The sequence below is a fragment of the Hippocampus guttulatus genome, chromosome 11 (genome assembly GCF_054856545.1).
Source record: "Hippocampus guttulatus isolate MCC_2025c chromosome 11, RoL_Hgut_1.0, whole genome shotgun sequence".
Classification (NCBI taxonomy): domain Eukaryota; kingdom Metazoa; phylum Chordata; class Actinopteri; order Syngnathiformes; family Syngnathidae; genus Hippocampus; species Hippocampus guttulatus.
Genome location: NC_141271.1, coordinates 12,569,265 through 12,681,149, shown reverse-complemented (window position 1 = coordinate 12,681,149; position 111,885 = coordinate 12,569,265). Strand labels below are relative to the sequence as shown.

General features: G+C 42.4%; 3 protein-coding genes across 11 annotated transcripts; 2 read left to right on the top strand and 1 right to left on the bottom strand.

The window, feature by feature from the left end:
- Positions 1-807: 807 nt before the first annotated feature.
- LOC147198117 (FERM and PDZ domain-containing protein 4-like) lies at positions 808-37,148 on the bottom strand. 3 transcript variants are annotated; one of them, XM_086124427.1, is made up of 17 exons: positions 36,879-37,148; positions 17,219-17,335; positions 11,911-12,071; positions 11,544-11,646; positions 10,780-10,825; positions 9,956-10,060; positions 9,008-9,115; positions 8,666-8,797; positions 7,280-7,399; positions 7,006-7,142; positions 6,462-6,588; positions 6,144-6,233; positions 5,837-6,019; positions 5,595-5,727; positions 4,568-5,518; positions 2,792-3,949; positions 808-2,402 (listed from the first exon to the last, which is right to left on the bottom strand). In XM_086124427.1, exons 1-17 carry the CDS (start codon positions 36,920-36,922, stop codon positions 1,240-1,242), a joined length of 4,878 nt encoding a protein of 1,625 aa, XP_085980553.1. In that variant the 5' UTR covers positions 36,923-37,148; the 3' UTR covers positions 808-1,239. The 3 variants fall into 3 exon arrangements, with proteins under 3 accessions (XP_085980553.1, XP_085980554.1, XP_085980555.1); XM_086124428.1 differs by lacking the exon at positions 36,879-37,148 and adding an exon at positions 30,699-30,822; XM_086124429.1 differs by lacking the exons at positions 17,219-17,335; positions 36,879-37,148 and adding an exon at positions 16,813-17,117.
- A 2,074-nt stretch (positions 37,149-39,222) lies between these two features.
- Positions 39,223-70,905, top strand: LOC147198116 (rho GTPase-activating protein 6). 7 transcript variants are annotated; one of them, XM_086124280.1, is made up of 14 exons: positions 39,223-39,985; positions 47,866-47,959; positions 56,253-56,412; positions 56,559-56,630; positions 58,176-58,438; positions 59,032-59,230; positions 59,817-59,872; positions 59,959-60,109; positions 60,202-60,350; positions 61,758-61,937; positions 62,392-62,489; positions 62,577-62,794; positions 63,088-63,165; positions 63,800-64,516. In XM_086124280.1, exons 2-14 carry the CDS (start codon positions 47,924-47,926, stop codon positions 64,294-64,296), a joined length of 2,157 nt encoding a protein of 718 aa, XP_085980406.1. In that variant the 5' UTR covers positions 39,223-39,985; positions 47,866-47,923; the 3' UTR covers positions 64,297-64,516. The 7 variants fall into 7 exon arrangements, with proteins under 7 accessions (XP_085980406.1, XP_085980408.1, XP_085980407.1 ...); XM_086124282.1 differs by lacking the exon at positions 39,223-39,985 and having other exon boundaries at positions 47,691-47,959; positions 63,800-63,865; positions 63,924-64,093; XM_086124275.1 differs by lacking the exon at positions 39,223-39,985 and adding an exon at positions 70,568-70,905 and having other exon boundaries at positions 47,693-47,959; positions 63,800-65,871.
- Positions 70,906-74,280: 3,375 nt separating this feature from the next.
- Positions 74,281-109,075, top strand: mid1 (midline 1). The gene is made up of 11 exons (XM_086124057.1): positions 74,281-74,383; positions 78,999-79,942; positions 97,838-98,559; positions 101,826-101,921; positions 103,115-103,222; positions 104,543-104,691; positions 104,775-104,902; positions 105,625-105,768; positions 106,116-106,277; positions 106,358-106,565; positions 108,326-109,075. The coding sequence occupies exons 3-11, from the start codon at positions 97,894-97,896 to the stop codon at positions 108,672-108,674; spliced, it is 2,010 nt and encodes a 669-aa protein (XP_085980183.1). The 5' UTR covers positions 74,281-74,383; positions 78,999-79,942; positions 97,838-97,893; the 3' UTR covers positions 108,675-109,075.
- Positions 109,076-111,885: the final 2,810 nt, after the last annotated feature.

Here is a 111,885-nt window from a genome sequence, read left to right as displayed (position 1 = left end):
ACCACAGTGTTGACAAACAAATTCCCATTCATAGGTTCACGGATGACATTTTTCCAGCACCAATAAAAGTAACTGGGCCTCATCTTGGAATCCTAAATTTCATAAATTTAGTATTTTGATACAAATTCATTGCTTATCCTGTAGCAGACCTTTGAGGGATTCCAAGCTCTTTGTGGTTGACTGTATAGCTTTAAGCAAGTGACTGCGTTTGTCTGGTTTGATAAAATTTGGGAGTACTGTAATGGAAAAAAAATGGATATCTCCAACTCCTTCCCTTCCTAATGCAATCAAGATTACATGTAAAACTATATGGAAGGCAAACAAATGTGGACTTGAATTTAATGACGTATCGCCGCAAAGATGGACTGGCTTCTCATTTTCTTCGTCCTTAATTGCATGTTGGTAAAATATTCAAAACTCCCTCCCCACCACCCTTCAGGTGCGCCCCCCTTTCCCTCACCCAGACACGTTAACATTATGTAATGTGCTTGTGCGTTCTGACACTTAACTCTGAACACTCTTGCTGAAGTAGCCCGCCATCATCACTAATTCAAAAGGCATCACCAGCACTCAAGCCAAAGTAAACGGTAAAAGCATGAATTATTTTACATAGTTACCTAATTACACATGCACCTGTGTGTTTGAGCAATGCAAATTGGTCAACAAACTCGTCACTCTCTGAGCTTGTGTTATTTAGAATCGACACCTCAGAGACAAGAATACATTAGACATGCGCACGTGCAAATGCGGTTTTCCCTGGAAAATTGTGATTTGGTCAAACACAAAAGTGAACATTGTCAACTTAGCTTGAGGTCTCTTAAAGTTTTAATAATGTTGACCAAAAACATGACAGGGAAGTGTACACAGTGTCATTGTAATCACCCAGCAAATGAAAAAAGTGCATGATTTCAACGCAATCGTTTCCTGTGCAATGATTTGTCTACAGCTGCACACAGTATTTCTCGACCATATTTTTACTTTTTACAAAACAACATACGATGAGAAGTCTTTACAATATATAATTTAAACATTTCTTACAATATACTATTAAATACTTGGGTGGAGGTCTGTATGCATCGTTTTAGAAGGCTTAAATCTTTTTAAAATTTTGTGATTGAAATATTTCTAGATCGTTTAATAAAATAGACTTTATACAAGGCTTTTTTTTTTGTCACAGCAGTTCACATTGGTAGTTACACCCATGTCTCTTATGGCTTTAAAATCAATAATTGGGATACGTTATTTGTCGCACAGTGTTGTCATTGAGTGGATTAGTGTGTCTATGGTGGCAGACATGTTGGCAGAGTAATGCGTCAGTGCCTTCACACTTGCGTCTTCGGGGGAGCTGACCAAAGAGTCCTCGGCAGCTTTCAGCAGACACACGTAGTTGATGAGCACCTCATCCACCTTGGCCACCAACTGGCGGCGCTCTGTGTCGCTGCGCAGGCCTTCCTCGAGGGACATGCAGGCCTGCGTGAGGCAGCAGAGTGTGTGGAAGCTGTGCGTCAGCGTGAGCAGCAACTCCTCCGGGCTGCCGTACTCTGCGGCCATTTGACCGCAGGCGCCACTTAGCGCTTTAGCCTGCGTGATGAGCAGCTGAGAGAAGGTCTGCGTATCAGCGTCGCCAGCTTCCATGTTTTTCCCTTGAGACGCATGGCCGGAACGCAGCAGGCTAATGATCGCTATGGCGTCCGTGCGTGCGAGTGCGAACCCCGTACGAAGGCTGTAGGTTTTCCCCTTCATTGAATTTACATGAGCCAACCTCTCCTCCAGGCTCATTTTGGCCATGTTACTTTGCTGCGCTTTACTGCCTGCTTTCTTATCGCCCGTCGGGATGACAGAGAACCTGAGTTGGGAGGGCTCCCTGCCATCATGATCAGTGTCCTTCTGTCTCCAGATAAAGCAGCAACTGACCGGCCTGTGACATCTCAATGCACCTGCATCCAGCCGTGCTGCCTGTGGCGGCCGTCCACAAGCTGAATTTAAGGTGACCGAACCATGTGACAAGCTTTTGGTGACAGATTTGACATACAGTATGCGCTGGGCTTTTGAGCAATGTTGTGACTCTAATTTCTGACCAGCGCTCTTCCCTATGAAGGTAGCTTTGGTCCTCTCTAGCAATGCCTCAAAGCTCCTGGAGCCTGGCATTACGGTGCTCCAGCTTCTACTGCGCATCGGAACCCTACGTGGCTTCCTGAGGCTATTTTTGAGAAGGTCGCATGAGGATCCGCTAGAGGGTGTAGGCAGGGCATGTGGATTGAACTCAGGTCTGACCCAATTTAGCCCACTGGGCTCTGTGCAGCTTGCTAATAACGATGGTGAAATGACTGTGGTGGTGTTATTGGTCTCACGACAGAGCGCTAAAGATGTCTCTTCTCCAAGCGTCCTCTGCTGTGCGCAGGCTACACTAGGGGGAGGAGGAAAACAGAAAACCGTTAAGCACTCACCTGACACCAAATGACAATTTCGATTTTTGATATTTGTTTTCCTGAACGTGCGACTGGAACAAGAAGCACATTTTTAGCCTTCTGGGCGATACCGCAACACTATAAATGGGGTCCAGAGGGTTTAGAATGCAGTTCCATTCCTGCGGTGGCGTACTGTAGTAACATGAATTGCGGAGGACTGCAGACTATCAATAACTTGAAGTGAAGTTATAATTATAGTAAATATTTCCCAAAAAATACTTTGAAAAAAATAGTATAACACCATCAAACAAAAACTGTGAGTATGTGTTTTTTGGATTGGAAGCGAATGAGTGAGTGAGTGGCAAGGTGTTAATTAGTTTTACCTGTGGTTTCTTTTATCTTTGATAATCGGTGACCACTGTTTCCAAAACCAGAGTCTGCGCTGGTCGTTGCCTGGGTCTTCCTTAGTTGTGTGGCTTCCTTATTTTGCCCGGGGTGAGCATAGGCCTTTTCCTCCGGACCAGTTACATAACTCAACCCCTTGAGCGAGGACTCGGATAGTACATGCGCGTTGTCCGCGACGCAAAGGGGAGAGTCCATTGGTGTGACACAGCTGCTGCTACCCGTACTGCATCCGGCATCTATAGATGAACATTGTGAACTTTGGAGAGAATGAGGCCCCTCACTCTGCAGAGATGACATGCGCTTGCTCAAGTGGTACTCGTATAGCCTTGTGACATCTTGCTCCGATGACGTCGTCTTAATTTGCTGCACACCATCCCGTGAAGTATCAACGCCCTCCTGTCCTTTGGAAGGAGAGCGGAGTTGGGCATTTAACGGTTGGCTTCTTTCGTCTGAGTCCTGTTTCCCTGCCTTCACTGTCAACCTGTCTGTGTGGGAGGCCTGTGACTCATTCACATATTCTGGAGCGAGAGCCTCATCCATTTTGTTTCCTGACGTTCTGTGCAGCAACTTTTGATGGCGGTCTTTGAGGGACGTTCGCCCCAGATCAAGCTGATTGACATAATAGGAATCCCGCACGGTGAAGGTATTATACTTCCCAACAAGATGCAGCGGCTCTTCTTTAGCTTGCTCTTGGGTGGCCACGTGGGATTTTTCTATGGGGTCACAGGTGTCTCGTTGAGTTTGGTTCTCTAAATCCCCTTGTTTGCCTCCGTGCCCGCTCAGAAGTGAGTCAATATGTATCTTCGTGAAGTACTCACTGACTGATTTTATTTCCATCGTCTCTGGCTCCATCTCACCGCCGTCAGAGTGGAAAAGTTGGTTGGAGGCAGTTGCCGAGGATTTCGGCTCGTCACCATGAAGCTTCTGCACAGTCCCGGCTCCACCTTCGCCAAGTCGCTCTGACTTTTCATCATTCGCGGCGTGATAACCGTCTGTCACCGATGCATGCATCCTCAAGTGCTGGTCTGAGTGTCTCTGGGCGGTGGCCAGTTCGGAACTTTCCGTCATCTCGGATGAGTTTGTCTCATTGCCAGAATCTGATGACTCTGGACTAAACGCACGTGATATTCCTACACCTGCATGCCACAGAAAGACAAGAACGCCATTAGGACATTCATTGCAGGCATCTCGGAAATGATCATGTCACAGAATGAGGGAAATGGAAAGATGATAGTTGAGGGGGGTAGGAGAGCATGCATAATATGTTTTTTGTTGATTACACAAAAAATACCTTTCTGTATGACATCACAAACTATTTACAGTTGTAAAACAAGTGGTGTAATCGAAAATGAAATTCATTAAAATCGGAAGACGTAAGCTGGCCACAAAGGCTTTTTTAAAAAAATGATTTGTTTTTGTTTCAGGGCCAACTTTGAGGTAATGCTGACAATTTATTTGACAGACCTTTATCAAGGTAGCTCGCTGAAAATGTTGACAGGTGTTTGGTTTGTTCGTAACAAACATCTGTTTCGGTGTAAAATATAAAGCAAACAACAAACAACAGATCTTCACATACAAACAGTTTGGTCATGAAAATGAACGTGTATGCACAAATGAATGAAGAATCTCACACAAATGGAAATATAGAACAAAACGGGCTTTATTGGAAAAAAAATAACAGCAACAAATGAAAAGTGAATGGCTGGAGTATTTGTGACGTTAATGAATGAATGTTACAATAGTAAAAGGGGAACCTGTGCTGTTCTCAGACTGCGCTGGTTCCTCCGATGCAGCAAGAGCCTCGAGTGCCTGCAAGGTGGACACAACAGCTTCGTCAAGGGGCTCCCCCTGGTTCTGAGCTCTGTGGGCGGGCACTGAATCTATGAGGGACACTGGAATATCATTGCGGCCCCCCTGGGCTTGACTCCCTGACTCCTGCTGCTCCTCCTCATCTGAGCTGTCCCTGAAGCCAGGAGGAGGGGCAGCAATGGCCAGGTTGAGAGAGTGCAGCAGCACGTCATTGTCCTCCTCATCGTTACCCTCCGGTGGCGGAGGGAGGGAGGTCAAGTCAATGATGTCATCGCTGGACCCCGAGAGGGAGAGTAATGCGGGCTTGTCAGTGTCACTCATCACCATGTCCTCTTCGCAGCTGATGTCATCGTCGTCTTCCGCGTCATCTGTTGTCTCTGCATAGCAGATGTCATGCAGCAGCGGCTCCTCAAACATTTTGGTGGAATACTGATAGCCATCACCTTCTAGGGCGTCCATCATCTTGTAGTCCTCTTCAAGACGCCTGTACATTGGGCTGTGATTGTCTATAATCTCTGAACTGTCATCCATCAATCTCTGGTAGCCCAGATTTTGGGGGTTTACAGTGTCTAAGGGAGGATCTCCAAAAATGAAAGACACCTTTGCACTCCTGCAGGATTCTTGGCCTTTGTTTCTTGGGACATTAAGGTATGTTTGGGTGGACGGTACCCTGCAGAACTCTGCCCTTTCAAGCATATATACTGAATGCTGAGCTTGGTGGATCTCAGCCATGTAGGCGGGTTGGCTTTCACATCTGCCGCGGTCGAGGTATTCACACTCCTGGTCTGAGAAATCCTGGCTGCATCTCTGGTTGATTCTGTCTTCGTATCCCTTTTGGGGTGCGCTATAGGTATACTCGATGGCCTGGTAGTTCTGCTTGATCCTTGCTGCATGGCCTGCAAAGAGGAGCCCAAATGAAAGAAAATGTATAGAATGGACCAAGATATTATCTTCTTGACATCGTGGACATACTTATATCCATACTGTCTGTGTTCTTGGCCATATTGAAGATGGAACGCCGAGAATCCACCAGTAATCTGTAGTATCCAGCAGTCAGGCAGGCCAAGTTCATTGCATCAACAGACTCCATTAAGAGAGTGATGGGCTGTGAAAGAGGCAAGAAAGTAAACTCACTACACGGGTCATTTTGAATGATTTATCACGACATGTAAACTGATTTGCACTGGGGGGAACATTATAGAAAAGATTCCAACCTTAACATCCAGAACATGTAGCTCCACACGAACTTTGTTTTCATCTTCCGCATACATCTCGATGCGATTGACGTGGCTGAAATCAGCCAGAAGTGCCACCAGGTTGGTTTTGGTGTTAATCACATGGCTGATGCCATATCTGGGCCCCACCAGCAAGGTCACCTCGGTGTGTTTCTCACCTTGCTGTGAAAAGAATCAGCATAAGTATCACTTCCTCAGGTACAGTACTTTGGAGAGTTGGTGTAATCTCATCATGCATTATGCCTCTCCTTAAAAATAGTCCGATATGAAGGGTGGTTTCACTTACAATAAGTGTAGACTTAAACACCCGGCCTCCATAGAGCCTCAAGTCACTGAGATACTTCAGATAATGGACCTTAGCCTGCAAGGCAGTCAGCTGCAATTTGCAACACGAGATAGAGTCAGAAATGATTCATAGCAAAAATTCTCAGCAATTTCACATGTAACTTAGTGTAAAATGTTTTGTTTCACAACCATATCAGAGGTGTTATGATAGCAGGTTGAGGAAAATATATATTTTTTCTTTTTTTTTTTTTAAGTGCAGAGGGTAAAGGGGAATATGGAGATGAAAGCAACACTATGACTATGAGTCTTTTGCCTTTACCTTTTTGCCAGGTGGAACCAGATTCTGGTTGGTTTTGAGGATGTGAGTGAGTGCTTTTTTGATGTTCTTCTCTTTCATACTGGACAACACTGCAGGAGGCAGGAACAAGGCCAACCCCCACTCCTTCCTGTGGTTATATGATTCATAAACATTACAGAAAGGTCAATCAATTGTGCAGGAAGAACAGTTAGGTCCTCTTCTTTTTAGTCAGTGCATATGGCCCTGGCATGTCACTCCCTGGGTTATTAACTCATCATCAGCTCATGCTGGCCTGACCACTGCACCCTATTTGCTTGGCGCAGGTAGAAATAGTACCATGCAGTATCAATTAAAAACTAGCAACAACGAATACAGCTAGAGGATACCATGCAGTTGAAAACGGCAGTATCCGAGCACTACATTACTACAGCGCTACTTAAAATATATGGATATGAACCCGGGCAGGAATAAGTGATTGTAAATAATGAAACGGCTCGAAATTTTGTAGACTCACACTTACGAGTTTGGCCCCATATCAACGCAATGTGAAATCCTTTCGACTTACTCAATATACTTGAGGGATACTTTCTGCGACTGCTTGGTATTGATGGTTAGAATGTACATTTGCAGGGCGGCCAGGCGGAGGGCAGTGTCATATTTCAGCTCTGACCCAAATCGCTCCAATACCACATCATTACAGCTCTTGAGACGTAACAGAGAGAGAGAGAGAGGACAAGAGATTACATTACTGACTGAGTGAAAGACACAACTCACAACTACAACACATTCGACTTGGCGATACATCCTAATATCTTTAATATTGATCTAGTGTTGCTCACCTGGACATAGAGGTACTCAAATGCTATTGCATCTCTCCTCAGCAGCTCTAATGGGTCCTTTGGGACAAAAGTGATGCGAAAAAAACACTTCATCTTGTGTGACCCTGGCCTCTTTGTCACCTAGGGCATTATTAGCCCAAGAAAAACATTGTCACATGAAGTAGAAATTCACACATTCTTATTTCCATATTTATTCAACAGTGTATAAAATGCATGCTCCAGTTTTGATTGAACTTCTACAGGATCAATTGGTATGACAAGAATTTATGTCGAATGATCATTTGCTTTCTTGCGCATTTCACTTTAGATCATGATGCGGGCATCCTGAAATAGGTTATCTCATTTGCTCAGATTGTAACAGCAGCATAGTTGTACAATTGGGAATGTGATCAAATTATCTGGGGGAAGAAAAATATGCCTTGGATGTTATATTTTGGAGTTTGAAACCCCTGTCATGCCGAATGTCATCATATTGTGCAAACGTTGTGCACTTATTCATCTGTCACCATAGTGCTAACTGTACTGCGTTTTGCTCCTTCAGTTGGCTTTTTGGAGCTTTTCAAGTGACACAAATGCTGAAGAAGGACTTTCCTCAACAAGGGTTACCAAGAGACATAGAATTTCAGAAGCGAATAATAATGATAATAATCATAATAATAAATAATATGAATAATAATCAGAATGATAATGTATTGAATTTCCCAATCACATTTATTTCGCACAGAAGTCTGAGTCATACGAAGTCCCGATCTGGTAACTTGGCAATGCATTAAAAACAAACAAAAAAAAGTAGTGCATATAAATTGTCACCACTGTTCTATCTAGGCCATCAGTGATTGAAATCAATAAAACAAATCTCTCTCAATTTGTTTTAGACCATATCTCTAGTGGAGCACAAAATAATGATGTAAACACATTGTATTTAAATTTCCTGATTAAAATCTGGACAATAAAATGTAGCATATTTAATAGACTACAACCTTAAATTATCATGCTTTATGACATTTGAAAATCAAAAAAATTAAAACATCAGATTTATTCGATTTTTTCACCCAATCCCGATCATCTCAATATTACGTGATTGGATTGGAACAGCCCTACACATATCCAAATCGGATGTGGACTAGGCTTCACTAAAGAATTGTGTTCAACCTCAGAGATACATGATCTCCTGTTCAAGCACAAAATAATCCACCCTTTTCCCATGATTTTTTTAATGTACTGTACATTTTCTAGAGTCACTGTTTGTAGACTCCTACAAAAACATAGCACTAAGGTCCTGAGATCACTCTTGGAAAAGATACTTCTTTTTTTTAACGTGAATAAATAAACGAAATGAATGAATGGAAAAACACTATTGGACACAACCAAAGTGTGCTGTCTCACCTGAGTTAGCATTTCTTGCTCATGCAGGAGCATCAGTTTGCTGGCCGATCCTTCAGCTCTATGCTCCAGAATCAGAGAGAAGTGTTCAATGCTCTTTATGGACAGCTTCTCTTGCAGTGTCAAAATGACATCCTGAAATGCAAAATGTCATTACAGCTTGCACAGTAATGCAGGAAGATGTGGTCTACTCCTCGCAAAGAATTGCCTTCGAATAGTTAGGCAAAATTTCACTGAGAATCTGACTGTAGCTACACCCCGTAAGGTCACATTGAACAGTATTTCGGGAAACAATGCTAAGTCGGTTCGAATCATACAACAATATTACAAAGAATTCTCAGCTACCTTTATAGATGTGTTGTTGTCAAATTTAAAGGATTTTGTCTGGCCATTCTCCAGGTAGACCTTGAGAACATTTGGCATGAAAAGAAGTGAGTTGTCCTTCACAGTTTCCTGAGAAGGGAATGAAAAAAAAAAGACTCAGCAGAGAAAAACACAGAATAACAGACAAACTGTTTTAAAATCATGTCTGCTTTGTGTGAAAAGATGGTTACTCTAGAGTTAATGATAAAGACTGGAAACAGCTGGCTTGGCTGCAATCATTTTTCATCGGGCCAAATTATAATGAGCCACATAACCCCCTAAAAAGATGGCCTCTTACCAACTGAGCACACATATTTGAAATCCTGAGCAGGTAATTAGTTGCTGCAAGTCACCACTTTACATTTGTTCTCATTTTATAACCAAAGAGAGGAAAATCAATTAGTTTCCACAAATCTCCCGATTTATCATCGCATTTGCAGAATTCATAATTTAAGGGTGAATGTATGCATCGGAATTTGACTTGTATGCATGCATCAAATAAAACTTTAGTCAAATTTGATCTTTATTCTCTATCAACTCAACTTTTGAGTGGACCTTGGATTCCTTGCTTGGCCCAATGGGTCTGTTTTAAGGTTGACCTACCATCTCCTATCTGTAGGTTCCTTGCAACACTTTCTGATTCAGCACTGCGGATTCACAGTTCGTTCTAGCTGTCTGAAGCCCAAGGGTTAATTCCAAACTTGAGCGATGTATCAGGCTTTTCGAAATTAGGTGCCTTACTGAACACACTGTGGTTGCGCTCTCTTTGCGACACATTTTACAAACCGGTTAAGTGCTTCGTGAGAGCACGAGCTTCCATCGGTCCGTCACGCCTACACACTTTCTATTCCGCCGTGATGAAAAGAAATATTTGCCTTATCTGCTCTGCGTCAGGTTCAAGAACACCAAAACGTCGCGTGTGTGACTCACAGGAACCTGGCCGTTGATGATGACTTCTTCTGCAAAGCGGACTTTAACGGGATTTGTCTTTAACTTGGCCTTTTTGGCTGCGCTGATGAACGCCGACTTGGGTGACTGGGAGGGAAAGAAGAAAACATGAGTTTTTAAAGGGTATTCGGGTCCTTCGCAAATGAGTCGAAGACACTTTCTTCCCCATCTTTACCCACATTCAAAATGCATCCTCCTTTGAAACATAATAACCCCGCTCACCATCAAGTGTGTCATTGAGGCTGCAAAGAAACGTCTGGTAAATGGAAGTAATTACAGACTGCAATAGAAGAGCCGCTCGGTCCTCTTGGGTATTATGAAACTCGACTCTTTTCTGCCATTTAAATCTTTCTCCAAATTTAATTGCTCATTGAAGCCATGGTTTCCTCCGATAGAGCTCTATTGATTAATCCCCGATTATTGGAAAGAATTACAATATTCCAATCTGTCTGTGGCATAAACCACTGATAAGCGCTCATTTTGATGGAAAATCAACTATGATATGACTGAGTGACTGTCAGGTGCATCAGGCAATCAGACCCTGAAGACAAACACAAGAGAGACTAGGAGTCAAGCAGAGTTGTCTCACGAGGAGCATGCGTTTGTGTTGGCTCAGTTTAAGGTCATCATTTGGTGCCTGGTGGCTGGGAAGTGTTGACTTGTCTTTGAGTTATTCTGGGGTCTTGCCAGGTTATGATGTCATGAAAAGACTCACAAAGGATACATCGGCTGTACATTTGGTTAGTGGTTATGGGTGACATATTTTCAGTACCTAACAAATGAGCATGTAACCGGAAGACACTTACCGGGTATGGCTGAACAACAGTCAACAATATGGACTCCTTGCAGCTCCTGTTAAAAACAACAACATAGCATATTTGTATGCTTTGAGTCAAGGGAAATCATCATCTAACCAAATATTGTCATCTTTCATATTTTGTATTGATTTATTTGTTTTCCAGTTGTACTCTTGGCAGCTCTGTGTTCCTCATGGAAGAGGAACACCTCGCGTTTCCCAAAATGAATTTCATTAATGTCACACGTTGTACTATACTGCAGTTGCATGCTCACATTCAGGATTTGGATTTCTTTGCCAAAGTTTGAATCATCATAATCATTCTAGTGACATCCCGTTATCAACTAGTCAATGATTTCGTGGTCCAATGGGATTCCTTCCATAATGCTGGTCCGCCTTCATATTTTGAAGCCACTTTTGCATCATGGAAATATAAATAATATCTGAACTATATTAAAAAGAAAAAAAAAAGCTACACACAAATTTTGAGTTTGAGACTTGAAGAATTTTAACCACATAAATGAGCAGAGATCTCACAAGCTTAGTGCAGTGTAGAAGATGATTTCAATTTTCAAATTCCAAAGTGTACATCAAAAGAGCATCTACTGTACTTTAATTGAAAGTGTAAAAACCAAGAAATGTTGGGTAGTCTATGCCAGCACGTGACTCATGCGGGTACAGAGTAAGCTGATTTGATAGTCCGCATGAAAATGCATGAGATGGGCCATACTGTGTTAGGCAGATGAGTCAAAGCGTCTTCTTGTGTTGCCCTACCTGACGAGGTCAATCACCCTTTCCCTGGGAGCGGAACTGACTGGATCATCATTGATCATGATGATCTCGTCCCCTGGGATGAGCTTGCCTTCTGATGGACCCCCTGTTCACACACATGCCAAATACGTTTGATACAACTACATACGACTACAAATCAGGCATTACCCCCCTTCCCACCCACCAACACCATTTCCAGTGTCAACACCGATGAGCTTGCTCATCGAGTCTTGTTAAAATGGATGAATCATTCAAGTAGCTATTTCTACTTTCTACTAGTTCTACGTTTATGGAGTAGTTGCCCTCTTCCGGGCCAAAAGTGTTGATAATTGGATGAGTCACTGTCATAGTAAAAGCTGAGTCACTTTACCTGGTGTGACTGAGCGAACCACGACAGGTTTCTCACTGCCTGCCACAAAGCCAAAGCCAAGTACCGGGTCCCGTCTCATCTCCACCTTCCGGGGTGTAGGTGGCACAAACTTGTCTCCATCTAGGCGAACCTCTTCCAGGGAGCTGCTCTGGCTGAATTGGCTGTGAAAATAAGACAAGGATTCTTGGCATTATATGAATTGACTTAGTTTTACTGTGAACTAATTGTTATTCCTGTGAGAGGGTTTTGCACACAGAACAAATATTAATCAAGATGTCAGCCTCAAACTGCAAACATTCTTACATTTTTGTCTTCGGAATTACATACTTTGTCATGGGTTGGTAAAAAAGGTTTTGTTTTGGCCTTTGGAGTCCAAGGACCTGAGTGATCTCAGGGCTGACTTGGAATCAGTCGCAATAAGGACTCACTCCATGCCATCCATGGCAAAAACGCCTTTCTCTGCATTTCCTTGCATCTGGGTCATTTCAGCATGCAGTGATAAATGCTGCTTGGCTCCCCACAGAGCAGCATTCCAGGTGTATTGTCCCAACTTTAGAAAACTGTCACGCAGGATGGACACATACAGTACCTGTACATTCAATTGCCACATACTTTGAGCAAGTTAAAGCAAAGTATGGCTTATGCTGTTGCCGGCATGTTCAGAGAGATCAATTTATTTTCTTTAACTGTATATCTGTTGGATGTCATCTACCAGCATTGTCAATTCCAAACTCTAAAAATCGCTTGTTCTATGACAATGTCAGCATTCGTAATTTGAACGCAAAGCCTTTTGTATTTTCCATCCAGCCTAGAATCACAAGCAGAATCTTGCCAGCAATGTTGGTTAATTAAAGCCTTGGGCCTAGGAAGACAGTGTGTAATTCACATTTATCCTTGACACGTGTGCTATTCGGCAATAATTACTAACAATTAACCGGTCACAAAACAAAGGCGCAGAAAAATCTGCCGGTTGCCAAAAACAAGAAAGGAGCAAAAAGTGCAGCACAATGCTCGATACAATAGCATATGGACTGTCAACTTTTGGATGATGAGAATATTTTATTCTTATGTATGTCTTAAAAAAAATCACTTTAAAATTTTTGAAGGTTTTTGACAAGCAACAAAGAACAACAGAGGAGCGTTTTGAATACGGACCACCGTTTATGTGGTACTCTGTTGTGAATATATTGATATCACAGTCAAAGATTCAGAACTGTATCGATAACTGACTTTCTGTGTAACTCCATTTTTTTTCAAGTCAAACATATTGTGCACTGTTTACAACCTAATCTCCATGAGGGAGGTGTTTAATGGGATGTCTGCTGGTAAAGTGGAGCTTTCTGTTATTACGCTTCTTGGAAATGTTGACACTTGTTAAAATTAGAATCTTAATATCTTCCAGTAGCAGACTGTGACTATTATGAAACAAACAGACAGCTTTTATTAAGGCCTGAACATGTGTCGTAGAAGGCGTCTTGAAAATGGCATGATTGTCCTTTATCACTTACTGTTTATCACTTATTTTAGGGCTTTTTTTTTCTTACACAGAAACTGACAATATTTTGCAGATGGTTTCACCCAGGTCAAAATGTAGATTTCCTGGGGATGATCTTCCCACCCTCTGGAAATTAGCTCAATACTGTCCCCCTGCCCTTTCACTTTGGAATCTGAAATTTGTCAGACATATTTACCAAATGTTGAACCACAAATATGCTACATATCAAAAAGCCATGCTTAAAAAGACACGTAAGGTCTGCCATTTGGTTTGATGGTATCATTTTATGGCCATACTGGTCACTTCTTTGCCTTCAAAAACGAATGTATCCATCAAATTCTGTACCAAATGTGGCCAAATGTGAACTTTGTTTGATGGATTTGTCATGGCAAGTCGCATGACATGCGACAAAACTCCAGGAGCCAGATTCAGGAGTGGGGTGGCCTTTGGGAATTTTCTGAAAATTGTCCCCAACGGCCACTGTATTCACGGGCATCACGGGCACCCAACCCCACCGTCTACGATCATTTCTTTTGCCACGTGGCTGCCGCGCCCATTTGTTTTTCAACAAGTGACCACCGCCGTCAATGACTATTCCCGTGTCGAATTTTGCTCCCAGCGCGGCCAGATCAATCACCTCATATTGTTTATATGATGAAAGTCCCATCCTAAAATGATTCATAGCCCCCGCCCTACTGGCAGAAGTGTACGGATGCAATAACTCTGCTCTGACGCTGTGATTAACTTCCGACTCAGTATGTGGATCAAGTCCATCTGGCCCAATTTTAATTTTTCCTGACGGTTTTGCGACGATGAGGACCTGTTCTTCCCTATCATTTTTTAATATAGTTCAGTCTCGAAAAGAACTTGCCACATTTTGGTGACCATATACACTTATCATTGATTGTTTTATTTGTTTAATGCCCGAGTGAGGAACTCAACAGATTGTCAAAACCATATGGATATGTACAGTCTCTTCCCGAGTACCGGCCACCTGCTTAACTTGGCTACATTCCCATTGTGCAGACAGCCTTGCAAGTGATAGCCCCTATTTATATGAATTTAGCAACTAACATATCTCCACAAAGATTTTTTACTAACACACAGACATTAGCAGTTTGTTTGCATTTGGATTTCATTTTGTGGCGCGTGCCCCAAAACCAGATAATTGCATCACGCCGACAATTGTTCCGCAGGAACAATTTAAATCTCAGAAAGGACAGAGCCGCGTTTAGCTATGTTCTCTGCTCACACCTGTTTCTTATTTTTTTTTAACCATGTTAACAAACAATGACTCATGTTCCTTTGCTTGTTGTTTAAAATCTCATTCCTTCATTTGTCAACGTTTGAGAACGAAATGCTTCAGCCAAAATCGTCAATGTATTCAGGGATTGAGTAGTGTGGACCTCAGTGGTTCTCCTTCACCACCAAAATCCTTTTTTTTATCCTTTAGGCCCTAAAATTTAGGGCCATGTACTTGCTGCTCATGCAAAAGTATGCCAAACAACTCACACAAATAATTCAAATGCGGCTCCCCCGCGGATCTTTGAAAGGGAAGTCAAGTCGCAAATGTTCTTTATATGTTCTATGCACCCCCATTAGTCTAAACATGGTATATTGATTAATATTACATTTGTGGAATATGAATTGAGCAGAAAAATCTGTCCGTTTGTATCCATCTCACGGGGTGGCCATTATGCCACTTGCTGTCAACCGAAAATGACATCGCAGTGCCTAAGGGCTCAGCTTGAAAACATCACGTCAACAAACCCTGGGAAAAGGTGAGCCTTGACGTCATTTTCAGTCGACGGCAAGTGGCGCAAAGCAAAATGGCAGTCAATGGTTAAGAACAATTTTTTTTGAAGTGGGGCCGTGCGTCACTCAACATTTTTAAGATAAGATAAGATAAGAAAACCTTTATTAGTCTCGCAATGGAGAAATTCCCAATTCACAGCAGCAAAGTTATGAAAGGAAGAAGTAGAACAACAAAATATAGGAGCTGCTGGAAAGGCAGCCACTCTCGCGGCGCCATTTTGAAGTCAAAATAACACAACACAACACATAGGGCACAGACAGTCGTGCAATCTTCACCACTTTTCTGCATACACTTTGTTGTCTGAAGCAGTTCTAGATGAAAGAGGAGAGTATCAAAGTGTCCTTTTTTACATGCTTTCATATCATTCGTTAGCTTTGTCATGCCAGCAAACAAGCTGGGACTGAATCCACAGGGTTTCTATTGCTTGCAGCCATTTAACCTCGATCGCCGCTGTCATCTGTCATGGCATCTCTGAAACCACTCCAACTCCACATACGCCAGTGCTATTATTTGACTGTCTTCCCTCAACATTTTGTGTCCCCCCTCCAACATTGTCTCTCCAGATGGTGGAAAAGTACTGCGAGTATTGTTTTTGCAACAGTGCTGTTTTGTGTAAGACACCCACTTCATATCCGTAGTATAAAGGGTTATCCGCGCCTCAGAAAAACCTTTGCCTCAAACCAGACTACTGGACATTTCCATCATATTTTGGAGAATGAGGATTATGCTTCCTCTCTATGACTCATTACTGTAAGAAACCGACTTCAACACGACTCACTGGCAAGGGTTGAGGATAAAGTACTGTAGGTTGTATTTTTAAGAATATATTGGCAACACAAAGATTGTTCTTGTCAATCCGTCTTTCAAAGACCACGTTATTGACCCTTCATGCAATTACTTCTTGAGACGTGACGTCCTTGCGTTCAGCAGTACACAATCAAGACCATCTTACAAGAAATCTTTGTCAAATCGTTTTTCCTGACGATGTTAAACACTCTTTCGAAATCACTCCCTCGACTGCATCACGTTGTTTTAATACCGCGTGTCATACTGTTAATATTAAACGGCCACTGGTTTATTTAACTGCGGCCGTCACACAGCCACGTTCCTTTAAGGAATGCTACCGACTTGCATTGTGCCCGCCGGCGCCGACACGCTCAGATGGCCAGTGACAGACATACAAGCAGACATTTGATTATTCATGAGTCCCCCCCCCCACAAATTTTGACGACCCGGGTCTGACGCCAGAACAGCCTCCGTGAATCTGCCTCATGCAGATGCACTCTCTGACTGCATCCAGCACTCTCACTTCTTACATAACACCTCTCTACATCACGCACGCCGGGCTACAACCCTTGTGTGACGAGGCTTCACCTCCTCTTTGGTGCATCATGTCAATACACATGACAGAGAGGCCAATGGAAGATAAACGCATTGACAAGCAGTTACGGTTCATTGGGTACAATCACTCACCCTGTAAAGAAAACTTCAAGAAGTATGCAATGCAATATGTCATCACATGCGCAGTCGACAGAACGACACTTCAACATTATTGAAGGACGCGCGCAACGCAGACTTAGCATCTCTTTACCTTTATGTGACAGTTAATTCAGCCGAAATCCTCGAATGAATCAGCAGTGAAGTAGCAGTGCGAATGCAAATAACTGCGCAGGTAAGTTTGGTTTAAAAAAATGTATATATATAATAATAAGAAGAAGAAGAGTTGAAAAAAAAAGAAAAAAAAGAAGAAAGTCCTCTTCTGCATACAGGAGGCTGCGTGCAGAGTGCGGTGGGTGTGTGAGAGGGAGAGTGTGGTGTGCAGGGCATGGAGAAAAAGAAAGAAAGAGAGAGAGTGCACAGCAGGGTAAGGAAAAGCGAATCAGTATTCCGAATGCACAGATGGAGACGCCGTGGACGCAGTGACGCTGCTGGAATAATCATAGCTTTGCCAAGTGGTCTGAAACATCTTGGGGATGGAGTTCCTTTAAAACACTCACTTGATGAAGCAGTCACGCCCCTCTCTATTGGTGCCCATGTCCCAGCCATTGGGGGGTGCCTGTGCGGTACCCCACGTCCCTGGAGGGGGTGGCCAGCCTGACGACTTGGTCCTGTGGCTGCAGACGATAGAAGGGGAAAAGGATCAAATAGACATTGCGAAAAGCCTACAGGCAATACTTTAACGCTGACGTTTAGACGTCTAGGGAGACAACGTTTGAATGGTTTTCCTTTGAGACTTTCCGACATGACATTTCCTCAATCCATCCATACATTCTTTTTTGCTTTTATCGCTTATCCTGTTCAGGGCCTTCTGGATCCTATCCCAGATGACTTAAGGAGAAAGGCAGGTTAAAATTGCACTGAGCACCAGTCAGTCATACGGCTGACACTGAAAGGCGTGCACACAAAATTACTTTAATAATTTAAAAAAAATCTGTCTCTTTACATGCAGCCTGAAAATCTGTGAAGTGCAGATCACTACTTAGATATCAATACCTCCTTCACCGGATCTTTATGCTCACATGAAATACTATTGATACGTCAATTATTTCAGTAATGTAACTGAACAACAAGAACACAGTGGAAAGGATCTAAACTATTGGCTAAAAGATACAGTGTGCGTGGGAACTAGTTTGTGGTCCACCTAATGAGGTGCGCCATGCGTAAGCGTAGCAGCACGCCACACACGCTGCTTCGTCGGTCACTCAGTCAGTCTGACTGCTATGGCATTACGGCGGAGCGTGAACGGCGTCATGTGTGGCGCGAGTTCAGTCCCACAAGCAGCCGAGGTGCGGTTTGCGGTGTTTGTGGAAGAACAGTAATAAAGAGGTTGAAGCACCTCAGGTTGAATCACAAGACAAGACAGTGAGGATGAGGCGGAAAGAAGAAGAGAGCGCAGTGTCAGGTGTTGCCTCGAAGGCAAGACAGAGCTCTTCGCCACGGTCCAAGTCGAGGGAGAGAATGTTGGAGCTTTAAGGGGTGCTCAGCAGTGTTTAGAAATAATAAGTCATGAAATAAATACATGCTTCAATAGAGAGCTGCATGTGTTCAACTTGGTGCAATAATATGGGCGTTACAAGGGACAATACGGGAACAAAAATTAGTTTAGTTTCCTAAAGATTTGAAAATGTTAAGTGTGTTCATAGGTACAGAACAATTGGAACAAAATGGTGAACGAAGAAAAAATACATGATTAAAAAAAAGTGATTCAAAAATATTTTGTCCATCAGATATTTCTATTATTAACTGCTTATTGCTTTCACTGGCAAATTAATAGTTGCAAATGTGTGCAATTAGTGTGGCATTTATTTTTTTTAATCCACTATTAGCTGGCAAGTTCGATTTATGACGAAAACAGCAAGAGTCTGACTGCTATCTTCACTTCCAGGTTTGAAATGGATAAAAATAATGGTAAGAATAAGAATAAGAAGATATTAAATACACATATTCTTTATGAAACTAGGATTTCAAACACACAACCCTTTTTCAATTTACCCAGCACATTACCTGAATTTGCACAAACTATTGTATCAAAATGTTATGGTGGAAACCGGTTTCATTTTTACCCAAACGAGATCAGCGTTACTGGACATCGCTACTAAAAATGCAACTTTTTACGAGTGACTCCATTGCCATTTAAACGCTGAAAATAATAGTCCATAATGAACGTGCACACAAATGTAAAATATTTAGTGCATGCACACAAGAGTACGTCACAACCAAAAAAACAATGGTGGTCCACAGCGCTCGGTGTGTGTGCCATCTGAATAACAGCCCCATATACAAATGAAATAATTTTCAGTCATTTTTGTAGATCCATGTGAAGGGGGATCCTTTTCTCGCCTATCTTTGAAACCTTAAACCATCCATCTGGCAATCAGCCAGCCCAATTGGGCAAAATGTGACTTTGCAATGAATATCACTTGATGTTTTTTTTAAACTTTCAATAGATTCATGATTGCGGCCCGGTGGTCCAATGCTTAGCGCGTTGACCTCACGGTGCAGAGGTACTGGGTTCAATTCCAGCTCCGGCCTCCCTGTCTGGAGTTTGCATGTCCTCCCCGGGCCCGCGTGGGTTTTCTCCGGGTACTCCGGTTTCCTCCCACGTTCCAAAAACGTGCATGGCAGGTTGATTGAACGATCCAAATTGTCCCTAGGTATGAGTGTGAGCGCGGATGATTATCCGTTTCTGTGTGCCCTGCGATTGGCTGGCGACCGGTTCAGGGTGTCCCCCGCCTACTGCCCGAAGACAGCTGGGATAGGCTCCAACACCCCCCGCACCCCTTGTGAGGATAAGCGGATCGGAAAATGGATGGATGGATAGATTCATTCAGCAAATAAAACAAACATTCAACTCAGACAGACATCAAAATATGATCGCATGTTGCCCAATCGGGGGCATATCTTGCAGTCAGTTGGTAACATGGAAATGCCATAAAAAGTATTATGCATCGTGACATGTGAATTATAATGGAAATAAATGAGCTGTGGGCTTTGGCGGGTGATAAAAAGCTCAAGTGAGAAGATATAGCAACGTGATCAATTAGATGATGTCGCGTGCGAAAATACAAACCAAATTAATTACAGAAGCATGTCTCACTCTTGTACTGGTGGCGGCCATGAAATTAAGTTTTATTTCTCGAAAGTCAGCACATTCTGGCTAAAAGAAGCCAAGACGAATTCTCCGCTCCATAACCTTTCATCAGATGCACTGGAAAGCAAAGGCAAAACTCAAATGGATTCAGGAAAGTTTATCGGAGAATAAAAGGAGCGGTTGTCTACAAATCGATCAGCCTTAGCTGAGTCTCTGAGGGACCAACAGTGGCGATTCATGTCACCCAAGTCCATGAAGTCCTTAGTGACTGGTTGCAGATTTAAAAAAAAAAAAAGGAAGAACTTACAGGAGGAAGTTTTTTTTTTTGTATTTTAATGAGGAGAAATATTCAAGGCCTTAGATGAATAAATGTTCTGTAAACGCAATTAGGACAACTGAGTTTGAGTGCAGAGAAATGGTGCCTCTGTATTGACTGACGAGCTTCATCAAGCGTGTAACGCATCCATCCATTTTCTGATCCGCTTATCCTCACAAGGGTCACGGGGAGTTGCTGGAGCCTATTCCAGCTGACTTCGGGCGGAAGGCGGACTACACCCCTAAACTGGACGACAGTCAGTCACAGTCCGTCCCACATCCACACCGTCGCTGAGTGGGAACTGATCCCACGCACACAAGTCTGCCGAGTGTACCACTAGACCGTCTAGTTGGTCTAGTTTTTTTGACTGTTTAATCTCATCAAAGCCTTGGTTTTGACTCTGTCTTGTGATCTCAGTGAAGTCTTGAGACTGTGAGCAGTGCTGTGACTTTTCCAGGTGTGTGTACGCACGTTTGGCATACAAATACAATACAATATACGCTGATTTATATAGTAGGTGCATGGTTATGGTTAGTGAATTACTATGGTTGTCTCAAAGTCTTTCTTGAGGCTTGGTCACATCTCAGAGATTTTTTTCCCCTCACATTTCCTGAGTTTTGCTTATATTTTCGTCTTGTCTCCTCAAAATGTCTTGTTCTTGACTTAGTCTTCCCTCCTCACCGATTGGACTTCATATTGTATTGGTCATGGTTTGATGCCTTGAAACTTGCTTGATCTGTCTTGGTCTCATCTCCTCAAATCCTTGAGGTCGACCTTGCCTCAGTCTTGGTCTCATCTCTTTTAATACTCGGTATCGCCTTGGTCTTGCATTGCCTCAGCCTTGATCTTCACATGACAAGATCTCAATTGCTTGTTGTTAATTTTGTCTGCTCTCCTAAAGACTTGGTCCTGACTTTGTCTTGTATCCTCAAAGTCTTGGCCTTAGCAACATTTTGGTTGATGTGATCTTCACCCAACCACGGCTACTTCCGCTGCTGCGATACTACTCTAGATTCTTCTACTGTACACCCGCCTAAATTGGGCATCTTTTGTGACTGTTTCGCACCACGCGACACAAGGTGGCAAAACAATTCATGCCGGTAATTGAATAAATTCTTTTTTCTTGGTCTTTTCCCTGCGTCTTTGGATGCGCACACTGGTTTTACGATGAAAGCAGTGGCAGTAAGTTATGTCACTTCAAAGGCTTGTCTTCCGCGTTTCAGGGCTCTTTGCATCCATTATTCAAAGCCTCCCCTGTCTCTCCCTCTAAATGCTTCCCTAGTTATTGTAGCAGCCATAATAAGTTGTGTGCAGTGCTCTCGCGTCTGCATGGGTGGGTATGTTAATGCGGCCTGTGTCCGCAAGCATGCCCCGCTCGCATGTGCTAGCGCTATGAGATGTGAATAATATCGCGTCCTCTCAACGGCACCGCAGCAGTGTTTTGCCACAAAATACATGAAGGCAATGAGCTATCGGAAACGGTGTTTTTGCCTCGCCGCATGCGATTCGACCACTGTAGTTCGCGTGAGGCATTGGGTTGGCTCTCCCAAAGCAACAGTGTGCTGGCGGTGTTTGCGAGTTTTCCAGATGCATGGATTTATTTGACACAACAGCGCATTTGCGGGGAGAAGGCCTCGTGGTGTATATTTAGAACACAGCCCAAATGATGTGTGTGGACACGAGAGCAAGCTGTTGGAGTACCAAAAGTGAGGTGCATTCTTATCTGTCATATTTGCTCATTTTACATTAAGAAAATGACTTGAAATATAGAAATAATAATTATTTGGGGATATTTTTCATGAGTGGGGCTAAATTATGAAGTATGTTCATTTTGTTAGTTTGACAACAGAAACTTATTGACGGAGGTGCACAGAAGCGGTGCACTGGTGCGCATGAGCTCTGAAAATTGAATATTGTGCCCTAGCTTGTTACCGCGCTTTTGAAAATCAGTCTAGCTTCAATTTAGAATTAAGTCAGCTGCCACAAAAATTGATTCCAGAGTACCAACTAGAAACATACTGATTGATAGGGGTGCACAGAAACGGTGCGCTGGTGCGCATGAGCTCTCAAAATTGAATATTGCGCTCCAGATTGTCACCGCGCTTTTGAAAATCAGTCTTGCCTCAATTTAGAATTAAGTCAGCTGCCACAAAAATTGATTCCCGAGTGCCAACTTCAAAATAAAGGTAAGGCATTGATATCCATGTTCAGTATTACTTATTTCACTTTTAGAGCGAAGGTGACCCTTGTGGCACGTTGCATAGTAGTCAGAGATGGGCAGTGAATTTTTTTGAACAGGTCATGCAACTGAATCGTGTTAAAGATGAATTTAATTTCGTTTTATATAACAGTTAATTTATTGTTTTAATAAGTTGCCATTGTGTAGCCCTGGTATCATGAAAAAATATCCTGTAAATTTACAAACCCAATTGAGGCAGTAAAGCTAACACAAACAAACGGTCGATACAGTACTTACAGTTTTAGGTGATTTGCCCTCAAGATTTTTCTCCCAATTGACAAACTGTCTCTTTAAATCCATTTTTCATTCGCATTAGCTGAAGTGCTATAGATCCCATGATCTTTGATTTCTTCTTTCTTTTCCCGAGCGCTACAATGTTGAGTTGCAGGACTTAGGTTTGCAGAGACGCTAAATAGGGTTCACCCACCGGTGGATGGTGAAAACGATCTTCCTTCCATTACATGAATAAATGATGGCCGCACAGTCGCATCGGACTTGTAGTCGAGAGGCAGGTGGGTAAACCACGCTGCACAATTCATGAACAGGTTACCCAAGAGTCACAGTGTGGACAATTAAGAAATGTGTGCGCCTCCATGATATTTTGATGTCAAATGAACACTTTCAAACGTTTGTTTTTGTTTGCATGTCACGTTATTAACTTATTTTCTGAAGAAAAGACAAAAGAATTAACATTTTTATAGCAATGACTTCGTTCAAGGAAGCAGTTAATTTCATGAGAGCAATTTAAAATGTGAATGGCAGATCACAATCAAATCCAGTCAATTAAAGATCTCCCTTCCCGCATCTTAATTAGAACGTCGTACAAAGTTATCAGTAAGTACAATTTGGAGGAAATGACTTCGAGTTATGCTTTGTGGGAGATGGGAACGGATCACTTTTCAGCCCTTCATCAAATGTGCATGACCAACGTGATCCTTGCTTTATCACTGTAGTTCACTTTCGCTTTCATCTCCTTTGAATAGCATGAAGACTTCTAGTGTGTTATGAAACGCTACAATCCTGTTCATGAGCACTGTGACTATGCATTATAGAAAAGCCACGTGCCAACATACACACACTCAAACTGCTTTGAATAATTCATATTGATTATGCCAATTAGGTATAAGCAATCAAACCATGAAAACACCGGCAAGCATTCCCCCCCCCCTTTTTTTTTTGTGAGTGAAATCGTTAGTGAAGTGTAACTTTAAGACTCCCTTTTGCACATCACACTTTTTTTCTCTTCTGATATTTATGTGTTCTGTCAGAAGGCTCAACCCTTTTCCTTCGGCTAATGTGGCTTTCCCAGCATACATCGCATCATGCCAGAGCCAGATTAATCTCTCTAGTCTCAGTTTTAGAGGCGTCCACCAAAAACGATGTCACTCTTGTCATTTATATTGCAGGTTTGGATTGGGTACATTCTGCAATTAGATGCTGCATTATATGCAAGGCCCCAGAATTCGGGAGAAAATGTTCTTGTCCATTATGTCATAGGCTTTGTAGTTGATATCTATCCATCCATTTTCCGATCCACTTATCCTCACAAGGGTCGCGGGGGGTGCTGGAGCCTATCCCAGCTGTCTTCGGGCAGTATGCGGGGCACACCTTGAACCGGTTGCCAGCCAATCGCAGGGCACACAGAGACGAACAACCAGCCGCGCTCACACTCACACCTAGCGACAATTTAGAGTATTCAATCAGCCTGCCATGCATGTTTTTGGAACTTCGGAGGAAACCAGAGTACCCAGAGAAAACCCACGCAGGCCCGGGGAGAACATGCAAACTCACACAGGGAGGCCGGAGCTGGAATTAAACCCGGTACCTCTGCACTGTGAGGTCGACATGCTAACCACTGGTCAACCGGGCCACCTGTAGTATATATGGTTTAAAAATTACTGTACATATACAGTTCTAGTTACATACCACTTGGGTATGTAAACATAACCTTTAACCCCTTTTAACATAGGCTACTCCTGACCAACCTTTACAAAAGGATGCTACAAATCCCTAATTAGAACAAGCAAGCATGAATGGAAGGAAAGCTCTTAAAAGTCCAATTTCAGAAAATGGGCTCACACTCGAGACTTACGTCAGCCAAACACTCTCCGTCACGCAATAATGTTGATTAGGAAAATTGGAATCGCATTCACTGATAATCACTCGACAACAGTGCTGTTCTTTCCGACGTTTGAAAGAAAGCACTTCTTGACCCAATGTCCTTCTCTGCAAGGGTGGTACAAAGGTTAGGAGATTCGACTTTCTGAAGAGACTCAGACAAAGACATGCATGCAGCACAACATGTGGTAGGAGTATTCATGAAGATTTTATGACGTTTCATCATATTCTATGCTCTGGTCGTCCCTTGTGTACTGTGCTAGCAACACTTTCAACATTTACTCTGAATGATTGACCGCGGTTATACATGCCATTACATGAGGTGTCGTCGGCTTACTCGATAAAATGTTGGTGTACCTCACTGGATCACACTAAACGATTAACTTGCAATATCTTCCAAAACTTACAAACATTAGCGGATAAGCTCTGATTGTGTAAGTTGCCTTTTTCTTTAGCTTTTTTAGTATGAAAAACATTTTTTGCAACATTTGGACCTCTTTTTTTTTTTTTTTTTTTATCGATAGGACCATTTCCTCCCCCCTTCCAAAAACATGCATTTTATGGAGAGTGAAGACTACAAATTGCCAAGAGGTGTGAATGTAAGTATGATTTTTTTCTTTAGATGTAACATGTGACCAGCGGCAAGTTCAGGGTGTATAAAGTCGGCTGGATTTCAACTTCCGCTCGTGATAAGTCCCCTTAGGACATCTATGGATGCTTTCCTCCAAATCGACTCCCTACGAACCATATCCCCTTCATGCAGCTGTCATCATTGCATGTACGGTATGAGCGACATGAATGGAGGCAGAGCTAGACCTAATGCGATTCTGTTTGGTTGTGAAAGCTAGGGAAAAGCGGCAGATGAGAGGTGCGCCTCCCGCAAAGAGGCCCGTGGAGAAGTGGCTCAGACAGAGAGGAACCTCGCCGATTAAAGGCTTTATTCCTCTATGACTGCTTTTTAGTTTTAGACAGCAAAACACACACACACACACACACACACACACACACACACACACACACACACACACACACACACACACACACACACATTTATTTATTTACATTTATTTATTTATCAAAAATGTCCCCCCACCCTTACTTTTCTGTTCCTCCCTTTCCTTTGGAGCTAATCTCCCCGGTCAGGGTGAGAGCTTGTTCGGACTAGCTTCATTGTGCTCTTATCGTGCAGTGCGGCCAGGAGATTCAGTGGTGCTGTGTCAAACCTTTGCGTTGAGCTGAAGAGAAAAGGAGGACTTAAACCTGCATTCTTTGCCATTTCCAGCAGGAGGCACTCACAGTGGTTGTCCTCACACTGGATGCGTTATTCACGCCAAGGCTTCATAGCAACAGCTGGTCAGTGGGTGACTCTCTCCTTCTCATCCGATGATTTGTTTAATTTGAAGGTCTCGAAGAGAGACGGGGCTTCAAGACGTTATTTATTTTGACCACAGAAGTTTCCACAAATGACCATCTCTGAGAGGCGGTCACAATCATGCCTCAGTTAGACATGGGAAAAGGGCTGCCACTGTGTCATAGCAACAACGTATGCTCATACACACACACTAGAACGCACTCCTATGACATCGTGTTTCTGCTGAATAATGTTCACTTGATGAGAGTGCCGCCAGTGTTTCTCTACTTTACCAGATGAATACTGTGTTTGTCTTTTATTAGCGCAGCTATTGTTGCCATGGGCAACCAGGGTATCCTCAGCAGCTCTGTATAGAAAGAGGCTGTGTGTGTGTGTGTGTGCGTGTGTGTGTGTGTGTGTGTGTGTTTGTGTGCGTGTGTGATAGCTAATCTCCTCTGGGTGGGAATAAACCCGCATCAGGGAAGCATCCCACCCATGATGAGCCCCGAATATTTAACTGTGAGTAAGCAAGTCTGAAATCCCGCTGCCTCACTTGGAGTCAGCACAGAGAAGAAATGAAAATTGTGAGCAAATTAATAAATTACATTTTGTCAAACGGATTAATAAAACACTATACATTAAACTCACAAACCGTAAATTATGTTCAGAAAAAAAATCGCGTGTGTGTGTGCGCGCACGCGCTTGCATGAATGTTTATGTTCCAGGGAGCTATGTGACTTAATTGGTTCTGCACAGTTTGCCTCGATTCTGTTTCTTTTTTTTTTCCATTTTTCCATTACCGACATGACATAACCGACATGACATAATTTGATCAGATTGTTTAATTTGACACCAAAAATGAATGCAAATAAAGATATTTTACGCCATATTAACTCCATCATTACCTGTAAAATCCTTCAGGGTGACAATATGGCTGTGTAAAAACACCTTCCCGTTCACCCTCCGTTACGTGTCATTAGGTCTTTTCAAAGGGTGTGTGGTCTTACTTTATTTTAATTGTTTTATACGACAGTGGTTACCTTCTTTTTACACTTTTACAACAATTAAGAATGTCAGAGTGTTTCTGCAAAAAAATGCTCCATAAAAGTTTTACAAAGGTGAGCGTAGACTTTGCAATGCACTTTACATGTTGATGTCTCAGTTGTCGTGCTTTCTCTGCATTTTTCTCTAATAGCCTTCCATCATCCATCCATCCATTTTTTGATCCGCTTTATCCTCACAAGGGTTGCGGGGCTTGCTGGAGCCTATCCCAGCTGTCTTCGGGCAGTAGGCGGGGTACACCTTGAACTGCGTTGCCAGCCAATTGTAGTGCAAAAAAACATCCACACTCACTCTCACACCTCAGGTCAATTTAGAGTGTTGCATCATCCTGGGGGGTTTCACCTTTTATTAAGCCATTATGACCTACCCTCATATGGGTACTACCCTTCCAAACGCTTGTTACACTTCGTAAATGTAACTTTAAAAATGCAAAATTAAGAATAAATACCGCACCGTTGATTATAGGATGCATTCATAAATGAATGTGAGTATCTGTTCAAATATGCCATTCGGTTATTCAGAGTGAACCAAAAGTGCCGGTACGCATTCTAGGGCGCCCCAACTGGGGACACAGTACGCCAGTGCTTCAGGCAGTCCAGATGGAAACAGTTCAAGCACGATCTGCTGATTGCTTTAGCACAAGGTTCACCAACCTTTTTGAAAGTGCGAGCTACCTTTTTGAAATGGGGTATTCATTCGTGCCAATTTAAACCACTGCGAAATGACAAAATTGCTCTACACTTACACTAGCATTTGGTATTAATAAAAGTACGCTATCGACGCTATCAATGATCAGCCCCTGTCCCATGAGACCCAAGCTACGTCACCACATTTATCTATTGCAGGGGTGGCCAACCCGCGGCTCGCAAGCCGCATGCGGCTCTTTGGCTGGTTCAATGCGGCTCCCTGGCTTTCACACGACAAGGTTCGAAAACACCTCAGCAGTGTCGCTGCCATTCAAACAAAGGCGCTACATACATAGAACGCTACGAATCACCGCTCATGCGCAAACAACGACGCTAAGCGCTAAGCTAGTCAGCGAATTACCTCTGATTTTAAGGCAGGGGTGCCCAATACGTTGATAACAATCGACCGGGAGCCAGCAGACTGGTCCCAAGTCGACCGCAAGTGGTGGGAGGAGGAAATCGGTGGGAATCGGGGTGTTTGTATCTTTAGCTTTTGTTCATGTTCGGGCCGTTCCGGCTGTTGCTCATAGTGGCGCGAGTGCATGATTGGGCACCCGCATGTGTGTGTGTGTGTGTGTGTATGCGTGCACGTGCGCGATCGGGTCGATCGTGGGAAGTTGGTTGCTTCAAAAGTCGATCTTTGGGCAAAAAAGTGTGTGTGTGTGTGTGTGTGCGTGCGCGTGCATGAGGACGGGATGCCCATGTGTAAGATGTGGCTCGTTGCAGTAACATAGTAATAAAATTGGCTCTTAGTCTCTGACTGTTTGGCCACCCCTGATCTATCGTTTCTCCCTGTGATGTCACGGATGCAGCAGTGCACCTGACTGTACTCTTCACTGGCTTTGACGCGGAGCTCTAAAGGACAGAAGAGACTAAACGGTTTCCTTAGTCCTCATCCATCAGCCAGCTGGCTCCCATTTCTGATCTCTTCCTGCTCCTCCTCCTCTGAGATTCTGCTCTGAACGACAGAGCCTTTTCGCCCTCGTGTATGCTGACTAACATTCAGGATAATCAATACGTGTCCGCACCAGTGATTTGCGGTTACACAAACGGTGTGGGGGAACGGATCGCACGAACACGTGTTCGTGAACATGTTTCTTATGATGTGGCGAAACAGACTTCATTTACATCAGGTGATGTACACTGGCAAACGCAAGCCGTCCGAGTGATTTCGTTGTGACATGTGACACGACAGAAATACATTACAATCCACGGAAAAATCTAACTGACCCTCTTTTTTTTTTTGTTTGGCAAACAAACAAACAAACAAAAAAAGAAGGAATTATCCACAGCACCTATCACAAAGGATCACCCAACAGGAAAACCAAACTGTTTTAGATGTAGACGTGTGGAATAAATGCAGACCATTGCCCATTAAATGCTCCATCAACCTGAGCTAAACATCTTTCTGCGACTTAAATTCTAGTTGGCAGCTCAAGGAGGATTGGGGGGTAAGAAAAAACCAAAACCAAAATAAGAAATGTTGCCGTTGCGGGGAAGAGTGCCGTGTGGCCCTTATTAACGCTGACAGTCTGCAGTGACGACGGGGGTCCGCTGGGAGACGCTTTGTAAACACCATGCCACGAAGACGCGTCGCGTTGAAAGAAAGATGCAAAACAACGCACACGAGAAGTAGTGCGACAAGTGGCCATGATGCAGTTCAACTATATTTTGAAGCCCGTTTATGGGAAGTCAGCGTTCTTCCACAAGACAGGCTCGAAAAATGCAAACCACCCTGACTCAGTCTGAAGCGAGGCATTGCGATAATTCACCGGAGTTGCTTGTTTGCTTTTGCCAGTGACATTCAAAGCATTTGGAATATTGGTCCTCTCTTGTGGGAAATGGTTCACCATGTGGTAACTTACTACTGACTGTTTCAATTCCAGAATATGAATTTGCGTGATTATCTTTAATTGTAATACCGTACAGCATTTGGAATGAATTAACTCAAAACTATTCAATTTTGACTTATCAAAACATTAGCTGTGGATTTTTGGCCTGTTTTACTGACGCTGATCATGATGCTTCATAAACATCACATGTAAAAGGTACAGTATATAAAAGGAGAAAAAAAAGTACAATCGCGGTGTGCCCCATCCAGTACTTGTTGCAATCATACAGTTCCGTAATAAGCTCTAATCATTTAAATTTCGCGTTGCATGGCAAATCAGCGCCACCCACATCCCACTTGTACACTGTGAACTCACAATTTCTCCTCATGGGTCATCTGTCTAATATCCCTGAGTAGGACTAATTTGGCTGAATTATTTATTTGATCTACTTGACTTTTATTCATCCAGGGAAAGAACACATTCTCATTTGCAATGGAAAGCACAGCAGGGGTAAAAACAAAGCAAGAGAAAAGCAATTACAAATACATAATGTCCACAAACTGGACATTCTGTTAAGTGTGATTCCTTTGAAGTTGGTTTGAGTACAAGCCTTTGGAATTGGCCAACACGTTTTATAACTTCCTGTTTATTCTCGGGCAAGCGTCCTTCAGACCTGGGATACATTTGTTTTTCAGGATACATACTTTTTGAGGATGCTAGTTGAGTTCATCAAATCGATTCCTAGAAGTTGAACGAATGTTTCTTACCATAGAAAAAATGTGTTAAATATTTTAGCACATGTTTTTATATAGTTTTCCTCAGATGTTTTTGTTTGGTTTTAAAATGGAATTGCAGGCCAAATGCCCACGGGCCGTCGGTTCCCAAGCCGTCCTTTCTCACGGTATCTTTTTGCCACTTCCTTGTGTCCGTTCCAAATGATAGCTACTCATTCAAAGTAGGAAAATGCACTTTAACTCAATATTGGGTCAGGACATGAATAATAATGTGGAGCTTAATAGTTTACCACATGTATTAACTTGCATGCCGAGGATTTGAGCTACCTGAGCTGCATCAGCTCTTGCATCCATTCCCACTCATAATTCATCACATCATTCGATCATCACTTTTCCCTCTGGGCGACTATTAAAATATGCAATTCTAATTTTTTTTTAAATTATTGTTATTTCTCTGTCTAAAATGACGCCGGTGGTCACACGTTGGATCTAGTGACAGGCGCAGGCACATACAGCATCATCAGCATCAGCAGTAGCAGCAGACTCACCCTGACAGCTTTGGCATCTTCACAAAGCTGAACACGTCCATGTCAAGGCAATAAATGTGCCAAGTGCTTCACTTGTGCTCCATTGTCCGAACAACGTCTTTGACAGCGGAGGAATAAATAATTCAACCCCCCCCCCCCCCCCCACACCTCCAAAAAGAAAAAGTGAAGCTTCCACAAGTCAGGTGGAGAGATTATTCCTGTTGTCTGGGCTTCTGCATGGCTGAGTGATTGCTGTGTCCCCGCCTCGCAAATCCACTACAGCGCATGCAAAAGGATCTGTGTGTGGAGCTTCCACCCGCTGGTTCGATCCTTCAAAGCATGCCTGTGTTAAGCCACCTTCATTTAATTTCCATCGCCGAGGAATTATGTGCGGGAGCCGCGCAGTAACAACAGCTTTGGACGGAGGCAGGGAAAGAGAGAAAAACAGAGAGAGAGCGAGAGAGAGAGAGAGAGAGGATGGAGGGAGGGAACGAGCGAGGTTCAGGGATGGAGGAATGTGAAAGGGAGTGCATAAGAGCCACGAGAATTCCATCTAAAGGATGGAGCCGGTTATGCAGAAGTCCCCAAAGGCGGGCGTCATCAATCAGTCGCACAGCCATGAAGGGGGGGACGCAGTGTATATTGTTGCTGGAAAAAGCAACAGCTGGAGAGAATGTAGACCCCCCCCCCAACCCCAGCCCACCTCCTCACCGCTGCACATGATAACTGGGGTCTGCGTTTACGATGCTGACCTTTCAAAACTGTTAAAGCTCCTCTCCGTCATATCACAATATCACGCAGAACACTTTGCGTTCCTGATATCCAGAAAAAGGGCTGGCGTCGAGATGAGAACCTTGAACCTGAGTTGTGCAAAGCACTAGTGCTGCTCAAAATATATTCCGTGAAGCTAATTAAGTCATTAGAAAAAGAAAAACCAAACAGAAACACACTGAGAGCATAAAATACAACACAGTCTCCTTACAAATGAGAAGCCCTCATAATCAAAGTGTACGTCATGTTCCAGAAGTACCTTCCACATCCGGCTTTTAACATTTAAGACTAAAACCCAATCGGGGCAAACATTTTAGTCAGCGGTCATGAAGCGTACCGGAGGAAACAAAAATCATTTGGGCGCTACCGACCAGTTATATGGCAATCAGATGAATTCTTGCAACGAGAGTCTTGATAGTAATCTTGTTCATTATGCTCAACTCAATTTTAACAGCAGACACGTGTGTCTATTTTGAAGAGTTTTACAGCCCAGTTGAAGTCCCAACAAATAAACTGATAGAGGATTAGCATTAGTATGAAGAGTCAAGTTGCAGCTGTGTGGGCACTTCACTCATTAGTGGGGTTTTTTCTTTCTGTCTCGGGCAATTTCCTCAGTGTTTTCACTTCTGAAATTGCAATCTGCACAACTTTTGGTGTTTGTGAGTTGCCGTTCAACTGCACTTTCATTGAACATTTCTTCATTTCCCAGTGATCTCCATAATATGGTTGACTTGACTTTCTAATTTGCTTTGGGTTGAGCATGCAGTTTGTTTGTACTTATGCTCTTCCACTTTGGCTGGGTAGTTCGTAGTCATGTGCAATTTAAACTGTTGCGTAGAGTCAGGCAAATGAAGAGGAAGAACGCTAATGTTGAAAAGAACGCTAACGGCAAAGCGATGGTTTCCCTAATTATTTGTCGATGGATTTTGAATGAAACTACTCCAGCAGACACTCTGCATCGTATGATTTGAGCAGTTATTTGTCAGTTATTTGCTCAGTGTTCAGAGCTCAAGTTCAAGCCCTAAGGACACCAAAGGCGCGGTAACAACAACGGTTGGTGGAGGAAAGGCGGACTGATGCTGAAGTTGTCTTACTGCCGAATAGCACATTTGAATGTAAGAATGCCATGAATCAAATCACGGAGTCAAAGGAAATAACAGTGAGCCAAGTCAAAAAAATAAATAAATAAAAAGGAATCCACAGGTTTCAACCTACATTTGGTTGAAAAAAAAAACATGCTTTAAATTTTGATGAAGAATCATTGCGGGTCTGTTCGTCAAAGAAAAAAAATAAGCCTTCATAAATCAAACCCATCGGCCGGGGCACCACTGTCAAAGCCCGCCAAGAGCCAATTAGGCTCGTTTGTGATCCAAGTCGGGCTGATATTTCTTCATGTGCCGCTGACCATTTCATTTTTATTTTTATTTTTGATGAAAGCAGCATTTCTGCCGAAAAGGAAGTACTCTGCCAGAAAGCGCTAACATCAAATATCTGTCGACTGAGAGCATCTGCTCCGCTGTGGGCAGCTAATTAATGTTGGCAATAAATTTGCTCAGGTAAAAATGAAGTTTTATACTGTGGACAGGTATAAACAAATGCAGCCTGATTGTAGAAAACTGGAGCGAATCCATCGACAAACCATTGCATTTTTGAAAACTCATGTTTCATCCAGGTACAGTGGATTAGCGTGCTCTCCTCACAATTTTCGGTCTCGCCCACCTGTGGGGAACTTGCCTGTTACGCTTTTTTTTTTTTTGTTGCTGTTTTTCGGGTACTACCACTTCCACCCACACCCCAAGAAAATGTTCAATTCATTGAAGACACCGAATTCACCAGTGGTGTGAGTTTGAGCGTGACTGCTTGATTGTACAGATACACCTTGTGATTGGCTGGCGATGCACCCTGAGATAATCTCGCACTATTCAGATAAGCAACCCAAACGTGGCATTGCTTTTACAACACCTGTGCATGACTCATTCTCTCCCATATTGTATGTTGAGCCAGTAAAGTGAATAGTGTACTGAGGATAGCGTGTAGTGAGAAGGCCCTCTTCTACTCATTCAAGAGTGCAACCTTGGAAAGTAAGAAAAACATTTGACCCCTCCACCAGTTTGTCTGATGGACACAAAATCAAACAGGCTGGATGGATGCATGGCTTGGGGAGCCAACGATGAGTAGAAAGGAGCGTCAGCGCAGAGTGCCGATGCGTATGTGGAACTGGGAGTCGCGGCTTGGAATTGAAGCGGATTTACACGGGACAGGAGAAGAGAGCCAATCTTTTTTTCGTTAATGGATGCTACAGCTTCTTGTTGCTTTCAGGCTTAGCTTGTAGCAGACGTGTGCACATTGCAGCATGACGTCTTTGATCCACTGGTGAAAAGGACACTTTGCTTCGCTCCTCTTTCATCTATTACTGCTTCAAACAACAGAGTGAATGAAGGAAAAGTCGTTAAGGTGGCACGCCTGTCTGTTTTATGTTTTGTGTTGTATTATTTTGTCATTTTATATTAAGTGTTCTTTTGATGGTGGCGCGGGCACCCGCAGCGGCTCCTCTTGTTGTCTGTTTAAGAGGGAGGGAATTTCATCTGTGCTGTACACATACAGCACATTTGACAATAAAGTTGTACTTGACTTGAGGTGTCTCATGACAGGAGGCACCGAAAAGTGTCATGAACCTCTGTCTGGAAATCTATGTGAAGTCACCCATTTTGTTGTCCTCATTTCCATTAAATTCGTAGCCATTGTCAGGCTTTATTAAAAAAAATTCTGATTGTTGCCAAGTTTACTTAGCAGAAGTTTAATTACAATCACAAAAGTCCAACTCCAACAAAAACAATTTCTTGAGGTCACATGTTAACCAAACCTGTTGTTCCATTGATGGTCCTAAACGATTTATTTGCCATTTTTACTGAATTGGTCACAGCTGCCAGTGCTAACAGGAAATTTCTGAAAACCGTAGGCATCACAACCTCCTCAGAGGGCTTTATCGTGCAATATCAACCACAAGAGTTCAATTGCATTTTCTCTCCCTCTTCTAGAGTAGCATCTGAGCTCGATCCCATCTGACTTGGAGCTCAAGGAGGGCTAGCATACACCCTGAACTGGTCGCTAGTCAATCAAAGACAGAAGAAAAACTAAACATTTTTAATGAATGTTTTGAGTTACGTCAATGCATGCGTGCGGATCATGTTGACAGATACGGGGTCGTAATTTAATTTCAATCAAGAAGCTCAAATCTCCCCCAAAATTCATATGCTTGGCTCACAACCGTTAGCATTTTTGTGTACCGCAGTATAATAATAGCATGCCCTAAGTTATTCCTCCCAGCTGTGTAATTACAGCAAATCTATGCTGGGTGCTTGGAAGAATAATAAGCATAAATCAATAAAAACGTCAGATAGGAATGGATGAACTAACCACAAGTAATCACAAAACAAAAAAAACGTGGATGCTAGCGGGTGATTTTCGAGCCACAATTTGTTGCTGCCTCCCTCAAGTCAAGAGGCAACCCTCCTCTATTAAAAATGCCACAACTTGTAAGCCTTTGCTGCAACTGATGCGCCCAATAAAGAATGTTGTCCGTATGACTCGGGGTCAGTCTCAAATTTTGTTTTGTTTTATTTATTTTTTTCTGGCCAGCATCACAAAGGCAACGCTAATGAAAAAGACCAGGCACCTTTTTCTTTCTTTTTAAAATGTTTTCATTTATATTTTTACAATGTCCCAGATTGTTGTGGGACAAAAAAAGCAGTCTTATGTATTTGCTAGAGCACAGTATAAGGGATGAACCCAGTGAATGAAGAGATGAGGCCCGATCTGCTTTAAATATAGCAACAGTGTCCTTTGGCGGTCGCTTTGGAAAGACTCAGCGTATTCTGGTCAGTTGTGTTTGCCCATTCGGCCTTGCGGGCCCGAAGCCAACGTGAGTGGCAGCGGATATTAAGGTCAGACGGCAGCGTGATCTAAAGAGAATATGGCTGAAGCTTTACACATCCAATCCCACTGCCCCCGCACTCTACCCTCTGATTTACTTTCGATTCAGCCGAATTCAGTCGTTTGGGAACACTTGGTCACTTAAAAACCCAACAGTGCATAAATGTTGCAAGCCCCTGCCTTGGGATAACCGCACACCTCTAAAAGCTGAAAATAAGCAGAGTGCAGCCATTCTGCATGAATTTCAAAATGCGCTGGACAACAAGGGCAGGAATGTTTACTTTGACGCATCGGAGCATTGGCATCATTTGGGAATCGACACAGCCTTGGACTGCGGAAGATGCGTTTGATAAACATTTTGTTGTTTCTTGCATTGCCGAATATTGTTGCTGTTGCATCACTTTTACCGAATATATGCGAGTAAGCATTATTGGCAACTTTGCAGCGCTCATTTGACCCTTTCTCAACCTAATTAACTCATCTATGCTTTTAAATGATATTAAATATTGCCTATCAGTGAAGTTTTTGTTGCATTTTTTTTAACCAAGATTTTAAAACATTGACACTCGAGGCTGACCTCCATTCTGTTGGCAGCTTATTCCATTTGCATAAACAAAGTGCACAAAAGTCCACATTTCCTCACAAGCTAGCCATGATCCAAAATAGCTCGCTCACTTGTTGTACTTTTGCGGTCGAATTGACAGAGAAGAGGATATCTTGTGATTTTCCGACATCTGTCTGCTACCGTAGCGCCAAAAGTATTGCAATTTACTCATGCGATGATAATTTTTGCTGATGTATTCAGTGAATTAAATGGCTTTTAGGGAGTAAGATTAAAGATGGCAGTGATGAACTGTTTCCTGGATGAGTAGTCATTTTCTCTGCACCTGCTTTTAAATTCATCCGTAATAAAACTGTATTTGGAACGCGGGTCACTGGCGGGCCAAGTTTGGTCCTTTTTACGTCATGTCAAGTTTCCCCCAGCATGTAGTGTAGTGTTTTAATCCAAACAACAAACACCCACTACAGTACACATTTCCGAAGTTATCTATGCGAGGCACGGACGTCGTAGCCTCAGGCTGCACGCAGCGACTTGACTGAAGAAGTCTGTTCCTCCTTTTTATCTGCACGGCCCCAAATTTGAACCCGCCGCTACCTGTACTTTTACTTATCTGAAGCCAGATTGGCTCCATACGCCATACTAATCACTGAGTAATGATGATGATGAGGATAATGATAACATCACCATAGAGAGATCCATCATGAAATGAGCAAATGTCATTTCTCCAGGTGCATGTTAAACCTCGTATTCATATCGGTATCGCAATATTCATAATCACAACAATAATTGCGTCTTATTCCACTATCGTCCTAATGCAACACTGGCGTTACTTTGGAGAATTTCCAACAACATCGTGCAACAGCAAGCGTCTAGCGTGAGCCGGTGACTTGAGTTATATCACGAGACAACACAAGAGCCACCGGGGGCCTACTCACTGAATGACAGTGAAGATGCCGAGTTCGTTGTCGTCCGTGTTCATTGTTGCTGACAGGTTCTCGGCGCGGGTGCTCCTTCCCAGCGTTTCCCGTCAAGGCATTTAGAACCCCACCCCCCTCTCCCCTCGGCACATTGAAACACTCTCTGCCGCACTCCCGCTTCCGACTCAGCAAAGTTTGCCCTCTTGCTTTTATTTGGACTTTTCCTTTCTTGTCTGACTGAGCCCCGATCCCTTGTGATTGCGCACAGTGGCCCCGTCCGAGCGACTGGCCCCGTGCCCCCCGGGGAGGAGAGCGAGCTAACATCACATTCCAGGCCAGTGCATCAGAAAACAGAGGGATCAATGGCGAACAGCTGGACTCCAATGGGGCGTCGCTTCGCTGCCTAGATGAGCATATTGTTTGGGCAAAATTCACCTGCGCTCCACTAGGCCGCCGACAGGGAAGTGACGCACTTTAGTGGAGGAACGACCGCAAAGGCGTTATTTACGTTCTTTCTGCACAGCGATTCGCAATAGATGACAGAAGAATCCGATCCCGGTATGGGGGGCTTTTAACGATGGCATGTGTTACAGGCAGGAGAGCTTAAAATTAAGGTGAAAACATAATCCAACTCTATCATTATCTGCCTGCCAACTGTCAACCTTAAACGAGCCAAGACTAATTCCTATATAAACCACCGAACTGGATTTTAACCTAACATTTATTTTATTATTTTTTTACCCCCATCCACATTTGATCGTTTTAACTCTACGTTTGAAGGCATTCTCCTCATGGTGTTTTAACATTGTTTCCTGTTTACACTGTTTTATTCCACGCAGTCGGCCATGCAGGATTGGCGGACACGGTCTTCCATTAGTTATTAACAAAGGCGCGCGTCTTTGCCGCTGCGAGCAAATGGAGTTGCTTGCGTAACACAGCCCCGACACGTTGACGCAGAAGCCTTTCAAGAGCTGAAAGTTCAGCTCGTAACTCCAAGAGGATGGCATTTTCTTTTGTTTTTTTTGTATGCTTGTGCAGAAATAATATAAGGGCATACACTGAAGAGAAATATGGACTAGTGAGAACCGTGGTGGTTGTTTTATGAGAAGGAAGTGGTCGATATGTGAGGGGGCGGGGCTTTTTCACAAGAACTTAATGAAAGTGATGATCTTTGAGAGTGTGTGAGAATTTAAATTTTCTCATTTTAGTGGTAACACTACTAAAGGTAAATATTACATCACTTTATTTTACGTTTTTAATGTCATTTTAGAACAATCTTAATTTTGAGAGGAAAACGAGGCCTACTTTTACAAGACCCATCATATTTTTGGGTGGAGTAAGAATGTCACATTTTGAAATAATCATAATCTTGTGAGAGGAAAAGCATTTTAATTTCATGTGATGAAGTTGGAGAATTGCAATCATGATATCATAATTGTATGAGATATATTCCTCTTTTTTTTTTACAACAGTCATTACATTATTGAAGTTGGGATATGATTACAATAAAAATGTTGTCCCCCAAACGTCACAATTTTCCAAACATCAAACCATGATATGAGAATTAGGTCAGTAAAAAGTCCTTCTTTTACGAGGCTAATCTCATAATATTATAAGAGTTCAATCAAAATATTGCACTTTTTCATATCACAAGAAAAATGTGTAATTTTCCAGAAAAAGTTAATAATATAACCACTTCAAAAAAAGAAGAGGTTGTATTAAATTCCTCATTTTGGATGAAATAATTGTTATGATTATTTCTGCATGCAATTTCACAATTTACTCCTTGGACGTATCACACGTGATTACGGTTCCATGAATTGCAACCGTTTTCACAGTTCACGTGCTATTTATGCAGTAGTCGCGCGTGAGCATATGGTCAAAAGTGTAAACCAGACAAAAGCAGACCTTTTCCTGTGAGCAAAATCCATCACATGAATCCATCCAATCACGGGGCCCGGCACCCGCCTCAGGGCCACTACACACTGCATCAGTGGCCTGCTTTTTTGTGACATACAGGTCACAGCATTCGGAGAAAGAACAGAGGCTGCGCACTCGTTCTTGTGCCAATTGTACATGACTAAGAACCGCATTTAACATGTTGTCTCGGGGTCATCACGGCGACAGTTGAAAATGAGGATAATAAGGCCGGCGCGTGTGTTATGAGACTCGTCTGCTTTAATGGGCTGCTTGTTGTGTATGGCGGGCGGGTGGCTCGTTCGTTTTTCTTCGCGACAATGTCATGCTGCAAGCCCTCTTGGCAAAATTCTCTAATGGCTTGAGTGACGGCGGTGCTGAGGTGAAATTAATTTATAGTGTATAGTCGTGCCTCCAAATTCGAAATGTCAAACCATTCGGAAACATACCACATTTTTGTGAAAAATAGACCTAAATAAGTACTTTCACGAGATGTCAGTGTATCATTTTGGTCTAAAAGAGTAGCACATCAAGTATTTTGGTTTCTTTAGCTGCAAAAGTGCCCAAGTGATGGCAAAGAAGAATAAGTGCAATGGGAACTATATGACAAAAAAATGGAAATTATTACACTGAGTGAGTAGTTGGGGCTGGACAATATGCCCTTAAAATAAAATCTCAGATTTTTTTTTCCTACTAAAAAAATACGATTTCCAGTTTGAATAAATTTTAATCCAAGTTTTGCTTTTTGTTTTGATCCCTTTTGGAGATTCACGGCTCACCTGCTTTCTGACTTTGGTCTCATGACTTTCACAATACAAGCCCGAGAGCACTTTGACGTCAAGTTTAGTCAACAGAAGGTGGGGCGGGGTGCTGAAGAAAACAACTGTCTACCCCAATATGGACGAAAACCGGTTGCCTAATCTTAATGCTTATTCCGTGAGCGCAATATTAATCTGAATACAGCGTTTAGACTAGTAGGGGCACACATATTCTCGCTCAGAGCATTTTTGACTCGAGTTCCCCTTTCAGGATATACTTTGGAAAGGGAACTGTGTTCAGTGTTCAGTGTAAAAAGATTTACCTCCAAGGCAAATAACTAAATATAGAGAGAGTGATTAACTTATTTTTCTTTTCTTTTATGGACTACCATGAGGAAACCTCTCCCTCGCTTCCGTAAATGCGACACTGTCATCTCACGTCATCAAACTGTGAGTAAATTCATTTCATATACTTGCATTTTATACCACTAGGTCGCTGATGATTATTTTCATTATCATGTTGCTTTACTATGCCTCGATTAACTTATTTTTACACTTGTATGACATGCTAACTCCACACCTGGAAACTCATAGCTGAATTTTGCCGTGCCAACCCTTCGGCTACCGTGCTGCTTTGGTTTTGTATTTTATTGAACAGTGGTTGTCTTACTTTTTGACTGTCGATATATTGCTCCAAATATTTCCTGTACAGTCGCTTAACCTGACACGATTGCAACGTTTCATTTTACTGTGAATACAGGAGCTTTAACAGCATCCTGGAACAGATGCTAAAGGTTCCGCTGTTAAATCCTTGCAAATAGACCCGTGCTGTAAACAGATAAAGCAAACAAACAAACAAAAGGTGCTGATTAATTCCACTTGTGTGCTGGTGGGGCGGTGAAGTGCCACACAAAAGTATTTTCAGACTATCAGCAAAGATTTGAGCAGTGAAAAGACAGGGGGTTTTTTTCTCTCGCTTTCATTATTTTATGATGTACAGCGAGCAGCAGATGCACTGATTTGCATAAAATGATGAGCGCGGTAGCAGAAAAAAAACCCTCATCTTAATAAAGAGAGTGTTTCTGTTTGGCCCTCACTTAAAGGTTGCGGTCGTGTTCGAAAAAGCTGGGATGTGATTTGCATTATTTGGGGACTGCACATATCTTTTTTTTTTTTTTGTGGGCAAACAAAGTATGCCGAATAGGTCATTAATCATTGCTTAATGAGTTAGTAATCAATTAACAGATTGCAACAAAGACTACAGTGTTTGCCCCTTAAATCAAAGGTTGGCACTTATTTCAGCAGGCATCAAAACAACCCTTGAATAGCTGGAAAAATATGCTCGATCCGTAGACTGGAAATGCACAGGAGGCGGTCAATTTCAGTCAATGAGATCACAGGATATCACATTCCTCAAATCAGTGTCAACACGGCTGCACAGGCCCCTCCCCTTTGCTGCTGCCCCCTGGGAAGATAGGATTCACAGCGTCCAACCATTAGCTGTAATGTAGGAGAAAAAAATCAATGTGCCCGTGTAAAGCTTGCGAAGGTCATCGGGCCAACGCTCAAACTCAGACGCCGCGCGCCGCTTCAGGCCGGGCTCCGAGTCAAGCTTGATTTGTAATGTCACGGATTAGTTGATCAAAATGGAAAGTAGCCATTAAACAGTCCAAAATAGGTCAGTTTGCAAACACTGGCCTCTTTTCAACACAAAATTGGTGCATCAGAGTTGTTATTCATTCGCTTTTGACTCAAAGCCCCGTGAAATGGGATATCTTTGCAACTTTCACACAGTAACATGGCATTCCGCAGTTGAATTTGTAGATCTGGTGCGACGTATGAAATGCTTCTGACAACTGCTCAACACAACAGGCAATGTGAACAGGACCACGATTTTTTTTTTTCAAATCAGACCCAAGCTTCTTTCATATGTGGATATAAATCGAATTTGCATGCAATGTCACTGCTCTCTGGATGCTCAGGTCGCAATCATCCGACCCACACGTCAATTTTTTGTCTGCATTCTACATAAAGTATGGGGGGTGGGTGATTTTGGGCACCTGCGTGTCACTTCACGGATGCGTTCCATTAACATTCGAAGACACATTGTTCCTCAATAATATTAAAACTTTGAGTGAGATACATTTATAACATTATTTCTTGCACTTAATGTTGGTCTACTGTTTAGCAGTTTTGTGCATCCTTGAATGGTCATTTTTGTGCAAGACAACCGATTGCGCCGGGAAAAAATAACAGTATCTAGTTATTTTGATCCATCCATCGATCCATTTTCTGATCCGCTTTATCCTCACAAGAAGATTGTGCTGCTCTTTCGACTTCACTTAGACATATTTGTGTAGATGGTCACAGCTCATCAAAGCTGCAGTATTGTTATTTATTCTTTGCAAAGGATAAAAAAAAATGTATATTGTATGCCTGTGACTACTGTTAACTATCTGTCTATATACGTTGCTCCACCATTTGTGTACTAATATCAGTCACTGCAAAGGGTTATAACATCGCATCACTGATGATATTCATTAACTCTTAAATGACATTGTGCATTGTTCGTATAAAGTTAAGCGGACTAAGGCAAAGCTATGTGCTTACCTTACATATACAATTCTCTTAGTTTACGTTAAGTTTGACATCAACTGGAACTGGTAAAAATCAACAAAGTATTCACAATGCCAAATGGTGTCATTGATTGAAAACTTTTGGACAAGCTTTTGGACTAACCTTAAAAGGTGGAAAAGAGCAGAATCGACCATCTTAAGGGTTTTACTTTGATTTGGCATATAGGTTCTTACAAGTAAGACAATAATTTGACCCCCAAATATGAATCATCCAACGTACCTCCGCGTCTCCAGGTTGTTGTCCAGTATGCCATTTTGGTCATTTGCATCTCCATTAACATCCATGTCTTCTGCTCATACAGATATGAACAACTGCAGCTATTGCACAAGAAGGCTACCACTCTCTGTGTGTGTGCTTGATGTGCAAAGGGAGGGGTAGAGGCCTCCTTGAAACATTGATAGCCTGGAGTAAATTCTATCAGCGGCAAGGGGATATGGAGAAAAATGAGAAATCAATACTTTGCGGCCACCGAGCTCACTTGAAACACAAGATGGCGTGGCGCTGCACTGACGCATGCACTGCTGCTTCAAAAGGGGTTTCATCAAGTGTTTGTCTGGCAATGAGATTGCATTTTCCTCCCTCCATTACTCAACCCCATTATTGGGTATGTGATGTGATAGGAAATATAAGAGATGGCGGGGGGAGAAGAAATGATGTAAAATAGCTCCACTCGACTGAATATGGCCGTGCAACGTGTTCACACATCTGCTGGAGGACGAACACTCTTCTTTCTGAATTCCAAACAGTACCATCTGCTGGAAATGCGGTGTCGGTGTCAGTGATGACGCTTTTGAATTGTGTAGGTATTCTTCAAAAGGTCAAAAATGGATGCCAACAGAGACGAATGCAACGTTCCACAAAGCCATTTGCTTACATTCTCTCTGTGGTACTTTGTGTGTTCATTTTGCAACGCTTGTTTGTGATGGTTCACTGCACTTTGATGCCATGCTTGGCTGCTTGCCCTAAGTCTGTGCTTAATTTAGCGCCTTAATTTAGCGCATACACAAGTGGCCTATACATAACACCGCATGTGATCTGCAACTCAAAAGGCAACTTTTTTTCTTTTTCTTTTTTACCCTGGCAAAGAAATTTAATCCATCCATCCATTATCCGAGCCACTTTATCCTCACAAGGGTCACAGGCGCGAGGATAAGCGTCTCGCATATTGGTTGAATGAGTGGATACATACAAATTGATGAATAGATTAATAATTCATGATCGTGAGAGAAAATATCAAATATAAATCAATTATCAACACACCGTATGTTTAAAAAAAATAGAGATATTTAAGAAGTGAAATACAAACACATTTTAAAAGAATGCCCATTAATTATTCAAAATGATATACAAAGTGTGTAAAAAAGGTCCCCGTGCCAAACCCAAACGACAAAGAGTTTTCCCACTTAATGTGGTTCAGATGATCAACAACAATAGTTTTGTGCCAAGACAAATTGTGGCTGCTTCACAATGGCAACACACCTGCTCACAACGCTCTGAGCACCGGACAGTTCCTTGCCTACCGAGAAGAACCTTGCCCCGCTCAAGGAACTTTCCAATTCACTCAACATAGCACCTTGTTTTTCGTTTTTTCCCCACCTCTTTCCCAATTTCATTTCAACATTAAGACGACAGGAGAATCCTTGCAGGATTACATGAAATATTTTGGATTGTGGTTTGGATGTTTCGGGATGCTGGTCCTGGAACATTTCTGACACACTCTTTTTTTTTGTAACTAGCATCTTTATTATTTCAACCATACATAGGACCATACAAATCTGAACATATGAATAACAGAGGACGTCGTACATTTCCACCCGTGTTTAGTTTCCACAATAACGTCCATGTATGGCTGTGACGGCCCTTTAACATAGGAAACAACAAATGATGTACAAACATATTTGGGGAAAAAGAAAAAAAAGAAAAAGAAAGAAAACAACACACATACAAATAAAAGTAGCAGAATATTGTGATCAACAGTGACAAGTGTCCCTTTTGTTGGATTTATATCCGTAATCTATAGTGACCTCTCCCGATTTGTGGTGTCATTCCCTCATTCATTTGTTTTTGTACTCCTCCCATTTTTCCCATCTCGTTTTAAACTTCCCTACTTGGACCCTTAATATGTATATGAATCTTTCCAACTCAAATATTTCTCCCACTATTTCCAGCCATAGGTTCTTTGTTGGCTGGTCAGTTTTAAACCATGTTCTTGTTATGGCTTTCTTGCTGGCACTGACACACTCTTTTATAAAAAAAATTTGGGGGGTCCGACTTTTGGGCCACCACCTGTCAGCCGATTGGACTTCACAATTCATGTACTGAACCGTATTGACTTTCAAGATAGTGTATTAGCACCATCTAGTGGTATTATTCCTTTAACCCATTTTCAAAAGAAACTGCTGTGATGACAAAAAAAAAAAGAGCGAGAATTCAACAGCGTGTGACACACAACCACCCAGACAAAACGACCTTAATATGACAAGCTATAAAAGCATAGTCATGTTGTTTTCATTTTATTTCCACTGCACAATGTTTGGCATTAGATGTTGCCAGTTAAAAAAGGGAGACACAGCCTCCCGGATACATAAAAATACAAAGATTCTTCCTAATACACTCATTAGGAAGAATCCAAAAGCAGGCTGCCAACAATGTTACATTATCCTTCATGATACTGGAGTCCAACTGTTATGACAAGCAGAAAACCTCATTATATTATTGGGGGTTATCATTCTTATTATTATTTATGTCCTTTCTTTGTATTCCTAATAGCAGCAGTCAGAGCTGCACTTATCCCTCTTGATAAGTGACACAGTGGGAAGTGCAGTGAGAATCTGCTGCGAGTCCTCAACATGGCCACCGCCAAATAAGTGGATCAAACACAAAGCCGACCTCTTATCACCACTTCCCCTGTCTGTTTGGTGGACCCGCGTGTATCTGATGGACCCTTATCGCGGCCATACAGCGTCGGTTCACATGTCACGTTATCACACAGGTCCTTTCCCCGAGGCTCCCACAGGAAGACTGTGTTCCCTGGGCATCGCATGCCAGGGATCTGGAGCGCCCTGCAAACCACAGGGAATGTGGGGGAGAGAGAGAGAAAAAAAAATTCAGTGCAGCCCAAAGAGGAGTGGGAATGTATACCAGTGGAAGTCTGTCTAACATTCCTGTCATGCTGAGTGGCTAATAACACTCAAGGCATGTCGAGACCTAATTGGGAGAAAGTCAAACTGCGAAATTCACATACTGCTGATGAAGTACAGCACTTACAGTACCGATGGGTTCATTTCATGAAAAACAGTATTTCCAAGTCAAATCAACACAAATATTGCAATCTGAACCGGAACTGTTATTCTCTTGGCACACAGTGTTTGTATCCAAATAAGTATGGAATAATGGTTTTAGTATTTTAAATCATCTGGGTGAAACCTTGGTTTCTGAAACAATTTTCCTGTAGAAAAAGAAAAAAACCAGTGATAAGCAAACACTGATACCAGAAATTAATAATTCGGTACTAGGCCCCTGCGATTGGCTTCGCAACTGGTTGAGGGACTACCCCGTATACTGCCCGAAGACAGCTGGGATAGGCTCCAGCATGCCCGCAACCGTTGTGAGGATAAGCGGTTCAGAAAATGGAAGGCTGGATGCCATGAGGCCCTCGGTATCGGGTGCTCTTGGTGACTGCCGATACCAGTCACCGATACTTACTTAAGGCAAAAAAAGTCTGACATCAAGTAAGTCCTCCTCAGCAGTAGTTGTCTTATATTGCGGTAATGTGACACATCAGAGAATCATCTGAGTCAGAAAGAAAGGTCTTTGTTCATGATGGGTGAGTACTCAAAGAGTGAATACCCGTACTGCTATAGGTCTGAACAAAAGTGGTAGCGAACATCCCCAGGAAAAAATGGCAACAGCAATACCTTGGTCTTGTGATTAGCATGTCTTATTTGTACATATTTAACACCATAAACCTACACTGAATGTAAACTTGTCACGTTTTAAAAGAAGTTGACTCATATTAAGACAATAAATCTCTTTCCCTTTATGTTGTGATGTCCGTCACACGCTTCTTTCATGTAATGTGTATAGAGCAAGCCCACCATACACACAATCACTCAACAGAAAGCAACTACTGTAAAATGGACCATCACAAAAAAATGACCATCCAGCAGCAACAATGAATGAGCACCGCACATGGACCGGTGCGGAAAATTTGCAACCATGTATTATGTTTTGAGGCTGCACATATGATGTGATGTAATCTATTTTTTTTTAATTTTTTGAACCACAAAAATATGGCATATTTATCAATGAAGAAAGGGATTGTCATGAAATCTTTTTTAAAAAAAAGGGAGGATATATTTGAAAGGCTGTTCGCAAAGATTGACTATACAAAGGTGTGTTTAATCGACAGAGACTCTCTACACTTTGCTTTCTCGTCACAGGTACATGTGAAATTATGATTTCATTTGTAGTTCATTTTAGTGTCTGGTGCCACTAAAAGTTGATCAAGTGACTAATTTACATAAAAGAAAGCATGTAATGCCTAAAAGCACCCTGTTTGGCAGCCAATGCTAAAGCTATTGATGTAAGAACCTGTGAAGTGAATTTGATTATTTTCAAGAGCACTCATGTAAAATGTCTCAATTTTTATGCACTGTTTTTGTTGCCATTAATATATTGGTCCAAACAAACCAAACTTTAGTTGCACTAGACATTTAAAATGAACAGGAAACTAAAGAGACAAGGGGAGTCTCATATTTTGTTTTCCATGGCTTTATAGTCATTATTGCAAAACACCACACAAAGAATGTATTGTCACCATTGGGCGGAAACCTCGTATGTCCAAATTTGGTCGATTAAATTTTTTTTTCTCAAATTGATACAAAGAAAGGGGAGCATTTAACTAATGCTGATATGCTTTTGCTTTCATGCTCAATGGAATGAGAATATTAATTGTCATGTTTAATAAATGTTTTCCTTCCCAAAATGTGTGTTGAAACTCCAAATTGTTTGACTTCTGAATCTGTCCAATGTGGTACTCAATGAGAAAAACCACTCACAACTTTGAATTTACTTTTAAATTCCAAATATTTGGATTTTATCTTGAAAAACAGTTTTTTTTTGTGCAAAACATTTCGTTCGCATCATTATTGAAGTGATGCATTTTCTCCTGCATTTAAGCGCAGTGTTAATGTCCCAAGTGCATGGATAATGTTACAGTGGCTCACGATCCTTTTTTTAGGTGGTACTTAGTGTCAAAACTGGGCTGCACTACTGTATATGGACAAGTGGTCAATACACATACAGCAAGGGCTTTGCAATTCGGAATACTTGTGTAGTTGGTGCCAGCTTTTGCAATTTGTCATTGCACTTTGTCAGGGTAAATAATTGGGATGAAATGACGGATGAGCTTTGTTTATCTGCAAATCTTTAGGGGGGGGAGGAAAAAAGTTCCGCCTCAGGTCCTGAGTCAGACTCTGTGGGGGTGTGTGTGTGAGTGCATGTGCAGAGGAGGGGGACTCTTTCGTAATCCCATGCAGGCTGATGAGTGGTTGATCGTCTCTTCGGGCTCCGTTTGGACTTGTGGCTGAGATGAAGCCCACGTCTTCTGTGCTGTTGCTGGCTTGGTGATTGTTTAAGACCAACATGTCAGCTCAGGGACTCCTGAGCAGTGTTTTCTCCTGCTCCATCAGCCCCAGGACCATCTCCAAACGTGGACTGAGGCAGACCAGGAGCCTGGACCCGGCACTGATGAGGCACTATGGAGCGGAGAGCACATCCTACCAGGTCAGACACCTCACTCAAGCTATAACTTGAACTTTTTTGTTAAACTAATGGAATTATATGTTTCTGTTCATGCTGCATGAATAGAAAACAGGTTGAAAACAAATGACTGATTTGGAATTCCACAAGTGATGGGGGAAGTCCCTCAGGGACCACAAACGAGGCTTCTTATAATCTTCAGAGGGGATGAATAGAATACAATTAGGGTTTTGTTGGATAATTGAATGTATTAGTTAAATTATGATATGGAAGCATGTTGTACATTTGTATTTACACTAGGCAACTTGACATGAATAATAATATTACAGTATATCAGTTCATTCATCGCTAGCAAGAATAGGTTGTAGCATTGTATGTCTTCAAAAGTTAGCGTGGCCAGCACGATTGTATGTATCCAAGCTGCACATTTATTGGCGCACAGCAGCAAGAATAGTCAACAACATTGTACTGTATGCAGCAAACAAGTGTCCATGATTCACTGTAGTCTTTATTTACACCGTACTGGGATAAACACCATCATTTTGTTAACTCAGCAGTGGAGCGACAACTTTATGAATTAAGGGAGAGGAGATACACGGAACTGAATATGAACAGCAGTAAGAATAGTCAGCAGCATTATATGTGGCAAAAAAAAAACTACAGCAAATCAATAAATGTGGTTGGAATTAAAAACATATAAACAATAAACAGCACTTTGCACACACACAGATGCACTATTAAAAACACAACTTGTATTTTGGGGGGATAAAACTAATTTAAGTTGGAACAACTTTAAAATACACATGATTGATCTTTATGGGAACAATATTGGTTAGCACAACAAAGCAAGCTAATTGTTTCCTCCAGAGTGATTTGCTGAGCTGTTTTTACTTATATTTTGAAGTTGGGGAGCAAAACAAGGGACAGCAGTTCTGAAAACTCTTATTCATTAAAACACTTTGTTTAAGTGCCCAACTTAAAACTTTATCAAAGGCTGTTAGTTCACCCAAGTTTTTGTTGTTGTTGTTGTTTTCACAGTGCATGAACGCAAACAAGATTTGGCCGTAGCATGGTACGTGATGACTTATCACGGATAATGCAACCAGTAATAACTATCAGCAGTGGGGAATTCATATCATATAAAGAGTATAAAAAGCACTACATGTCCCATGAAAAAAGATTTTTTTCCCAGTCAAGGCATTGCAACATGTCTGCATTTTCACAATAGAGCAGACCTGGTTTACGTCAGGAGAGACGGATTCAAACCATGTGTTGAGGGTGTTTGTCAAAAAGGGGTGTGACAGCATGGGAACACGCTGACACATTTTGCAACTATTTAGCTGGATGTAACTCAGAACGGCCTTCTCATGTCAAAATCATTTCTGACAAAAAAAAAGTTAACCCTTTGATTGCTGATTTCTTTGTTTACACGCACATAAAAAGGAAGGACTGTACTTTAATTGGCAGTTGCATAAACAACTTCAGTTCAACATTGTATATGATATTATAGTGTCAGAATAATACACTACTTTTGTTCTTGCTCTGTATTTTTTTTTTAACCGCAACGGAAATGGGTGGGAAAAACACTAAACAACAAACTTTGATTTATAATCCGGCGCAATGGACACAAGCGCCTCTTTTCATTAGAGCTAAATCTGCTGTGGCAGTAACACGCATATAATTTAAGACTGTTTGTTCGGCACAGCCAGTCCTCATGGTAACACTGTTTATTTTGTGCAATGGAACCTTGACATTATAAATAGGCTTGTAATGAAAACCAGATATCTGGACCATCTTATAATCGTCAGCAAGAGGGACAGAGTCGGTGCGCTTACGTAATCCTAATGAAATGGATGAATACTACAGAAAACGTCTTATAGATGTTCTCAACGACAGTTTGGTTTTCACTCATTTTCCATATCGCTGATACTCACTAGGTTCAAGTTGGAGCCTTTCCCAGATGACTTTGGCCAAGACACCTGGACTGGTTGCAAGCCAAGCCGGGCACACACACAAAAAAAAAAAATCATTCAACATTCGCGGACAAATTAGTCTCTTCAATTGACTGAACATGTACATTTTTGGAAGAAAACTCAGGGAAGCACAGAGGGAACATGCTACACAGGAAACCCCCGAACTTCAAAAACATGAGGCCGACATTGTAAATAATATAAAGTGCATTTTAAAGTAATGTTTTTACATTCTTATCAAGCATATAAAATATGTGTACACTTGTTTTTATTAATGTGCCCCACGAGTAGTTAATGACCAGTTTTGGATGTTAAAGTTAGCAGTGAAAGTCTCTAGCTCACCTATGACCTCAGTGAGTACAAACGTAATGCAAAAAGAAGTTACGTTACCAAAAAGATTGCCAGTACTGTTCTGGGAGATGATGATTCTGATAACTGACTCTGGAACTGAATCATTTAATTTCCATGGGAAGATTGTTTGAACAAGTTGGATGTCTTTTTTGAACTCCAAAAGAATAACATAGTTTGAATTTAGGCCATACCATGTGATGTGTCATGCCACTGTCATGTTGCTGTGTGACTAAAAGGAGGATTTCATAGGCAAAGTGTCAGAGAAATGCATTGCACCCATGTAATGGATGGTCTTGTGCTTACTAGCTGGAGGGTTCAGTCGCCTGAGCTAGAACAAAAGAAGAGTCATCTGGTTTATATGAGAACAGCCCTAGCTTCCCGTAGTGGGCCAGTACGTCTTGATCCGTGGCTTCGCTTTCCTGCAGGACCATATTTCTTCCCACGGTCGACTGCCCTTTTTTTTTTGCATGGCGCGGAATTAAGCCTCCAATTTACCAATGCATTGCTATGGCAACTACTCCTGAGGCAGAGGGTGAATGGATACATGTAAGTACAGAGGTCATAATCAGGTCATTCAAATCTTGCGTTTGTTCCCAAGAGCTTATTATCTGCAGCGTGTCAAGTCACAGGCCGTTAAAATGACAGCCGGGAACTGTATCCAGATCACAGTGTCTGCTTTGAAAGTGAGGGCATAACAGGGTTAACCTGCCAGTGGGTGCGTGTATTACCCGTCATGGATTTATTAGGATTTCACTGTACTCTTACAGTTTGCTCTCTGGGTAAGATCAAACGATTCACCTTTACAGAGGTATTGTGTATGTATTAGACCCACAATGACCAATACTCCATAAAACCTGGCTACATATGCTAAAGTGCTTACCCCAATGACATATATTTTTTTCAAACTTCAAGCAACAAAAACGAATTGTTAAATGTCTAAATTGGGCAATATTATTAGATTTTGATTCTCTCTCTCTCTCTCTCTCTCTCTCTCTCTCTCTCTCTCTCTCTCTCTCTCTCTCTCTCTCTCTCTCTTCCGGGTCTAACTCACGCTTGCTTCATCTCCATAGTAACCGGAGCGGAGGCTCATGGGAATTGATGCGTTTGCAGCCCCGCCAATCCACGGATGAAGTAAAGGTTCACTGTGAAAAAAATAATCAGAACGATGAAAACGCGTTAATTAAGATTTGACAGTAAATTGAGTCGCTAGATTTATTCCGCTTAAGTCTCGTTTTAAATTATTATTATCACTCTTTTGTTAAAGTCCTCCTGCGATGGAGCTCTCAAATCGGTCAGTGAACGTACCGCACTTCCCCTGTCAAGAGTTTGGACCATTACTGAGAACAGGATGACTCCGCTACGTATTGTGGTGGGAAGTTTAGTTTTAAGTCATGAGGTGTCAAAATGATTCATGAAAACGTTGCAGGCTGGAGTCGTCGAAATGGGGGAACGTCGTTTGAAACGAAGCGCTACGTATCATGTAAGTCTCTAATGTTTGTCTCAGTTATTTGCGCTTCTACAGTTTCTGTTCTGTTGGTACGGTGGAGTAAATGTAGAGTGCATCCAGGTACAGGTCAAAGTTCCAAAGTAATTAATTTAGTATTATTAATTATCTTTCTGGGGGGGGGGGGGTTCTAGAATGTCACGAAAGAGTTGTGTATTTGAGCTCCCAAGTGAATAATATTAATTCAGCATTTTTTTACTGAAAAAAAGAAAAGGAAACTATTTTTGTGAAAGAGTTAAAAACCACCCTAAATGAGATTTATATGCAGGGAAAAGGAAATCAAAGTCAAGCTCCATTGAATGGCTTCCTGAGCACTGGGGACCACTCACCACCCTTCTGAATGCAATTCAAGTGTGTTTCTTCAGTATTATCGCATGCTTCGATCTGTCCATATTGTATAAACTGCCTCCAAGCTTTCCTGTCATTGTGTTCCAAGAAAAGCTTTGCATCCCAACAAAGCCTTTTAATTGGGGTTAAGTGCTCTCTTTTAGACAAGGAAAGGTGCACCAGCTCGTGGTCAGTGGAATACAATTACCTGCACTGTCGTATGTTGGCTGCTGAGACACCATCTCAGTGAATCCCAATACATAGATAAATGTGTTTCAACGGATCATTGATGGAAGTTGGAAAGAATCAAGCTCCCATGAGTTTATTATTTTAGTTTACACAGCAAATGTCCAAAGCTCTATCTAGTGGATGCATTGTAGATTGCGTCTTATAATGCGGTGCGCCCAATGTATGAAAAAAATTACAAAATAGGCCAATCGTTAAGGGTGCGCCTCATAATCCAGTGCGCCTTTTAGTGTGGAAAATACGGTAAATATATATTCTAAACTTCACAAAGCACAGAGAGGAGTGTTGTGTTGTTAGAAACCCTGCCATATTTGAATTATTTAAAATATCCCCATGTGTATTAAATGAGACTTCATGTCAAGAAAAATCAAACTCTACGCTCATGTTTGCTGAATGCGCTGAAAACATGCCACACTCAACTTTCAATTGCTAATCTAATACTACGACAATGAAAAATGGAGACCACTGCCTTGAGTATTTTTCTGATGTGTACAAATAATGACATGGTTGCGCTGCGAAAATATATCTGCCCAAAGCTTTGGGTGTCTGGAAAATATCCCACTGGGCCGTCACGCTCTAAATTGGCCGCAGCAGCGTAAAGCCCTTGTCCACAAGCCAGATGTAAATGTTTTAAATTATTATTATGTTGTTATATGAAAGCCCCACTCACCACCCTTCGCTGTTTTCGCCTTTTTCGCGTGACATGCGCAATGGTGTACTGTACCAACTAACTGCACATTGCATTTGTACCTGACCAAAGCCTTTCAGGTTTGTACACGGGGGGTGGGGCAACTTAGTGTTTAGTTCATTGTCTTTGCACATGTTTTCAGTCCTAATCTTTAGAATCTCCTTTGTCCTATGACAAACATCAGATGTATTCATTCTTGTTTACTTGGATGCATGGTTTTCTCATCCTCAAAAATGATACGGTCAAGTCATCTGACTTCTTCCGCTGTACTCTGATTATATATTTCAGTTCTGCCTCATTGGTGATGTGAATAATAGTGTGAATGGTTGTTTGTCTTCATGCACTCTGAACAAAATACGCAGCATAGCAAATCAATGGACGGATGCATGTTTATTTGTAGCTTCACCATCTGCTGTCTTGTTCTTTTCAGCGTAGATGCTGCAGATCGCAGAAACTCACTGAGCCAAATCAACACGTTCTCCTGTTAAACCTTTCCTTTTTAATTAACATTTCTACCCTAGTAAAGTTTTGCACTCTACTGAGAGCGTTTGTAATTGTTTTGCCTAATGGCAGAAAAAGAGGCACACATATGTAGTGATGTGTGGAAGTCAAGTTCAACATGAAGAAGTAAGAGTTCATTGAGAAGTCGGATTTGTAAGCTAACACTTCAGACATGATTGACCTTGAATGAAAAAAGGTAGAAGTGCTCCTGACAACACCTGCGGGAAACTTTCTTGCTCTTGCATCACAGGTGCTTCCATGCGTGGAGCGTGATGTCAAATTGAGTCAAAGAAAGGACTTGCGCAACACTTTCCAACCCAAATATTAAACTTGCACAACCGAATGAGATGCAATGCAAGATTTCAACCGATACCATTGGAGATGTGTTTTGGTTTTTGTCAATGTTTCTTGCTGGTGTAGTTTTTTTTTAAAAATTGTTAAATATATATTTTTTAATAATAGGACAATTAATCGGTTGTTGAAATTTTACTCTGCCAACATCGGAATCAGTGTCGGCTTAAAAAAAATGGAGGAAAGGTGAGCCAGAGTTACTCATTTATTGAATCATAAAACACAGACAAATTGATCACACACGCTGCTCTCGGCCACAGCTCACGCCCAGACACCCGCACGTAGACTCGCTGACGTTACTCCCCAGGAGGCCCCGCCTCTCAAAAGCACATCCTGTTTCAAACATACAGACTCTAGTCTACCTGTACAATATCTACAGTCATGGCTTTGCATTTAATAGTTGCAATTTTGCACGTGTGCGTTCAAAAATGTTGACAATGTGTTCAAGAAATGTGTTTTCATAAGTTTAAAAGTGTGCAGGTCAGGGGAGCACTTTGGGGGGGGGGTGAGTTGTATTTGGTTTAAATCTGTAAAAATGCGTGTCTGTGTTGTGGATTTTCACTTACTGGATAAACAGTCGTTGACTGACTGTATGTGTATTGTGGTCATCGCAGAAGCTTTGCTTTGGCAACAGTCTCATAATAATATTGCCAGCGGGTTGTGTTGTCGGCGATCCCTGCGACTGTAGCTTGAACCTAATTCTCATTTAATGGAAGCGAGCCACTTTAATGTAAGCCTTATCCTGATAATGAGCGACTAAGCCTCTTTGGAACACAGCTCATATGATTATCTTGACTTGCGCTGGATGGATCAAGGCAGCCATAATCTGCAGCACGGTGATGCTCGACAAGTTTGAGGATTGTGCTTCAGATTATTGAAGCCGTCGTTGGCGTCGAATCACCACCTTTGCCTTTTTTTTTTTTAACATGTGGCGCTTTTGTATTCAAACGTTGACGTTTGCACTCACAACTGTGAATGTGTGTTTTAAGAGGTACGCTTCTGTGAACACACTTCCGTTTGAGTAAAATGTCTTCAGCCGGTGCGTGACGCAGGAAAATGATTCATGCCGTCGTCAGGTTCGCAGACTATCATCTACCTTTTCAAGCTCTTCATAGTGTGTGATGAATAATTATAACTTCGCAGGGTCAAGAATTGTTGAGGGTTAGGCAAGTGGTGGTTATGGTTAAAAAAAGAAATACAAATCAACAAGAGATGTTTAATGATTTGGCCTTCAGAAACCACAATACTTCCATCCATCCATTTTGTAATCCGCTCATCCCGAGGATGTTGTTGAATTGTAGACTTGCAGCTTTATGATGCAATTTCCCCGCAACAGTTTCCTAATCACAGGTCTCTGACTTTTTTCAAAATACACAAAGGATTAAGATTGCAGCACACTTAACATCTACAAGTCACACTACGGTTCAAATGACTCAGTTTTGGCGGCAGGTTCTGCCTGTCTCATGCAATTGCTTGCGCAGCTTTCGTCACCATGACGACTTGTGGCGTACCTCGGGAATCCGACAAAGGGAGCACCAACTCGGTGTTAGCGGGTTTGTCGCTCTGTTGAGTTATCAAACTATTTTTCAGTGCAGAACTGCTCGATCACAGATGCATTTCCTTTCGAGGAAGAGAACATTTTCTTGGTTGTTAAATGTCTTTCTTGATAGGTGGGCAGGCACACCCAAGACCCTACTATTTGGGTACAAGCAGTAAAAAGTAGATTTTCATGATTCCTTGAGTTCACGCCAAATTTTGGTATATTTGACCCGTACCAAGATTCCCTGTGTACAAATGCTGTACCTCCGTTTCCTTGGGCTCCAAAAAGTTTGTTCAAAGATAGTCAGTCTTAATAGTAATTGCACTCAAGTACTTCCTGAAGTCCAGAGTACACGAATGTGAAATTCTGGGTTTCCTCCCTGGAGATGCTTTGCTTTTTAGGCCTTGACCGCAGCCACTTTTCACGTGCTGCTTTGTTTGCAGCGCATACCGCCGTTTTCACTCTTGAGTGAGACCACGCCATTGAAAAAAAACAATCAATTTCTCGTGTTCCTTTCAAAGTATTAATTTTGTCATTATTCACTTGCATTACTTGTTAAGATCATCCCACTGGTTTGTAATTGTGAGGTGTTCCAGTACTTTGGGCCATTTTCAACCATCATATTGCTCCAGTGGAATTCATTAGCATCATTAGTAAAGTCTCAGCCCCCTGCGACACATCGCCTCTTGGCGAACAAAGTGCAGTCACGCCACTTGTACTATGCCTCGATCCAGTTAAACTCAAATTATCCCCGTACAAATTGTATAATTGGGTCTTGGGGAAATTCATTTCAGTTCCTTTTAATGTCTTCTAATATCTGTGTGTGCGTGTGTCCTCAGGGAAGCTTCACATGGAACAGTGTGTCAGGACGCTCCGTGGGTCTGAAGCCCGTCCCACTGCAAAGCCTCTCCGAGCTGGAGAGGGTTCGTCTGCAGGACGTTGCCTTCCGGCGACTCTTTCGCGATCGCAACTTGGGCTGCCACGTCACCATTCCCAAATGTACACGCACATCTAACTCATTCCTGCGTGTTACTGTTCGAAGAGTTCCGCTCTAATACTACATGTTTTGTTTTGCCCTTTAAAGCAAGAGGCACAGAAAAAGGCAGATTAAAAGTGTTGTTTTTGTGTTTGTCACCTTTTTTCAGATGGCCACAAATACAAGAAGTCGCTCAGGCGTAAATTGGATTCACTTTCCAAGGAGAAGAGTAAAGACAGAGGTAATATGTGTGAAATACTATTTTGGGTACACGCTTAATGGGAGTACTTTTGTACCCTTGAGTACACTTGATTCTTCCATGCTTATGACTCGGTGCCAATTGAATAAAAGGCTTATGTCGCGGTGTTGTGCAACATCTCGCCACTGCTCTGCAGTCAGATTATTCACCTCTCTCGCTGTGTGCTTCTTTTTCAGGCTTTTTGTGTAGCACCTTGTCACATAAAACTGTTGGTAGCACGGAAGTTAAGGCTTATGCCACTTCCAGTTAACAGCGGTGTTTGACACAAAAGCCTGAAAAAGAAGCAAGTGAGCTGCCACGACCCCTTTTTCTTCAAAAATATGTCATAAATGTGTATGTATCCAAATACAACCCTAAGATGGAATTGTTACAAGCAGCTTGCTTTATTTGTGTCTTTTGGACAATTTGTTTTGGAGCACACCTGACATGTGATGGGGATGAGTTTCTCTGAATTGCATAGAATTTAGTTCAACATCCTGTGTGGTGGAGTCAATTCAAATTCACCTTCATCCACTAAATTGCTTTGCATTTTGAAATTCAGAGTTTTGCACAGCCCTGATCCCGTTTGCTTTCCCCTTTTTTTTTTTAATAGGCACTCCAACTTCCTTCCGGTTGATAAAAACAACAACAACAAAAAGAGTGAATTTTCCATAGGTCTGAAAGTGTTTGTATTCATCCAGGGTTTAACTTGCCCAAACTCAACTGGAATAGGCTCCAGCTTACCCATGATCCTCGGACCAGCGCCATAGGAAATGTTTAAGTAGATAAGATAAGATAAGAAAACTTTTATTAGTTTCACAATGGAGAAATTTCCAATTCACAGCAGCAAAGTTATGAAAGGAAGAAGTAGAAGAACAAATATAGATATAATATATATATAAATATAGATATACTTCTACTTTTCCTTTGTATGACCATGTCTCTCAGTGTTTTAAATTTGCTGAGTCAAAGTGCAGTTATATCCCATCTACAGTAGTTATTTTTAGTTTTTTTTTTTTAATGATTACATCATGATGTTAAAGCGTGTTCTCCACTGAGGAATGTAATTTACTTCAGCCCCTCCTCCGCCCTCCACTTAAGAGCGTACCAGGCTTCAGACACTTGAAAAGAATCTCTATAAATGTACTCAAGTTCACGAAAGATAAACAAAAACAGTCTGATCTGGGAGCCCATTGGTTGCAGCTCTTCTTCAGACAAAGCCACGCCCCCTCCTTCCTTTTTTTTTTACCCTTTATGTTTACAGAAGCACTAAGTACTCTCAAACTCTGAATAGGGCATGTGTGCCGCCCTCAGTCCACACTTGTTGAATACACTTTTCAATGTAAAATATGCCACTCGATACAATCTGAAGGATAAGCACCACTCATTCAGAATGAATGAAAATGTTGCGTTAAGCAACATTCAAAACATTTTGTACATTCCTGCACCAAAGAATGCTTTTTTTTGTTGATTATTCAGACAGCAACTCCTCGGCAAAGGTATCAGCATCAACTACCATATCCGTACGCTCACTGTCTTTCCCCACAGAGGCGACGCCCCAAGCCTTCAGCATCCCGCTAGCGCAGGTCATCAGCAACGACCGCACGCACAAGCAGCGCCACGACGCACCACAGGAGCAGCACTGCGACCCCACCGAGCTGGTGCTGTCCTTCCTCCACTTCACCTCCACGTTCAAACGGGCCAACAAAGAGCTGTCGAGCAGCAACTCGTCCCTCAGCTCCAATTCGGAAAGTCCCAATAAGTCGCCGTTCGCTCCAGCGCCCGACGCAGCTCCAAGGACGCGCAGGAGGGTACGATTCAACCTCACAATCGTCTCGTATATCTTCAAACAGTAGCCTCTGCTCTCGTAAAATGCATCCTCTTGAATATTCTTTTTTTTTTTACTTTAAGAAAGAAGTAATAAGCGGTGGTTGTATTTACCTTTACTTTCACTGTGCTAAACAGTGAAAGTATCACATTGTACTGACAATTTTAAAAAAAAGGACACGGTAGTATAGTTTAGCTAAAAAAATAAAACATTTAAATCCTTAAATGAACATATAAGGAACATGCCATATGTCGGGCCACACAGCCACAATGCACAGCAAAGAAGTAGGATGGCATACAACTTATAATCATAATAATGTATGTTACATTTTAATACACTTCACTATAATTGCTTGTGTAAAAATAAATAAATGTTTCCTCAAGTAGTGGCCCTCCCAGAAGCAGACACCTCCCTTTTCCAATCAGGACCAAAAAAACCCTCAAAAACTTATTTGCTGATATTTTTAATTGGGAAAATTACAAATACTCCACATCTTAATTTATTATATGGAACGTCTGATATTAAGTTAATTAAACAAAAAATGTACAGTGTTATTGTCACCCATTCCATTTAAAGGGCGGCGTGTCGGTGGACTGCATCACCGACCTGGACGATAACCAGTCGCAGCTCTTGGAGGCCCTCCAATTGTCACTGCCAGTGGAGGCAACGGGCAAAAACAGGAAGAAGAGGCACGACAAAAAGCTGAGCCTAAACCCCATGTACCCCCAAGTGCCCAAGGTGGTGGAACTCTGCTGCCAGCACCTGGAAAACCACGGTACTCTTCACCTAAATGTGAAGCATCGCGGAAGACGACACTAACCCCTCACATATTTGCCCTTTGCTATTCCCAGATTGACTTTTTGGTTTGTTTTCATTTTTTGTCCCGTGGAACTGATCCAGAGCCATTTGCTGGAAATTCATTACTTTTTGTGCTCTTTCTGAAGCACTCTAACATGGCACCAAAGCCTGGTCGAAATAAGAAAGTGGTACAGTCGTTGGAATCAAGAAAGTAAAGTATCTTGAAGTCATTCATCTCAACTGAGAAGACACGCCATTTGTGGCGTTATTGGGAGGAACACACTTCAGTTACTGATTTTTATTTTTTACTTTTTGTTGGTTTGCTTTTTAAATCCTATTCTTAAGTGAGTTATTGTAAGATGAGTTTGAAACGATTCAAAACTATTTTGGGACCCAAGTTTGTGATTTATTTACGATTCAACCTGGGGGTGGGTGGTGGGGTGCCATTGAATTGCTCGTTGCCACATGGCTCAGCCCCTCGGGTGATTCCTTTATTCTTGATTCCCCCCCCCCCCCCCCCCCCTCCATGAATCATGTCTGAGATTGCTATCATCTCTGCGTAGGTTTACAGACAGTGGGAATTTTCCGTGTGGGGAGTTCCAAGAAGAGGGTGAGGCAGGTGAGAAGTCAATAAATTAACATGTACTACCCACCACTCCAGCAGCAGCAGCAATGTGTGTATTGTTTGTTTTCTTTCCCCCCCAGATGCGTGAAGAGCTGGATCAGGGCTGGGAGCTGCATTTGGATGAGCAGCACAGCGTTCACGATGTGGCGGCGTTGCTGAAAGAATTCCTCCGCGACATGCCCGACCCTCTGTTGACGAGAGAGCTCTACACGACATTCGTCAACACAGCATGTGAGGCACACGCGCGCACACGCATACGCATGTAATAGGATGACAAAGCAGGCGTCAGTCATTGCCGTCTTTTTTCTGTCCTGACAATGCAGTGTTGGAGCGGGCAGAGCAACAGAAGGCCATCCAGCTCTTGATGTTCTTGCTTCCTCCTTGCAATTGTGATACGCTGCATCGCCTCCTCTGCTTGCTGTCCGCCGTGGCTGCACATGCTGAAGACATGCTAGATGAGGAGGGACATAAGGTAAAGAGGCACTCCTGGTTTCAAATTTGTAGTACTTGTGGAGGAGCAGGTACTACCAAAAAAACAAACAAACCCCAGCTTGAAACCCAAATTTAAATCCCTGACCTTAGCTCGGAAGCATTATTTGAAACAATTCTAACATTATTCCAGGCTCGACGCCGTGATTTCAATCCCCATTGGCCAGTTTCTTTTAGGTACACCTGCTCACCCAAATAAAACCCAAAACTGAACTTACTGACTGTAAAATAAATTAATATAAATAAAATTACTTAATAAAGTTTGGAGGCGGGCCGGTGGTCCAGTGGTTCAATCCCAGCTCTGGCCTCCCTATGTGGAGTTTCCATGTTCTCCCCGGGCCTACGTGGGTTTTCTCCAGGTACTCCGGTTTCCTCCCACATTCCAAAAACGTGCATGGCAGGGTGATTGGACACTCAAAATTGTCCCTGGGTGTGAGTGTGAGTGCAGATGGTTGTTTGTGTCTGTGTGCCCTGCGATTGGCTGGCAACCGGTTCAGGGTGTTCCTCGCCTACTGCCTGAAGACGGCCGGGATAGGGTCCAACACCCCCTGCGACCCTTGTGAGGATAAGCGGATCAGAAAATGAATGAATAAAGTTTTGAGTGACACTGTCGGACTGCTGTACCCATATTGTAAAGTCAACTCGTGTCCATATTAATGATGACTGTCATAAGATTGTTCTTGTTGTTCCAGACAAGGTGTAATCACACAGTTTACTGTCCACTTAAAAAAAAAAGACCCCCCCCCCCCCCCAAAATCAACACCTCTCTTTGGGGAATATAAAAGCAATACGTTGGAATTGTCTTGACTATGACATGACTCCCACCATGTGTTATGTAGATTCCTGTAGTGCGGACGTGGCATCTGTAAAGCTAAAGCTCACTGTAGCGTTTCAAAAGATTGTAGTCACTGCAGTTAAACTGCGATCCGTCACAGTGAGAACTGTTTTGGGAGGCGATTATTTCTCAAAATGATAAAAAAAGGATGCCTTCTTTGAATTGATTATGCCGCTGCATCTTGTGGAGGGTGAGCGCACATTTCATCATCACTTTCAATCTGCGCTTGTACTTGTTTGTCTAAAAGAAGGTCAATGTCACAGTTACTGATTAGTAGGAAATGAATGGTGGCGGAACAGTGTAGCGTCATTACATTGTCTGTAATTAACCTCTGTGGAAGATGTCGCGGGGATGTGTGCTTGTGAATTAAACATCATGGTTAATGAATCATTTCGGATGGAGAAAACACTGCCAATTAAGAGAGAGGGTCCAAGTTGCCTTGTCATTGACAATAACCCGTGAGTACGCGCTGTTATTCATGGCTCCTGTTAATGTTTAAAAATGTGGTCATCATCCTGAATAATAGTGCCTAAACTCTGTCGTTGATATGCTCAGAAACCAGGAAACAAGATGACCTCACTCAATTTAGCCACCATCCTGGGACCCAACCTTCTGCACAAGCAAAAAAACTCTGACAAGGAGTTTGCTGTTCAGAGTTTAGCCCGTGCCGAGGAGAGCAACGCCATCATCAGTGTGCTCCAAACCATGATCAATTCCTGTGACTCTCTGTTCCTGGTAAGTCAACGCTCACTGTAAACTGTTTACTATCGAGCGAGCGGAATGTTTTAATGGAGCGCCGGCACCTAATGAAATGGAAACAAGTACACTTTGATGGTCACCGATAAACAAAGTAGAATTTCGGCGAAGATTTAGGCAAAATAACATGCTTTTTCTCTCAAATATATTGTTATAATCATTTGTTTGAGATGTACTGTCATTATTTTCTGCATGAAAATTAATTTGATGTTCAAAAAGTATTTTTTTCAAACTTGAGTCTTGAAAAAGAGGGGGTCGTCTTATAATCAGGGCCGTCTTATATTCGGGCCAAGTCGGTATATTTACCTTTGATGAGTAGATTTCAGATTGAAGTCTTGACTCCTTCAACACGTGACTAACTATGAAAATACATTCACATTCAAATGAACAATGAAGCATAACAGAGCAACAACATGACGGCATTCACCTTCAGGTTCCTGCCGAGCTGCAGAATGAGGTACTGCTCAGTCTCCTAGAAACAGATCCTGATGTTGTGGACTACTTGCTGCGGCGGAAGGATACGTGTTACTCGTGAGTGTCACCCATGCTCCGATTGTCTCTCATAATGGGCTCAATCACACATAGCATCCATCCATCCATCTTTTTTTTTTTTTCCAGCGATTCAAGGCTGGTGTCACCGCGTGAGTCCTCCACGATGGAGCGATGCTCCTCCAATGAGTCCATGTCCAGCGGCGAGGCGTCCCCGTACGACAACAGCTCTCCCGTCCTGTCCGATCGACTCCTGCTGCTGGAGGACGACCAGCCGCTGTCGGAAAGTGGCAACGCGCCCGCTTACGAGCGCACGTCAAGACACTCGCCAACTACCTTTACGACAGGTAACGTTGAATTCAGGTGTGCTGCTGTTCTCCAGCTGTGAATGGCAGTTGGTTTGGCATGTGTGTGTTTGTGAAAGCAGCTCCCATTAGGCTCTGGCAACATTTTTATAACCAAGATTAATGGCATTGTGGCAGTCGCTTTGCGCTTCGTCTAAAATGACTCTGCTCCCAACATGCTGTGAAGTAAACTATAATTATACTCTCGTGTAGAATAATTAGAGGTACGGCAGAAGTATTTATGTTTCACTTAGGCACGGTCATTAGTCTCGCTCTCTCTTTTGTCTATGTGCTAGAAGAGGCCTCGGAGGATCACTTCTGGGACACCTGGCATCCACTTTTCAGCAAGAATGTTATTGACCTTGACATCAATGGTAATATGCTCATGGCCTGCACATTTTCATCGGATCAGTGCACCGTAGCTAACATAACAAATAGACTGGGACCTCTGAATGCGTGTACAATTCGGAAATTCTGTAAAAACGCGTCATGTTGCGCAGAGCTTCAGAGTTTCTCACATCACGTGAGCTCCGTTCAAGCGTACATGTGCATATATTGCCTTTTGTATTTGTTTTGACACATTTTTCCAAAAGATGGACTGAGAACACATTATTGACAGACATTATTCAGCGCGCAAGAGCTCAGCATACCTCGCGAGAGCTCAGTTCGGAACTCATCAAAAGTCTTAACCCTGCACGTGTGTTCAGCCTTTTTTGTGACAGACGTATGCCAAAATATGGTGTTGAATGACACACTTTTTGTACTCACCGCTAAGGTGATGATAGTCGAGCCGTCGGTGACGTCAGTGACGTCATGAATTTTCCTTCCACATGTCAACTCGCTTTGCACGCTTTCACCTTCACATTATTGTTTTGAATGCCTTTCTATAAGGGGGATAATTTATTTTTCTGTCACTTCCTTTTGGATAACGAGGTTGCACTGCATTCGTAATCATCAAAGGACAAAGAAGATGCAACCTTCAAATGTCCAACGTCTGTTTTCTCTCAGGCTCCCTAAGAGACATGTCTGAATGGAAGTCATTTGGATCGTCAGAAGGGCTGAGCGGTCGCCAAGGTAACAGCAAGCTGCCCGTCAGCCCGACCCAAACCTCATTGGATGCTTCCCCAGGCAGGCCACACCTACGGGTGACTCGCAGCAGCAGCGGCGACCGCCCTCGCGACCAAACGGGACCTAGGCAACCATTACCTTCATTACATCGGGTACCCACCAGCCAATCCGGAGCCCTCAGCTCAGACAACCTGGCAGACGGGACGAGACGCCCTGTCCATCCCATCCTTACAGATCAAGGAGATTGTTTGTTACGACCTCTTGTTGAGATGCGTGTTTCTCATTCCACGCCCTCCATCAGTCTGGCACGCCAACCCCAGACTCAGAGCAGACCCACTAGAACTGTACCAGAACGAGCCTCTGGGAAAGCAAACGGCCATATTTGGCAGATCCTGTCGACAAACAGTGGAGATGCACTGCCTGAAACGCTGGTGTGACAAATTCATGAAGACTTGTTGGCCCATCATAATCAGTCGCTGAGATGCTGCCACGATCAAACTCTCACTGGCAGTTTCAATGTGTTTCGCTTATTGTACTATATACTATGTATATATGCAGTGCAAATTTGGATGTTCGTGCATTTACTGTCAATTTATACATGACACTCGTTTTCCTTTCGAAATAATCTGTTCAATAAAACGAATGTCAGCCTTTCAAGCGTGTAAAAATGTAGTTCGTATTTTATAAGTTCATGTTCAGCCATTGACAGTTCAACTTCTTAATGTAAACAAATTTAATATCCGTTGCCATAGATATATTCCCAATTTGGCATGGGAAAAAATATGAAAAGCCATGACTACTAAAAGACTCGCCTTTTAATGTTAATAATTCAACTACAATGTTTTTTAAACTCATATTGAATGTAAATGTGCTCACTTAACGTGCTTAACCACACAACCACAATTCTATTCGTTTTTTTTTTAATTTTAACTTTTACCTTCATGCATTAAACACCATATCCTCGATCCACCACATTCCCCAATCTTATATTTACTGCATTTGTTTATCTATATAGTTATTCTGGTAATTAGCTACATCTAATCTCCCCCGTGAGTAGCTGTGGCAGGCAGGTAAAGTCTTTGTTTGAATATGCTTCGATTTACATCAACGTAGTGTTATAGTGTAAATGGCATCATACAGTAATTGCAAATAAGAGGATTCATTTGAGCCGATACGGTCATGCGTGTTTGTTGATTGTATTAAGAAGCCAATAAGAATGGAAATGATACGTTAAATTAAATTCTGTGTTGTTTTTTTCAATTTAGCCACCGAGGCATCACAGTCACACTGGGTGAGACGGTACCTCATTTGACCACAGGGAGGCAGCATTAGACCAGAGGTAAAAACACGATGCAATTGTTGCTTCAAAGCCTTTCAAATATACTATCCGTTGTTTTTTTTGCTGAAGGCCAATAAATATTTTTGCAGCCTGGTAATATTTGACATTTCAGGAAAAAAAAAATCTTCACAGTAAGTGAAAAGGTGACACTGAATCTAATGGTATGAGTGCAAGTTATGAAAAAAGTGTTGTGTAAGCTTTTTATTGATCTATATTAGTCTATTTTTTCCTGCAAAAGAGACATGGAAGGATGTTTGTTTGGGTTATTACTGTGGCTCAGGGCTCTTTCCGCGCTCCTGCGGCTTGCTTTGATGTTGTTCGCTGATCTAATAGGTTGAGGTGCCTCTGACATCTTAAGTGAGCGACCTCCTCCCAAGATGTGATGTTTCATTTTGAAAATCTTATCTGGCCACAGCGCCTTGGTGGACATCAAGGAGATGATTCTTTTGCCCCGAAAGCTGCCACTGTTCCCAGCAGGCGTGCCATCCACTGGCTGGCCGGCTGGCATCAGGAGCAGCTGGATGTGAGCAGAAGTCCAAGGTCACCTCACCACCTAAAAGAGAATGGAGAGGTGTGTCGGCTCAATGTCCAATAAGGAAGAGAGTCACCCTGCAATGTTGTCTCAAGGTCAAGCGTGACAGAAATATCTTTGCACAGTTCTAAGCAAGCCATGGTATGTATATGAAGTTGTTGAACCTTTGCATTTCTTGAGCATCACTGTTGTTTATCTCATCATTTTAAGTGCAAATTCATCCTCAGGTTGTCATTGTGGCATGAATTTATTTAGGTGGTGGCCTTTTTCACTTATGAAGTGCTATACATTTTCCAAATCTCAACCAAAGGTGTACGCTGAATAAATTAAGTAATGAGTTACTTTAAGTAATAGCGCTCGGAACATATGGGGAAAAAAAGATTATTTGAAAAAAATAACAAGGATTATTTTTTAATTGATATTGAAATCATGATTAACAAAAATGATCATTTGTTTGATTGATTTCCAAACTTAATTATTCAATTACCAAACTCAAATGCTTATCTTATCCTTACGCCCATTCTTCACTACACGCTAAACGAGTAACAAGCTATTCTTTTCGTCAAGTACAGAATGACCTTGCAAGTATGTGAAATTCAAGCGTCTTGCTTTTCATTCTGCCGCTGCCACGTCTTTGCTGCATTGCTTTCAGACTGTGAATAAATCTCTCACTTATTTCTTTGTCATCATTTCTCTTCTTGTAATTCTTCTATTCGTACTTTCACAAGTCTTGGGACTTACTTGGCTAACTTGAGACCTCGGGTATCATATTTTCTACCATATCATGTGGAAGTGTGAGATGGTATCCCCCCCCCCCCCCCCCCCCCCCAATAAATCATTGAATCTTTGAAAACCCTTTCAAGTACCCTACCATACTTGAAAGAAAAACCAGATCGTAAAATGACAACAAACTCAAGTAATAGCTATAAAAATAAACAAATACAGTACATAAAATACATATAAATAAATATTTTACTTGCTATGCGCACGTTGGCCTCTTCGGGGCAGTGTGTTTCCATGCATGCACAGAGTACACACTTATGATGAGATCAGAATAGACGAAGAAAATTACGGTTGAGCTCTGTAACTCGATTTTCACCGAGTGGGAATTTTCCAGGTTGAAATCGCTTCTCAGGCTCAGAGCATGCGTTGGTTTTCCGCAGGTACTCCAGTACTACTTGCCAGCTACTCAAAACCTGCATGTTAGGACATTCAAGACTCTAAATTGTCCATAGGTGTAAATTTGAATGTGAATGCTTGTTTGTCTTCGTGTGCCCTGCGTTCACTGGGCTCTCGTCTCGAGTGCACCACACCTCTCGCTCAACAGCTGAGAGAGGCTGCAGCCCATGCACAACCATGAATATGGATGCATGGCTTGTCGAGACTGTTATTCATGCTGCCCACCACCATTCACAATATAAGTAAGTACAAAGACAAAAAAATAATGGACTGGCAAAAATATCCATGGCCACATGTATTTCTCATATAATTTATGTGATTCTTCCTCTAGTTAGTCATTCATTGTAACCGCTATGTTGCACTATTCAAATAAAAACACTAATTAGGAATAATCCACAATCCAAAAAGTACAATGCAAATTTGGTCTCACTGGCACCTACGCGCTTGCAATGTGTTATCATGTAGTTCATGCAATTGCCTAATATTGCCTGCTATTCATCATATAACTGCTACATTGCACAAGAGGAAAAAAAGTCCAAAAACTTCCACGATCATATACAATGTGATCAATTCTCTCTAGTTATCTATCAAGTGGATGGTTCCATGCCAGTTCCATTCTAATGAATGAAATCGAGTCCCGTCTTTCAAAATTGAAAATGCATACGACAAGCTTCTTGTCTTTAATCCATAGGTACATATGCAATTGTAAATATGGTTGAGGGTTGTTGTAAAAACAGCATATTTACTGCATATGCTACGTCTTGGTGGTTGTGTCTCGCTTACTGAATTTTCCGTCCGTGTGAAAGCGTATTTGCATTTAATGGCCAGCAATTTGCGACGTCACCATATCGTACAAGTGCGATTCATTTTTTGAATTTTTTTGTGCAAGTAGATCGGAAACTCAAACAGTTCACCGTTTATCCCGCCCGATTGTTGGTGCCTGTCGTAAAGGAGAAGCAACCGCAACCAGGCCAAATGAGGCCATGGCAAAGCGTGGCCAGGCCGCTCTGGAGAAAAATTAGATATCATCCATCCAGTTAATTTTAAACCGCTTAGACTGTACAGTGTAGAAATATGTCACAAGATAAAAAATCGAATAATAATCCACCGTACACGCAAGTGCTGATTAATTCAAGAGGATTGCTCCTATATTATTCATAATAGCCATGACGCATTTGCAGTAGAATGCATGTGGCATTGTATAATGAGCCGCGGATTCTTCTTATTGAGGCATGTGCATGGCACAATTTGTTCAAATGGCCGAGTGTGAGAAGTTGTTACCAATGAATGGTTCCTTGTATGATCAGGGCTACGCCTCGCCGTTGTTCCCAACAAACTTTTTAGCATGTGTTTCACTGATAAGTTTGCTTCAACCTTTCATTATCGTCACACTGGCCTCATTAATTTAGAATCTAAGACTGTTTTGATCCCCATTCATCCTTTATGCCGACCTCACCGAGGGAGCTCATTGTCATGGTTTTGTTGTTCCAAACACACAACAGCTTTTAGTCAGCTTCGTACTCTCGATTTATTTATTTATTTTTCTTTTTTTCCCCCTGACGCGCATATAAACACGTGCAGATGTGGATTCAGGGGATGCGTCGAGGGGAAGGCAGCAGATCAATGTGGCTCGATTGCAATGTGTCACTTCTTTGGCAGGCCACAGAGTGAATGATTCACTGCTTGAAATTGTATTAGCAGCGCAACGCGCCACACTCAAAAACGGGACACGTTAGCTTGAGTTATTTGTCCCATATATCATAAAATCCAGATGTTTATAAAACAGCTATCGAGATGAGGTTCCGCCGTTTTGTCATGTTGCGGTCAATTAGCATACGGCTCAAATATATTCACTCGCGTTGACAAGCTTTGATGTGCTTTTGGGTCAGGAAAAGGGAGTCTTGTATGTTTCTGCTGAGTTTTATCGGTCAACCTGCTTCATTTAGTTTTGTGATGCGAGTAGTAGAATTGCCACATTATCCAATTTTGCCCGCATGCTCCGTCCACGCACAGAGAGAAAAAGCCAAAAGGTACATTTTGAAATGTAACGATTCGATTTGATTTGGTTAAATAAATCACGGATTCTCAGACTCAAGTCGGTTCACTTATGGACAATTTATAATCTTGCATGGGGGGGTGCCATGATTCTAACTCAGAAGCTCAGAATTGTGAGACAATAGTGCTCACCACTCTATAAAAAAAAGAACATAATGTGTGATGGTAACAATAATAGATTTAATATAAACGGGGGGGGGGGGGGGGGGATTAGCTTTTGTAGCTCTTAGTGCTCGAGCCCCAATAAGATGAAAGTTGTAAACCAAAGTGCCTGCAGTTAATAATGAGGCCTCCTTTGGAAATGATTACAGCCGAGTGCATGCCTGTGGAAAGGAAAAAATGCAAACACTGCTCCAGTTGTTGTTTAGGACAAGATGACGGATGAGCTTAAATTACACTCCCGCCTCTTCTATTCCTTTCGGTATTAAGGAATTTAGTGAATCAGCAAAACTTCCCGACAAAGCCACCTGCACATTTTAAAATGAGTACAAGTTCAGGCAGATTGAGTGAACATGTGCTTTACGCACGCACGCGTGTGTGTTTGTGTGTGCGTGCGTGCGTCCGTGTGTGTGTGTGTGCGTGCGTGCGTGTTTGTGTGTGTGTGTGTGTGTGTGTGTGCGCATCAAAGCCGAAGTGACCCAAGTAAGAACATCTTCAGACTCCCTTCTGAACAAGCAAGCATTAAAACGTGTTGATTTCATGACGGGATCCTGCAGGGAAGGCAAATAAACTGCTCATTCATCATCTTCCTTATTGCCGGGAAGAACACAAAGGCGGGACTGTGAAAAAGAAGTCTCTCCAATCTCCAAAACTACTTTCCTCCCTCGGATTCTTTGCAAAAAAAAAAAAAGAACAACCCATTGTTCCCCCCTCCAGAGCTGCACTGGAACCGTACTGATAGTTCTGAATAGGCTTTCAGGATCGATTGTTATCACTGGAACGCTCAGTTGTTGTTTCTGAAGATGCTCGCAAATTGTGTTTGACAGTCTTCAAGCACATCGGTTCGCTTCAACTTCACTGGCATCTTGCCAAGCCTCAGACCTCCGTGAACATTCTCATTGGCTAGAAAGAACTCTTCTTACCACATAGCTGAGAAATGCATGGCTCGAGTGACCTTTTTGACCTCAAAAACACAGACTGGCCAATCACAGCGCAGGGCAGAACAGCTGTTGCATACCAAGATTCATTTTTGGTTGTTTCATTTGTTTTGTTTTTTCTCTTGGCTGCACAGCAACATCATTTGCCTCGCACTGCTGTGGTTCTGGGTTCAAATCTCTACTCGGACAGGCCCATGGCGTTTGCATGTTGTAAAGAAAAAACTTTGAAGCAAATTGTCAATCTGAAACTATTCAGTTGCTTGCTCAAAATGCGAACATAAGATAAGATAAGATAAGAAAACCTTTATTAGTCTCGCAATGGAGAAATTCCAGATTCACAGCAGCAAAGTTATGAAAGGAAGAAGTAGAACAACAAAATATAGGAGCTGCTGGAAAGGCAGCCACTCTCGCGGCGCCATTTTGAAGTCAAAACATGATGCTATTATTGTGTGTCTTTGACGGTAGATGCAGCATCGATTAATCATTAATGTCTCCTTTATCAACAGGCTTGTCCGTGCAGACGTTGGATTGCAAGACTGCAGATGTATTCCTCCGGTGATGCCTTTGGAGGACACACAGTATGGTATTGACAGTCAGCATTTGGGCCTAAGTGGTAGTTTCATTTTTCCACAGAGATTCTATCAGATGTTTAAAATTTGATCAAACGGGCAAATTATAGACGAGGCAGTGTACGACAGTCCTGCTGTGTACAACATCAGCTCAACCTTTTGCTGTCATACTTCTAGATATATAACTACATACCTCTAGATATATAACTGTAACAATCACATTTTTTGTACTGCACATAATAATACACATGTAATAAATGTAACATCATATGTAATTTTTTTTCTGAATATTGTCATGGACAGGAGACTACATCTCCAGTCACTTTGTGGACTTTTTCCATTTCTTCTCCATGATTGCTGCTATAAGTATGCTACATTGTGAAATTCTGTATCGGTCAGTACTACCGAAATGTCGATGTTACTACACTTGCTTCACAAAGCGCATCGCTGTCACTCTGAATTGTATTGCATGGCGAGATAACTGCCACAATTTGACCGTCGCACTGACGTACCGAAGGCACCGCGGCGTCTCCGCCAGTTACTTTTTGAGGTGCTAGCAAACTTAGCCAGCTATTGTAATGACGCTCAGCTGGTACATGAAGGCCCATTTCTTTTTTGCTTTTGAGTGATGAAAGTGGTTTAAAAAACAAACAAACCCAAAAGCGGTGAGAGCTAGTTTTACAGGAACGTCATTGCCCTCTCTTGTCCTCTTCTCACTTGTACTCTGCAATCTCTGCGCGTTAACTCTGTCATGGTGGATTTAGCCTTCAAAGACTTATTGCACCACCTTCTGACCACATCTGTCTGAAACATGCTTTTTTTATTTTTATAAAAGATTGGATAGTATTTATCAAGGGAAGCCTTTGTGGGTTCTGAAAGCTTGACGGACTTTGCAACAGTTACTAAAATTGACATCACTGCTGTGCCTTGTCAATGCCGATCTGACAATATATGCCCCTTCACACAGACACGATTCAGTCATGTCAGTACATTGTTATTTTCACCACAGCTATGCTGTGGAAATACAATTCTTTTGGTGTCTTTAACTCATTAGTATGGATAGTTTTTACACCTTGTGAGATCAAAATCTTGACCCAACTGGCTCAAATCTTTAACTCAACACGCTGGGTATAAATAACTCATCATTGTCTCGGTCCGTTTCAGACCCAGCACTGGGTTAGGGGTGTAATAAGAAAAAATGCTCTAGAGTAGAGTAGGAATGGACAACTTAAATGATGGAGGAGCCATAATCCCCCCCCCCCCCCCTTGTTGTTTATATCAGTACTTTTGTACTGCTTAGTGATGTATTCTGCCGCTCTTTCCATATTTGCCATCCACATCATTCATTTCCATGTACCGGGTCATGTCAAAAAAAATTCTCCGTGATTCATAATGGTCCGCCTTCCATTGTGACCTGCGGCAGGTCATCTGCGACCGCGCCGCCAAAACCGTCTCGCTCCGCCCGCCCACACCGTGTCAAAAGCCCTGAGTCAGCACAGCTTGCCAGCCAGCACGGGCATGCGCGCCGCAATCGCGGTTCGGGGGAAAAGCGCTCATCACTCCGGTCGTATCTCCAGGCGGCCATTATGCTACCTGATGGATTGCTGAGAGCGAAAGATCCGTCCGTCTCAGTTGCTCTCTTTAGAGCAATACGTCTGCACAACAATAGAGGTATTTATATTAAAGAAGATGGACGGATTTAATTACGATGCATAGGTGGTTTGAAAGAATACATTCATATGTTGGCCTGCTTGACTCAAACAAGGCTTCGCTACTCTTGGCGCCATTTGTGAAAACATTCCTTTTGATTAAACACCCATGTGTTTCCTTTGCAAGACAGCACATTCGACGAGTGATGAGCACGTCTGCCTCACAGTTCTGATGTTCGGGGCTTTCAATCTTGGCTCAGGCCATCCTGTATGCATAACCTGGCTTCTTCCCACATTCTCCAGGGTTAGCACAGTTGGGTTCTGGTTAAACACTCCTGCCAAACGATCACAAAATCCTCATCTGAATCTCGGTCGGAATATATTTTCATGTTTGTGTTTCGTGCTACAAAGAAATGAGTTATCGGGTTGTCAATATAGTTGTGGATAAAAACAATATCAATTGTTTGACCAACATTTTTTTAAGAAGAAAAAGCAAGTATGTCCGGTCAGTGGTTGCAAATGTGAGCCACTCGCATGATGTTTTCATCCAGGCTTGGGAATGGCAGTGGTTTGAAATCGGTATATGGTGGAAAGAGTCTTGCCTAGGGACCCGACTGGATGTTACCGTTCACCCTAACTAGGATTTCACCAAGTGGGGTGTACTGTATTTCCATTCCGCAACATTAGTGAGACCAAAAAAATCCAGATAAGCGTACCTCCCAAGCGGCAGTCATCGATACTGCAGAAAGAACCCGTGAGGCTAAAAATGTTGAGGGCTTCGCATTTCATCAAGTGTGGTTATTCACTTTCATGGCTGCGTTATGCGTTACAGCACCCGTGTCCAAAACTAACATGGCTCCAGACGAATCCGTAAGGGGGAGTTTCGAAACCACATAGAACATAATATTTTCACAAGACGATGATCTCAAATATAATAGAGCTCACAGACCACTGTCAATTTCAAAACAAGTTTTCCCTTTGGAAATTATGAAAATATCAACAGAGACATTTTTTCAAAAAAAAAAATCTGTTTGCCTCTTATAAAAATACGTCTCTGTTCTTTACGGATAAATATAATGTCCCTCTGTACTATTTTCTTTCATTCCCCTACTAATTTTGAACAGAATTCCATAGCCGTTACTAAAAAAAAAAAGATCAGAAGAACTAATTGATGAGTGCATCGTTTTTGAGATTACAATTATGGTCTGTGACCGTTGGAACTCTCGCTCTGACTTTCCAAACTTGAGGGATGAACAGCACATTCCTCAAATGTGATGTCATTATTGCAAGCGTGGGATTTGTGTGCATGTGTGTGTTTGTCACAGAATGAATGGTCATTTAGGGTGGAGAAAACCAAAACCTTAAATACTTGCTCCCTGTAACTTCCAGCCTGCTGGCTACTGGCAACTTCTCAATTTGAGCTTCATTTTTCTCCTCTCATTTTGCCTGTCTACTTTCCTGTTTATAAACATCACATTTGAGTTCCATACAAACGTTTTACTTTTTTTGGTTTGTTTCGAGAACATCTGTGTGCCACATAATGAACCTAGTTGGCTTTTCTGCTTTGTCCTTTTGATGCGATAGTTGAATGGAAGCTCCACCCGTCCATTTTCTATATCGCGCTAGTCGCCGTTAATCGCGGGTTAGCTGAAGCCTATCCCAGCTGACTAGATTGTTAAGATTGACATTTTACTGATAATGGTGCTTAACTTATTCCGACACTTGCTTTAAATTAAAAAAAAAACTTTTCAAATGTTCGTCCAAAGTCCAACTCCAACATATCCATCTGATGCATTTGATCATATTTGTGATAGCCTGCTGTTCTCCCGCCCCCTCCACCAAAGGGTTAAGGCACTTTCCCGCCCCTGGGGGCTCTTCATGCTCCTGTGTAAACCTGCAGCAGAGATGACAGCCAAGTATGTATGCACACACACACGCCCCCGATTATGGGAGTGTATAAGAGCAAAGGCAGAACACCTTCCACCTCCTGCCTCCTGCCTTGTTTACCTCTGGGAATCACAGCAGCTGTTGCCTAACGCCTGCACTCTCTCAGCTCTCTATCCACCAGGGAGGAACACTTAGCACTGCAGCCATGGGGAAGCAGGTAAGATCTGATAGAGTATGAGAGAGAGAGAGAGAGAGAGGGAGTGAGGGAGAGCGAAATATCCACTGGCAGCAAGTTTATCCAAATTAAGCGCAGGTCTTTTATCTCCACTTTACAGACTAGCCAAGCTAGTGAGGCTGAGGTGACTGTGAGGGCATAAATCCTCATGCATAAATCCAAATACAGCTGCAGCCACACTTCAAGTCTTTTTATATCCCCTAATACTTGGATGCTAATTTATGGAAATGATGACAGCCGACGTAAACACTTTAGATGCACAAATGCATTGATGCACAGCGGCTATGGCTCTGCGGTGGTTTGAAAAGGTGCTGCAAAGTAATAATCATGTGTTGTGGTGTGGGGGGGGGGGTCGATTTGGGGTAAAAGGAAGCAGGATGTGCGGTCAAAAAAATAAAAATAACAAGCTCGGGCTTGTTTGGACTTTAGCTCATCTCTGTTACTGTCTTGCACACCAAACTACTGCTTTGTAGGAGCAAATTATTTGGTTGAAATGTTCGTTTTGTCAGATTCATGCAAAATAGCGTTGGTGTGCAAGTACAATTAAATGAAGATGCGATTTAAACTGATTATGATGATGACTTCAACTGTTGGAATGGGTGTGTGTTTGAACGGTTTGATTTAGTTGTGAAAAATATCATTTAAAAATATACAAATATAGCACAGAAATCCTGAACGAAAATTCAAATGGCCCTGCGGCCTGTTGCTAACCCGTAACCTGTCTTTTGCGACCGATTATGAAGGAATTGAGCTTGGTTAACTTTTAACCTAGCAAATGCGAAAACTATTTCAATGCTAACAGGTACTTTGTCGATTGCTCACAGCTAGCTTGCTAATAACCTGTGCAGAGTCACAATGTTAATTTTTGCGAAGCATATGGACAGGATTTTAAATGCAAAATATCTGCTCAGATGGTTAGAGTGTGTACAGAAATCAGCTCAATAAGAATTTTGCTCAATTCCCTTTAGTCGGGTAGGCTACTACTTCTAATGACAACGGAGTTAATAGTAACATGACATCAGATGGCATTCTACGATTTGACAAAATAGTAACCGGAGTAGGCCTACAGAAAGTGCAATTAATGTTTGATCAGGATGTTATATTGTGCCTGCAGTCAGCTACTCTTTCAATTGAGAAAGTATTTTTTAGTTTTTTTTGGAGAAAATATAGTTAATAACATGTCAGAAATTCAGTATTGTGCAAAATAACCGTCAACGAGTTTGTGTGTCACCTCTTTACTCCAGCATCTGTTTTTGCTGCTCTGTCTCAAACTCCCCCACCTCTGTTTTTTTTTTTAATGACTTTTCTCGATTCTTGGCAAAATCCTCTGCAGCTCTGGAATGATATTTATAAGATACAGTATATGCACTCCCTGCTTACTCCATTGGGTACACCTGCGCGGTTGAGTGCAGACCTCCTCCGAAGGTGGAAAGATTGTGGCCTGCATATCAGCTCAGAATTTCCTTTTCACTCGTGTATGGATGAATTCATTAAGAAAAGACTCAAGAAGAGTAATAAAGTAAGCACAACGCCAAGGGAACACAACCTGAGCCAGTACGTGCCGCACGCAGAAACACTCCCCAATGTCGTGGTTTTACTTCATTGTCTAACGGGTTGGTATCATGTATAAAATTTTTGGTACCCATATCGGCAATTCCAGACTTTGTTCAACATGGTAACGTTAAGGAAATGCGCAGTTCCACCCATCACTAGTCAGTAGCCCTATCGTGTATATTAGTGTATATCGCACATTGAAATACAGTCTTACAATATTCCCATACCCCGTTGCGGGTACTGCGGACCGAAGGCTGATCATTTGAATCCACAATCGTTTGGATGACTTTGCCATTTTTTAATCTCGCGTCTCCATCTCACATTCGCAACTTCCAATTAATGGACGAAAAGCGTCTCCATCAGCAGCTGTCGGCTCTCTGGGGCCGCGTGTTTTGACAAAGGCGGGAGCGGATGCTCGCTTGCCCTCATTGTCGAAGCCAATAAGCGTGGATGGAAACGGGCCGCTCGTGTGCGTGCGTGCTAGTCCGAGCGCCAGCTGTCCGGCTCCAGAACATTCTTTTATCATTGACACCGCTGCTGTAAGCGCTCGTGATTATTCCATTTGAAATGCCAGATAATTCCTCACAGGCCGAGGTGTCCTGAACCACCTTGAAGGAACAGTTTGTCACCATGGAGACGGTGTTTGTTTATCTTCGTACACACGGGGATAATCCACAACAGAACGTGGATCAAGCTGACAACCATTTCACCTTTAAGGCGCCATTTTTAGCCACCAAAGATACTCGTGCGTAAGACTTTTCTCCAACTCACTTCAATTGGTAGCATCTGGACTTGTGCCCACGGACATGATTGCTCTCTTTTTATGCTTTTACGCCTGTGGACAGCGGAACACAGCAGATGCTCACGCTGCTTTCTTTTGGTGGTAGGAGGTTGTGGAGTACTCATGAGTATTATGTGGAGCATATACTTCCTCCCTCACAAGCGGGGCCCATCCCACGTAATCGCAGATCTCATAAGGAAACATTGTTGGCACCATTCACAAGATAAGATGCCATGTTTGGAACGATTCCCATCAGAAGGAACCATGGCGCAGAGCCATGTTTGGAAACGAAGGTCAGAAATGATGCCACAGATACTCACCTTAAACAACTAAAATCGTAAATAAATATAGTGATGTGCCGCTTTCAAATTTATGAATACTTTATAATGTACTGCAATAATAAGGCTTCAATGGGTATTCCCCAAATGTTTCTGTGGTTTTTAAAATTAAAAATATTAATAGATGTCTATATTACCCAGCAAATTATTACGCTAGTCATTTTTTTTATATATAATAAAGTATTCAAAATAAAAACAAAACAAAACATGCTCCACTGAAGACATGTGACAGATAATTTTTTTGTAATAAGCGTGATGTGTCAAGTCTTATCAAACATCGATGCATAAATATTTGAAAACAAACAAACAAACAAAAAAAATCTCTTCTGGTTTACTTTTCCAGATTTCAAATCTACTTTTGCATTTCAATTCAGATTTAAACTGCACTGTAATTTGCTCTAATTGCGGATGCATTTCTCTCACAGTGCCGTCCCAACTCATGCAATGACTTCATCTCTCTTGCGGCAAAAGTTACAATAAAGGCATCAGTCTTCTTCTTCTTTAAACGCCCCTGAGAAACTGCTGGAACCAATTAGAAAGTTCTCCAAGCAGCAAAGAATGTAGCAGGCGCCTTTCAAAAAGAATCTCTCTTTTTTTTTTCCCCCGCTGCCGTTCCAAAAGCTGTGTTGTTGTCAAGCAGTGTAATAATACGCCCAAGTCGCTTTCACTCAAATTAAGCATACAACTGCTTATATACAATTATTTTGTCTGTTCAAACAAATGTGGTCTTTGACCACGTTTGTTTCTTTGCTCTCTGCGACACTCTTGTAGATGCGATTCAATCCGACCTTGAAATACGTCTGCTGCAATCCCCTTTTTTAAGGTAAATTCCCCGCATAAATGGATTTATTAACGCTCCCCGGGTCCGTTTATTAGATTTATGGAGGGTTTTTCTTTGTGCCAGCAGGACTTCATAAAAACTAATGAACTGAGTGGAATGACACAAAAACGAGCTAGCTGTTATACATGGAAGTTTGTGACGCATGGACCGGAGCAACCCCTTTCATTTTAGAGGAGATTTAAGGTTGTTTTCCTTTCGTTGAATTTCTCAAGACAAAGTTAAATGCTTTAGGCATATGTGGAAGTTGGCTATCGCTTCCTACTGAATGACATGTCCCTTTTCAAATCTAATTTCTCATGTAAATGGAATTGATTTGCCTCACAGGCTTTAACATTTTCATATTCCTAACTGTCATAAAGATATAAAGAGAATAAAATGAAAACTAAGTCTAACTACTTTACTGATTGACTGGCAGTTTTTTTATTTTTATTTTTTTACAGAGTAGTTCTGCCATCAAGAGATGTTTAAATATAGATTCATGATATTGCAGTAGGGCGGCCCGGTAGTCCAGTGGTTAGCACATCGACTTCACAGTCCAGCTCCGGCCTCCCTGTGTGGAGTTTGCATGTTCTCCCCGGGCCTGCGTGGGTTTTCTCCGGGTGCTCCGGTTTCCTCCCATGTTCCAAAAACATGCATGGCAGGCTGATTGAACACACTAAATTGTCCCTAGGTGTGAGTGCGAGCGCGCATGGTTGTTCGTCTCTGTGTGCCCTGCGATTGGCTGGCAACCGGTTCAGGGTGTCCCCCGCCTACTGCCCGAAGACGGCTGGGATAGGCTCCAGCACCCCCCGCAACCCGAGTGAGGATTCAGCGGTTCGGAAAATGGATGGATGGATATTGCAGTAATCTATATTACATTCATGAGATATGTAATTATTTGCTATTTCTCATTGTGCTGAGAGCAGCCAGAGGTTTTCCTATGTTGTAGTAAGTTCCATTTCTATGGTTATCATCATATCATATGGGGCATGTCTGCCCCACTTCTTTTTTTTTCAAACCAGCACACTATTTACTTGTATTATTATTTTAGTTATTTAGCTGTTTTTGTTTTTTGTTTTTTTTTCCCTCAACCTGGCTAAACAGTATTTACCCTCATGAGGGTAATGGATGGATTGACTCTGGAGGTTCCACTGTACAGTATCACCCACAGCGGCGCACGTCACCATCCCTTTGGTACTGTCTCTTTCTCTCTCTCTCTCTCTTTCGCTGGCTGATGTGATGGCACCTTTAATGCCATCAAAGTGCCTTGCTGCCGCTTGCCGCTCGCTGCCGGGGAAAAGTCAATTACAGTGTGTGGAAATTGGCTCGGCTTTGATCGCCCTCATTTATTTCGGATTGTTTGCTTTGATTGCGTCTTGCTGATGCCGAGCCCCACCTTCCCTCCAGAGGGTGGAAAGCAATTAAAATGTTGAACCTGCGTCGCCGAGGAGGAGGAGGCATTTTTGGTCTCATTACTTATCGTCAAGACAAAGGGGGCGGCTCCCGTTAAATAAACACCCACCGTCTGGGCTTAAAAAGACATCCTTGATGCCTAAAAGTCAATTAGGCTTCTGAGCATGTGCAAAATCAACCCCCCCCCCGGCTCTCTCCTCCTAACCCCACCCATGCTCTGATGATGATGGAGTTTCCCATACGATGCACACATGCGACAGCGCACGCCCAGCCCTGGAGACCGATCCCATCTGTTTGCCAGGTTTATGCATCCCCCCCCCCCCCCTTCGCCCTCCTCCTCCCTGCAATTGCTTTATGTTCCCATTTGCTACCCCTTTGTCTTACCCTTGAGTATGGGAGGGGTGTTCGGGGCGCAGAGTGCATGGGGCAAGCCCCGCGGAAGTGACGCTTCCAAGGCCGCGTTTTCCGCTTGCGTGAGCCTCCGGCTGTGGCCCGGGGCAGGTTCAGGGTGGGGCGTTTTGGGTGTGTGCGTGTGTGTATGTTTTGTTTCGTTTGTCATCCATGTGCTCTTGGAGTCGTTGCTGAAGCTGAGCCTGCGCATCACTTCCTCTGTGGATCACACCCATCACAGTACAGTAAGTCAGGCTTGCTTTTTGGCTCAAGAATGATGATGTTGTTTCGTGTGTGTGCCTTTCTGTTCAATCGAATATGACTCGACCTTCTTGATGTCATGGGAACTGTATGTATGGTACAAAAGTCAAGTTGTGTGTTTTTGTGGCTGGAGGCCTTCATTTGCATCTTTGGAATAGAATTAAAGAAAGTTATCAGTATATTACAAAGTGGAAAGTGGAGTTTGAAGGAAAATATAAATGCCCACTATGTGTAATTGTTGGGAAACGGTGGCAAAATGAGGCCGACTGCGGAATAAAGTGGTCTCATCGCTCCAATGAAACAGAAACATGGACGCACACAACATCGTGGACTGAATGCTAATTGCATTTATCGAATATTCGAGTCTCCAACAGATTATCTCCTCGATTAATTGAGAAATAGGATAAAAATAGATTTTCATTATTAAACTCAATAACGTTCATGTGGTGTGCAGGTATGATTTTTATTCGCTTGGGTTTGCCATCTTCGTGTTGTACTGTAATATCTGTGACTTTGAGTGTGTATGACTTTAACAGGCTGGGCCTAACCTGGTGAGTGGGTGTTAGCCAATGTGAGTGTAGAGTTGGCCGGAGAATAATTCTGCACGTTGAGTGACTCAGCATGAGTTGCGGCTATCAGCAGTTCTTGTGCAAATGTGCTCGTGCGTAAGTTGTTTGTTTTCTTTATGGACAGTAAAACGATTGGAAGTGCACCGGCGGATGTATCTATTCTTGACCACTTTCCAGGCAAAACAATATGTTTTAACTCGTGCGTTAAAATGAGACAAAGGTGATAGTCGGCAAAACACTTCAGGGCTATGACCTGACAAAATGAAGCTCCTCCCCTCACTTCAAAATCATTACTTGGGCCCAAGATTCCAAAAGTAGGCACGTGCCTTTGACAAGATTACACATGGCTTTGGTCTGAGCACATAAATAGCAAATAAAAAAAAGATAAATATGGTTCCCCAAAATATCCGTAAATGGGCATGTTCATAAATGCCCTGGTGGGTGCTGCTGTTTTGGTTAGCAAGACCAGTTCAGGGTGTGTAAGTCAGCTTGGATTGGCTTCTGGTCCCTGCAATCCTGAATAGGATAAGCGGTGTGACTGATGAACCGATGGATGGTCATCCGCAAACAGTAATGATGCCCGTGCCACAATACTGCCTCCACTATGATGTGGTATGCTTTGGATCATAAGCATTCCATAATTATCTTTTCCAAAGTTAGTTTCATGTGTTTGAAATTTAAAGTCCAATTGCTGTTCTGAAATGTTTCCAGTGTTTTCTAACTCGTTGTAAACCTTTCATATAGCAGCAATCTTGAAGATTGGAACAATGCATTTCAACTTCCATTTGCACACGACTGTACTGAAATAAAACGAAAATGCGAAATGTATTGTTTTTGTGATAATGTATCTTGTAGCAATCAGAGGCCGGTCTGATCCCTTGTGATATCTTCATTTCTTCTCAACCCACATGGATCAAAGTTCACGTAGCTTTGTATTTGCTTTTGAAATTCCTACTTTTTTCTTGTCCTGCTTCTTATCAGCGCCTTTCTGTTGGGGTTTTCTGGCCTCTTTCCAGTCTTCACGTGCCAACTGGCAGACGCAGCTTTTCGCTCCAGGCTGCGAGTGGCCTTATTTAAGCTCTATGAATATTCATTTGTTTTCAACGCTTTGACAGCCATGTTACTTATTGATTAGGGAGTTTTTTTATTTTTTATTACTGTTTCTCTGTCTTTATAGGGATTAGAATAGCACGCGTGTCAGCACTCTGATTGCGGCTCATATGAATAAAAGACGGTATTGGTTTTGTCAGCTTTGCAACCTCTGGATTTGATTAGTAGTGAAAATATGAGTCCCGAGCTCACTCACAATGACTCAAATAAGAAAAAAAAACAAAAAACAATTTTGTCTGTGTCGAGACTTGATCAAATGTGACACAGTAGATGTCCAACGTTTGGTTGTGCAGAGTAGATCATATTTGTTTTGGTTTGGGCACATAATTACTGTCTGGGCGCAGGAATGCACAAGAATAAAAGTTCTCCAGCCAGATAAACCTGGCGTTGGACCAGGTCGGGTTTCCACAGGGTGAGGTGGGGACAGCTCCCAAAACCGCAAAATACAGGCGATCCTTTTTTCCTTTTTTGAAAGCAGAAGCAAACATTTTTTTGAGTCCAAATTGGAACGTGACTTTGGACTGACCTGAGCCGTTGCGAGACATTTTGACCTCCCCGGATTCCCCTCTGGCCTCAAAAGCTTTTGTGCTCCAAATGTAAATGTCAGCGGTCTTATTGCACTTTATTGCACCGAGATGAATCTGCCTATGTGATTTTCCCAGTCATTTCTTCAGAGACAATTTATGGATGTTTGTAGCTGGGGGCAGCAGCGGTGACACTTTAAAGTCAATTTCCTGGCTGCAAATTATTGGTGGGAGTGATGTGAATGAAAAGTGACTAATGCGTGCGGGGTTGTTTTTATATTGCCAAATTAGTAGGGCATCAACCATTTTGCTAAGAAAAACTACAGCACTCTTTCCACCAAGCATCTCCGTCTAATTAGGTATGGCATACATTTTTGGCATTTCTGTGGGGAGAGTATCTTTAACTATCCAACCGATCCATCCCACTTTTCAGTCCTGTGTTTACGATGGAGTCCCGTTCCTACGGTGGCGACGTAAGGTGTGTTTGTATTTGTAACGAGGTTGCAGGGTTGCAAATGTCAGAAATTGAATTCAATTAATTGCTGTCTACGTGGTCCACTACTTCAACAAATTGATGCTTCAGCTCAAATGGACTGGCTGTAATTGCCTTCCCTATGACAGCTGATGCCTTTGTCTGTTGCAGTACTTTTATACTTTTGATAAAGGCCTCCCTGCTAATAAATGCCCCACTTCTAATAAGGTTCCGATGCAGTTAAGTAAGTAGTAGGGCTGAAACGGGCTCCATTTTAATAATCAATTAATGTGTTGATTATTTTTTCCAATTAACCGATTAATCAGATGAGAAACAAATTTGTATTTCCATAAAGCAGGGCATTATTTTGAAATTGATCGTGCCGAAAATACACAACTATTCAGTTGATTTGGTCTTTGATAGAAAAAAATGTTGTTCATTGTTTTTCCAAAGTAAAAGTGAATGTCTCATGTTTGATTCAACACAAAAGATGAGAACTTACTCTCATAAAGAACAACAGAAATAAGTGCATATTTACTAAAGAGAGGCTAAAATAAAACTATTCAGAGAATTTTAAGTTCTACGCTCTAAACAATTAATTTCATAGCTGAATAGTTGTCAATGTATCGATTAATTGTCCCAGCTCTAGTAAACAGCACGATTTGAGGAAATGCGCAAACGCTACTTTTATGAAAAACCTTTTTTCACTTCAGTGCCATCTGCTGGATCTGGAGGGGCACTGCACCATTTGCCCCCCATGCATACCTGTCAACTTTTCGGAGCGCCAACCTGTATAAACTACCAAAAAAATCCTTATAAAGAACAAAAAATCCTTATAACATACCAAAGCATTGATATGTCAAAATAACGGCAGAAAAAAACCCACGAAACTTTCAATGATATTTATTGTAGATCTCCATAATACAATGTCTGGTTAGACATACCGTGGAAAGTTACCGGAAATGAAAGCATTCGAGTAGACTAGCACCATTCTGGGCAAAAGCAAACGGAACTACCTGTTAGGGGGGGGGGGAAACGGAAATTTTCAGAATCCGTATGATTTGTGCGATACGGCCATATACGTAAGATTCACCACAAAATCCGTATGAACTATGGCTAAACCGTATGAGTTGACAGGTATGCCCGTGGGATGTTTGCTGTTTTTGCAACTCCTGCTGCTTAAAAATCCACATACGTGCCAGGGTGTTTAAGGAGTCACAACACCAGAGGCCCTTCCTTAATTCATTCATTGTTTCCGCAAGGGGGTGGAGTTTCGCTGCGGTCACTGGGAGCCGAGTGACCCCCTCTTCAGGTATTGTGCTACCCCCTAAAAGTGTCTTTACAAACATGTTTTAGCGAGTTCAAATTGGCCCGTGATGCTACGGGGAGGCTGCCAGTGACAGACAGCGGGAGGCTGCAGCGAGAAACAAACAGGCCGCCACCACCGAGCGCGAAGGTCCACCAGTGAAAAGATCCGAGTGGCGTTTGGCTGCGGCCCCGGGATGCGTCGTCGCTCTCGCCGCAACGTCATGGCAACGAGAGCTTTATGTTCTCTGCTTTCGCTCACCCCGCTGAGTGTCCAGACTGCGCTAAAAACTACTAAAAGAAGACAAATTCTTTCAAAAGCCGCATTTGACGTTTTTCCTCGGTCTTGTGCTTGTTTAGCGAGTACAAGTCTATTACAAATGTTGGTGCGGGAGGCTCAGCTGTGTCCCCCTCACCATACAACCCCAACCCCCTTGCCCACCCATCCCATCTATCACGTTGAGTCCCCCTGTGGCCAATCCTTCCTCCACATCTTCACGCGTGATTGACAGCGTCCCACGGGAAGGAGGTTCTTTTATCATGTTCTCATGGGACAAAGTTAATGATCCCAGCCAACAAAATAATCGCCCAAACAAAACACTCCGAAAAAAAGACCGAGAAGTCTGGTTGAAGCATTTGGAGCGGCCCTGACTTCGCTGAGAGGATTAGAGGCAGTGTGAGGAGGCTTTTTTTCTTGGGGGGGGGAGATAGAGCTGAGACTAAGGAGGCAGTTTGCGCATAGAGGAAGCTTCCAAAGGCAAGCTGTGAGAGGGAATCACTTTACTGTGTTCATCTGTGGCCCGGCTACTTGACTGACTCGCAGTAAGGTAAGGGACCGTCTAGTTTTTTTTCCATTGAGTGTCACAGTTTTAGTGCATCCATCGCGTTCACCTTTTGCACTCCGCTGCCGTCATTATCATGCCAGTGGTTAACGTGCGAAACTGACACACTGCCATAACATTCCTCCAAATTGCACTTGTTTTGAGTGCACGCACATATGTTTTCATACTTGCACCGACCCCGCGGGCTGCGTCCGGATTTTATTACACCTCTTTCGCAGTGCGGAGATGCTATCGGCTGTCATGACAAGGTCATTCTGAGTTGTTCCATCCTAACTCCAAAAGTTGCATAGTGGGAGGGGGGGGGGGGGGGGGTGGAGAGAGAATTGTGCACAGGCTCCGGGCCAGAGTTGAAAACTTCTCCAAACACTGTCGCCGTGCCAGTCTTATTTGACTTGGGTACTTTTTTTCCGCACCGTCAAGACATGGCAAGCGGCTGGCGGCAACTGGAGACAAGTTTCAGACAACGTGTCTCTGCTGTAATGGATTCCTGCATTCTCTGATGACGCTTTGTCACTCATGTGACCAAACGTATGCTCGCCGTGCAGTGGATGGATATCTTCCTTTCTGTTTATAGCCTAACTTTTGATTGCAACCTACCATATTTATCATTGCCGTGCCAACGCCTCCAAAGGTTTGCAGTTTAGTGTGACCCACTTGTCTTCCGGGGCAGTACATGATTACCATTTGGCAGTGATCCAATCAATGCCCGTATTGCGAGTTATGGAAAAGGCCTAAATCACCTGAAAATTGCCTTTGCAACAGAAAATGGCAGATGTCCTGTATGTTTCAGAGTATATGGCTCTTTAAGGTACTAATTTGATGTCTTTCTCCGGTTGCCATCTTGAAAAAGTTGCTTCTGTGCCCCTCATAGTTTGTTTTCGATCTTCACCCACCCTGTAAAGTTTAGGTGAAATCTGCGCATATTTAGCGCACTTGTGACAGTTAGATCCTCAGTGGTAGAAGTCAAGACTTTTGTTGTCATGTAAAATTTGAGAACAATCGTTAAAAAAACAAACTAATTTGAGCGACACAGAGAGAGTGCAATTTACAAAATTAATTTCAGTCGATCTTATGTTTTTGTTCTTTCTTTTTAAAGTGATTTAGCTTTGTCAAAATTCCATACAACACATTGTCATATTGTCACATTTTTATTGTTTTCTTAGGACCCTGGAATTAACCTGCAAAAAAAAAAAAAAAAAAAAACGCACCTCAAAATGAAAAAGTTGCTGAAGTCATTTATTAGCAAAGCTGCTCCACAAAGGTGAGAGAAAAAAAGTTATTTCGAGCCTTGTAATGACATTTCACCATTTTAAATGTGTCAGGCTTGGGTCTTCCTTCAGCGATACAATTCCCTCTGACCGCTAGTATAATCAGACCACTGCTCACTTCAATTTTTGTACTTTGTATTTGTATTGCAGAGCAGCAACATCAAGCAGCTTTTATGGTTCTTCCGTCCATCACTCATGAATACAGATTGTCCTCTGCAAGGTCACAGAGCGCTTCGGTCAGATGGCAATTGGCCGAGAGGCGTGGCCCACCCCAGACACCAATCAATCACGAAGCTAACGCTTCCAATCAATAATAAGTTAATCAACATCAACGGCATCCAGTGACTTTTATAGAACCGGCTGCAGTAGAATTCAAATGGGAGGCCTATCAGACCTATCAGTTTGCTTGTCACATCACACATCACACTGATGTCTGCGCATGTCTGAAATGTTTTATTGGATTATTCTCCTAATGAAATAATGACTCTCTGGGGGCCTCAATGTGCCTGACAACTCACCATTTATTTTATAGGTCAATGTATCCTGGTGCAAATGTGTGTGGTTATTTTTAGGGTCCACAACGTAAATCACTCAGAACTCATTCAAAAGTACCTTGTGAAATGGGGTCAATAAAATTAGCCGCTTACGTCAGATTCACTGACCTAAACCAAGTTGGACGGACATCTACATCATGCTAGTATGTAGGAAAAAAGTCTCAATTAAGGACCCATGCCCAGAATAGGACACAAAGTTATCCATTTTGGTTTGAAGCAGCCACTTCGGGTGAATTCCAAGGCTCAAATTTGAATGATTCCGACCAGAAGTGCCTCAAATGACTGTGTAAAATCTAAATAATAATAATAAAACAATAATACATTTATATTTTTTTCACAATTTTTTTGAAGAATATTTTTAAATGTTTAAATTGTACACGGCGGCCCGGTAGTCCAGTGGTTAGCACGTCGGCTTCACAGTGCAGAGGTACCGGGTTCGATTCCAGCTCCGGCCTCCCTGTGTGGAGTTTGCATGTTCTCCCCGGGCCTGCGTGGGTTTTCTCTGGGTGCTCCGGTTTCCTCCCATGTGCCAAAAACATGCATGGCAGGCTGATTGAACACACTAAATTGTCCCTAGGTGTGAGTGTGGGCGTGGATGGTTGTTCGTCTCTGTGTGCCCTGCGATTGGCTGGCAACTGATTCAGGGTGTCCCCCGCCTACTGCCCGGAGACGGCTGGGATAGGCTCCAGCACCCCCCGCGACCCTAGTGAGGATCAAGCGGTTCGGAAAATGGATGGATGGATGGATGGATAAATTGTACACATTTTTATATCCAACTGCATTGAACACATATTAAAGTGCTTCAAGGCAACTAAAGCAAAAATACGATAAATTCAATATTCATCCATCTATCCATTTTCTAATCCGCCTCTCTTTACGAGATCTACAGGTGTGCTGGAGCCTATCCCAGCTGTCTTCGGGCAGTAGGCGGGGGCCACCCTGAATCGGTTGCCAGCCAATCTCAGGGCTCACTTACACGAACAACCATCTGCGCTTCCACTCACAACTTGGTGAGTGTTCCATTAACCTGCCATGCATGTTTTTGGAATGTGGGAGGAAACTGGAATACCCGGAGAAAACCCACGCAGTCAAGGGGAGAACACGGAAACTCCATCCAGGAAGGCGCTGCACCTCTGAACTGTGAGGCAGACGTGCTAACCAGTCGACCACCGTGCCAACAATAAATATTCATATTTAAAAAAACAAAAAAAAACTAGTTGAACAGGATTAATGTTACAGAAACATAAAATGTCAACATATACGCAGTCTAGGTTGTTAAGCGGATAAATTACATCAGACATGCCAACGCGCCAAGCTTATTATTTGAAATGATAAGTGTCTGCCGATCAGGCTCAGTGCACAGCCATTGACTCAAGTACCCTATAATTTCCAAGCGCAACGATCAAGGCGATAAATACTTAACAATTTAAAGTCTATCATCAGTGTCACGGTACACGTCTAGACAAATGTGCCCCTTAATGTACTCGGTGCTGATGTGGATTTGGTCGATTCGAATGACATAAACATGCTTGTGGAGAGTTATGGCCTCTTTCCATGCTCTGCCCCCTCCTTGCTACTATTGGCCGGCGCTGCGATTCTCAGGCCTGCGTGCCTAAAAAGCGGGCTGACACATCGAGAGGACTGAGAGGCTGACTGGAAATTTTCGATCCTCCTGCTTGTCAGAGAAGGCCGGATAGTCACGGAAGAGGAGTGGACAGAGTTGACGCAGTCACTCGCTCCTCTCTGCTACGTGCGTGTGAGACCCTTTACGGCTCTCTTCCTCGACTATTGATGGATGCCATCATGAGTCGGGTAAGTCGTTTATGTGCATGCATGCATGAAAAAGAAACACTGAGTCATCATCAGATCGTGTTTAAACACGGTAGGGTCGCGTTGACTGACTCCGTGGGGATTTTTTTTGATCAGAACGCTTCCCCAAAGGGACAGGGGTGGATGACTAAGCGGGAAGACCGCCGGGGGGGGGGGGGGGGGGGGGATTTTGGAGCATCAAAGTGCGATGGAACTTTTCCACACAGTCAAAGCATCTATTTGTGGCGCAGCCCGCTTGTTAAAAAAACAGAGCACATGCAGTTGTTTCCCATATGGAATGGAGCTTGTAAATATGTGAAGGCTTCCCCTTCTCTAAGTGACCACAAGAAAAGTTTCTTTATGGCTTTTAGGACAAGAGCCACATAGCAGCCTTTCAAGCATTACCTGCTGACCTGCTAAATGCTCCTCACTGATAAGTCACTTTTGATTGACACCGAGAGGGATGTCTTAATTACTGCGTACATGCATACTACGACTTAATAGCTCGACGTTGAACACAAGCGGGACGCCGCGGTTGGTATGCACGCTTTGTCCTGCTAATTGGTTACTTATCTCTTTTCTGTGAGGAGGAATGTTTGACATCTTCCCACGAGAGTGTGTTGTTCCTTTTGAAGGCCTCTGGGACCAGCGTTGCCATGGAAACACATGTGGAGGGCGGGCGGGCGGTTAGGTTCTTTTAGGAGTGGATCTTAGGGCGAGGTCAGAATTTGTGAAATCTGCAAGATTGGAGACCACCACAGGTGCCGCAGAGGAATAGTGGTTTGCATGTCCGGCCACAGGTTTGGGGTTCTGGGTTTGAATCTATGGTTCATCGAAGACTCCTAACCCTCGTGTTATGCTACCGGGTCAAATCGACCCAGTTGAGTTAAAGGTTGTTTTTTTTCAGTATCAAACTTAAATGAAGGATTACCTCTGTAAGGCAGGCGTGCGGGAACATTTTTCGTTTGTGACACTTTTTGGATCATGAGACATCCCCCAATGTGTCAAATTGACCCTAATGCCAACAAAACAGGAGTGTTCAAGGGCAAGTCAAGTCAAGTTTTTTTGTTTTTTTTTTCACAATATGTTCTCTGCGCCCCCACTAATCTAAACACAATATTGTGAATAATATTTTATTCGTGGAATACAAAACATCTCGGGGGGGGGGGGGCATTTTGCCTGGTACTGTCACTTGCTGTCGACTGAAAATGACATTCCAGTGCCAAAGGGCTCAGGTAATACAAACTGAGATGTGGTGTCACTTTCAGTCACCAGTAAGTGGCAAAATGTCTGGCCTCTGAAGTAGATCAAAACGGATGGATTTTTCTGCTAAATCCGTATCGCATAAATGCATTATTAATCAGAATACAGTACAGTGTTTCAACCAGTGGGGGGGGACATACAACATCTTACTATAAAAACATTTGTTTTGAATAGTCCTTGACAACACCAGACTGCTGTGTGTGATCCGATTGGAAAGTATTTGTCTTTAGGCACGATGAAGTAGCATATAGCTCAATTAGCCAAGCTTATTTTGAATGCCGCTTTTCAACAATTGTATGTTTGTGATCAAGAGACGGCTCATTGTTTAGTATGAGTGAGACAACTCGAGGCATGGCATACGCGATTCTGTGCATTTGCGCTGTACAATATCCCCTCTTTATTGCAAGGAATTAATTAGAAGGATTGATGACTCTCGCTATTTCCAGTGTTTATTACAGTACTTTACATTTTAACAATATGGCCACATATTTCTATCAGTGTAAATGCTGAGAGCAATCAAATCAACACGCCAAAGAAATGAATGTCTCGAGGACTGCCATGTGGCTTAATACATCCCGGCGTATTATAGCGATCCACAAAGGCCACGTGGAGGGAATGACATCAGAGCTATGTGCTTGGGTGTTCAGGGAGTACTGCTCTGCCCTTGTCTGACCTGTCCGAGCTGACTTTAGCCAAGGCTGGACGATTGGGGCGGCGGCGGGGGGGATCTTCAATGTTACAATTGCGATATAGCGTGAGATTATTTCTTGAAGCTCGTCTTCCCATGTACGTTTATTTTATTTTTTTAACAAACACAATCAAAAAATTAATTTTTATTACAAAAATAAACATCAGATTCATATCTGCATGTTATGACTTTATAGGTTAACCCTATACTAAAACGACCCATGAATTCATATGAACGGCCGTTATGTCATTTGAACACTTTGACTTGCAGTCTTTGAAGAGTTCATTACAACAACGTCACAGATTTTTACCAAAGAAGTGTGGCGTAAACGTAATTCAGTCAGTCATAAATCAGATTACAACATTAATCAAATCTGTGGCTTTTTATCACTTCCAACTTTTCTTGTTTCGTACAATGATATGTACACTTGTGGACGGAACTTCTTTAGCACCAAACCTAGCTAGCTAGACAATTCATAAATACAAAAATGAATGTGTGTGTGTGTGTGTATATATATATGTGTGTGTGTATATATATATATATATATATATGTATTTGTATATATATACAGGTATATATATAAAATCAAATTTCAGCCTTTGCACCATGAAGATTGCAGTCTACTACTTTGTGATGTCGATTTCAATTCTATTCATTGTCCAGCTCCACTGTAGATCTTATGGATAATGGAGATTATTAATTATTTGTCTTAATTTTATTAAATTAATTTTATTTGCCTTGCCTTAATATTATTTGTCAGCATTCAGTAAACTCCAAATGTCAACTGTTCGCTGTTGGGGTTTACAATAGTTGTAGTTATTCAATGAGCCACATAGTGGTGCACTATGCCTATTTTCCCCCAGCATTGTAAGCCTTGCTAATGTTTGCCTTCTCCAAATTGAAGTGTGTTGCTGTAACAACAACAACACGTTGGAAGTCTCATTGTTGAAAAAAAATGTTCCTTATGGTCTGGTGCACACGTGGTGCTTTTCTTACTGCTGGCACGTGCCAGGTCACACAGAGGAAGTTTATGCAGTCGACCTCAACCACACACATGGAATGCAGACAAACAGTACAAAACGTGTTTGGACACGAGAAGAAAAGTGGAACCTTTTTCAGATGTGGTGTTATGATCATTTTATTCTATATTGTGTTTGTAGTTGCAACAGGGGAGAAATTGTACAGAGCAGACACAGGAAGCCGGCAGCGCAGCGCAGTACAGTAGAGTCATCAGAATAACACTGTGGCTGTTGTTCCATTTCATGCTAAACACTTTGCCGTCACAAATATACTAATACATGTTGAGATTGTACTTGCAACTGGGCGTCCAAAAGCAACTGGATAATGACCCTCATGCTGCTTCGCCAATTACTCTTGTTTAGGGGTTTTTTTTCTTCTTTTTTGCGCTTTAATAATATCTGCACTGGAATGGAATGTGTGTTGTTGGTTTTGCCGTATCGCTGTTTTTACATCTATTCCCATATCACGACTTCCACGGAGGTTAAGTGGAAAGCACTTAAGTGTTTTTTAAGTTGAGCTTGCAATTTGAAAACAAAGCTTCACGTCTTTTTTTGAGCTTGGTGGAGGTACAAATTCATGGTATGCACCTGTGCGCGCTTTTAAGTTGTTTTGGCACCACCTTTCCCTTCCCAGGCCCATACCACAACCACCACAAATGTTCGAGGCAACTGCCAAAGTAGTTTGCTTCCAGCAAAGAAACTCACACCAGCCAAATTCCTCTGCCGCTTGGTAGCGGGTCCTTGTATCAACACCTTTATCTAGACCTACACCAACACTTTTTTAAAAAACGTATTTTACATTATCACATGCTTTACGCAATGGTTCATGCAACTCCTTAAACCACAATTGTAGGTCTTTCCCCGACTTTTCTTGTCCTAATTCCAACCCTACAAAGAGTTTCGGGGAAAATGTAGTTGTGTTTTGTGCTATGTATGTTATATATAACCTTTCAAAAGGTTTTGTGGAAATGCAATAGCATTTTTTTACACTAAAACTTGAAACCATCGTGTGCGCCCTTCACCAAATCTGGGCCACATTTGTATGTTTTTTTTCCCCTTGTTCCAGTCTGCAAGCCTTTAAAAGGTTTTGTGGAAACGCGTGTTGTTTTAGATATGTTTTCAACTTTTTTTATGTGTTGCCCTGAATTTTGTCAATGTTGGGTCCATATCACAATACTTCAAAAGAATTACGGACATTGTAGTTTTTTCTGGGGTTTTTTTTTTTTTTTTTAATGACGCATGCAACTTTAAGTGCTTGTATGGACCTATCACCAAATCTGCACCACAATTTTATCCCCCCCCCCCAACTTTCCTTACCTCAACACTCCAAGATGTTTAGTGAACCTTGTTGTTTCTATGAGCTATACTTGCAACTCATAACCATTGTATATAGTACACCTTAATCCACGATTGTATGTTTTTCCCCTACTTTGCTCTTGTGAAATTTTTTTTCATTGTTTTTGTAGATAATATACGTTTAATGGTTCCGCTACGTTTCACGCAAGTGGTTGAAAAGTTTTTTTGCGAATTCTATCAAATAATCACGCAAGCATATGATCCGGTGGTGGCAACAATGAGGCACGCCGGTCAGGAAACAGGAAGTGTGCGACTAATCTCAGCATTGCGTCAGGCTGCAGATCAGGGTACATTTGTCGCTCTAATGAAGCGCTTTGCCGGGCTAAAGCCCTAAATCACATTACAGGCCTGAGCGGGCCGCGGCGGAGCGTGGCGGCTTCACGGAGCACCAGCAGGCCCGCGCGTTGGTCACGGCCACGCTCATTACCCGTAATGATGTTAGGTGTCTTTCCCGGGAAAAAAAAGTAGTAGCGAAACTCCTTCGCTCGATGCTTTGCAGCCGTCATTAAAGGCTGATATAAGGCCGCGTCCAAGCGGATTAGAAAGTGCTTGAGCGAGAAATTGTCTCCCTATCTTTTGACATTGTCGTCGTTTCATCTCTAAACGAGCCATTACTTGCTAATCAAATCAACGTGCCAGTGATAAGTTCATTTCTTGACAAAGCCCCACGCGTTTGCCGGGAGCGGTGCGTCACCGCTGCAATGGCAGTCACACTTAATTGTATGTCAAAACGTGTTAGCATTAAGGCTTGGATGTTATACCCTCATTTTAGCAAAAATAATTTGACCTTAATATAGCAGATTCAAACTTAAGCCGCTTTTCCATTGTACGGGTTCAACACCAGAATGGCCTTGCTTGGCCCTGAGTGGTTACTTTTCCATTACACTTTTTCTGTGACCGACTGGGGCCGTGAGATCGCTGTCTTCTGATTGGCCAACAGATTTCTTAAGCGATGCGGCAAGGAATTCTGCCGCACATGCCCTTTTCCTGGTTTTAAAGTTAGCGAGACAGACAGAACTTGCCACTGGTGCCACCAAGTTATGAGAATGCAGTTTAAACAGTACACATCACCATATTTTACAACAAAACATAACTATATTTACAGTTTGATATGTACAAATGAGTGAAGCGTGATTTTAAATAAATAAATAAATAACGTGCGAGTGCTGCCTCGCCACTCTCCCGACCCAATCATTGTTGCCGCTGCCTTGGGGGTGGCGGCTTCGGGCGGCCAGTCGAGGGCTTCGGATGCCCGTGGGTGAAAATGACGAGCCATTGAGAGGCGGCCAAATAAATGAGACTGAACTCTCCGGTCAGTATGAGGGCTGGTGGAAGGTCCCAATCCCACCCCGCCACCCTCTTGTAATGGAAGAGCACCAGAGGCCAGTCCATGCAAAGCGAAGCTGGTACGGTTATGCCGTTCCAAAACTTTTAATGGAAAAGTGACTTTATTGTAGAGCTACAATGGAAGCCTGGTGGACCCTCAGCCCTCCTGTGTGAAGTTTGCATGGTCTCTCCTGGCCTGCGTGGGTTTTCTCTGGGTTCTCCGGTTTCCTCCCACATTCCAAAAACATGCATGGCAGGCTGATTGAACAATCAAAATTGTCCCTAGGTGTGAGTGTTAGCACGGATGGTTGTTCGTCTCTGTGTGCCCTGCGATTGGCTGGCGACTGGTTCTGTGTGTGTGTGTGTGTGTGTGTGTGTGTGTGTGTGTGTGTGTGTGTGTGTGTGTGTGTGTGTGTGTGTGTGTGTGTGTGTGTGTGTGTGTGTGTGTGTGTTTTGCATCAGAAGAGAAGTCACTCAGGGGACACCCAATGAGTGACGGGGGCCGCAATACACGGAAAGCTGACAGCACCTCCACTTGAGGGCCGACCGGGATGTGGCACATGATGTCATGTCATGTCAGCTTTGGCTTGGTGTCTATCACGGGGGACAGCAGCTGGAGCTTGATGTTCCAAGTCACTTGTGTTGTGTTTCCAAGCTATTTGTCTCGGGTGTTACACTGCTCCAGATTGTGTTACGGATTTGTTGGACATCGCAGTGTTTACCGAGTTGATCCCAAGAGAGTTTTGTCCGACTTTCGACATGACTCCGGTTGTTTTCTATGCCTCCCCGGTGAGTAACACAACATTGTGGAACATTTACAGACAAGTAAAAACACTGTCCTCCTATCTCTCAGTTTGTAATTGTAGTACACGGTCTAGTTGTTGCCAAAGTGTCTTCATTTCTTCTCTAATAAAAGCCAACATAACACAAATGAACACACGTTAACATTAGCTTACATCACGACTCTGCCTTAGCTCTCGTACACATTCTCCACTCTGTTGCAGCAGCCCATAGTCTCCTCTTGAAATTAATGTTAAATAAAAAGGAAACAAATACAAATGCGAATTTTCGCTTACCCTGTGGCTGTGCCTTAGAATTCAACACCCCAGTGTTGTACTCCATAGTCTCCAATTATCTTAGGCCGGCCTTCGTCTGTTCTTGAATAAAATCCAAAATAAAAAAACTAAACACTAAGGCGATACGTTACCCTGTCACTGTGCCATAGCCGTAAACACTTCCGTGCCATAGTCCACAGTCTCCACTTTACTGCAGTGGCCCTTAATCTCATCTTTAATAAATTCCAAAATAACTATCAGAAATACTCATGCTGATGGGTCAAAGAGGAAAAGGAACATCAGAAAGGTAAACATGCCCCTGTACACATTTTTTGGAATGTGTTGCGGGCCTCAAATTCAAAATGAGCGACTATTTGAGAAAAAAAAAAGTATTGTAAAATTGATCAGTTTCCACATTAAATATCTTGTTGTGTACTCAATCAAATATAAGGTTGCAAAGGATTTCCAAATCATCTTACTGTAAATTTTATCTGTGTTTTACACAATGCCCTTTGGGAAATGGAGTTTGTCAATCAAGCAGTATTTGCGGTTTGCTTTTAACTTCATAGTTGGATTCTCGGTATTAACTGCATAGATCTGAGGGGAAATTTTGTCCTTATCTCTGTTTAGGTCTGTAGCATTGCATTGTTATGTGAAGGTGAAAGGGACATCCACAGACCCACACAAAGTAAAGCATGACACTGATATGGGCTGATATCACATTTATGTACCTGTGAGCTCCTGGGCTGGGCCACTCTCTTTCTCACTCTCGCTTACTTTCTCTCATACACACACACACACACACACACACACCAAAACACACATGCACACGTTCCTCTTCCAGTGCCGGCCATCCCTCCGGCTGTAGGTGGAGCTGGAGCTTTCCTGGAATTGTCGGGCAACTTTTCCTGTTGTGCTGGCTCCAGTCTCGCTCAATCAGTTCTGCGGTGGGATTAAAGGGGAATGTCGGTCTCGGGAATCACGGCCGTGCTTCCCACTTTGCCAACGATGCCTCCCCCGCTCTGGTGGATGTGATTTTTTTTTTCCTCTCGCTGTTGTGGTCAAAGGTCTTCTTCCTTCTGCAAAATGAATCGGCGGTGCAAAGCGGGGCGGAATCCATCGGTGGGTCAAATGGCTTTTTTGGAAATTGCCATTTGAACGTGTTTGTCATAATTCTTTATTATTGTCTGTATTAAGGGCAGCAGAAAATAGTTGGGAAAGACGCGGTTGTGCTGTTATTTTAATGCTGTAAAACTTAAATTGAAGTTCTAGACTGGAAGGGATATCACCTGAGTTTCAGCTTCCGTTGTACGCAAGAAAGTGTCATGACTAGCATAACAATTGCACACTTGTCTGCTAAAATGCCTTTGTGTGTGTGTGTGTGTGTGTGTGTGTGTGTGTGTGTGTGTGTGTGTGTGTGTGTGTGTGTGTGTGTGTGTGTGTGTGTGTGTGTGTGTGTGTGTGTGCGTGTGTTAAAGGAACCAACATGCTCACAGGTAATTGCTGTTTCCTTCCCCGATAACAAGCTTTCACCTTCTTCACACATAATGAGTGGGTATGTCAAGGATTCACCCCTGTGGAAAAAGTGGGTGTGAATGGTGAAAGGTCAGAGGGGACGCTATGTCCACTTACAGCTGCGGTGTCTGACCCGGCCCGGGAACAAAGGCTTCAGTGTGTGTGATCGTGTGGAGTGCACGGAGGCCCTAACCATCAGTAAAGCGGGCCAATCCGTTTCTGCTTGACTGAGCTGTCAGTCTTCACTGCAGCATATGGAGAAGGGTGAGAGGGCTGAGAGTACTTTATCTGGGCCCAATTAAAAAGTGGATGATACAGTTAAACGGCAGAAAGGAAGTTGTGTTGTTATGCTGCCGTACTAAGATACTGGCAGGGCACTTGCAATAGAGGTATCCAAAATTCCGCCTTGTGACGGTGTTCAGTTGTCAGTAGTTGTTTGCCGTGATGTAGAGTTAAAATAGTTTGCAAATAGTACACAATGCAAATCAAGGATCATAAATATTGATGAAAAATATTTTATGGTTTTACTGATGGAATAATAATATACTAGTGCCGAAAAAATAATAAAAACTAGTCTACATTTCAGTTTCTTTCTTTCTATTAAAAAACAAAAACATACCCAACAAAAAAATGCAAAACAATAAAAATAAATCTTGATGTGATAAAATGTATCCAATTATACTATCTAACCTTTCATCCTGACTTTGGGTTTGTAGCCCAGCCGAATCACAAGGCACTAATAGCCAAAACAACCATTCACACTCACAAATTTAACAATTGACCTTTTGCAGTCTTCATTGACTCTAATGTGTTTGTTTTTGGCGTGTGGGAGTAAGCCAGCAAAAAACACGACATTAGCATGTGAACAGAGCACAGATTTGAACCCTCACCTCACAACTTTGAGGCAGATGTGGTAACCACTACCTCATCGTACCGCCTCCTCATCTTTTAAATTATTCAAAACAAAAAAAACAAAACATTTTTGACTTCAGGGCACTCAAAGGGAAGTTTGTAATCCATTGATTGCTATGTTGATAATGAGGCCATGTGTTTTGATATTTGGGTAACCTTAGTAGTTGATTTCCCGGTTACCTGTCCGTAAAATGTTGTGGGGTTCTGCGCCACTCCATTCATAAATAATCATGTCTGCCGTTTGAAGTAGTTGTAGTTTTTAAATAAGCACGCTGCAACTGTATGTGTGCAGATAGCTGAGCGGCTTCCCTGGATTTCGCTGCCCTCTTCGCTTAGTTTGGCCTGAAGATGGAAACACTGGAGTCCGAGCTGACATGCCCAATTTGTCTTGAGCTCTTTGAGGACCCGCTTCTCCTGCCCTGCGCTCACAGCCTTTGTTCCAACTGCGCCCACCGCATCCTGGTATCGCACTGCACCCCCAGCGAGCCCGTCCAGTCCATCCGCGCCTTTCAGTGCCCTACCTGCCGCTATGTCATCAACCTCAACCAGCGAGGCCTAGAGGGACTCAAGCGCAACGTCACCTTGCAGAACATCATCGACCGCTACCAGAAGGCTTCCCTCAGCGGACCCAACTCGCCCAGCCAACCCCGGCGGGAGCGAGCCGCCCCCGACGGCGGCGCCATGACGCAGCCCGGAGAGCGGGTGCCGTGTCAGTTCTGCGAGCAGGAGCCGCCCCAGGACGCCGTGAAGACCTGCGTCACCTGTGAGGTTTCTTATTGCGACGACTGCCTCAAGGCCACCCACCCCAACAAAAAGCCTTTCACGGGCCACCGCCTCGTGGAGCCCCTGCTGGACTCCCACATGCGAGGGGTCATGTGCGTGGAGCACGAGGACGAGAAGGTCAACATGTATTGTTTGACGGACGAGCAGTTGATCTGCGCCTTGTGTAAGCTGGTCGGACGACACAGGGACCACCAAGTCGCCGGTTTGGCGGACCGATACGACAAACTCAAGGTGAGACACCTTTTAATTACCCCCCTCCCACCCAAAAAAAAATCTTGGGAATGAAGTAGCTTTGACCACTATATTTGTTGTTGTTTTTTAGCCACACAAAGCTAATTTTACCTGGTACCAATATTATACGTGAAAAATAAAATACAATTTTGTCATGGCAGAATATTGCACATTTATAGAAATATATTGTTTTCATGGTAAATATTTATCTTTTTTTTTTTCAAATTTTCGGGGTGAGATATTTAGTGGTGTTGGCAAAGTAATGTTCCCATGGTAATATATGTTTATGGCAAACTAAAGTGTTTTCATAGCGCAGTATATTTTTAAAACAAAATGTATCATCTTCAATGGCAAATGCAATGTTTAATGGCAAAAGGCAATGTTGTGTTTTTATGATTTTGTTTTCCGATCCAAATTTATTGTTTTCATGATAAAATACCTTCCACCACTTATTGCCAAATTAAATATGAAAAGAAAATGTATTTTAATTGGAAATATAGTGTTTCCATCAAAAATGTTGTGTTTTGAATTACAAAATGTCTTGAATTACACAATAGTTTGGTTCTTTGGCAAATTTCTGATTGCAAAATTTCGCATTCTCATGCTAAAACAGTATGCTAATGGCAAATTCTCTGTTTTACCTGGCAAAATAGAGTGTTTCAATATAAAAATACTGTGTTTTCATGCCATACTATAATATATTCAATATATAGTGTTTTTATGGTAGATATTCTATTTGAATTCCAAAATATACTGTACTATTTTCCTTGCAGATGTAGCATCTTGATGGTGACGTATTTTGTTTTTGTGGAAAAAAATGTAACCATTATGTTATTCAAAACAATCATAATCATCATCTACAGCTAGAGTGTTTCTCCGCAGTATTCGCGCTAAGTTTGCCGTGTGCTGCGGCAAACCTCGCAATCCTTTCAGAATGTGTCACATGGCCACGGGGGTCAGCTGTTAGCCATGAGAGCTGATGCACTCCCAGTGATGCAAACACTCTTGAGGAATCGTCCGTTTTTAAATATCAAAGCCTCATCCACTCACCAGACACTTCATTAGGTACGCCTGCATCTAATGAGCTCAACAAAAGGATCTGTAAAAACCCTTTTCCCTACCCAACAATAACACAACATGTCCCTAATGCTGTGGCCAGTGCATGTTTAGTGTGCACTCTGCTTTGCTCAAATCCATCATATAATGTGGACAATGGCAAGAAATCCCACGTGTTGATATGAGATAAAATTCCAGAGCAGAACGGCCGACGCGTCAGGCCACATAGGAAGGAAGGAAGACCGGCCGCAGTGAAGGTGTGGACCACAAACCGCTGGTTTGGAAAAAAAAAAAGAGAAAGATTTTTTTTTTGGCACATGAAGATGAAATGATTTTAGGAAAAGAGATGTCCATGTCAGGCGGCTGTTCAAACAAAAGTGAGGAATTGCATGAGCGGGAGAGGACGTACTGCAGGCTGACGAGGAAGAGGAAATGCTTGGGCTCACTCTATTTGCCATGTTTTTCTAGGGGCTGCCCTTCACTCTGTTTATTTGAATTGTGAGATACTTCCACTTGACATTTCGGCTCAGATGTTGGAAACAATCAGCATCACTTTGATGGATTTTGTTATTTTGCCATATTCATCTCTTCTACCTGCAGCTCAGCATTTTAAATAGCTTTTAGCCTCCTTCCTCTCATTTGCATGAATAAATCATGTGTATTGAATATAAAGCCTATTTTAGCTCACTCTCACCTGCACTCGCCGTATGAAGGCATAATGTGCATTTCAGGTTTGCTTTTTTTTTTTTTTTTTTTTTTGGGCAGGTTTTTCCACTTATTCATTTTCTGCAGCATGCATTTAAAGCACCTTAGCACACCTGCACGAGCTAATGGTAGCCAATGGAAAAATAATGTTCATTTATGATTGACGCTGTCTTAGTGGCCTATAGGTGTATGTCTGGCACCACCAGCTTGTTCTCATTAGGGTCACTTTGTGTGAGAGGCGGTGGACTGCTTGCCATTTTACAGCACATACAGTGACTATTTAAAGTGTACACCCCCCTGTTCAAAGTTTTTGTAATACAAAAAAAATAAGAATAATAACCAAGGTGAACTTGAAAATCTCCAGAAATTAATTGGTTTTCATGTATTCAAAGGGAGAACTAAAAACAAGCAAAAAAGGGAAAATAGTGAAACTCTCACAACTTCAGGTGTGGATGTGTTCTGAATTAACCAATCACATTCAAACTCGCGATTAGTTCCTCTAGTAAGCTTTTTTTCTTTCTGTTGGAAACCTGAAGGTAGCGTTGTTATGGTGATGCGCAATGTTGTTTGCTCCAGACATAAATTTTGGAATTAGAGATTTTCTAAAAGTATGCATTTTTTTTAACTTAATGTATGGATATTATTGTGGTTAGAGTGTCCAGTAGTGTAGAACTGTACGACATTATACTGAATATTTTCACCCCCCCCCCCCTCATGTAGCGTAATAAAGGTAAAATACAAAATGAGGCTCTTCTAAAAAAGTAGCATACATTTGAGATGTTTCATACCTCTGCGTCACCACTACCTTCCATTTCATGATTGAGGATCATCATCACATGTGACTATGGGCCAACACTGGTAACATCACCAAAAAAAAAGACAAAAAAATTAAAATATTGAGTCAAATAAGGCCTTTATTATATTTTACCATTAAATGTACCCATATGCATACATATGAAGACTTAGCATATTTATCTTCTATATTCAATCTAAAATTTCTTCTCAGTCTAGCTTCAGCGAAATCCTCAGGTGTCTATTTAAGCACTTATCTATGCGTCTGCGAGTCGCACCTTATTACCATTTGAATCTTACTGTACAATATATCGCTCCATTTAATTTTATGTAATGACACATCGTAAATCTTTAATTCAGCGGCGATAATGTTTCATAATGGGAGAGTCGTTATGGCCGCCAATTACAGCCGGAGATGAAGTTGGAGACATAAGCCTTTGATCGGAGGCTGTGATTAACAGGGCCGGGGGTTTAGTTAGACAGCTGCTCGGCTAAGCTTCACGGCGTGCAGCAGGCAGCATGATGGCTTCTGTGGCACGTCGTGACGGCTGCAGGCCGTCTTAGCAATCAGCGGCCAAATGTGGTCATTCCTGTTCTCTCTCACTTAACTCCGACTCCAGCATTGATTGCATTCAAAGCATAGCGTGAGGCCCGTGTGTGATTAAATATTCTCTTTCATGCTTTTTGTTTTGGTGGCTTTTTTTCCCCCCCAGCATGCCTTGGACACCAACCTCAGCAATCTCATCAAGAGGACCAGTGAGTTGGAAACTCTGATGGGCAAACTCATCCAGACGTGCCAACACGTGGAGGTGAGGCTATTAACGGTCAGGAATTAGTGGCTGAAGGTGGCTTTAAATCATCATCAAACGCACATTAACCTGTAAATCTACTGTATGATTACCTCCACCAAGGGCTCATTGCTTGAGGTGAGAGGTTCCGTTTCAGTCACAGTTAGTCTGTCAGTCACTAAGTCAGTCAGGAAGATGGTTGGGCGGTGGGTCAGTGAGTTAGTAAGTTTTGTCAGTCGGACGGTCAGACAGTCAGTTTCATCTAGTTAGTTAGTTAGTTACTCTGTATATTTGTGGCATTGTCTCTTCATCTGTTCTTACATAGCACTAGCTACCGGTAGCTAGTCCAGTGAGCTGCGCATAATGGCGAGTGTTTTCAAAGGCAGCGAATGTTACATTCTAATCAGGGTTTGTTCAAGGTCACCAGAAGTTCACAAAGTTTTTTTTTTTTTTTGCGTCACTTGTTCAAAATGTTCTTGTGAGAAGAAACATACAGCCGACCCTTTGGCGACCTTGAACGAACCCTGAGGAGAATGCAACATTCGCTACCTTCGGAAACACTCGCACTTTTTCGCATCTGAGAGTGCCGCCAGTCTCTTTTTTCGTTTACATTCAAACTTAGCTTGGAGCAGACGTGTGCACTTTTTGAGCATGACATCTCTGATCCATTGGTGAAAGAACACTTTGATTTTCTCCTCTTTCATCTAGAAGTGCTTCAAAAAACAAAGCGTATGCAGGAAAAGTTGCTAAGATTGCACGACTGTCCGTGTTTTATGTTGTGTTATATCACTTTGTTATTTTATGTTCACTGTTTATGTTAAGAAACCTACCGTGGGACTACGGCTGAAAACTGGCATTTACGCTAAGTCCGGCGCACTTACGTTGTTTATTCTTGTGCTTATAAATGTGCACTGCCCCCATGTCATCAATAATTAAGTAAATAAATAAATAAAAAGCTCAATGGGACAGGGGCTTAACAATCAATTCCACACGACCTGCAGATTTTAGAAGTGTGTCAGCAAGCATTTTGTTTGTATTCGTCTCCCTTGTGTTTACCTGAGTTTTGTTTTGCTTCCCCGTGAAATCAAATCGCTTATTTGTAGTCGAAGTGAGGCAACCCTCTTGTGTGGGATTTGTATAAGCTTAAACTACACTTTACTTGACGACACTCCATTATTGACTGGTGATTATCTGGACTTGTCTCCCGCGTCCAGATAAATGCATCCAGGCAAGAAAACAAGCTACTGGAGGAATGTGACCTCCTGATCAATATCATACAGCAGAGAAGGCAAATCATCGGTACCAAGATAAAGGAGGGAAAGGTACTGTTTGTCATCTTTTATATCTCGATCACCTTGATAATCCTTGCCGCCGAGATGCGGGGAACTCAACAGCTGAGCCCATTGTTCCTGTTGGAAATCTGCAGCGACACAAACCTTGAAACCTCCAGACTTCACTAGTTACGAATTACTATTTTATGTACCTCACCACTGAAAAATTGTGACTGATTTCTATTCCAAGTTCCGCTCTATTCTTAAGTGACTTTGTGATTCTGTAGGACGTTCGTTTAAAAAAAAAAAAACAACAGCAAAAAAACAAACAAAAACCCCCATCAGGGCTTGTTTTAAAGTGACAACAGTTGTGAAACGCTCGGCAGAATACAAATGCTTGTATTCCCTTTGTACAATTCACAGCTTTGACATTGGCCTTCTTTAGGCATCCAACAACGGCTGCAGAAGCGATGGCACTTCTGACCTGCAAAAAAAACCAAAAAACATGGAAACAATCATTCATGCTTTAATGGGCAACTAGCATACCACGCTCAGTATGTGGGGATCAAATCAGTAGCTTCTGAATGAGACGGGAAATACTGTAACCCTTCGCAGGTGGGACACATTGCTTCAACGGGGGGGCGGAGCGCAGCTTGGCTAATCAAAAAAAAAGTTATCGCGAACACTGCGCTAAGATACAGTCTGCGAGACGTTGAAAAGACCGGCGATGACGCGCAGAAAATCAGCTAACGGGATGAATCCACTCTCTCATTGGTCAATTTCGAGCCAGGAACCAATCACGCGCCTTGTATGAGTGCCTATATGGCAGCTACAGAACATCACAGGCATGTAACAAAGCCTCCGAGTCAACTCATCTCTCTTTTTTTTTTTGTCATGCAGGGAAGCCATCTCTCTCACGCATCATTTGTTTAAACCCTTTTTGTAAATGGTTTAACCTTGAGATTCGCGTGCTTATTTATTTATTTATTTTCACTTTTATCACACAAGTGAACTGTAAAATGGGAAAAGTACAAAACCCCTTTCTCTCCCCAGTTTGTTCTTCTTCAAGACCTTTTTGAATGTTGCCATATGAGCTACAAAAAGCTAAAGAAAACCTCCGATGTGTGTTGCGTGGTACAATTTTAAAAAAGATTCAGGGATTAGTATTATGCAGATTTTGCTTCAGATCTGGATAAAGCTGTTGGGGCGGGGGGGGGGGGGGGGGGGGTCAATGTTCACTTTTTATCGTTGCAGTCTGGGACAGTAAAATGAAGTACCACGCATGTTTGTTAGGGTCAGTCTTTCCTTTGGAGTAACAAAATCCTTTGTTTGGCACATTTTTCACCAATGGATTCCCCTCGGCCCGCCCAGACAGTGCGTCTGAGGAAGCTGGCCCAGCAAATCGGCAGCTGCAAGCAGTGCGTGGAGAGGTCCACTTCGCTCATCGCTCAGGCCGACCACACCCTGAAAGAGACAGACGCCTCTCGCTTCCTTCAGTCGGCCAAAAGCATCTGCGACAGGTCAGTGGATGCCGAGAGCATCTTGGGATGAAGAGTTGATGAAAATTTCAGCGCCTCATTGTGCGTTCTTTGAACTTTTACAGGGTCTCCATGGCAACAGCGTCCTCTCAGATCTTGCTGCCGGAAATAAACCTGAACGACACCTTTGATACTTTTGCTCTAGACTTCACAAGGGAGAAGAAAATGTTAGAGACCTTGGATTATCTCACAGGTGAGTGTTTTGCTGTTATGTGTACCCCAGATATTATGCTTGGCTTGATTAGAATGATTCAGGTTTGCACAAATTGTTGTGTGTTACCGATTGGTGTGTTTGTGATGGCACTTCAGATCAAAAGTGGTGTCTTGCTCGGTTTTCAAAAATTTCTGTCATTTTTTTATTCAATGAGTAGGCACAAGATTGTGGGTCATAGTAGTAGTTAGCGCAACTAATGAAAACCTTGTCTCCGTATTTTTTTTTTCTTTTCAACAAATGATGCAAAGTACAGTAGTAGGTTTTAGTAATAGTACGCAGAGCAACAACACCTTTATTGGGTTTCGATCCACTAAAGTACTAGAATTGCCTGATGTCACTGTTATGCTTTTTTTTCTTCTTTTTATTGAAAATTTTCAAAATTTCAAGCTGCATAATCAAACTTTTCGCTTTGCCAAGTTTTAACACAAAAAAGGTCATATGTGCAAAACAAATCATGTTTGCGTCTGTGTGATTTTACTTTTTGGCTTGTGGAATTGTGACTGCATCTGAATTAACTTGTTAGGCGTTAAACAAATAACAAAGACCTGATGCTAATAAACACCCACTAATCCCTGTGACAAATTGTTTTTTGTTAGCTTTTTTTTTTTATCCCTGCGCAGTGCGAAGCCTTTGATGATAATCTCCGAACAACATTTGTTGGGTTTTTTTTTTTTATGTGTTTGTTTTCTTCCTTTCTCCAGCGCCAAATCCGCCGGTAATCCGCGAGGAATTATGCACAGCTTCGTATGACACAATCACGGTTCACTGGACGTCAGACGACGAGTTCACCGTCGTGTCTTATGAACTCCAATACGCCATCTTCACTAGTCACGCCAATGTTGTCAGTAAGTTGTTTTTTTGCCGGTCATGTTTATTGTCTTTGTTCACCTTTTCTTGTGCTGTTGTTGTTAGATTTCTCTTGATCAATACTAAAAGTTTGATGAGGACTTGTATTTTTTTTTCCCCATTCCTTCTAAGTGAAACAGCGAGAGTGAAAATGTGACGAGAATGGGAATTAGGTTGTTACTAGACAGGGACGTGCAGTCGGGTGAGGCAAGTGAGGCAGTGCCACCCCCTGCTGAGCCTTCCCCTGCATGTGAACAGTGACAAAAAAAAGGACAAATCTTATAAGAAACTAAAGTTAACTGTTACTAGATACCAAAGCATCCACTGCCTGTCTGATGTTCTGCAGGTTTGTGCAACTCGGCGGACAGCTGGATGATCGTGCCAAACATCAAGCAAAATCACTACACAGTGCACGGGCTCCAGTGTGGCACCAAGTACGTCTTCATCGTTAAAGCCATCAACCAGGCCGGAAACCGCAGTAGCGAACCAGGAAAGCTCAAAACCAACAGTAAGTCTCTTGTCCACATGTTTCTCGACAAAAGATTCCTCAGCCTCACTGACATTGTCTGGATTTTGTTTTCATCCAAGGTCAACCGTTCAAACTGGATCCCAAGTCCGCTCACCGGAAATTGCGTGTGTCCCACGACAACCTGACGGTGGAGAGGGATGAGACGTCGTCCAAGAAGAGTCACAGCCAGGACCGCTTCACCAGCAACAGCAGCTACGGTGTCACCGGGAACGTTTACATTGACAGCGGTCGCCATTACTGGGAGGCTCTCATTGGAGGAAGCACATGGTGAGTACTTTCAACTTGTTTTCCTTGGAGGGAAAAAAAACCTCATCAATTTTAATTCAATATTTGGTGTTAGGGTAATTAAGCAAAAAAGCAACAACAACAAATGCTCATTAAAACAATATTTTTAATTGAAATGTTTTTTGGGAGGATTATGCAAATAATAAGCACACATGATAACGCTAGCTTACCCCATTGCTGTGTCTTAGTCTGACTGCTGAGATATTACACTCGATAGTCTCTATTTTCCTGTAGCGCTCCATTCTCTAGCTGCCTTGAATCACATCTTAAATAAAATTAAATCCAAAACGTCGAAAATGAACACACATGCTAACTACCTTACCCGATTGCTTTACCTGAGCTCTGGATACTGCAGTATTTTAGTCCACAGTCTAAATACTGTGTCAATACTGTGTCTTCTTACAGCCCTCCATCTCCTCTTGAATAAAATCCAAAAATATAAATACCCATGGTAATATTAGCTGCCACCGTTGCTCTGCCTTAGCTCTTGAAACTGCAGTATTACAGTCCACAGTCATAAATTTGCTGCAGTGGCCCTTAAAAAATTTAATACACACATTAATGTTAGCTTACCATGTTGCAGGGCATTAGTTCTGGATGCTGCAGTATTGTTGTTAAAGTTCAAGACTTTGGTCTTCACTTTGCTGAGCCCCCCTTAGGGTCCTGCCCTTAGTCTCTCTCTCTCTCTCTTTCTCTCTCTCTCTCTCTCTCTCTCTCTCTCTCTCTCTCTCTCTCTCTCTCTCTCTCTCTCTCTCTCTCTCTCTCTCTCTCTCCACTAGGGTTTTAATAATTTGGGATTTTTCACAATAGTTCGTTTTTCGCTGATGGTGTAGTGGTACTCACATTGGACTTGAGTGCATTCAGCGTGGAATCGGTACACACTTAGTGACAATTTGAATGGTCGTTTGTCTATATATGTGCCCTGCAACTGACTGGCAACCAGTTCAGGGTGGAGTCTGCCTTCCGCCCAAAGTCAGCACCAGCAACTCCCCACTGTACAGGATAAGCGGGGTTGAAATGGATAGTTTTTATTTTGTCTTGAATTTTTTTAAATTGAATTCGTTTTAACTAGTTTTGAGAGCCGGGTGTGTTAGTTTGTATTACCTTTTAGTTTATATGTGTGTGGGGGGGGGGGCGTTGCTTTGTCGAGTCTTTACTATTTTTCGTTTTAGATTTATAAATATATGGAATGTTTGTCGGGTGCAAGATTTAAAAAAAAAAAAGTCACTAAGTATTGCGTAACAAAGTGAAGATAACGACAATTCTCAAATGACTGTGATCTTCCTTCTCTCCGGACATATAGCAACACCTCTGAAATGAAAACATTTAAAGTGAACACCAAAAGCTCATTTGAGATATTAATTGACATAGATGAAAATTAAGGACATTTTTTAATTATATATCATTTTAATTAGTTTTATCAATCGAAGATGTATTTTCATTTTTTCATTCATTTTTATTTTATTTTCTTCACAATAATATTTTCTCTTTTGTTGCTAGTTTTTTATGAACTTGAACAACCTTGTCTGCACTTGAGTATATCGTCTGCTTACTGTGGCCCAGAGAACATCGAGAAGTAAATACAGGAGACCTGTACCTTCTCCTTCCATGTTTTTGGAGTTTCCCCGAGGACTGTTTTGAAGTGGAAAACTAAGCCAAAATTGTGCAGTGGGAAAGAATAAGTGCTATTGTAGTCCACGAGATATAGTCATACTTTTCCTTTTTTCCCTTCCATCATGGAGGTTTGCAGTGGGTATTGCCTACAAGTCGGCACCAAAGCACGAGTGGGTGGGAAAGAACTCGGCCTCCTGGGTACTATCCCGCTGTAACAACTCGTGGGTGGCCCGTCACAACAGCAAGGAGACCGCATTGGAGCCCTCACCGCACCTGCGCCGACTTGGCATTCTGCTTGACTACGACTCGGGATCTCTGTCGTTCTACGATGCCGTGGGCTCTCAGCACTTGCACACATTCGACATCGCCTTCACACAGCCCGTTTGCCCCGTGTTCAACGTGTGGAATCGATGTCTTACCATCCTCACTGGACTGCCTATCCCAGACCACCTGGAGGGAAGCGAGTCCAGCAACTGACTTTGTGTGGACTTTCATAGGCACAATAAACGACTGAATGTGTTAATTCCTCATCCGACCTTTGGATGAGTTTAAACAATTCGCATTTTTGAAATTGTTTTGTGAAACTTTGCACATGTATATACATTATTCCGCTGGATAATTGTTTCAAAAGGAGATACCTACTGTTTTAAATTGCTAGAATATGTTAAATAGCCTGCATTTTTTTTTAATCACCTAATCTTAATTTGTGCATTTGTGTCAATGTGATGTAAAAAAATATTGGGAGGAATTTTTATGTGTAGTTCAAAGGTTTTTTGAGGGGTGTGTGATAAATTACTATTTTAATACTGTCTGTGGTTGCAAACCTTTTAGCACTTTGAGGAGAAAAAAAAGACATAATAAAATACATTTGTAAATCAGTTGTATGGGATATTTTTCGTTTAATTTTCCAGTTTCATTTAAATCTGCTCATTTTTCTACTTCCTACTCTAGCAATCTGCTCCAGGGTATAAACGATCGCCATCATAACACTTGTAATAACTGCACTGTCAATGTTTTCCATGACATTTTAACTTTCTTCATTGACAAACAAATGTAAAAAGAAGTTAACCACTGGTGATACTGCGTAAAATCAACCAGTGTAAATACTTTAGGACTGGAGTAATTTGAACTGATCACTTTGTTCTGGTCAGAACACGAGCTGAAACATGCTGAATGAGCTGTTGATGTTTTTTTTTTTTTTTTGAGGGAGTCCAAAAAGTAGACCATTACAATAAGCAAGTCTACTGGAGATAAAAGCATGGATAGGTTTCTCCTGTTTCTCCTAGTCTGCTTGGAAAGCATACAACCCTTCAGCCTTAATATGGTTTTCAGCTGGTAAAAGCGATGAAAGTCAGATCTGAGTCTATCAGCACCCCAAGATTTTGGACTTGGGCTTTGGTTTCTAAAGACAGTCACTCCAACTGTTTTCTAATAGCAATCTTCTTTTCTTCAATGCTGATAACAATTACCTCTGCTTTGTTTTCATTTAGCTGAAGGAAATTTCTGTTCATCCAGTCGTTAATTTCCTGTCGACGGTGACACAGAACGTTAATTGAACTGCTGTCATTTGGGGACGTTGATAAATATCGCTGTGTGTCATCTGCATAACTGTGATTGCCATGAGGGCTTTCTGAAGCATTTGACCCCAAAGTAACATACACAGTCTGGCACAGAAGAGGTCCAAGGACTGACCCTTGAAGAACCCCACATGTCACATGGCCATTCAAACAGATTTTAAACTTCCAATGGTCACCTGGTAATTCCTTTCCTCCAATTGAAACCTGAACCATTTTAGGACTGTTCCATGTAATCCCATCCAAATATATTAAGATCAGTTGTATGAAAAGGTTGTACTCGTGTCCAATAAGACTAGCATGAGTGTGTCAGTGTTCAATCTTGTCTCATTGAGTACTTTAATTAATAAGGGTTGTTTTTGTACTGTGATGAGGCCTAATTGGAGTTCATCAAAGTTCATTTAAATTCATACATTTCCTAAATTCATTAAAAAAAAACACTTTCTGGACAATCTTGGCAGTATAATTTGCTAACAAGGAGACATCCAGCATTCTCTTTTTTTCGGAGGGTCTTGATGGGAGGTGCACTATTAATATGATCGGTCTCCAGGCCCTTTTGCACTAATTAAAACATAATCTCAGATTAAATTTTAGACAAACATTCATTGCATTGCAGTCCAAAAGGGGGGGAGGGAATAAACACAGAAAAATGTGTGTGTATGTGTGTGTGCGTGTGCGCGTGTAACTTGATGTGATGTGCTCTGACGTGTCTTTTTGTGCTGGTGTAACACGGCTTGAACTCCGCAGTGATTCCTTTCCACCAAAGCGGATAAACACACTGAACTCCACGTGACCTCCCCACGAGACCCCGGCAGGCTCTTAAAAGGTTACCACCCGCATGCTTGGAGACCCATCAACAAATGCTGCAGGCCATTATCGATCAATTGTGGAAATCCTGCATACTTTCACAGCCCGTATAGCAAATTCTCTGATGAATCCTCACCCCCAATTACTCAATTTGTCAACAGCAGCTGTGTAAAAAGCGTATACAAGTTCAACTAAATTACACATAATACAACAGAAAAACATTTTGTGATTTCAAAAAAGAAGACAATGTTTCTGGTAATATTGTTTCTTTTTCTTTCTCGTCTCATCTATTACGCAATATCCTTGATGAAGAATTGGCAAATTGCGTCTTCAAAAAGAAAATTGTTTTCACATAAACACACACACAAAACCCCCCAGCAGAGAATCTTTCATAAACATATGCCTCAATGCTCCACTTTTTCGTGTTGTTTTTCATTGCATTATTTTGTCCCTAGTATAGTTGTTGTAGAGATCAAATCAGTTAAAGGCAAACATAGCTGAAATAGAAATAGGTTTGCAACAAGCAGAATGATTTAAAAAAATAACACACATTGGCAACCCTTCATGTAAATTTCCATCCATTTTCCGAACCGCTTGATCCTCACTAGGGTCGCGGGGGGTGCTGGAGCCTATCCCAGCCGTCTCCGGGCAGTAGGCGGGGGACACCCTGAATCAGTTGCCAGCCAATCGCAGGGCACACAGAGACGAACAACCATCCACGCCCACACTCACACCTAGGGACAATTTAGAGCATCCAATCAGCCTGCCATGCATGTTTTTGGAATGTGGGAGGAAACCGGAGCACCCGGAGAAAACCCACGCAGGCCCGGGGAGAACATGCAAACTCCACACAGGGAGGCCGGAGCTGGAATCGAAGCCGGTACCTCTGCACTGTGAAGCCGACGTGCCAACCACTGGACTACCGGGCTGCCCTCATGTAAATTTATTTTGGCAATTTATCATAAACTCACATCGCTTGGTCAAATATGCATAGCAAAAAAAGGATTTGAGGTTGCATGTGTGTGTGTTTTCATATTTCATTCAAGTCATATCCTCTACACTATTTGTCCAGCCCACCCCCACCTAAATTCCAAAACATTTGGACTCCTTCCAAAGAATTTCCAGATTTCCTAATACTGTTGTTCAGATAAGGTACACACAAATATAGTAATAAAATAATCATCCATCCCTTTTCTGTACTGCTTATCTTCATTAGGGTTGCCAGCCACATGACACATCTAGACAAACAACACACACAAACCTTTGGAAAATGTAGTCTTCAATGAACCGACAAAGTGCCTAACATA

Coding starts and splice junctions, on each gene's coding strand:
- mid1 (XM_086124057.1), top strand. CDS start 97,894: ATGGAAACACTGGAGTCCGAGCTGACATGCCCAATTTGTCTTGAGCTC. Junction 98,560..101,825: donor ACCGATACGACAAACTCAAG/GTGAGACACCTT, acceptor TTTCCCCCCCAG/CATGCCTTGGACACCAACCT. Junction 101,922..103,114: donor AGACGTGCCAACACGTGGAG/GTGAGGCTATTA, acceptor TCCCGCGTCCAG/ATAAATGCATCCAGGCAAGA.
- LOC147198116 (XM_086124275.1), top strand. CDS start 47,819: ATGTCAGCTCAGGGACTCCTGAGCAGTGTTTTCTCCTGCTCCATCAGC. Junction 58,439..59,031: donor CTCCAAGGACGCGCAGGAGG/GTACGATTCAAC, acceptor TTCCATTTAAAG/GGCGGCGTGTCGGTGGACTG. Junction 62,490..62,576: donor CGGAAGGATACGTGTTACTC/GTGAGTGTCACC, acceptor TTTTTTTTCCAG/CGATTCAAGGCTGGTGTCAC.
- LOC147198117 (XM_086124427.1), bottom strand. CDS start 36,922: ATGAACACGGACGACAACGAACTCGGCATCTTCACTGTCATTCA. Junction 6,589..7,005: donor GTATCCCTCAAGTATATTGA/GTAAGTCGAAAG, acceptor ATATAACCACAG/GAAGGAGTGGGGGTTGGCCT. Junction 2,403..2,791: donor AAAGATAAAAGAAACCACAG/GTAAAACTAATT, acceptor CCCCTAGTGTAG/CCTGCGCACAGCAGAGGACG.